The 144179-nt window shown below is 39.2% G+C and overlaps 2 protein-coding genes and 1 long non-coding RNA gene across 9 annotated transcripts; all 3 read left to right on the plus strand.

Annotated features, from left to right (window-relative positions):
* The first annotated feature begins 5880 nt into the window (after positions 1-5880).
* On the plus strand, positions 5881-98160 carry pnpla6 (patatin-like phospholipase domain containing 6). 7 transcript variants are annotated; one of them, XM_057842971.1, is made up of 37 exons: positions 5881-5974; positions 17209-17294; positions 23176-23229; positions 23399-23486; positions 23589-23671; positions 23743-23834; positions 23912-24052; positions 24130-24289; positions 24461-24541; positions 29301-29429; positions 29627-29707; positions 29811-29946; positions 30087-30149; positions 31091-31191; positions 31361-31540; positions 34845-34922; positions 35032-35237; positions 39257-39388; positions 39513-39636; positions 41689-41802; positions 41884-41959; positions 42093-42242; positions 42336-42399; positions 44608-44776; positions 44862-45044; positions 46959-47077; positions 47155-47311; positions 49241-49357; positions 50424-50493; positions 59130-59246; positions 63816-63964; positions 64094-64246; positions 69411-69527; positions 69721-69808; positions 70021-70166; positions 87733-87785; positions 98006-98020. In XM_057842971.1, exons 2-36 carry the CDS (start codon positions 17247-17249, stop codon positions 87766-87768), a joined length of 4002 nt encoding a protein of 1333 aa, XP_057698954.1. In that variant the 5' UTR covers positions 5881-5974; positions 17209-17246; the 3' UTR covers positions 87769-87785; positions 98006-98020. The 7 variants fall into 7 exon arrangements, with proteins under 7 accessions (XP_057698954.1, XP_057698955.1, XP_057698953.1 ...); XM_057842972.1 differs by lacking the exon at positions 87733-87785 and having other exon boundaries at positions 98006-98160; XM_057842970.1 differs by lacking the exon at positions 98006-98020 and having other exon boundaries at positions 87733-88452.
* On the plus strand, positions 98058-107381 carry LOC130920094 (ependymin-like). The gene is made up of 6 exons (XM_057842974.1): positions 98058-98200; positions 98505-98582; positions 98808-98942; positions 99048-99231; positions 103257-103344; positions 106966-107381. The coding sequence occupies exons 2-6, from the start codon at positions 98562-98564 to the stop codon at positions 107114-107116; spliced, it is 579 nt and encodes a 192-aa protein (XP_057698957.1). The 5' UTR covers positions 98058-98200; positions 98505-98561; the 3' UTR covers positions 107117-107381.
* A 2590-nt stretch (positions 107382-109971) lies between these two features.
* On the plus strand, positions 109972-111364 carry LOC130920694 (uncharacterized). Its single transcript, XR_009064201.1, has 3 exons — positions 109972-110130; positions 110203-110258; positions 110566-111364. It is a non-coding gene; the product is annotated as an uncharacterized LOC130920694 (long non-coding RNA).
* The last annotated feature ends 32815 nt before the right edge of the window (positions 111365-144179 follow it).

A 144179-nucleotide genomic window follows, 5' to 3' on the forward strand; every position in this document is an offset into this window, starting at 1 on the left:
TATATATATTTTTTTTTTAATTAAAACGTTTTCTAATTGTATTTAACGTTACAAACATAATGTTACACTCATCCATAGTCTTTAGTTTAGGCTTAAAGTAGGGTGATCAAGTTCATCCCGCTAGCAGTAATTAATTTTTAAAAAACTATCACGTTAATATAATTAATGCATGCGCTGCACGACCCACGCATACGTTGCAGCGCTCAATCTGTAATGGCGCCGTTTAAATAGAGAGATAAAAGGCAGCGTTAAATGAGTAGAGTGAATTTTGGCAGCCTTTGGAACCTTTTTTTAATTGGCTAAAGCCTTACAATCCCTCTCCCAACGACTAGCAATATCATGGGAAGCAATGTGGGGAAGCAAGGTAGCAATTGATCTTTTTCTTAACACCTTATGTTACTTCCCAATGCAGAGAAGATATATCAATTGGTAGCACTACGCACAGTCATGGTTCCACTTCCCATCATGCATTTGGGCATGGCTACAGTATCATTTACTGAAAGCTCAACAAATACACTAGATGGCAATATTTAGTCACAATCTACAAAGTCACATTTATCCTTTATGAATTACAAGTCTTTCTATCCGTGGATCCCTCTCACAGAAAGAATGTTAATAATGTAAATGCCATCTTGAGGATTTATTGTCATAAACAAATACAGTACTTATGTACTATATGTTGAATGTATATATTCGTCCGAGTTTTATTTATTTATTTATTAATGCATTGCCAAAATGTATATGATCGGGAAAAATTATCGGAAATGATTGGAATTGAATCGTAAGCAAAAAAAAGCAGTCGGATCGGGAAATATCGGGATCGGCAGATACTCAAACTAAAACGATCTTGATCGGATCGGGAGCAAAAAAACATGATCGGAACAACCCTACTTTTTGCCCATTTTTTTGTATCATGGCTGATTAACTGTGAACTGACTTGTGCCTTGGTTGCCAGTTTGTCGGAAGAGGGCGTGCATGCACACTGCACAGCCTGTAGTGTGGTGAAGCAAATTCATTTTTTTATCTTTGAAGCATTTAAGATATTCAACATTTAGGTTGAATTTATTTAAGAGGAGATGAAGCAATTCCATAACACATCTCAACCGCAAGAATTAGGCAAAAGGCAAATTTTTACCTGACGTCTCCTCGCTATGATGTAAAAGAAAAACATGGACACTTAATAGGAACTACTGTAATTTTCGGACTATAAGCGCTACTTTTTTCTCTCACTTTGAATCCTGGTGCTTATAGTCCAGTGCGTCTTATTTGTTGATTTATTTGGGTTAATAGGTAACGCTTTATTTGACAGTGGCGGTATAAGACTTATAAGACCGTCATAATTATGACACTATCATGGGCATAGCTGAATGCCCGAATGCTTATGACAGATGTCAGTAAGTGTCAGCCGGCAAATCATGTCACTAACTCATTTACGTCCAGCTTGGATCTTTTACATCCATTCAAAAGTGAGATAATTTGCCGGATGACACTAAATAACGTCTGTTGTAAGCATTCATTAATGCTCATGTCAGTGTCATGTCATAATTATGATTGTCTTATGACAGTCCTATGGCCACTGTCAAATAAAGTGTTACCAAATACCATAGCTAGCAATTAATGAAACAACTGGAACAGTGAATAAATATTTAGCACAGAACATGATTTTTGATTGTTATTTATTGGGTTGTTCCGATCATGTTTTTTTGCTCCTGATCCCGATCGTTTTAGTTTGAGTATCTGCCGATCCCGATCCGATTGCTTTTTTTTTGCTCCCGATTCAATTCCAATCATTCCCGATAATTTTTCCCGATCATATACATTTTGGCAATGCATTAAGAAAAAAATGAATAAAATCAATCAATCAATCAATCAAATTTATTTATATAGCCCTTTACAAAACCCGAAAGGTCCCCAAAGTGCTTTACAACAAAGACAAACATGGCACATAGTAAATAAAAGGCAGGAAAGTATTATACAATGACATTAGGAAGCAAAGAAAAGAAAAAAGAAACGAAACAACGCATCACGATTAGTCAGACAGCAAACAAAACAATAAAACAGATAAAATCCGAAAACATTAAAAACCCTAAAGAAATAAAACCAGGCTAAACTAATCTTGGGGAAAGGCGAGTCTAAAAAGGTGTGTCTTTAAACGAGATTTAAAAAGGCCCAAATTTGTAGTGGTGCGGATTTCAGGGGGAAGACTATTCCATAACCTGGGTGCAGCAACCGCAAAAGATCGGTCTCCCCACTGTTTGAGTTTGGACCTTGGGACTTGCAAATGAAGTTGGCCGGTAGAGCGAAGACTCCTGCCAGAGTTACGGATGGTTAAAATTTCTGGTAAGTAAGAAGGAGCCTGGCCATTGATAGAATTAAAAACAAACAGTAAAAGTTTAAAATCAATTCTAAAATGGACTGGAAGCCAGTGGAGCGATGATAGCACGGGGGTAATATGTTCACGTCTAGGTGTATCTGTTAAAAATCGAGCAGTAGCATTTTGAACAAGTTGGAGACGAGAAACCGAGGATTTGGGAAGACCAACATAAAGTGCGTTGCAGTAATCCAGCCTTGAGCTTAAAAAAGCGTGAATTGCTTTTTCCAGGTCGTGGCGAGTAAGAAAAGGCTTCACTTTGGCCAAGAGACGGAGCTGGAAAAAACTTGCTCTTACAACAGAACTAATCTGTTTTTCAAAGTTGAGCCTGCAATCGAATATCACTCCGAGATTTTTAACATGTGTTTTAAAAAAGGGAGCCAGAGTGCCAGGGTTGGGCTCAAGGGCATTTAACATAGAAGGTGTGCCAAAAGTAATATATTCAGTTTTGCTTTCGTTAAGATGTAAAAAGTTTTGCGCTAGCCACTGCTTCACATCAGATATGCACTCCATTAATTTAGTGAGAGCAGTTTGTTCGTTGGGTCTCAGACAAATATATACATTCAACATACAGTACATAAGTACTGTATTTTTTTATTATGACAATAAATCCTCAAGATGGCATTGACATTATTAACATTCTTTCTGTGAGAGGGATCCACGGATAGAAAGACTTGACTTTGTATATTGTGACTAAATATTGCCATGTAGTGTATTTGTTGAGCTTTCAGTAAATTATACTGTAGCCATGCCCAAATGCATGATGGGAAGTGGAACCATGACTGTGCGTAGTGCTACGAATTGATATATCTTCTCTGCGTTGGAAAATAACAGGGTATTAAGAAAAAGATCAGTTGCTACCTTGCTTCCCATGATATTTCTAATCGTAGGGAGAGGGAGTATAAGGCTTTAGCAAATTAAAAAAAGGCTGCCAAAATTCACTCTACTCATTTTACGCTGCCTTTTATCTCTATATAGGTAAAACGGTACCATTACAGATTGAGTGCGACAATGCGTGAGTGGGTTGTGCAGCGCATGCATTAATTGCGTTAAATATTTTAACGTGATACATTTTTTAAGAAATTAATTACTGCCGTTATTGGGATGAATTTGATAACCCTACCTTAAGCCTAAACTAAAGACTATGGATGAGTGTTACGTATTATGTTTGTAACGTTAAATACAATTAGAAAACGATTTAATTAAATATATATATATATTTAAAAAAGGCATGGCCGATATTTTTTTGCCGATTCCGGTACTTTGAAAATGACGTGATTGGACTCGATCGACATCTCTAGTTATTTACATTTATAGCGCTGCAATTAATGCTAGGAGACATGTTGGACGATAACAGTGTTGACAGCAGGTGGCAGCAGAGGTGGACTCTCCACCAAGGGAGCAGTGATGGCCAAATGAAGCACTAATGCTTTGCAGCCTATTAGTTCAAAATTTCATGGTGGTTCATTTGGTCTTAGGAGTTAGGACAGTTTTATGTTCCCGCTGTCAAATAAATTGTTACCGGTTAATATCTTTTGGTTTAAATATCCCATACAGTGAGGACACCTCCGGCTTACAGTCCAGTGCGGCTTATCTATGAACAAATGTTGTTTCCGTGTCAAATTTGGTGGGTGGCGGCTTATAGTCAGGTGTGTCTTAAAGTCTGAAAATTACGGTAATATGTATAACAACGTTGACGCATATGTAAGTTGACGCCATTGACGGCCATGGACGTCCAAATTTCCCATTTATTTTCATTGGCAAAAAAACAAATGTCCCCAAATCAACAGGAAATGACCAGATATCAATAGGACGTCTCCCCCAAATGTCCCCGATTCCATTGACGCATATGGAAGTCGATGCCATTGACGGCCATGGATGTCCAACTCTTCCATTCCATTTCCAATGGCATTTACTTTGGTTAATCCCATAGACGGCCATGTATGTTGATTCTGTTGATGCCAATGTACTTGGATTCCATTGACGAATATGTAAATCGATGCCATTGACGGCCATGGACGTCCAAATTTCACATTCATTTCCAAATCCGAAATGTCACCAAGTCAACAGGAAGTGACCTGATATTTTCCCTGAAATGCCCCCCAAACCAATCTGGGCGGGGCTAAGCTCTCTCACCACACAGCAAAGCCCCATAGTAATTTCTCCAGAAATTGCAGTTTCTAGTATGTATAATAATATCATATACAAAAACCTACGGGAGCACAAAGTACCTGAACTATATAATGCAAGCTTTTGATCATTCTAGTGTACTTTGGTAGCACCTGAAATAAATGCTTCTCGTAATCACCGGAAATAGCTTATTGCCAGGGGTGAAAGTGGTTCGAATTTCTTGCCGGAACTTACTGACCTGAAGGTCGCCACGGAGCCACAAATTTTATTTTTTATTGATTTTTTCCCTTTTTTGGGGGGGCACTACTGACATGCTAAGATAACTGTTTTGGTCAGTTATTTCTATAACACATACAAAAACTGTTTTTTTTTTAATTCAAAATTGTATTTTTTTCAATGATTTGCAAAATAAAAGTTAACAAAAACAGCTATAACCCCAACCTCCATCTCCTCTAATTTTTATTTTCCCTCATTTACTCACATACTAAATGCCAAATCTCAATTTTAACTAATTAAGAACATAGGATGTATATTAAAATTGAAGATAATGTAAACATTTACTTGTTTGTTTTTTTTAATAATAAAGATAACAGTAACATACATTCAGAAAAATAAGTACAAATGACTTATTTTATGCAAAGAGAAATGGAATATATTTTGAAGATCGCGCAAACATGTGAGTTTTTTAAATCATAAGGAAATTAATAAGTAGCCTAACATAAATGAACAAATATAAGTTCAAAGTGCACATTGACAGCTAAGATGTTCTGAACCTCCCCATCAGAGCAAATAAAACTAAATAAGATAAATAAGCCACCCTAACTCTTTCCTTGCTCTAAAAGATTTGATCCATTATCTGTTGCATTGTCCTTTTTTTTTTTTTTTTTTTTTTTTAATATATATATATTTTTTCTGATGTTGGTAGATTGTTTTCTTCTTGGAGATGAAATGCATGTGTGGCAGCTTAGCTTTTTTTTTTTTCACATAGCGTTTTGACAGTTGCCGTCATATTTGCAGAATCAAAGCACCGTATACCGGAACAGCGTTCCTGCCCTGAAACTCATACCGGAACAGCGTTCCGGCCCTGAATCTTATACCGGAACAGTGTTCCGGCCCTGAATCTTATACCGGAACTGCGTTCCTGACCGTTCCCGCCCACTTTCACCCCTGCTTATTGCAGTAACGTGGAAAAAAAGTCATCATAAGGTTTTCCACCGACAGTAAGATGTAAAAGCTGTCAATAGATAGATAAATAACTAAAAAAACATAATTCTCAATGGTCATTGGACAATATTTTGTTCGCATTGACAAGCCCCTATCTTATTCAAGCACTGTGATTGGTTTATTCCCCCTTCCGCTTTACTTCCGGATTGGTTTAGCCTATCGTGGAGGAATGAAGGCGGAGTATCAAATATGTGTTCTCTCCTGTTATTTGACAGTCATTGACGAAAAATCTGGTGCCCATCAGTTCAGGTAAATGCCACCTCCTTCCAGGTTTTTAATGTGTCTGCTTTTACATGTATGTTTTTGTTCAGGTTTTGTATATATATGTGAATCGTATCATTGAGTGTTTACCCTGTCGTGATGAGATGAGAGTGGTGCAAAGTACGCCTCACCGTCCCAGTGTATAATACCGCTGGTGTTTACCTGAATACAAATATTAAAGGGAAAAGTAAATAATGAGACGCAAGTGACTTCTCGCACTAAGTAAAATGTGTAATGAATGAGTTGTTAGAGGTTCTCCAGTGGGTGGAATGCCAGTGGTGGACCGCTATCGGTAGCATCGACCGCTAGCTTATGTTTTCGCACAGATGACGTTACAAATGGGACAAGCAGCCCTGTGCCCTCTGCGCTAAATGTAGGAAAGGGTTTTACCAGCGTTTCCTTTCTCAAATGCACCGATATATCGAGAAAAGCATTGACATTTCCGTACAACATTTCCTCCCTTCTGTGCTGAATCAAACAATCCTACAGTCATCTAATAGGTTTTCATGGAAATGCAGCAACGAGCTAACACAGCTAATTGATTGGGGATTTATACAGTACAGCTATATTGATTGTCTTGCATGCATTTAACAGTTGAATTTTAGTCGATGTCCTTTGTGTTTAAAACGTGACGACCCTGTTATTTTTCAACAAGTCAGTTTGGCAACACCTTGGGCAGAGGGTGCTTAATTTCACATAGCTACTCTGACTGCAGGGAAGAATATGAGCTAACACTAATAGGCTCGCCTTTCTCTTATTTACTTTTTGCTGGCCCTTCATACCATAAGGTGCTTAGTTTTGACATGTCTGCATGTACTCTCACGTTATGCCCTGTTGCAAGTTTTCATTGGGGATGTCCCAAGTCCCAAGGGTTAAAGCAACACTAGGTAACCAGTGTTGGGCACGTTACTTAGGGTGACCAAACGTCCTCTTTTGCCCGGACATGTCCACCTTTCATGTCGTGTCCTCGTAATCCGGCCGGGTTTTAAAAATTCATGAAAATGTCCGGTTTTTATGATATTTCAAAGGACCAATTTGAAGAAAATCCCTCCGGCCGCTGGGAGGCAGCGCTTGCCTGCGTTGTCGTGGCTCCTACTAGTAGAGGCGGGAGAAGGAGTACAGTTTACCCCTTGTATTATGGGGCATTACCGCCATCTACTGGGTTGACGGTTTGGCAAGAAAACAGACAGTTACAGACTACAATAAGGAGTAGGTTTAAGAGACGTTTATAGTGCTCCGTACAACTTTCTGTTAGTTTATCTTCTGTTAATGTCGCTCATGTGTCTTCTGTTATATACTATACAACATATGGGTACAAAGAGATGCAGTATGTTGTATTAGTCTTGTATTAATTGTTCTGCATTCGTGTATTTGGTTGAATGTTAGTATTATATTCTAAGTGGGAGCGCCTGCACAGTTGTTAAGTGTTTTACTATAAATACGTATATAATGGCAACTGTTGACTTCTGTCGGAGGTTTGTACTGGCGTGATCTGTAAAATCCCGTTTGGTGTTGCATCGTTGTGCTACAGATGATTGTAAACTTATATAGCAAAGTTTGATTTTGCCTCGTCTCCCGGTACTCGCTAATAGGGTAGCTATCAGTGAGCTAACTGAGCCGTGCTACGCATTATGGGAAACGTAGTTGAACTGCTACGTTTGGAAACATGCCGGTTGAATAATTTGTCAGTTTATTTTAGTTATTGTTTGCGTGCAATCTAGAACATTGAATGAGAATAAAAATTGAGTGGGAATAACAATTTCTCAACGACAGTTGTCGTGATAATTTATAAAAATGTTTATGTGCCACAAGCCTACTGTGTGTCTGTATTGACTTTACTTTATTTCCACGGGTCTGCATGATATATATTTTTTTGTCATTATTTAATTTTTTATTTTATTTTATTTTATTTTATTTTATTATTTTTTAGTAAAAATAAAGCCTGTTCAACAAAAAAACTTATTTCCATATAGTATATAATATATACTATTTGGCTTTTTTTTTTTTTTTTTTTTTTTTGAATAAAACTGAATTTTTCTGTCCGGATGGAGGAGGCACACTTTAAATATATTAAAGTGATATAGGCATCTTTGAGTGAACTTCGAGTAAAATTCAAGTATCTCGAGGCCGGGCAAAGTGTCCTCTTTTTTGGAAATCAAAATATGGTCACCCTGACGTTACTTTAAGAAAGTATTTAGTTATAGTTACCCACTACTTCTTCCAAAAAGTAACTGAGTTAGTAACTGGATTACTCTATAGTAAAAGTAACTAGTTACCAGGGAAAGTAACTATTTTCGTTACTTTAAAAAGAAGTTGTTGTATGTCAAAGAATTTGAAATTTTCTGAGCTGTATTCGAGTCAGTTGAATAGAGAAGAACAGACAGGTAGTTGTGTTATGGAACCTTGTAATATTTATTGCACCTCACCAGCAACAGATTTATCCCACACTTGAAGTGCAACAAAAATAAACAGTAAACAATATAATAAAACAAAAATCAGCAGTAAACAATGTAACCACAGATGTCGACTAAAGCTTTGCCCCGGGACATAAATTACACTTTACATGCACGTTCTTTCCTTTATTTTTGACCAACTTGAAATAGTGTTTATATTTCCACTTCGTAAAGGACAAATTTTCCTCTGAATGCTCTGCCATCATATCCCTCTGCATCTGTTTTGCGTGTGTGTGTTTGCCGCACGCGCTGTTCCGGTTTGTGTGTGAAAACACCGGCTGTGATTGGCTTACCATGACACATGACTGTAACCCTCAGCCAATCACAATCACTTCCATCGCATCTATCCAGGGGGTGCATTCAGGTAGCCTCGTCCCCCTACTCCTCCCCTCACCTTCAAAGCGTCTGCCGTCCTCAAGATGGTAGCAGCATTCATGCTGGCTGACAGTGGGAGATGGGAACGAGGCTAGCATTCAGGTTTAGCAAACATAAAAACGTTAGCAAGCTTATAATGGCTTTATAATGGCTTTAATCCCAACACTGTAGGTAACTTTTCAGTTTTGGTCGATTTTAGCGATGCCGGTGGATAAAAGCGGTAGTGTTTTGCCTTAAGGAAGACTGCGTTTCCCAGTGTCGTGAAATCATGTTCTCGCGCCGCCGTAACCGGAACGCAGAAGCATAAGGGGCCGTTTATATGGTGACTCTCCGAAAAGACGAAAAATTTCATGTTTGCATCTATATGGTTCCATCTCCATTCGACCAATGTCGCAATTCTGCATCAAAACGTATTCATGCCAGGCCCTAGGTGGCAGTGCAGATTTACAAGGCGACAGCGAATGATGCACTTTGACTCCACCAACCTCCTCAGCCCGGAAGACAACATGCCCGCCCACTCCAAGCAATGGCATTTTTCTTTTGCTCCAAAAGGCTCATAAATGGAAACATTTAACATATTTAAATTAAAAATATGATCAAAACAGTAAATTAAAGCCGACGTTCTGCCATTTGCTGTTTTTAATGTTTAGTAGCATGGCTGCACATGCCATATGTGACGTGTGCGAGTGTTGATGTTACCGATATGGATGCAGAGCAAGCCCCCACAATCGAATCCTTCCACTTTGGGGGCAGGATTCCAAGTTTTGAGTCTTCGCCAACACCATACGCCGCAACACAGTCATTGCGTCTTGGTGTTGCAGAGTCGCCATGTAAACTGTCCATAAATCTGCCTTTAGTGTGGCTAACACCCCCCCCCCCCCCCCCCCCCCCCCACCCAACACGACAAGCCAGCGAGTGAAAGGTGGGCCAATGTTTATTCAAGAGTACCATTTTATCCTTGTAGCCTTTTTGTCCCCTCTTCGGACAAAACTTTTTGTCTGTTTTGTTGCTCTGCCATCTTTGTAGAATTCACGCGGAAGAGTTCGCATCGACTTCAGTCTTTATAACTGATAGGGAAGGGGGGGAGTGACGTATGCCATAAAGCAGTCATCACATTTGTAGTTTTTTTGTGTGGCAGGGTTCCTGCCACCCTTCTCAAAGTTAATTAGTGCCGGTGAAAGCGATACAGACCCCCACAAGATATAAAAGAAGTGTCATTAAACTAGTTGTCAGTCGATGTATCATCACAGATGTTAAGAAAATATGTTATGAAGGTTGAAAAGTTACCTAGTGCTGCGTTAAACACTGTACAAATGCGCATCATATTACACAAGCATGTCAGTGTTTGCTCTGGACAGTGGTGTCAACACTAGCTTTGTTCATAGAGAACAATAGATGTTGGCCTGAGTGGAGAGAGGCAAGAGCCAGCCTCTTGCCTCATCACATCTCTGTGGGGCTACAAGCATTTGTTTTGACCACTCCTAAAAGCATTTGAAGGAAGAGGTAGCTGGTCAATGTTTGGATTGAGGCTCACCTGGGTGAAAACAGTTTTGGTGCAGTGGCAAGCTCACGCACTCAAATTCAAACCCACTAGTATGCATTATGTTTGAACAAACAATCAGCACAATAGAAAGTGCACTTTGGAGCATGGATGGTCGGTTCCCCCAAAACTGTTATCGCAGACAACGGGTGCGATTGATTTCCACTTAGTTCTGTTGTCATTTGCTTTAAGTGCAAAGTCAGTTATATTTTAGTGCAGTATTGCCATTTCTCCTCTAAATGGCACACCAATAGACTGAATTCAAAAGCTTTACTACGGAAGCTTCTTGTTTGAAGGATAATGGCGGACAGATGATACTTGCTGTGGTTGCTCTATTGCTGCAACATACTGTCCTGAAGATTGTTTTGTCACTGTCTCTTACTTCATGCAACATGACACAACCCCCAGCCTTTGAGTAATTCAATTTGATCAGTATACAGCAGTGCAGTGACATTCAACCATGAGCTGATGATGACGACTGGGCAGGAAGTGCATCAGGCTCATTACGCAGCTGATGCCAGCCTGCAGTCCTAAGTACATGCAAGTCCTGAAAGCATTTAGTGTCCAGATGAAAGTCATTTACAGTGGTATGAAAAAGTATCTGAACCTTTTGGAATTTCTCACATTTCTGCATAAAATCATCATTAAATGTGATCTGATCTTTGTCAAAATCACACAGATGAAAATACAGTGTCTGCTTTAACTAAAACCACCCAACCCTTTATAGGATTTCATATTTTAATGAGGATAGTATGCAAACAATGAGAGAAGGGGGGAAAATAAGTAAGTGAACCCTCACATTTAATATTTTGTGCTTCCTGTAGCTGCAGATCAGTCTGGCACATCGATCAATACTAATCTTGGTCCATTCTTCTCTACAAAACTTCCGTAGTTCAGTCAAATTCCTGGGATGGCTGGCATGAATCGCTGTCTTTAGGTCATGCCACAGCATCTCAATGGAGTTCAAGTCTGAACTTTGACTTGGCCACTCCAGAACGTGTATTTTGTTGTTCTGAAACATTTTTTTGAGTTGATTTACCTCCGGGTTTTGGATCATTGTCTTGTTGCAGCATCCATCCTCTTTTTAGATTCAACTGTCTGACAGACAGCTCTTTAAGTCTCCTTAGGCCGAGGGTTCACTTACTTATTTTTCCCCCTTCTGTCATTGTTTGAATGCTATTTCCATTAAAATATGAAAACCTATGTTTGGGTGATTTTAGTTAAAGCAGGCACTGTTTTTACATCTATGTGATTTTGACAAAGATCAGATCACATTTGATGATTTTATGCAGATACGTGAGAAATTCCAAAAGGTTCAGATACCCATATTCAAACCTCATTCCAAAAAAACAAGGGACACAATAGAAATTGTGAATAAAAACGATCAAATGATGTCATAGTGTCAATTTCAATATTCTATTCAGAATCAAACATACTGCTAGTGTTGTCAATAACGGGGTTATGTTTTTTCAGTAATGAGTAATCTAATTAATTACTTTTCTCATCTTGGCAACGCTATTACTGTTACTAAGGCGGAAAAGGCGTGCGTTACTAAGTTGGTTGAATAAAAAAAAAGTCTGAGAGAGACGGACTCACGGAGACGAGAGAGCAGAGCAGGAGTGGGGAAGACGCCGTTGCAAACGCGATGCCAGGTGGCTCCAATAATACCTGACTGTAGCCATAGCCTACAAACTGCTCCCACATGATATGGTCGATATCACATTTAATAGAACTAGATGCAAATGACAGACAGGGCTGCATTGGCAACATGTTTTAAGGACTACATGCGTTAGTAAACAGCCGCCATCTTAAAGCAGTAGACCTCTGAGGAAGGCTCTGATGTAGAGATCCTTCCTAGCGAACCTAAGTAACTTTTTTTTTTTTTTTTTAAATCTAAAATGCTCCTAAATCGGCAAAATCTTGACTTAAATCTATCTTTAAATGATGAAAGGGTTTTAAAACTTACACATGTTGAAAATAGACATAAGGGAACTAATGCAATAACGGGAGCAATTTTAACAACTTTAACGGTTGATTCACAACTTTAAATGACTTTCACACATAGCAAAGGTTACTATCAAGTTATCGCAATACCCTTGTGTCTAGTTAAGTGGAGGGTAAAGAATTGGGCTAGGGCCAATTGTCCCCAAAACCCTTTAAACTCACATTGTGTGACCTGTTTTTTTCTTCTTGAGGAAAAAAAAACATGAAAATGATCACTAGTTACTTTGCCAAGTAACGAATTACTCTTACATTCAGGTAACTAAGTTACTAACGCAATTACTTTTTGGGAGAAGTAATTTCTAACTGTAATTAATTACTTTTTTAAAGTAAAATTAACAACACTGCATACTGCAGATCAAGGGTGCCCAAGTCCGGTCCTCGAGAGCCCCTATCCAGCTTGTTTTCCATGTCTCCCTCCGTTAACACTCCTGAATAAAATAATCAGCTCATCAGCAAGCTCTGCAGGAGCCTGACAACGATCCTGATGATATGATTCAAGTGTGTTGGAGAAGGAAGACATGGGAATTAAGATGGATAGGGGCTCTCTAGGACCAGACTTGGACACACCTGCTGTAGATGATAATTTTAAAGGTGCTGTGAAATGACTTGAAAATGATAGCAGACCATACAGTGGGGCAAATAAGTATTTAGTCAACCACCAATTGTGCAAGTTCTCCTACTTGAAAAGATGAGAGAAGCCTGTAATTGTCAACATGGGTAAACCTCAACCACGAGAGACAGAATGTGAAAAAAAAAAAAACCCAGAAAATCTCATTGTTTGATTTTTAAAGAATTTATTTCCAAATTGGAGTGGATAATAAGTATTTGGTCACCTACAAACAAGCAAGATTTCTGGCTGTCAAAGAGGTCTAACTTCATCTAATGAGGTCTAACGACGCTCCACTCGTTACCTGTATTAATGGCACCTGTTTTAACTCATTATTGGTATAAAAGACACCTGTCCACAACTTCAGTCAGTCAGTCAGTCACACTCCAAACTCCACTATGGCTAAGACCAAAGAGCTGTCGAAGGACACCAGAGACAAAATTGTAGACCTGCACCAGGCTGGGAAGACTGAATCTGCAATAGGTAAAACATTTGGTGTAAAGAAATCAACTGTGGGAGCAATTATTAGAAAATGGAAGACATACAAGACAACTGATAATCTCCCTCGATCTGGGGCTCCATGCAAGATCTCACCCCGTGGCGTCAAAATGATAACAAGAGCGGTGAGCAAAATCCAGAACCACCCAAGGGGAGCTAGTGAATGACCTACAGAGAGCTGGGACCACAGTTACAAAGGCTATTATCAGTAACACAATGCGCCGCCAGGGACTCAAATCCTGCACTGCCAGACGTGTCCCCCTGCTGAAGCTAGTACACGTCCAGGCCCGTTTGCGGTTCGCTAGAGAGCATTTGGATGATCCAGAAGAGGACTGGGAGAATGTGTTATGGTCAGATGAAACCAAAATAGAACTTTTTGGTTGAAACGCAGGTTCTCGTGTTTGGAGGAGAAAGAATACTGAATTGCATCCGAAGAATACCATACCCACTGTGAAGCATGGGGGTGGAAACATCATGCTTTGGGGTTTTTTTTCTGCAAAGGGGCCAGGACAACTGATCTGTGTAAAGGAAAGAATGAATGGGGCCATGTATCGAGAGATTTTGAGTGAAAATCCCCTTCCTTCAGCAAGGGCATTGAAGATGAGACGTGGCTGGGTCTTTCAGCATGACAATGATCCCAAACACACAGTCAGGGCAACAAAGGAGTGGCTTCGTAAGAAGCATTTCAAGGTCCTGGAGTGGCCTAGCCAGTCTCCAGATCTTAACCCAATAGAAAATCTATGGAGGGAGTTGAAAGTCCGTGTTGCCCAACGACAGCCCCAAAACATCACTGCTCTAGAGGGGATCTGCATGGAGGAATGGGCCAAAATACCAGCAACAGTGTGTGAAAAGCTTGTGAAGAGTTACAGAAAACGTTTGGCCTCCGTTATTGCCAACAAAGGGTACATAACAAAGTATTGAGATGAACTTTTGGTGTTGACCAAATACTTATTTTCCACCATGATTTGCAAATAAATTCTAAAAATCAAACAATGTGATTTTCTGGGTTTTTTTCCACATTCTGTTTCTCATGGTTGAGGTTTACCCATGTTGACAATTGCATCCATCCATCCATCCATTATCTTCCGCTCTTTCCGGGGTCGCGTCGCGGGGGCAGCAGCTTTAACAGGGAAGCCCAGACTTCCCTCTCGCCAGCCACTTCAACCAGCTCCTCCGGCGGGATCCCAAGGCGTTCCCAGGTCAGCCGAGAGACATGGTCTCTCCAGCGTGTCCTGGGTCGTCCACGGGGCCTCCCGCTGGTTGGACATGCCAGGAACACACCTCCAGGGAGGCTTCCGGGAGGCATCCGAACCAGATGCGTGAGCCACCTCAGCTGGCTCCTCTGTACGTGAAGGAGTAGCAGCTCGACGCCGAGTCCCTCCCGGATGACCGAGCTTCTCACGCTATCTCTAAGGGAGAGCCCGGACACCCTGCGGAGGAAACTCATTTCGGCCGCTTGTATCCGGGATCTAGTTCTTTCGGTCACAACCCAAAGCTTGTGACCATAGGTAAGGTTAGGAACGTAGATCGACTGGTAAATCGAGAGCTTTGCCTTTCGGCTCAGCACCTTCTTCACCACTACGGACCGGTGCAGAGTCCGCATTACTGCAGACGTTGCACCGATTCGCCTGTCGATCTCCCGCTCCTGCCTACCGTCACTCGTGAACAAGACCCCAAGATACTTGAACTCCTCCACTTGGGGCAGGGTATCATCCCCGACCCGGAGAGGGCACTCCACCCTTTTCCGACTCAGGACCATGGTCTCCGATTTGGAGGTGCTGATCTTCATCCCAACCGCTTCACACTCAGCTGCGAACCGCTCCAGTGAGAGTTGGAGGTCACAGCTTGATGAAGCCAACAGCACTAAATAATCTGCAAAAAGCAGAGATTCAATGCTGAGGTCACCAAACCGGACCCCCTCAATGCTTCGGCTGTGCCTAGAAATTCTGTCCATAAAAATTATGAACAAAATTGGTGACAAAGGGCAGCCTTGGCGGAGTCCAACCCTCACTGGGAATGAATTTGACTTACTGCCGGCAATGCGGACCAAACTCTGACACAGGTCGTACAGGGACCGAACAGCCCTTACCAAGGGGCTCGGTACCCTGTACTGCCGGAGCACCCCCCACAGGACTCCCCGAGGCACACGGTCGAACGCCTTCTCCAGATCCACAAAACACATGTAGACTGATTGGGCGAACTCCCATGCGCCCTCAAGGACCCTGCCGAGGGTGTAGAGCTGGTCCACTGTTCCACGGCCGGGACGAAAACCACACTGCTCCTCCTGAATCCGAGATTCGACTTCTAGGCGGACTCTCCTTTCCAGCACCCCTGAATAGACTTTACCAGGGAGGCTGAGGAGTGTGATCCCTCTATAATTGGAACACACCCTCCGGTCCCCCTTCTTAAAAAGGGGGACCACCACCCCGGTCTGCCAATCCAGAGGCACTGTCCCCGATGTCCACGCGGTGTTGTAGAGGCATGTCAGCCACGACACCCCTACAACATCCAGAGCCTTTAGGAACTCCGGGCGGATCTCATCTTTACCCATGTTGACAATTACAGACCTCTCTAATATTTTCAAGTGGGAGAACTTGCACAATTGGTGGTTGACTAAATACTTATTTTCCCCACTGTATATTGTACACAAATCTATCCAAAAATTGTGACGGAAAAGGCTTAATCATTAAATTAGATTGTAATTAATCTTCCTTTCTCAGCTGCCGTGGCCACAACTACTAAAACATCTGCTAACATAAAATTATGTTACACCCAGAATGAGCTGCAGAATTTTGCAGTTTGCTAGCAGGCTATCCATAGGGTTTCTATTGTCTTTTTGCCGTGTTAGCGTTCTGTCATTCTGTCAACATGCAATAGCTAATTCAGTGCTAGAGAGCTAGACATGAGCATCAGTTCTGGTTTTGATGTCACAGCCAGAATTGGTAAAAAAAAAAGTGGGCGTTCCCTGAGCCGTTGTTTTGGTTGTGATAACAATGAAATTGTACAAAAACAGCCAGATTTTACAGCCAAATTGCCAAAAAAGCGTAACAGCCGAGCCCTCCCTAAGGGACCATATTTACTTCCGTAAATACGTTACGCGGTGTTACACGTGTCGCATTGCGCATGTGTGTATTGATTAAAAAAAATATACAGTATTTGATCGTTGCAGCCGTAATAGTATTTAATTGTTGCGGCCCTAACAAAAATAAAAAAATTTTGGAGGAGAATAAGAAGATAATCCCTTTAGGGGGACGGAGGACTGGGGGTAGCTACCATCTGCATGGGTTTATTATATGTCTGATTTTTATGAAAAAAGCCAGGCTCAGTGACCCCTGGTTCATGATGTTTCAGAATGCAATCGTTTGACTCCTGTGTGTCACTTGCTCTCATTTCAGGGATTTGATCCAGAGATTAAATTTTTGTTACAGTAATCTGACAGTGACAATCGATCTTGAACCCCTTTGCTAAGCTTTTACGCAACCACAGTAGCATTCATTGTCTTGCTAGTTCATAATGTTTATGGATTTTCATATTTATTATTTTTGATGGAGTTTAATCGGAAGAGACACTTTTGAACTGCTTAGGTTGAATAGATCGTGTTCTTGAGTCAACCAATGATTTCAAAAACAAAAAAAAAATCCATAGAAAACAATTGAAGTTGAAATGATTGCAATTTAAAAACCTGTTTACGCATCCATTGCACTACATTGTAACTTTAACCCTACCCATGATTTTGTTTCAGCAGACTTTTATGGATCACCCCTATGAAGAAGCAGGCTTACAATGGGACAGAGTACCTCGGAAGAAGAGGTCCAAATAAATGGCCCAGAGGTTGGTTTGTCATTCAGTAACTCTGGACAAATAAGAAGCCTATTGGAATTGTTTGTTGTTAAGAAAGATGAATTAAAAAAAAAAAAATCCTCGACACTTGGGTACTGTATATTTTTAGGTGCATCTGCTGCCTTTGTTCTCACCATCTGCCAGTACCACTCAGTATTCAAAGTATTTGAAGCATAATCCTTTCCTCTTCATACACTTGTCAATATGCCCTTATCGCAGGCATATAACTAGAAAAACATAATTCTAGTATCATTGACTGGATGCTGCAAAACCTGCTCTGCTTATTTTTTTAATTAAGAATGTCTGAAGTTGGATGTAACAGACAAAATGAGGAATATATCCTTCAAAAGGTAGATAAGTTTGATCCATCCTTTTCCTGGTGTCCTAGAAAAGTGATGTTTGGATGAAAAATTTGGAGCTGAAAATTTTGGATATTTGATCAGTTTAATGTAGAGACGCACGATAATATCGGTCACCGATAATTATCGGCCGATAATGGCAATTATGATGTCACACAGATAATCCAGATAAAACGAAATTCTACCGATAATGCAATCCGATAATTATATACTTGATTTAGCCTCCAAATGTGCGCAATCAACAGTTTTGTCCAATTCTGCTACTTTTAAGGAGGTGTTTTTGCAGTGTAGTAATGTGTTATATGTTAGGAATGGCTTACTTTTAAAGGCATTTTTGTGCAACTTGGGTGTTTACTCTCTAAGTAATTGTTGCCAAAATATTACCATTACACAATGTCATTGCCATTGTTTAGTTGTTGGAATTTACTACTTGTTCACATTTGATGTGGCAAAAAAATAGCACTAAATTACATTTTTACACAGTAACATTTGATCTTTGTATACTTTAAAATTTTACATACATATTTAAATAGAATTATCGGCATGACATTATCGGTTAAGGGGTGGAAGGGGCAGAAAATTATCGGTTATCGATATCGGTTGAAAAATGTATTATCGTGCATCACTAGTTTAATGGTACAGTCCAGTGTTGTTTTTGGCAGCCCTTTTAATTTACGTCTTAGTGTTTTGGACAAAAATACTTATAAGTCATATTTTAGTCATTTCAAAATGTGTTCGTCTTTGTCTAGTTTTAGTCAATGAAAACTCAGACAAATTTCGTCTAATTTTAGTCGTCAATTCTCAAAATGTTTTCGTTTATAAACTTTAAAGGTTTTAGTCCATGAATGAATAAATAAATGTTTCCAACAATTTCGAATGACCATTGACAGACGAGCACATAATTGTAGAGTCTACAAGGACATCACCATCTTCATGATGATAATACACACTCAGCATAAAAATGGCACATTATTTGCAATTAATTAAACTAGAGCTGAAACGAATACTCGAGTAACTCGAGTTTAAAAACTGATCCGAGTAATTTTATTCACCTCGAGGAATGGTTTAATTTTGCCAGCTCTAAGCATCACGTTTTGCCCGGACTACTTTTAATGCGGGACAACTCGCTGACGTCACGTGCGTACAGGAAGAAGCAATTTAAAAAAAAAAAAAAAAAAAAAAACTTACTGCAGCCGACAGCCGCTACAAACTACGCCGAAGTTGCTAAAAACTATGCCCGCATGATGCTAGTGTGGTAGCAGGTAGTGTCCGATGCGTCTCATAGATATCGCATGCATTTAGGACTAGATGCGAAATGACAGACTCGGCCGCATCTGGGCAGCGTTAGTAAACAGCCGCTATCTTTAAGCAGTAGACTTCTCGGCGCTAATAAATATAACGTTACTGTCACTCGCTCACGTAACGTTAGCCCTTCGGAGGGCTAGGTTTCTATTGATTATGACCACTGTCGATGCGTGGCTAACGTGTCTTACATACAGGCTTTATTTAATCTGTAAAAACACAGCGCTGTAGAGTGATGAGGGTGTAAAATTAAAACATAATAAAGCTAACTGTCAGTTTTAGCTCAGTAGTCATTGCTGAATAAAACACCAAGTAGCACTGGTCCCTAATGTGCTCCAATACAGCAAGTATCATACTGTACATTTATTTTGAACAGTGCAAAAACTCAAAATCCTATCAGTACTTACAGTTTAGACTAACTTAAAACTTAACTAGAACTTAAAAATAGTCTGACACAAATGGAAATTCAATTGAAACACGTGGGAAAAACACGTAGCTTTCAAGTGATGTGTGTTATTCAGCGTAATTACATTTTTAGGTAAGAAATATGTTTTTTTTTTTTAATAAGATCTTCAAGTTTTTTGAGTGAAAGCAGTGATTTTTTTTTCTAGTCACATCTGAGATGCAATTGTTGCCTGTTTTCAACAATGTACATCAAAAATAAAGACATTGATTGACTGAAAATGGTTCAATATTGGATTATATGTCTTTTTTCTCATGTATATTTATAATTTCTCTTTACCTAAAAAAAAAAAATGTTTTATCGGATTACTCGATAGAATTTTCAGTCGATTACTCGATTACTAAAATATTCGATAGCTGCAGCCCTAAATTAAACACACCTGGATGCCACGAACTGTCCGTAAAAAGTTTCCAAGAGCCTAAGAAGACACTCACAGTGTCACCACGCTAAATGCTAATGTGAACGCTATGCTAAAGTGAACGCTATACTAATGCGAACGCTATGCTAACGCTACAAGTTAGTTTAGTGTGTGATGATCACTCAGCACAGACCTTTAAAGGCTAAAGCAATATGGCATAGCCAAAATAGGAAAACAAAACTTACCAAGCAGATATGTGTTAACTACGCATACAATGAGAAAATATCACATATTGTGAACTTATGACGTAAACTATGGCGAATTTTCATCTCGTTCTCATCTTGTCAGACGACAACTGGCATCCACCTTGTTATGTCTCCCAAGATACTTTTTTTAGCGCGTCATCGTGACGTCATCGTCATGAAAAAATTGTTTGTTGACGAAAACAACAGTGGTACAGTCAACGGATAGTGAAAATCTCCAAAGTGACAGAAATTGAAAATGTAATAAAGGTAGTCCCCGGGTTATGAACGAGGTCCATTCCTTTCTTTCTTTCAAATTTCTTTTTATTGGTTTTACAAAAATACAGAACACCCCCCCTCCCCAACTTAAAAAAAAAAAATTAAAAAAAAATTAAAGTTTCACTCCAAGTTATCAAACACAGCCAATCGTAAATGTCCAGAGAGCCATAGAAAGTTCTTCCGTGCCATCACTCTCAATACATAATAGTTACAGAATCAAAATACAATGCAATACGTTCAAATGTCCAAATAGGAGCAGCATGGAACTATTACCCATCCCCCATAGCTAAATTAACAATATACAGTGAGGTCCATTCCTACGCTGGCAACGTTAACCGAATTTCCGTGTAAGTCAGAAGTAACCCTTTAAATACCCATAAATGCCCCCTAAATCGCAAATACCTATCCAAAATCCATTGTACTGTACTCACCAAATTGTTGGAGCTAAGTCCTAGATAGACAGCGAGCTAGGCTATAATCTTTCCCCTCTCTCTCTCACTGGCTCACTTCTTTGAGGGTGCAAACACGCTCTTGTTCTGTGTCCTTGTACGCAAATAGGTTCTTCGTGGGTACATGCGCTCTTACTCGCGTGCGGAAGTACTATCTGCTCCACGCTTCCTGCACCGAAATAAAAGCATCCATCACAAAACAAAACTCAACATTATAATTAAATAAATGTTTCACCTAGGGGTGCACGATATCCATTTTTTGAAACCGATATTGATAACTTCCTGCTCCTCAAAGCCGATATCGATAACCGATAATAAATATATAATTTTTTTAATGTATATTCACCCGAGTTTTTGAACACCTGGAGGTTTAAAAAAATAATAATGGTGGATTCAACATAGATTTGTCCTTGATCTCACCAGAATTTTCATAATGACATGTATATTATTATAATGAACAAAACAAAGACAAGAACAGTCTTGACTTCAAATAAAGTGCCAATATTTATTTTTTCAAATAAATGTAATTTGAGTCAATCACAATCAATTAGTCAATATAATTAAAGATGTGTTTCCTGAACAATGAGCACGGAACTAAAACATAAACCCAACAGGTATTGTGCTTAGTCATCAGATAAAAATATCTGGTGCTACAGGAGACTGTTGTGGTCTTGGTCCATGAAACAACTTTCTAAACCTGGGAGACAGGTTAGGACAGCAAGCCTATCAATAACCAAAAGGCCTCTCAATAACTTTCTAACTTATAACTAACACTGTAAACATTATATATTAAGGTTTATCACTCATTCCTCATAACAAAAATATGGTAGAACAAAAAGGATTAATGGCTTGCCTTATAATAATCAATACAAACGGCAGTGAGTGAACCCATACTCAATAAAGTATGAGGTTTATTCTCTGCATAGTATAAAATCCTACCAAGCATGCTGACAGGACTAACATTGACAACTATTATATGTATGTATAGCATAGCACACGAGCTTGAGCTACTAGCCTTAAGCATTGGTTGGCTTCTATAACACAACAACTCATGAAGTTCTGTACATATGACCCTTCACCACCGAAGTAAACATAAATTGTACATCCATATGTTATAGTCAGGGGTGCACATAAGTGGTCCGCATGCGCGCATGCGTACTGGACGTAGACAAACGCGCTGGCCCTCAACGGCTTCCATACGCTTTTGCGTACCGATGGCTGACCACTGTATTTGCGGCGGACTCGAGAAAATAACTTCTCAAAATGTCGAAAAGGCAGGCCACACTGAGTAATTACTTCCGTGTTCCCCCACCCCCGTCAAAAGACAGACAGACGACAGAGACGTCACCGGAGCTACCAAAAAAAAGGACTTTTGCTGAAAAGTGGCTTCAGGAGGTACCGTGGCTAGAAGCAAATGATGCTCGCACGGAAATGCGGTACAAAATGTGCCGTGAGAATCCCAATGTCGCCGATAAGAGCAGCGCATTTTATGTAGGGTCAAAGAATTTCAGCCATCCAAACTTTGAAAAACACGAAAAAAACAGAGCATGTGGCAATTAAGCAAACTATCGATGTCAAACAGGACCCCACTCGCCCTATGGACAAGTGGACAAGTGGCGGAATAGGGCGGAATAAAGGTAATGAACAGCGACATGCACTGACAAACGTGTTTTTGCTCGCATTTTACAAAGCTAAACATGCACGTTCAATGAGGTCTTATGAGGAGGACATCCCACTTTTAAACCTCTGAGAACCTGGGCAAAAAAATTATGTGCACCCCTGGTTATAGTAAACATACAGTAAATACTTACAGACATATATTTCCGAGGCGGAAACGTAAGTAACAGAAAGCATTCACGATTGTCAATGCTAACGCTAGACACAGCACTGTGTAAAGTGAATGAGTTTCTGGGCCAAATTATAGATGCAGTGAATTATTCTGACCGGCAGGTGGCAGCAATGCCCCGCAAATGGTCAACTGATTTCCCAGCCAGTGAGCACAGTTCATACTGTATTATCGGTCCTATTAATTGTGTTATTGGATTTATTGGGATGACGTCATAATTCCTATTATCGGACCAATAATTATCGTGCACCAGTAGTTTCACCAAAGGGCAGAACAGTTATATTAATAAAGTAAACGATAAGATACTAAGGTACTGTTTACGAGACAAAAACAATATAACGACTAGAGAAAATGGTCAACGAGACTCCGGCGTCGTAAAGTCAAAACCACATAATTCGGGTACGTCGTAACCCAGGAAGTACCTGTATATTTTTTTCAAAGAATGTTCAAAAGATTTTTTGGGGGACAAAAAAATCAATGAATGCTCTTCCAGAACTGTCAATATGCAGTTTCATATGAAAGACTAAAGTGAAAGTCTAACGTAATAAAATAATGTATCATTTCACCCTCCTAGGACGAGTTTAATGAAATCAAGACATTTGTGGAGGAGGAGCTGCAGACGAGTATGGTAAGTGTTGTGAAGGAGTTTTACTGGTCCTGTTTATTTATTTATTTATTTTTTACTAAGAAGTTCATTGATAATGTATATTTTTTCATCATACAGATATAGCTTTTCAGTGTAGTACTGCACATCATTATGTTCAATGCCACTAAATACAGGGTTTTTTTCCCTACAGATGATGGGGATCGTAATTGGTGCTGGTGTCGCCATAGTCATCATTGCAATCCTCTTCTTCTTCATACTGCGGCGGATCCACCTTCGAAGTCAGTAGCTGTTTGTGACACTTTTTTTATGTGTTGCGTTAATTAGATATGATACATTTTGAATGTATCTCTATATTTGATTATCTTTGTTCTTGTTGGCAGACCTAGAAGCACAGGAGGCCCCTAAATATCGCTTTCGCAAGAGGGACAAAGTCATGTTCTATGGGCGAAAGATCATGCGTAAAGTAAGTTATGCTCCCAGGAATTAAATTCATAGCAATTCGCCTTCTCATTGTCGACATTAATGTCTCCAAAGGTCTCCCAGTCTACCTCTTCCTTGGTGGGTACATCGTCCTCTTCTCGACCACGCCTGAAAAAGAAGCAGAAGATGCTCAACATTGCCAAAAAGTACAAAAAAAAGCTTTGTGTCACAAAGAACAACACTTCTCTTCTGACATTTCAACTCAAACGCTTTTTATTTGTAGGATCCTGCGCTTTAAGAAGGAAGTGCCTACATTGGAGGCTAAGGAGCCTCCTCCATCCGTATTAGAGGCTGATCTTACAGAATTTGACGTGGCCAATTCTCACCTTCCTTCTGAGGTGCTTTATATGCTCAAAAATGTCCGGTAGGTTCAGCCAAATCATACAACAGATATGCATGAAATGCCTAGGAAAGTCAACTTTCACTTTCTTATTGTTGCAGTGTTCTGGGCCATTTTGAGAAGCCCCTCTTTTTAGAGCTCTGCAAGCACATGGTGTTTGTACAATTCCAACAAGGGGAGTATGTCTTCAGACCTGGCCAGCCGGATAGCAGCATCTACGTGGTTCAAGATGGAAAACTAGAACTGTGCCTTACTGGAATGGTATATACATTTTGCAGAAATTGTATGAATTGCCACTCTTTTGGGTTTCATCCCTTACATTCAATGAAAAGTGGAAATTATGGGATGGGAAAGGTGTTATGGCAGGTCATTTAGCTTTCAGTTTAAACATACGGGACATTCAAAGTGCTGCTGTTTACTTTTTTTTCCCAGGATGGCAAAGAAAGTGTTGTGAAGGAGGTTTTCCCTGGAGACAGCGTCCACAGCCTCCTTAGCATTTTAGATGTCATCACGGTATGTTACGTCCACTTTTCTACCATGCGTTTTCACACGTGTATACAAACTCTTACATCCCTTCTATAAATCTATATAATTATTAGTGCTGCCAAATTTATCGCGTTAACAGGTTGTAATTAATTTTTTTAATGAATCACGTTAAAATATTTGACGCATTTAACGCACGAGTTGTGGCGACCATGACTGAGAATGGTGGTTTCCGTTGTTATGTTCTGGTGTTTTCTGTTCAATAAAGGCGCTGACTCTTGGGGTTGTGCAGTGTATGGGGCACAAGAACAGCAAGCGTGAAACATAAAAACTATCTCTCAAATTCTTCTCCACGTTGGTGACGGGATCTGTCGTTCACTTGAGTAAACGAATCCATTCCGGTTTGTTCAGTAAAAAGATTCGTTCAAACAAATCGTTCAACGAATCGTTCGCCCCCCTCATCTCCCTCCCCGCCCAAACGAATCGTTCGGTTACTGAACGGGAAGTGACGTTGCCGAACGAATCACCAAAGACCGCTTCGCAGTATAACTGAACGGGAAGTGACATTGCTTGGTCCCTCCCTCTCTTGCACACAGGCACCGCTCGTCGTAGTTTCAGAAATGAGTGACAGGCGGTATTATTCAGCTTTTACAGACAGCCTCGTCTCCCTCCCGCTGCTGCAAAAGCGAGGGAGAACTTCCGCATCGTCTGTCCTAGTTCTATGGGCTCAAAGTCATGGCTCGTGCTTGCATTTCGATTTAGGACACGGTTAAACATTTTCCTTTTGTGGGGGGAGTGGGGGTTTGGGGTCGGGGGTGCACGGACTTTCTTTAGCATGTTCTTGATCACATATACAATGCTGCCGCTACCAGCCAACGCAGCATGCTTGCTGTCACGAAAATAAAAATAAATTGAAAGTTTAATTTCTAAATATGGAACGACCAACACATCATATTTACCTCTCGCTCTGTTGTATTTTTGTTTTTATGCTCATCACTATTATTTTAGGTCACTATTGTTAAAACTGAAGTGTAAATAGCTAGTTGTCAAATGTGCTGCTCTGAAATAAAAACAATACTACATTTTGATATTCGACAGTTTAATTGCAAATCAGTATTAAGATGATCGTATTGAATTTTTGCACTGGTATTATCAAATAAAATAATCCGGTCAGCTCCCCTGTCGCCCCCTCATCTCAGATCGTCAAATGCTGACGAGAAATAATTGTTTGCTCTTTACGATGTTGCCTTTCTACTCTCATTAGTCTGTTAAGAAAAATGTAGACATATTGCGACATCTCCCGTGTCCACGTGCGTTGTTTTTGAGTAGCACATGATAGACGGATGGACATAATTTGTCAAATCAACCAACACCCGACACGAAAAAAAAAAATAAAATAAAACAGTCGGAAAAAATTGACATGTATATAGTTTCATTGCAAATCAGTATTATGGTGATAATACTAAATATTTTTTCTGTGCGCATATGAGGTAAATATCGCTGCCATGAAGCCTCCATATAGTGACAGTTCTCTGCCCCCTTCACTGCCGTGAGTGCCGTCACGCAACCGCAGCTCACTTTTGCTTGCCTCGTAGCTACCCGTGTTTTTTAAAAATTTTTATTTTTAGCTACCCGTGTTTTAACTACTGTAAATTTGCTCGCTAGATTTGTGTGGTGTTTTGTCTGTTTGAGCAGCTTTTGATAGGCTCCACATTAACAAATATGTGACAAAGTCATTTCCTTCCATTTTTTGACTCGTTCACCGCATTACTGGAAAATCAAGTTAGCAGCAAGCTAGGTCAGGAACCGGAGGACCGAGTCACTGAACGGGAAGTGACATAACTCAGTCTTGCCCCCTTGCGTGCACGCTGGCTGCTTATTGGCTACACGTGGAAGTGAGTGACAGACGCCCTGATTCTGTTTCCGCTCCCTCCCCTGCCCGCGATGAGGCTGGCGTCTGATTGGTCGTGTGTGATGTCAGAAGACGCTGCCGCTTGCTCAACGCCCTCCCACGCAGCGAACAAGCCCTAACTTCATAGAACGAATCAGTGCAGATGGTGATTAGTTCGGTCTCGTTCACCCAAACAATTCGTTCAAAAAGACCGAATCGTTCGCGACCGATACAACACTACTCCACGTCACTTGCCCAATACTATACACAGTGATGGAAAAGCGATTGCGCATTAACCCCTTTTATAGTGTCCTTTTGCTATTACTACATTAGAGCTGCATCTGCAGTATATCACAAAAGTGAGTACACCCCTCGCATCTCAGCAAATATTTAAGTATATCTTTTCATCGGACAACACTGACAAAATGACACTTTGACACAATGAAAAGTAGTCTGTGTGCAGCTTATACAATAGAGTTAATTTAGTTTCCCCTCAAAGTAACTCAAAATATAGCCATTAATATCCAAACCCCTGGCAACAAAAGTGAGTACACCTCTTAGGAACTACGTACATCCCTAAATGTCCAAATTGAGTACTGCTTGTCATTTTCCCTCCAAAACGTCACGTGACTCGTAACAGGAGTGCTGTCAGCATTGCTGCAGAGATTGAAGAGGTATGGGGTCAGCCTGTTAGTGCTCAGACAATACGCCATACTCTACATCAAATTGGTGTGCATGGCTGTCACCCCAGGAGGAAGCCTCTTCTGAAGACGGTACACAAGAAAGCCCGAGACGAATATTAATTTGTTTGGTTCCAATGGTCTCAAGCATGTGTGGCGGCGACCAGGTGAGGAGTACAAAGATAAGTGTGTCATGCCTACAGTCAAGCATAGCGGTGGGAATGCCCACCCCCCCACCTCTTCAATATCTGCAGCAATGCTGACAGCACTCCTGTAATGAGTCACGTGACATTTTGGAGGGAAAATGACAAGCAGTACTCAATTTGGACATTTAGGGATGTACAGTTGTGGTCAAAAGTTTACATACACTTGTGAAGAACATAATGTCATGGCTCTCTTGAGTTTCCAGTTATTTCTACAACTCAGATTTTTTTTCCGATAGAATGATTGGAACAGATACTTCTTTGTCACAAAAAACATTCATGAAGTTTCGTTCTTTTATGACTTTATTATGGGTTAACAGAAAAAGTGATCAAATCTGCTGGGTCAAAAATATACATACATGGATCTGAAAAAGCGAATCATTGACTTGAACAAGTCAGGAAAGTCACTTGGAGCCATTTCAAAACAGCTGCAGGTCCCAAGAGCAACAGTGCAAACAATTGTTTGTAAGTATAAAGTGCATGGCACTGTTTTGTCACTGCCACGATCAGGAAGAAAACGCAAGCTATCACCTGCTGCTGAGAGAAAATTGGTCAGGAGGGTGAAGATTCAACCGAGAATCACCAAAAAGCAGATCTGCCAAGAATTAGAAGCTGCTGGAACACAGGTGTCAGTGTCCACAGTCAAGCGTGTTTTGCATCTCCATGGACTGAGAGGCTGCCGTGCAAGAAGGAAGCCCTTGCTCCAAAAGCGGAACCTTAAGGCTCGACTGAAGTTTGCTGCTGATCACATGGACAAAGATAAGACCTTCTGGAGGAAAGTTCTGTGGTCAGACGAAACAAAAATCGAGCTGTTTGGCCACAATGCCCAGCAATATGTTTGGAGGAGAAAAGGTGAGGCCTTTAACCCCAAGTACACCATGCCTACCGTCAAGCACGGTGGTGGTAGTATTATGCTGTGGGGCTGTTTTGCTGCCAATGGAACTGGTGCTTTACAGAGAGTAAATGGGATAATGAAGAAGGAGGATTATCTTCAAATGCTTCAAGATAACCTAACGTCATCAGCCCGAAGATTGGGTCTTGGGCGCAGTTGGGTGTTCCAACAGGACAATGACCCCAAACACACATCAAAAGTGGTAATGGAATGGCTAAAACAGGCTAGAATTACGGTTTTCGAATGGCCTTCCCAAAGTCCTGACTTAAACCCCATTGAGAACCTGTGGACAATGCTGAAGAAACAAGTCCATGTCAGAAAGCCATCAAATTTAACTGAACTGCACCAATTCTGTCAAGAGGAGTGGTCAAAGATTCAACCAGAAGCTTGCCAGAAGCTTGTGGATGGCTACCAAAGCGCCTAATTGAAGTGAAAATGGCCAAGGGACATGTTACCAAATATTAGCGCTGCTGTATGTATATTTTTGACCCAGCAGATTTGATCACTTTTTTTCTGTTCAGCAATAATAAAGTCATAAAAGAACCAAACTTCATGGATGTTTTTTGTGACAAAGAAGTATCTGTTCCAATCACTCTATCAGAGAAAAATCAGAGTTGTAGAAATAACTGGAAACTCAAGAGAGCCATGACATTATGTTCTTCAGAAGTGTATGTAAACTTTTGACCACAACTGTACGTAGTTCCCATGCGGTGTACTCACTTTTGTTGCCAGGGGTTTAGATATTAATGGCTATATTTTGAGCTATTTTGAGGGGCAAATAAATTATTGTATAAGCTGCACACAGACTACTTTTCATTGTGTCAAAGTGTCATTTTGTCAGTGTTGTCCCATGAAAAGATATACTTAAATATCTGCAGAAATGGGAGGGGTGTACTCACTTTTGTGATACACTGGATAAGGATATAGGTTTTATCTGCGATTCGGGTGTATTGCGTTCACGTTACACAAACCTGAGCAACACCGGGCCATATTGCTATTTCCATTGCAAAATTCAAGTCAGTTTTTAATGATTAAAAAAAAAGTTTTCTTTCAGTCCCATAACTGATGTCTTTATATTTACACATTATAAAATAAAATTTGAGAGGGATTTCTGTATGTCCAGGGCCACCAGAAGCCTTACAGAACAGTGTCGGCACGTGCTGCTGAGGTTTCCACTGTTCTTCGTTTACCAGTAGAGGCCTTCCTGTCTATATTTGAGAAGTATCCAGAGAGCCTGGTGCGGGTTGTACAGGTAAGGTTTGTTCCTTGTTGATACCTTCAAAGTATTTATATTTAGCTGTATTTAGATGTTTTCATTTATCCAGGTAATTTAATTTCCAGACCATTCATTTAATGCATTTTTATGGATGAACTGAGGTTGTTCCATTAATGGCTTCATACACCAGATGTGGTTTGCCTGAATTTATTTGACAAACTTCCACCCTTCAGATTATCATGGTTCGTCTCCAGAGAGTAACCGTTTTAGCCCTGCACAACTACCTGGGCCTAACTAATGAGCTTTTCAGCCATGTGAGTTTATATCACACACTCAAGCACACTGCACATCATCATTATGTATGTACATAACTCAGGCTCTAACTCCTCTGTCGCAATCATACATGCTAAATGACAGGAATTGCATCCTTCACGCCAGCCGCCTCTGTCTCCTCACCCGACCCGCACCAGTCCCATCCGCCATGGCAAGCGCTTTGGCAGTCTGACAGTGCCTGAGGAGCAACGTGAAGCTGCCATAAAAAGTGCAATGTCTGGTAAGGAAATAAAGGCTTTGAAATATGTTACAAGACCTTAAAATGGTAATATTTGATTGTAACAAAATGAACTGCATGTATATCTTTTACATTTAATCTCTGTGACATAATAAATTGCCATTTGCTGATGTATTTAATAGGAGATCAAGGGAAGGATGGAGTTACACTCAGCAGGACCATTTCCATGCCTGTAGATATTGCTAGTAAGGTGTTTTTTTGTTTCACTTTGTTTGAAATTGTTTAGAAACTTGCAAAAATTCATGTATTTTTATGTATATATAGAGTATACAGATACAGTCCCTGACAAAAGTCTTGTCGCTTATCCATTTTGTAGAAACAATTGCTAATAACGTGACCTTTAGTTATTCAATTGGTTTCAGAAATGGCTCATATGAAAGCTCTACTTTCTGTAGGCGACAAAACTTTTGTCTTGCCAAAATTTGACCTTTATGTCTTCATTAAATGATAAATCTTTTTTCAGTGAAACGTATATTTTTGTACATTCAACATCATTTGGGAGGGTCCTAGCTTTCATATGAGCCAGTTCTGAAACCAATTGAATCATTAAAAGTCAGGTTATTGGCAATTGTTTCTACAAAATGGATAAGCGACAAGTCTTTTGTCAGGAACTGTATATATACTGTAAATGTTGTATGCATACAGTTTTATGGTGCACAGAAGATCAAACAAGCCATTCATGCTTACCTCCTTCCCCATTTCCACAGATCCTTTTATTGCCTTTGTTATGACCTATTTGGCAGCAATTTTTAGTTCACTGAGAAAGTGTTTGTTCAGCTCGCATGATTTACTAGCAACTTTCAGAGTAAATTCCAATTAAATTTCTGCTTTCTAAGTATAACAGTAGCGATAGCAGTTATTTGCCTGTCCCTTTCATACAGGAGTGAAACATTGCTATGTCCAAAGTACATCGTCCTTGTGGCTAGCCCTTTTAATATACAGTAAATACATTGCAGCTAGGGGCACTCCACCCCTGATACATCTTTCACACTATGGTTATACTTGATTCATGCAACAATATGGAAATTCACATTCACTCACTTGTTCAATCGCCCGAGGAAGACGCATCCTGCTAGTACAGCCCTTTACAATGGAGTCAAATGCTTATTTATTTCTATCTGTGCAGGTTTACAGAAAGGTCTTAAATCAGACTTTGACATGGCATATGAAAGGGGGCGGATCTCTGTGTCTGCTGAAGATGGCAACACTCCGCCCAACTTTACTCGGGTTAGTGTGTAGTACATTATACCTTTTTTTTAAATTCAATGATAAACGATTGATTTCTATTTATTCTTAATGATAATGTTAATAAAGTCAGTGCCACAATTTTAAATGACCTCACAAGTATCCAGGGAATTATTAACTGAGGCTAATTCAACATTGTGCATCATGACAGTCTGTTTCCCAGGAGCAGCGGGAGAGGAAGGTGACAGTGGAAGAGGTTCCCTCTGGGATCTACTTATATCCAGAGGAAGAGGCAGGGGTGGACAATATTTTCACAACTGTAACCTGCCGATCCAGTTCAGCATTGTTTGAGGAAGCTCAGAAAGAAATCCTTAAACTCATGCGAATTGAGGTATGTACACTTTTAGCATAAGACCTCTTAGCCAAACGCCACACGATCATGTCGTTATAACCACCATCTGACTCCAAGAACACGGACTTTGATAATCCGAAGAAAAGCTCTAACAGCAACTTTCCAAAAAGTTTACCATTTAATCGAGACAAAGTCGAGAACAGTAAAAAATAACGGAACAACAATGAAAACTGTCAGGCAAACAGAGGGAGAAAACTGGGCCCAGGGTCCCATTCTGGAAGCATGCCTCTTGGCATCCTGAGAAGTGAAGAGTTAGAAAAGTTCAAAATTTTTGAAGGTGCTGGGAAGCGAGGAGGCAGATGGGAAGGACTATCATGGCCGTGCCCAGGGGTGTCGCCAGTCTTTGATTGGGCAAAAGAGTTCTTAGCAGTGTTGTTAATAACGGCGTTAGAATATAACAGCGTTACTAACGGCGTTATTTTTTTCAGTAATGGGTATCTAATTAATTACTTTTCTCATCTTGGCAACGTCGTTACCGTTACTGAGGATGGAAAGGCGTGCGTTACTATGCGTTGTTATATTGGTTGAATGACGTGATAAAAGTCTGAGGGAGACGGACTCACCGAGACGACGAGCAGAGCAGGAGTGGGGAGGAGGCAAAAAAGTTGTGACGCCGAGCAAACGCGATGCTAGGTGGCTCTAATAATACCTGACTGTAGCCGATAGCCTACAAACTACGCCCACATGATATGGTAGATATGTTAGACATGGTAGATATCACGTATATATAGAACTAGATGCGAAATGACAGACACGGGGGCGTTAGCAACATGTACAGTATAGGAACTAGATGCGTTAGTAAACAGCCGCCATCTTAAAGCAGTAGACTTCTTAGGAAGGCTCTGTTGTAGAGAACCTTCCTAGCGAACCTAAGTAACTTTTTATCTAAAATACTCCTAAATCGGCAAAATCTTGACTTGAATCTATCTTTAAACCATTAAACAGTTTTAAAACTTCCACGTGTCAGAAGTACACAGAAGGGAACTAATGCAATAATGGGAGCAATTTTAACAACTTTTAACGGTTGATTCAGGGTAAAGGGTAAATTAGGGTAAAGAATTGGGCTCGGGCCAATTGTCCCAAAAACCTTTTTTTTTTTACTTCACATAGTGTGACCTAAGTTTTTTTTCTTTCTTTCTTTTTTTTTTTTTTTTTTTTTTTGAGGGGAAAAAAAAACCGAAACATGGAAATTATCACCAGTTACTTTCCCAAGTAACTGATTACTCTTACATTTAGGTAACTGAGTTACTAACGCAATTACTTTTGGGAGAAGTAATTTGTAACTATAATTAATTACTTTTTTAAAGTAAGATTAACAACACTGGTTCTTAGCTACTGTTGTCGGGGCGATGCTGATTATCTTCTGTCAGCGTCAGCCAGGTGTGAGCTGACTCGGCGCACAACGTCAGCTTGGAACTATCTATCCATCTGTTATCATCTGGTGAGGGGGTGATGTTAGTCATCAACTATCCGCATACTGGCCTGTTCTTATCACTTAGTCATTAATTTCTTGTATAAAGGGCACTCTTTTCAGCCCAATCGAACATTATTTCTCATGCACTCATCTTTCAGATGCATCTGTTGTTGGTTACACTGTGGTTGTAATATCTTTACAGTCCCTGACAAAAGTCTTGTCGCTTATCCATTTTGTAGAAACAATTGCTAATAACCTGACTTTTAATTATTCAAATGGTTTCAGAAATGACTCATATGAAAGCTAAGACCCTCCCAAATGATGTTGAATGTACAAAAATATATTTGTTTTGCTGAAAAAAGATTTATCATTTAATGAAGACATAAAGGTTAAATTTTGGCAAGACAAAAGTTTTGTCGCCTACAGAAAGTAGTGTGAAAATTGAACCAAAAATGTACTTCAAATACAAAAATACGTTACATAACATAAGCGAATTATGTAGTGGTGCTGTTAGATCCAAATTTGCTATTTTGTATGACTTCCATGGGCTTGAAGGACTGCATCCATGCGGTTGGGCAAGGATTCATACAATTTATTGATGAAGTCATCAGGAACATCAAAGAAAGCAGTCTTGCATGCCTCCCAGAGTTTCATCAACATTATTGGGTTTCGTCTTCCATGCTTCCTCTTTCATCCTACCCCAGACATGCTCAATGATGTTCATGTCTGGTGACTGGGCTGGCCAGTCCTGGAGTATCTTGATCTTGAATTTTGAGGTAAAGATTGAAGTATGCGATGGAGCGTCAACCTGCAGAATTTGTCCCTTTTTATGGTTAGGAATGTAAGAGGCAGCTAAGATTTGTTGATATTTCAGACTATTTATGTTGCCTTCCACCCTGCAGATCTCTCGCACACCCCCATACTGGATGTAACCCCAGACCATTATTTTGCCACCACCAAACTTCACTGTTTTCTGAGTGAATCTTGGATCCATATGGGCTCCAGTAGGTCTCCTGCAATATTTGCGCCGACTGTGGTGTAATTCAATGGAAGATTCATCTGGAAAATCCACCTTTTGCCACAAAACAGACCAAAATTGTACCTTTCTGTCTTCATTTAATGATAAATCTTTTTTCAATGAAACATATATTTTTCTACATTCAACATCATTTGGGGGGGGTCTTAGCTTTCATAGGAGCCATTTCTGAAACCAATTGAATAATTTAAAGTCAGGTTATTAGCAATTGTTTCTACAAAATGGATAAGCGACAAGACTTTTGTCAGGGACTGTATTTCATTGTGTACTGAAACAATAGAAGCAGGCATGTCTACGATTATCGATTAGCATCTTAGCAAAAATACCATTTGTCTTCTACACTCAGAGTGATTGCCCGTTAATTCCCACAGGGTCGTCAACTTTTCTTATCCAGTCAAAGACTATCTTAGAAATTAAGCTGGGAAAAAAATCATTGTTTATGTCAAAGTGGTTGTGTAAATTCCATTTGATGTACTGTCAGTACTGTGGTGTATGGATTGAGAAACAACAAGTGACTTACTGGATGAATGAGCCGATTGACAAACACGCTGTAGCATCTGATTACAGATTATAATGCCGAAAGCAGGTCAGTCATGAGGCCCCCTGTAAGGAATTGTGTGGTGAAAAGGACATAAATACACACACAACACACACTCACAGATGGGGGTTTGCCTATTGATGGAAAAAAAAAGTACTCAGCGCTTATAAGAGTGTACAATGCTTCACTTTCTCAAGCTTCGTTGGAATCAAATAAAAATGATAAGAAAGGAGTTTTCATAGTGTTCCTTATTTTTTAATGATACAAATCAATCATTACATCCTCTCAATGCCAGGACCCCTCTCTGTTAAATGGAAAAGTGACTTTACATCACGCTAAAGCTGGAGCTGTCTTAGCCAGACAAGGTGACCAGGTAAGTATTACAATATGAATTCAGTAATCTACAGTTTAAATAAAAAAGCAATATTGGTATTTGGTACACATTGTTGAATCATATAATGTATCTCTCTGTACTCCCCTAGGACGTGAGTCTGCACTTTGTCCTGTCTGGTTGCCTGCATGTCTACCAGAGGATGATAAATAAGCAAGAAGCTGTCTGCCTGTTTGTGACCCACCCAGGGGAGATGGTGGGACAGCTCGCTGTGCTTACTGGAGAGCCTCTCATTTTTACCATCAAAGCCATACGAGACTGCACTTACCTCAAGATATCTAAATCCGATTTCTATGAGTAAGTATTTTTTCAACATGAATCTTTTAAAAGCAAGCAAACAAGTGGTTTTATTTGGTTTCCTGAAAGTATGCAGTTTGAATTCTATTAAAGAGGGCGTGTTGCATAATTTTCAGGCATATAGTACAATTCTAAAGCTCATGCTAGTAACAATTTTACCATTAGTTGATGTGTGAAAGCTGTACAGTATTTCATACACGACTTCATAGAAATTTTCTTTAGCATTATGGCTGTCTCAAAAGGCTGGAAATGGGACTCAGTTTCTTTAAGAACCCCGTCCCCTCCCCTGATGCACCCCTTTCACTACATTATCCTCCAACTGGTTTACTTTTGTTTTCGAAAGGGTCTTTATGAGCAAATTAGTCAAAGTTATGTTTTACAATAGTGTTTTTGTCTGGGAGAGTAGCTAAACTAAAGTCTGGTGGAGAGTGACTCATAGGTGACTAGAAATACAGTGCCTTGCAAAAGTATTCGGCCCCCTTGAACCTTGCAACCTTTCGCCACATTTCAGGCTTCAAACATAAAGATATAAAATTTTTATTTTTTGTCAAGAATCAACAACAAGTGGGACACAATCGTGAAGTGGAACAACATTTATTGGATAATTCAAACTTTTTTAACAAATAAAAAACTGAAAAGTGGGGCGTGCAATATTATTCGGCCCCCTTGCGTTAATACTTTGTAGCGCCACCTTTTGCTCCAATTACAGCTGCAAGTCGCTTGGGGTGTGTTTCTATCGGTTTTGCACATCGAGAGACTGACATTCTTGCCCATTCTTCCTTGCAAAACAGCTCGAGCTCAGTGAGGTTGGATGGAGAGTGTTTGTGAACAGCAGTCTTCAGCTCTTTCCACAGATTCTCGATTGGATTCAGGTCTGGACTTTGACTTGGCCATTCCAACACCTGGATACGTTTATTTTTGAACCATTCCATTGTAGATTTGGCTTTATGTTTTGGATCATTGTCCTGTTGGAAGATAAATCTCCGTCCCAGTCTCAGGTCTTGTGCAGATACCAACAGGTTTTCTTCCAGAATGTTCCTGTATTTGGCTGCATCCATCTTCCCGTCAATTTTAGCCATCTTCCCTGTCCCTGCTGAAGAAAAGCAGGCCCAAACCATGATGCTGCCACCACCATGTTTGACAGTGGGGATGGTGTGTTCAGGGTGATGAGCTGTGTTGCTTTTACGCCAAACATATCGTTTTGCATTGTGGCCAAAAAGTTCAATTTTGGTTTCATCTGACCAGAGCACCTTCTTCCACATGTTTGGTGTGTCTCCCAGGTGGCTTGTGGCAAACCTTAAATGAGACTTTTTATGGATATCTTTGAGAAATGGCTTTCTTCTTGCCACTCTTCCATAAAGGCCAGATTTGTGCAGTGTACGACTGATTGTTGTCCTATGGACAGACTCTCCCACCTCAGCTGTAGATCTCTGCAGTTCATCTGGAGTGATCATGGGCCTCTTGGCTGCATCTCTGATCAGTTTTCTCCTTGTTTGAGAAGAAAGTTTGGAAGGACGGCCGGGTCTTGGTAGATTTGCAGTGGTCTGATGCTCCTTCCATTTCAATATGATGGCTTGCACAGTGCTCCTTGAGATGTTTAAAGCTTGGGAAATCTTTTTGTATCCAAATCCGGCTTTAAACTTCTCCACAACAGTATCTCGGACCTGCCTGGTGTGTTGCTTGGTTTTCATAATGCTCTCTGCACTTTAAACAGAACCCTGAGACTATCACAGAGCAGGTGCATTTATACGGAGACTTGATTACACACATTTGGATTCTATTTATCATCATCGGTCATTTAGGACAACATTGGATCATTCAGAGATCCTCACTGAACTTCTGGAGTGAGTTTGCTGCACTGAAAGTAAAGGGGTCGAATAATATTGCACGCCCCACTTTTCAGTTTTTTATATGTTAAAAAAGTTTAAATCATCCAATAAATGTTGTTCCACTTCACGATTGTGTCCCACTTGTTGTTGATTCTTGACAAAAAAAATTAAATTTCATATCTTTATGTTTGAAGCCTGAAATGTGGCGAAAGGTTGCAAGATTCAAGGGGGCCGAATACTTTTGCAAGGCACTGTGTATATATATTCTTGAATGACGTGTATATATATATATACTGTGTACATATATATATATATATATATATAAGTTTTAGGCAGGTGTCCTGCCTAAAACTTTTGCACAGTACTGTATATATTTTATTTAAATCGTTTTCTAATTGTATTTAACGTTACAGACAAAATGTCTTACACTCATCCAGAGTAGTTTTGGCTTAAAGTAGGGCAATCAAATTTATTGCGATAGCGGCGGTAAGTAATTTTTTAAAATTAATCACGTTAAATAAATAACGCATGCGTTGCACGACCCACTCACGCATTGTCGCGTTCAATCCATAAAAACGCCGTTTTACCTATAGATAGCGCTTAAAGGCAGCGTATAATGAGTAGAGAGAATTTTGACAGCCTTTGGAGCCATATTTTATGTGGCTAAAGCCTTACAATACCTCTCTCAGCAAATAAAAATAATGTGGGAGGTAATGTGGGGAAGAAAGGTAGTAGTTGATCATTTTCATAACACCCTATGTTCTTTCCCAGCGCAGAGAAGATATATCACTTGGGTCCCTATGCACAGTCACGGTTGCACTTCCCATCATGCATTTGGGCAGAAGTTAAATGGCTGCAGTATCATTTACTGAAAGCTCAACAAATACACTAGATGGCAATATTTAGTCACAATATACAAAATCACATTTATCCTTTAAGAATTACAAGTCTTTCTATCTGTGGAGCCCTCTCACAGAAAGAATGTTAATAATGTAAATGCCATCTTGAGGATTTATTGTCATAATAAACAAATACAGTACTTATGTACTGTATGTTGAATGTATATATTCGTCCGAGTTTAATTCATTTTTGTCTTAATGCATTGCCAAAATGTGTATGATCGGGAAAAATTATCGGGAATGATTGGAATTGAATCAGGAGCAAAAAAAAAAAAGCAATCGGATCGGAAAATATTGGGATCGGCAGATACTCAAACTAAAACGATCGGGATCAGATCGGGAGCAAAAAAACATGATTGGAACAACCCTAGTTATGTCATAATTATGACGGTCTTATAGCAGTCTTATGACACCACTGTCAAATTAAGTGTTACCTATTAACCCAAATAAATGAACAAATATGCCACACTGGACTGTAAACTGCAAGATTCTAAATGAGGGAAAAAATAGCGGCTTATAGTCCAAAAACTACGGTATCTCTGCATATCTATGCATACATCTATAACCAAATGCTTATCTAAACAACAGATAGCACACTGAATAATTATTATTACGACTTTAATCTTGTAATATTAAGACATTTTTCTGATAATATTACTTTAATTTTGTTATCACAATGTAGCACTATTTTCTCATAATATGACAATGTATTCTGTACAGTATATACTGTAGTTCCATTTTTTTCCTAATGGTATTACAACGGATGACTTTATTCCCATCATATTTTGACTTTAATCTCATAATATTATGACTTAATTCTCTTAATTCTATTTTTTTTCGTCTATGGCCTTAATACTCTTTCGTTGTTCAACCATTTCTGACTAAGTTTTGTCTTTTGATAGCGTGAAAAAAGACATCCTTCTTTACATCCAAATATACGTTTCCTCGTCGACATTTTGAAAAAAGCAGATGTTAACATTGTGCTCTGACTAACACTGGTGCTAAGGGTTAACTGAGCTATCACATTAGCCGGTACTTCTTTTGAGGGGTAGTCGAGCTGTGCTTCCAGGGGAGTGGGTGAACAGTACTCAGATCAGAGCAGGGGAGGTGCTATGCTCAAAAGGCAGAGTTATGTGGGACCGAGCGTTTCAGCATCTCCCACCGGCAGACAGATTCGATGCACAGTATTTAAGCGCTATTAAACACGTGAAGTGTTATTAAAGACTTCAGCTAAAACATAAAATGTTTCGTTCAATTTTACTGTTGCAAATCATGGGGTTCCACTGCACAGGATTATGCGGGAGCAACCTAGCGTGGTGTTGAGCGCAGCGCACACCGTGGCCATCCGGATGTCACCTTTTGTCAGGCAGATGGACTTTGCTATTGATTGGATGGCTGTAGAAGCGGGTAGAGCCCTCTACAGGTACCCGTTTCCGTTTATTACTGGTTTTCCAGCTTTAGCTGCATTTTCATGGTTAATTTTATCTTGTGAAATTAATTAGTAGAACATACTATATAGTGTGTGTTTTCTATTTACATGCATGTAGACAAGATGATAGGTCAGACTGCACATATATTGTTCTGAACGGACGTCTGCGTTCGGTGATCCGCAAAGCAAATGGCAAGAAAGAACTTGTTGGGGAATATGGAAGAGGAGACCTCATTGGAGTGGTAAGACTTCTAAACCTTTGGTTAATATACAAAGGATGGAAAAAAGTGTGCACATCTCAGTTTAAATCATAGCTTTTTCAGACCAATATTAGTCATTTGAAATCCTTTTGCATCATGATTGTAACACAAAAAATGTATGACTCAATTAAAAGATAAATACTTTGTACGAAATTCTATAGAATGAAGTAAGAAACCACTTATTGTGAAAATAGTACATAGAAATTAGGGAGCTGAGCATAGAGGATGCTCCTGCAATATTAATGAGATTTTAGTGTTTCTGCAAAAAATGAGTGGGCAAATATTGCCACATCAACTTGTGCCACATTGAAAGTCTGCTACTCAAAAATACTTTTTTTTGTGTATTTTTTCAACCCTATTTTTAATTTCCCCTTCAAATGTTTTCATTTCTTGAATTGGATTAAGTTACATAAAATGTGTTACAATGCGTTATCTTGGTATGTTGTTGTGTGTCTGTGTATTTTTTTAACACCACAAAAATCTGGCATTTGACCTGGGGGTGGGGGCTTTTTCTTCCCACTGTATTTTATTCAATTGCCAATTCCACAACTCTCATTTATACAACCCCAATTTCAATGAAATTGGGACATTGTGTTAAACATAAATAAAACCAGAATGCGATGATTTGTTCAACCCATGTTTAATTGATTACACTTCAAAAAAATATATATTAAATGGTCAAACTAATATGCTTTATTGATAATAGTACACAATCCAAACTCTGGAATTTTATGGCTGCAGATGTTTCAAAAAAAAAAAAAAAACTGGGATATAGTCATGTTTACCATTGTTACATCATATTATCTTTTTAACAACATTCTATAAACGTTTAGGAACTGAGGACACTAATTGTTGTAGCTTTGTAGGTGGAATTCTTTGCCATTCTTGCTTGACATACAGGTCACATGTTCAAGTCCAGAGACAGGTCTGGATTGTAAGTAGGCCAATCTAATCTCTGACCAAAGACTTTGCATTACTCCATCTCAGATGAGCTCTGGTTTAGAGAAGCCGGCAACAGTTCTGGTTGTTGTTGATAAATGGCTTTTGCTTTGCATAGTAGAGTTTTAAGCAGTGTTTTCGTCAACAATGACGATAAGTGACAATAACGGAAGTATTTCATCGACAAAAGATTTTTTCATGAAGATAACGTGACGTTGACGAGCTAAAAACGTGGCTTCGGAGACTAGAACACATCGAGAAGAATGCTAGTTTTCGTCTGACGAGATGACAACGAGACGAAAATGCGACATCGTTTCTGTCATATGTTCACAACGCGTGACATTTTTATATTGTACGTGGAGTATGTTAGCTTGCATTGTAGCAGTGTTTGGGTAGTGTCACTCATGTGAGATGTGCTGCACCTATCCCTAACTCTCCTCACCGGAGTTTAGGATGCGTCTAAAGCTAGGCTGCGCTCCATCTTGCTTGTTTGGAAAAACAGTAAGATTTGTTTTCTTATCTTGTCAAGAGAGAATATGCAATATATGCCTTTAAAGTTCTGTGCTGAGTGATCATCAGACGCTAAATGTAACTCCTAGCATTAGCGTCAGAATGGTGAGCGTCCAAAGCAGAGCCACTTGGCTTTCTGGTCAGTCTCGAGGATGTTAAATGTTCTGACAACTTTTTTTTTTTTTTTTTTTAATGCAGTTTGTGGCTTCTACGTGCAGTTTGTTGCTTCTATGTAGGTTTAATTGAAATTAATGTACTGCTGTTCCTGCTGAGTGTGTATTATCATCACAAAGTTGGTGTTGTCCTTGTAGGCGCTACAATATGGGCTCATCTGTCCATGTTCATTTGAAATTGTTGGAAACTTATTTATTTTTGGACTAAAACTTTTGAATTTTACAGACGAAAGCATTTGGAATAACTGTCGACTAAAACTAGACGAAGACAAAAACATTTTGAAATGACTAGAAGATGACAAAGACTACGAAGTATTTTCGTCCAAAAGACTAAGACAAAGACAAAAATTATCCAATTAATTATCCATTATCCATATCCATTATCCAATCTTAATTATCCAATATGTTTAAGGTTGAGGCATTGACCAAACAGCCAAGAGCCACTACTGTACATGCAGTAAGAGACACTGAACTGGTTAAGCTGCCTGAGGGGACACTCAACAACATTAAAAGACGATATCCTCAGGTAAAAATTGAGTTGGCTTGCAGTTGTTTCTGCAGTAATATTAAAGTGGTACTGAGGTTTACCGGGGTGTTTTTTTGTCAGGTGGTGACGAGGCTGATCCATCTATTGGGCCAAAAAATTCTGGGGAACCTTCAACAAGGTCGAGGTCCATTCTCAGGTAAAGTAGTAGTAGTCATGGTGATGACAATGAATAATCAAGTGAAGATGGATGTTGTAGTGTATGGAAGTCAATTTTACACTTGGCCAGTAATTAAACCTTTAGATTTCACCTTTACGAATCTCACTTGCAGGGTCAGCCCTAAGTCTGCCTACCATGGCCACCAGTACTGATGTAACCAACCCTGCCAGCAACCTCTCGACTGTAGCTGTGTTACCAGTATGTGACGAAGTGCCAATTAATGCATTCAACATGGAGCTTAGCCATGCCCTCAATGCAATTGGTAGGTATCAATTATTACTGTTTGATATACTGTAATTCTTGCTGAATGATTGTTTGGGTTATGTTACTTTTTTTTTTTTTTTTTTCCCTTAAGGTCCAACTTTGCTATTGACTAGTGACATAATCAGAGAGCGACTTGGAGCATCTGCTTTGGACAGGTCAGCGTCTTCTCATTTGTATCTTATTCGGCTTCATCTTTGAAATAAGCTTGTGTGCAATCTTAATCATGATATTTCAAAGGCCCTATTGTCTTTTTCATTGGCCTTTATGGCCTTGTTACTATCGAGCTGGTGCAAGTGATCGTTCCAGGCTAGTGTTTGGGTTAGCACCAGTTCTTTTTTTACACCTTTTCGACTAAAACAGCGAGTGTTCATTTTGCGTGCCTCTCAAATACCAGTGGGCTTTGCATCAGCAAATGAGCCAAACTGGAGCCACGTCATGCGTCACTGGAAGACATCAGTACGTCATTACATTAGTAGTAAACGAAAGCAGGACGTAAAGGCGATCGGGGGCACGCTACGACTGCGACTGGTGAAGTTGCCGGTAGACATGTGCTGATTACTGGTTTCAAAGTATACTGTGGTATGAAAACGCCATGGTTTCAAAATAGCTAATTTTTATGTCCCAAAAATGCATGGAGAAATCCCTCGCTTGCAGCTGAAAGGCTCAACCCTCCCTCACAGATTGTGTCTCAGTGTCAGTGAGTCAGCTGTGCCACACGATGGCTGGAGGAGGTGAAACCCCGAACTTTTCCCCTCCATCAAAGAAAACGAAATCGCTGGTATGGGAATACTTCAGCTACAGAAAGGTTACAGGCGGCCGCAGCTTAGAGGAGGAAGGCCAACCGACATGTAAAACATGTTTGCGGAGGGTGGCTGCTGAGGAGGCAATACCTCCAATATGATTCCGCAAATTAAAGGTTAATAAACACTGTCATGAACGTTTCCCACCAGAGTTAACTCCAGCGTGTTTAGTGTGTCTTGTGATGGTAAAACGTGATTTTTTTTTCTCTATGGCAATTGTCTATGTTGAGAAAGAGTGTGTGTGTGTGTGTGTGTGTGTGTGTGTGTGTGTGTGTGTGTGTGTATAACGTAAAGATGATACTAGTCATACACACGTGCTTTTTATGGAAATTAATTCAATTATTTTTGTTCTGATGGTAATAATGTTGAGCTGTGGCTGTGGGTTTGTGCTCACCTAAAGGACTGCATTCATTTTAATTTTATTTAGAATATTTCAGTTATTAAAAAAAAAACAAAAAAACTTAACATTATACCTATGTTCAATTTGCTAATATGTTTTGAAAAATAAAAATCCTGTTCGATGGAAAAAAGTTATTTTTTCTAAATTTTATTTTATTTTTTAACCCAGATATTTCAAAGTAACACATTTTAGCGCTGTAACTGCAATACCGTAAAACCGTGATATTTTTGCTTAAGGCAGGGGTGCCCAATCCCGGTCCTCGAGAGCCCCTATCCAGCTTGTTTTCCGTGTCTCCCTCCTTTAACACACCTGAATCAAATGATCAGCTCATCAGCAAGCTCTGCAGCAGCCCGATAACGATCCTGATTAGTTGATTCAGGTATGTTAGAAGAGGAAGACATGGAAAAAAAGCTGGATAGGGGCTCTCGAGGACCGGGATTGGGCTCCCCTGGCTTAAGGCTGCAGAAACAAGGTTTTACTTCAAAGCAGAAAACAACAGAGAGAAGCGTTCAAGGGTTTATTAAATACAAACAAAAATACATGCGATCGCGGAAAAGGGTAATAACACAATGGGTCCGTAACAGTAGGTTGACGGGATCAATGATACTAACCTAAGCGGTAGGCAGAGAGCCGTTAAGACAACAAAACAAATATACTCAAATACCAGCACGACGTAAGGGGTTTCAAAACAAGGGTGGCAGAGGTGTCGAATGGCGCCCAGCAAGTTAACACCTCGACACCCTTCTCTTGGATCGCCTGGGCTTAAATACAGTCTTGATGAGCTTGAATTGGCTGCAGTTACGACATCGGGAACGCACCCACAAACTGCTCTGTAAAAAAAACATGATTTGACCAACATTGTGACAGCTGATGCCAACCAAAAATGACGTATTGTCCGGGTTATAAAATCGCGCCAGCAGCCAACCCCGCACAGAGAGCGCCAGTGGGCAACACGGGACAAGTCTGTGAAAGTGTCCAACTCTCCTCATTCTCGGGACATCTCTACATGCGTGACAGCAATGAAGCGAATAAATCCCGCGTCACATTACACGGGAATTTCCTTGGGTATAAGTGTGAAAAGGGCTTTAGACTCTTAACTTGTGTGCAAAAATGTGTGATCGAGACAACTCCTTGGCTAGTGATACACTATTCCTATCCATCAGCATCCATGAGTACCGTTTGTCCGGTTGGCTGGCCCAGCAGGAGGACATCAATCGAATTGTCTTATACCAGACTGACAACAGCATGACCCCATGGACTCAGCGCTGCATTCGTCAAGCAGACTGCATCCTTATTGTTGGCCTGGGAGACCAGGAACCTACCCTAGGAGAGGTTTGTGTTGCAGGAAGGGAAAGAGCTTTGTATTATTTCACATGAATTACAAATACAAATGATCTCTTTTCATATTTGTCCCTAGTTGGAGCAGATGCTGGAGAACACAGCAGTCCGTGCATTGAAACAGCTGATCCTTCTCCACAGAGAGGATAGTCCAGGTCCTTCCAGGACTGTCGAGTGGCTTAACATGCGCAGCTGGTGCTCAGGGCATCTTCACTTAAAGTGTCCTCGCAGGGTCTTTTCCAGACGTAGCCCCAGCAAACTGGTACAAAAGATGAACTAGACAGCTTACATCATCGGTGTCAAACTCTAGGCTTGGGGGTCAGATCAGGCCAGCCAAGTCATGTTGTGGCCTGCAAAAGAAAATCCTGTGATTCGTGTTTATGTTACTTTATAGGAGCAATAGTTATGCTCCCAAAAAATAGGTTTAAGCTCATTAAGCATACCCAGAATTCTTTCATAAGGCGCACTAGATTGTAAAGCGCAGTTTTTGTGGAAAATGAAGGATTTGAAGGGTGTTTTATAATCCGAAAAATACGTTAAAAAAATATCAATCTTAGTTGTCTATTCATTTGATAATCGATTAGTAACCAACTACTTGATTAAACAAGGCAGCCCAGGTCAGCAAACATAATGGCCATTTGAAGGAAACCATAAATACAATGGGCCCGCAACAGAGAAGAGTTTGACACCCTTGTTATACAGATGTACCTCTACTTACGAAATTAATTTGTAATGGAAGTAGTTTCTGAACTTGAAAATTCTGGAAGTATAGACGCGTTTTACATGTAAATGCCGTGATCCGTTCCAAGTCCCCCCAAATTCAGACATAAATCTTTTATAATGCATAAAAATTAGGGCTGTCAGATTTATCGTGTTAACGGGCGGTAATTATTTTTTTTAAATTAATCACATGGACGGAATGACCCGTTCATGCGTTGCCTGAAACGGTTTATAATGACGCCGTTTTAGCACATTGAGACTGACAAGGCAGAGAAATGCAAGTGGAGACAGGCGTTCATTGGACTGCACCTTTTATTGGCTTAAGCAGCCACTACTAACAGTCATGGTTGCCCAACTTCCCGTCATGCATTTGGGCGGAATAAGAGGCAATCTTTTTCTTAATACACTTAATTGACCACAACACAGAACATATTGTATACCATTTACAGCCACTACTGACAGTCATGGTTGGCCAACTTCCCATCATGCAATTGGGCAGAGCAGGAGACGATCGTTTTCATAACACGTCTAATTGACCTCAACGCAGAACATACTGTATATCATTGGCAGTTACCACTGACAGTCATGGTTGCCCAACTTCCCATCATGCTTTTGGGCCGAAGAGTTAAGTCGCTACAGTATAATTTAGTGAAAGCACAACAAAAATAATATTCCTATCTCTCAAAAAAATAATGTTCACAAAAAGAAAAGCGCTTCATACAAAGAGAACTGGCATTCCCCATCAAATAGCTATGCAAAATACACATAAATGTTAAAAATGTTAATGCCATCTTGTGGATTTATTGTTATAATAAACAAATACAGTACTTATGTACAGTATGTTGAATGTTTATGTCCGTCTTGTGTCTTATCTTTCCATTACAACAATAATTTATAGAAAAATATGGCATATTTTAGAGATGGTTTGAATTGCGATTAATTACGATTAATTTTTAAACTGTGATTAACTCGATTAAAAATTGTAATTGTTTGACAGCCCTAATAAAAATGCATCAAAACATGTAACAAATGCATGTTACGGTAGATTATTGCACAATAAACATAAAATCTGAGTTGGTATAATGTAAAAAACCAAGAATGGAGTGAATAATAAACTCATGTAAAGCTGTCGGAAGACGAGGGGTGAATCAAGAGGACGCTGGGATACACACATACACATACAGTAGTGGTCCCTCTTAGCCAATTGAATGCCAGGAGTACTAGGAATTAACCAATGGCAGAGGAGCTATAAGTATGTTACGTTCAGTAAACTGGGAGCTACGAGTGCCAGCCATACTGTATTTTGTATCCTGAAATTTCTTTCTTAACAAGAAGCAATAGTATGTAGAGACGTTCTTAAGTAGAGGTACCACTGTACTGTATATTATATACTGTTCTTTCATTTAAGAATCTGGTGCTGCTGCATTGTTTTCCACACATTTTCTGTGTTTTACAGAGAGAAGTCTACGAAAAGGTTTTTGAGAAAACGGCAGATAGGCACAGTGATTTTTCTCGGCTGGCCCGAAAGCTGACTGGAAACAGTATAGCCCTTGTGCTGGGAGGAGGCGGAGCAAGGTCAGCCAATGAGATGTGATGTGTCTGTACACCTGTTTGTGTGGAACATCTAATGCCAAAGTGTTTGTCTTCCACAGGGGTTGTTCTCATGTAGGTGTAATTAAAGCTATGGAGGAGGCAGGGATTCCCATTGACATTGTTGGCGGGACATCTATTGGTTCATTCATTGGTGCTTTGTACGCTGAGGAGCGAAGTGCCGTCAGAACCAAGCAGAGAGCCAGAGAGTGGTCAAAGGTGCGGAGTTAGTCTTGATAATGTTATTTAGAAACATTTTAAGTAGAGGTGCAACACTTAATAGATTAATCGGCAACTAATCGATTAGCAAATTAATCAGCAACTATTTTGATAAGAAATTAATCGTTTAGGATCTTCACCTTAGGCTTCACCTTAAACTTGTCTAAATTCTTGAAAGTACAGTGGTACCTCTACATAGGAAGTTAATTCGTTCCAGGACGTTGTTTGTAAGTCGAAATGGGCGCTTGTCGAGCAGGATTTTACCATAAGAATTCATTATAATTCCATTAATTTGTTCCACAGCCCAAAAACCCTGCACTAAATCCTTAATAGATACTGCTGGTACTATTACAAATGGCAATTACAAATAGCAAAACAAATAAATTATTAATAAAAACCGTAATAATAATAATTCCTATAATAATAACGATTCGTGTTGAAATGTGGCGGACGTTTTTTCGCGTACTGTACCTGAACGCACCGCGTCTCTGACATGAGAGAGAGGGAGCGGTGCAGTTCAGAGTTTACTTTCACTTTTAATGTTTTGTTGAGAACACCGTCAACTGCGCCAGACAGTAGCCGTGCTTTGGCGATGTTACCACAATAATTATTGTCACCTTAACTCATAAAGACTGGCGAACGGAGGGCGGAGGAGGACCGTGGAGATCGTAAACATTCCGTGGCGGTATTGTTGAGCCAGTTCACGGATGTGTACTCCACACTCATATTTTTCTATTATTTGCATCTTCATTTCAATGGTAAGCGTCACCTTTTTCTTTGTTTCACCACCTTTACCAACCTTTTTGACAGCTGTTGATTTCTCTCACAAGAAAATCCGCCTTGCCTTCGTCTGCGGCGCTGTCATGTCCTTGTGATTTCAGCATGGCGTCGGATGTAGAAACAAATGGCGAGTCAACTTTTACGTCGGATGTCAAAAGGGTTGTGTGTCGAAGCGATCGTATGTCGAGGTACCACTGTTCAACATATACAGTATATAACTTCCCAGTTGTAAATATAATCAGATTTCTTCATTATATTTTTGTTAAGTCACTGTAGGACATGAACAAAAATCTGCTTTGGAAACAACAATTCACATTTTTGCCAATTTTCAGACTTCTTACTGTCTAAACTAGCTTCTTAATAGGGCAGCAACAACTAATTGATTAAAATCGATTAATAAATTAGTTGCCAATGAATTTGATAACCGATACAGTTGTAGACTACAGTTAAGTCAGGAAGATGTTATAAAATATTACTTTCAAAGGAAATAGTCATCCATTTAGTTTCATTGTTACTTACAACATGCCTAAAACAACTTCAAGGTAAATTGTGGAGGTAATTGAAAAGTGACATTTATTCGATTAATCGATTTATCGTTTATTGTCTGATTAATCGATCGTGAAAATGATCATGAGTTAAAAAAAAAAAAAAAAAGTTAAAAAAATTGGATTTAATATAATTTTTGACATAAAATTGCATCTCAATTTTATCTTTACCATCTTCACTTAATCTTGTTTTGTACAAGTACTTCAGCTCTCAACAAGGGCTAAAAAATGAAAATGAATACTTTTACTACAAGTATTTGTACTTTTGTGTACTTTTACTACAAGTATTTGTACTTTTGTGTACTTGTACTACAACTTGCATGTACTCACAAGTATGTGTGTACTACAGACCAGCACAGCAAAGCTACCCAAGCATTTTCTCCAGGAATTGCATTTTCTAGTTTCTGATTGAAATGCAATATTGGAATGAAATCCAGCTTGATTTTCAATTGCAAAGCACTTATCTGTCAGCCCAAAGGGGAAAGGAAGTTGTGCGCCTCATTAGTTTGATACTGGTTGCAGTCATTTTTGGCCACCAATCTAACATATTGCTCTTTCCACTATGCACATGTTTAATAGGTTTGTTTTTTGGGTGTTTCAATAGGCCATGAACTCTGTATTCAAAACGGTCCTGGATCTTACCTATCCCATCACCTCCATGTTCTCTGGGTCTGCATTCAACACAAGCATCTACAAGGTTTTCCAGGATAAGCAAGCTGAGGTGATTTGCAAACGACAGCACTTTAAAGGGATCCATGGATAGAAAGACTTGTAGTTCTTAAAAGATAAACGTTATTATATTAAGTTACAATAATTCGATATTGAAACCCCCCTTGATGTTTTCATTTTTGTACAATTTGTAAAATTAGTTTAACTTGTAGGTTGCTATTGTTGTTGACGTCGCAGGGAGGTGACGTCACATGGTTACACTGCCGGGCTTCCAGAGTATGACTCTAGCGACATAAACATCATCTGTTCAACCCTTTCAATTAGAACGTGAGAGAAACATAATGAGCATGACAGCGCTGTCAATATTTCACAAAATGAGCAGCAAAAGCAAAATTAACAGGAAAGACGAGACGAGACAAGAGTAGGAAAAAAAACTGTTCTGCCAAAATGTGTTACACCGGCGAAACGTCTACAAGGGGCGAATTTGACAACAAGTACAACCGTACGCTTTCAGTTTGTTTTGTTTAGGTGCATACTGACAGAACATACTAAAAATGCTTTAAGAAAATACTTAAACATATTAATGTTAAATAAGGGTGGTTTAAATATGCTACGTGACTAATGTGGTTAACAGATCAACAATCTGCTTTAAAGCTTCCACAAGAAAACACAATGCTTAAAAGTATGATAGGGAAACACATGCAAAAAGTATTTTGAGGCAGTGAAAAGGTAATAAAAGACTCAATAAAAAACAGAAATAGTAAGCACTCGCCGCTTTTAACCAATGTGCGCATGTGTTAGACGTCTGGCCGCGTAGAAGGAATTGAAGTAACCCAGTATTGTTCGTCTAGTGGCAGTGACAATCTACGTCATCACCCCGAGCGTCCATTGCGCGCATAAAACATGGTGCCCTCCATAGGTCAAAACATGTACTAAATATGCTAGATTTTTAAATCAATAGCAATATTTGATGTGTTTGTAATAACATATTGTCTTTTAGTAAAAGAGAAAAATTGTGGCTTCTTAGAGCATTTAAGTCTTTAAGTCCGAGGTTCCCTTTAATGCATTAATATTAGTATATAAAAATAATGGACTTATGATACAATCTGTGTCTTCAGGACTTGTGGCTACCATATTTCAATGTCACCACAGATATCACAGCGTCTGCCATGCGTGTTCACCAAGACGGTAAGTGACAGCTGTTTTAATAAGAGCGACACTTTAGCTCCGTTTCTTTGTATTTTGGCTTCAAACATAAAACTTTAGGCCTTTTTTTTGTCAAACAAACTAAGCTGAGCAAGATGTTAAAACCTTAGGACAAAAATTTCGCTCTGTATAATGTATTCAAAAGTTGGACTATATCGTAAAAATGTGAGTCAGCATTTTGGATGTGTTTCTAGTATGTTTGTACATTTACTATTGCTAATATGCATCATAACTAACAATGACTGAAGGACTGTAGTTCTGTGGCCTCCTTCCCCCACAAATGTAGTACACAGAATATTTTTTTAATTTACAGTATGATTCTAAATTTTTGAAAAATAACTCAAATATTTTGTTAAGTCTTTTATTTTTTTAAAAATATAAAACATGGTGAATCTGTGGGGTTTAGAGGCTGTAGTACTTCAGGACAATATGATGGATAATACTATAATAGTGCTTGCTTTGTGGCATGTGTATTATTAACAGCTGAAGCAAAGCCCTTCCCTCTCTGTCTCACTTTTAGAGTTTACTTGACCCGTTTCATTCATTTCCATTTCATTTCCTTGTTTTTTTTTTTTTTGTTGCTTAATTTCATTTCAACTGAATTATCAAAGGACTATCTTGTTATTGTTTTTAATTTGTTTTAAACAGAGTTTTTTCAAAGTCAGTTTATAGAGAGTTTTGGAGCAGGAAAAATGTTTAGAATGTTTAATCCCTTCAGTGCCTCCCAGTACCAGCATGTAGGATCCAGAACACTCCATTTCAACCTTTCTCCTCTAAAATGGCATCTCAGCATGTTTCATTAACTCATTCAACTTCATATAGTGCATCATGTAGTTATTCTAGTGTGTCTTTGCCTAACTTGACGATACTGGGACTCTTTGCAGTAGTAGGTTTCTTTTGGGGAGGGGCAGTTATAATCCTACATTTCATTTTTTTGCTTTCATTCACAAATCCTCCGATAGGTGTGTTGAAACCGAACCAAAAACAGCCTTATTCACTTCTAGTTTTCTTAGCGAGTTAACATTTAGACATCGCGATTTAAGGACTGACAATATCTAATGAAATGTTGGACTTCCTCTTCCTTCAGTCTTCTTACCTTACTCGTCTTTCTCACAGATTACTGTACTTACACTCCTCTTTTCCTTGCTTGTTCTCTAACAAAGCTAATATTTTTTCCATTTATAAACCCTTAAAATCAACTTAGCATCCACTTATACGCATTAGGTTATGTACTGTATTAGTGAGTGACTAAAAGGCCATGTTTGGGTTTGGATACACATATAACAGTCACTGAATGCGACAATTTTTGTGTTTTTTCATTGGGAGTTAAAATACTGTATATACTGTTTGATTTAGCCTTAAAGGAGCAATATGTGAAATTTGCATTACAATTATTTATGAAATGGCTTTAATATTTCAATAGACATTGGGAAATACTTCTATAACGGTTCTTAATTGTTAAGATGAGCGTTTTTGTTAGGGTTTTGGTCCTGTGTTTACAACGGATGTCCCGCCCTCCACCAATCAGCCAATTATGAGATAAGTTATTTGTCTTTGTCCAGGTTGCCAGAGCTCTGTAGGCTTCGTAAAGTAAGATTGCAGTAATAACACTAGGTTATGGATATATGTACGTTGTGCCATTGTACTATAAGTACGTTTGTTTATACTACAACAACGTGTACTTCCAGTAATTGGACTCCATTATGGTTACTTGTACTTCAAATACGTGTAAAATATGTACGCGGACTTGTGCTTCAAGTGTGTGTACGTACACGGACTTGTACTTCAAGTACGTGTAAAATACGTATACGGACTTGTACTGCAAGTACCGACTTGAACTGCGAGTACGTGTACGTACTTGCCTGGACTTGACTTGTATTGCGAGTACGTGTACGTACTTGTCTGGACTTGACTTGTACTGTTAGTACGTGTACGTACTTGCCTGGACTTGACTTGTACTGTGAGTACGTGTACGCACTTGCCTGGACTTGACTTGTACTGCGAGTACGTGTACGTACTTACCTGGACTTGACTTGTACTGTGTGTACGTTCCTGCCTGGACTTGACTTGTACTGCAAGTAAGTGTACGTTCCTGCCTGGACTTGACTTGTACTGCAAGTAAGTGTACGTACTTGCCTGGACTTGACTTGTACTGTAAGTACGTGCACGTACTTGCCTGGACTTGACTTGTACTGTGAGTACGTGTACGTACTTGCCTGGAGTTGTACTGCGAGTACGTTTACGTACTTGCCTGGACTTGACTTGGACTGCGAGTATGTGTACGTTCTTGCCTGGACTTGACTTGTACTGTGTGTACGTCTACGTTCTTGCCTGGACTTGATTTGTACTGCGAGTAAGTGTACGTTCTTGCCTGGACTTGACTTGTACGTGTACGTACTTGCCTGGACTTGACTTGTACTGCGAGTACGTGTACCTACTTGCCTGGACTTGTACTGCGAGTACGTGTACCCCCTTGACTGGACTTGACTTGTACTGCGAGGACGTGTACGTACTTGCCTGGACTTGACTTGTACTGCGAGGACGTGTACGTACTTGCCTGGACTTGACTTGTACTGCGAGGACGTGTACGTAATTGCCTGGACTTGACTTGTACTGCGAGGACGTGTACGTAATTGCCTGGACTTGACTTGTACTGCGAGTATGTGTACGTACTTGCCTGGACTTGATTTGTACTGCGAGTATGTGTACGTACTTGCCTGGAGTTGTACTGCGAGTACGTGTACGTACTTGCCTGGACTTGACTTGTACTGTGAGTACATGTACGTACTTGCCTGGACTTGACTTGTACTGTGAGTACATGTACGTACTTGCCTGGACTTGACTTGTACTGTGAGTCGTGTATGTACTTGCCTGGACTTGACTTGTACTGGGAGTACGTGTACGTATTTACCTGGAATTGACTTGTACTGTGTGTACGTATTTACCTGGAATTGACTTGTACTGTGTGTACGTTCCTGCCTGGACTTGACTTGTACTGCGAGTAAGTGTACGTTCTTGCCTGGACTTGACTTGTACTGCGAATACGTGTACGTACTTGCCTGGACTTGACTTGTACTGCGAATACGTGTACGTACTTGCCTGGACTTGACTTGTACTGCGAGTACGTGTACGTACTTGCCTGGACTTGACTTGTACTGGGAGTACGTGTACATACTTACCTGGAATTGACTTGTACTGTGTGTACGTTCCTGCATGGAGTTGACTTGTACTGCGAGTAAGTGTACGTTCTTGCCTGGACTTGACTTGTACTGCGAATACGTGTACGTACTTGCCTGGACTTGACTTGTACTGCGAATACGTGTACGTACTTGCCTGGACTTGACTTGTACTGCGAGTACGTGTACTTGTGTTTACTTGTACTTCAAGTATACCAACCGGCACAGCAAAGCTACCCACACGATTTCTCCACAAATTGCATTTATTTTCTAGTTTCTGATTGAAATGAAACATTGGTATAATAGCGCAGCTTGATTGTAGTGTGTGTGTAGTGTGCACTTGTAGTGCAAGTGCGTGTAGGTATGTGGACTTGTACTACAAGTACCGACTTGTACTGCGAGTAGGTGTACGTACTTACCTGGACTTGTACTGCGAGTAGGTGTACGTACTTGCCTGGACTTGTACTGCGAGTACGTGTACGTACTTGCCTGGACTTGTAACGAGAGTACCTGTACGTACTTGCCTGGACCTGTACTTCGAGGACTTTCTGATTGAAATGCAACATTGGTATGATAGGGCAGCTTGAGTTCCGATTGCGAAGCACTTATCTGCCATCTCAAAAGGAAATGTTGTGCACTTCAATATTTTAATCCTTGTTGCTGTACCATTTTTGGCCATCAATTTTACTTATTGCTCCTATAAGTGAATATACAAGTAGTTAATGACGCGTTGCCATTCATCTATGCCCAAGACAGCTTCCTATTTTCTCCTTTCACACTTTCTTTCCTTTTTTTCCCACATGCTACTTTGAGTCCAACCCCTTATTTGATGTTTTCCTCCTCCATCTCAATTTCCTGACAGGTTGCGTCTGGCGGTATGTTAGAGCCAGCGCCTCCTACACCCCCTATTTACCTCCCCTCTGCGATCCCAAGGATGGCCACTTGCTTGTGGACGGTTGCTATGTAAACAATGTCCCAGGTCAGATCTTAAAACGCCCACACACAAAAAAACTGCGGGTCTTCGCTTTACCTTCAAGAGATAACAAACAATGACTCGACAATGGTCTCCTGTTTCCACCCTGTTCTTGGTCCTAACTAACCTCACCCTGACCAGCTAGACTTTGGGAGCCCATGGTTTGGAAGGAGAGACGTTAATTAATGTGTTTTTGAGTAGATGCCCACCTAACTGTAATATAATCTTGCAATAAGTAATAGCCAATAGGACATCTCATTCTCTTCATTAGGTCTTACAATCACATTTATCTGAGGATATTTTTTCCTCTTAATTATTTGGGCATCATACAGTACGTATGGATCATGACTTTGCATGATTGTATGGCTGCTTTTGGCCTCCTGTGTGTAATTTGAAATTTCTTATTCATATCTGTATTTGAATTGATAATCCGGATGCGGTCATGTACTGTGAGAAAGAAACATGATTCTAAAGTTGCTAAGTTCACTTTGGAGAGAAAGGCCTGGCAACCTGCCAGGCTTATAACGCACTGGGGGAAACCCTGCACTTATTGCCCAAAGTTGACTGCGGAATAGGCTGCAGAGCTCCCAGAACCGTGCCAATTATTTTTGGATGGTTAAAGTCATGACTCTCCGAAAAAACACTTTAAATTTATTTAGATTAAGGTTGCGACAACTAATCGATTATAATCGATTAATGTATTATTTGCCAAACAATTTGATCATCGATTTTTGCCGGCATCTATGAGCAGTCCCGTTTGGGTCCCTTATTTGTATGTAATGTGAGGCTGCGTGCGCACCAGTGATTAGAGCAAGAGAGAGAGAGTTCACTGCTACACTTAGGTTGGGTTGCTTAATCAATAATGTGACGATGTGTCAAGAGTTAGACTTTTGTTTTGTTAGTCCAGTGTGTGAGGTGAGTAAATGAAGCCAATTGTTTTGTTTGTATTCTTTGCTGATGAGACACTACTACTTTGCATTACGCGCTAAGTTAGTTAGCGACTATGCTAATCAGTGTCTCAAGTGTCTGTTTGTGTTGTGTTTTAGAGAAGCATATTAGCACTTGAGTTATTGTTAGATAGTAAAGTTGTCTCATTTCTTTTTATAAAGAAACCACACACATAAACTCATTCATATACACAAGTTTCCTGAGCGAAATAAGGGCGGTGCCATCTTGGAAAATTTCTGCTTCGAACTTCCGGTTTAGAAAAAAACTCATAAGTTGTGGTTGAAGTTAGCAGCGTGTTGACGAAGATAAAACGGCAAAATCAAACCAAAGGAACCCACCGAATCTCCCAAAATTGGTTCAGCACGACGTAGATGAGACGTACAGTGGGGCAAATAAGTATTTAGTCAACCACTAATTGTGCAAGTTCTCCCACTTGAAAATATTACAGAGGCCTGTAATTGTCAACGTGGGTAAACCTCAACCATGAGAGAAAGAATGTGGAAAAAAAAAACAGAAAATCACATTGTTTGATTTTTAAAGAATTTATTTGCAAATCATGATGGAAAATAAGTATTTGGTCAATACCAAAAGTTCATCTCAATACTTTGTTATGTACCCTTTGTTGGCAATAAGAGGCCAAACGTTTTCTGTAACTCTTCACAAGCTTTTCACACACTGTTGCTGGTATTTTGGCCCATTCATCCATGCAGATCTCCTCTAGAGCAGTGATGTTTTGGGGCTGTTGTTGGGCAACACGGACTTTCAACTCCCTCCACAGATTTTCCAAGGGGTTGAGATCTGGAGACTGGTTAGGCCACTCCAGGACCTTGAAATGCTTCTTATTAAGCCACTCCTTCGTTGCCCTGGCTGTGTGTTTGGGATCATTGTCATGCTGAAAGACCCAGCTACGTCTCATTTTCAATGCCCTTGCTGATGGAAGGAGATTTTCACTCAAAATCTCTCGATACATGGCCCCATTCATTCTTTCCTTTACACAGATCAGTCTTCCTGGTCCCTTTGCAGAAAAACAGCCCCAAAGCATGATGTTTCCACCCCCATACTTCACAGTGGGTATGGTGTTCTTCAGATGCAATTCAGTATTTTTTCTCCTCGAAACACGATAACCTGTGTTTCTACAAAGCATGATGTTTCCACCCGGATGCTTAACCGTGGGTATGGTGTTCTTCGGATGCAATTCTGTATTCTTTCTCCTCCCAACACGAGAACCTGTGTTTCTACCAAAAAGGTCTATTTTGGTTTCATCTGACAATAACACATTCTCCCAGTCCTCTTCTGGATCATCCAAATGCTCTCTAGCAGACCGCAGAGGGGCCTGGACGTGTACTGGCTTCAGCAGGGGGACACGTCTGGCAGTGCAGGATTTGAGCCCCCTGCGGCGCATTGTGTTACTGATGGTAGCCTTTCTTACTGTGGTCCCAGCTCTCTGTAGGTCATTCACTAGGTCCCCCCATGTGTTTTTGGGATTTTTGCTCACCGTTCTTGTTATCAATTGACGCCACGGGGTGAGATCTTGCATGGAGCCCCAGATCGAGGGAGATGATCAGTGGTCCTGTATGTCTTCCATTTTCTAATAATTGCTCCCACAGTTGATTTCTTTACACCAAACGTTTTACCTATTGCAGATTCAGTCTTCCCAACCTGGTGCAGGTCTACAATTTTGTCTCTGGTGTCCTTCGACAGCTGTTTGGTCTTGGCCATAGTGGAATTTGGAGTGTGACTGACTGAGGTTGTGGACAGGTGTCTTTTATACCGATAATGAGTTAAAACAGGTGCCATTAATACAGGTAACGAGTGGAGCCTCGTTAGAAGAAGTTAGACCTCTTTGACAGCCAGAAATCTTGCTTGTTTGTAGGTGACCAAATACTTATTTTCCACTCTATAATTTGGAAGTAAATTCTTTAAAAATCAAACAGTGTGATTTTCTTTTTTATTTTCCCACATTCTGTCTCTCATGGTTGAGGTTTACCACAATTATAGGCCTCTCTAATCTTTTCAAGTAGGAGAACTTGCACAATTGGTGGTTGACTAAATACTTATTTGCCCCACTGTATATAATTTATGGAAAATTAGCGTACGAGAATGTGATTCCGGAGCCTCGCCAAACTTTCACCTGACATTACGGCCTCCGGGAGGGCTTTCTCCCGCTGTCCTGGGTAATAATTCCAGCTTCAATAGCTTAAAGTTGCTGCAGTTAAAAAGCTCGTTGTTGGATATCGGGATCGAGCTGACGGTCCGCCGCGAGGCAAGCGAGGCACCTCCAGCCCCATCCTCTCGGCCGCACCCGGGTAGAACGACGTAGTCTTGATAGTATGTACATCAACGTACAGTAAGTGTTGCTGTGAGGCACCTCAACACATCTTCCCTTGCCTAACAGCATAATTGAAAGGTAATTGAAAAAAAGTAACATTTATCCGACTAATAGTTCAGTTAATTGATTATAAAAATGAGCGTTATTTGCAGCCCTAATTTAGATATAGTATTTTTATATTTAGGTATTGTCAACCACTAGTACAATGTGATGTGTTTAGGTCAAATGGAGACTTGCAGTATTCTGTTAGTGAAAAATACTTTTTCACCGGTAATTAAACGCATGTCGTTTTCTTCTTTCTTCAATAAGATTTTTTTTTTTTTAATCAGAATCTGCCACTGTTTCATTTCAATTCATCTCTCAGTTCATCTTGACCTGAAGGAACATATTGAGTTCTTCCTTCAGCAAACCTTTCTCCTCGCCTGGATTTGCTTGCTTCTATGTGCATGCAAGTTGTTGAAATATTCATTCAATGACCCTATCTTTATCCTTCAGATTATTTTTCTTTATGAGAGTGTTAAGTGTTCTGGATCCTGCTGTTGCCCATTTGTTACCTGTGTACAAATTGAAAATAATATCAAATGAGAAGAGAATTCTGCAAAGAAAACCTTAAATTTCTTCACATTTCACATATGCTTTTAATGCACAGTTGCAATTTGATGCATCTCTGCTGTGCCCTTATCCTTCCAATCCATGCAGTTCTCTGTCTGCTCCTGCCCTCTGCTGTTACTAAACTGTACTGCAGAACTGGGCAAGCTGGTGGTTTCTGAGCACAATCGTCAAACTTGTCTCAAAATAGCTTCTTCTTTGAAATAACACGTTTAGACCAAATGTGTTTCCTAAATATGGCTACTTTGAACATTTTAATAACAACTGTGCTATTGTCGAGACAGAGTTTGGGGATTTGTACAGCCTTGGTGCTCTTTGTCACGCTGCCATTTGCCTTTTATCCACTGCACAAGTCACATTTGATCTGTGTGCATGATAATGAGGTTTGCATTGCTGTACAGCAGAGTGTGAAGGCTGGCAGAACTATAATCCCAAACTTTGCAGAGATCGTCTCCCCATACGTGACTGATCTCTGCCTCGTGTTGGGGTCGTGGTCTGCATCAACACTAACATGAATCACTTAGCAAAAATTGAGATGTTATTCCCCATTCCTTCCCTCCTACTTCCGTCCCCGGTGTGCCAGGCTCTCTGTGGCGCTATGTGCGGGCGAGCATGACCCTATCCGGGTACCTGCCGCCTCTCTGTGATCCCAAAGATGGGAGCTTGCTTATGGATGGTGGCTACATCAACAACCTGCCAGGCAAGTATAGGTGGTACACTCTCAGAATCCACCAACCCCATGGATCCGAAGAAGGGGTGAAGTGGACTGAGGGTAGCTTGTTTGGTAGCTTAATAAAGGACTGAAAATAATGCGAATAAGGTGGGTGAGTATGACATCGTCTTTTTGGAAGCAAGGAAGTAAGGGTACATGTAAGGGTACATTCACATTTGCAAATCAGTTCTGTAAAATCAAGTTTCCAGATGCTCCAATTCAGTGCTCTACAGCGCCCTCCATAATTATTGGATTTATAATAATTATGTGTTTTTTAGCTTTTAATAATTTTTTTTTCTAAATAATATGGGACCTCAATGAAAAAAAAAAAGAGAAAAATTCAACCGTCAATACAAGTGCATTTATTCAGTGGGAAAAAACCCCACATAAAGAAATAATTATTTGACATCAAATAATGTGTGTCACAATTTTTAGCACCCGTGGTGTTAATACTTTGTACAACCCCCTTTTGCCAACAAAACAGCACCTAATCTTCTCCTATAATGTTTCACAAGATGGGAAAAGACAGAAAGAGGGATCTTCAGCCATTCCTCTTTGCAGAATCTCTCTAAATCAGGGGTCCCCAACGACCGGGCCGCGGACCGGTACCGGTCCGTGGCGCATTTGGTACCGGGCTGCGCAGAAATAATAAATAATTTATTAACGACTGCATTCTGGCCAATTGACTTTGGCCTGTGCCGCTTAACACACCAATATCCCTGTCTACTCTAGATATACAACTACAGGATAGGAGGTCGTCATAGAAATGCATTGATGCATTGCTGTTAGCACTAAATCTCGTTCTGAATATCTATGCGCGCTTGGACTCGATAATAACGTATGACGTAGGTCGTCGCCAATCAAATTTCTTCCCGGAAATAATTATCCCCCACACTAGAATGACTGAATAACAGACGTCTTTGGACAGACTTTTTACGGGGAAAAGGGAACCTGACGAGCCAGAAGATGTGCCTACAACCTTGAAGAAAACAAAATTTGCTATGCTACTTCCCAATCACTAAAGACCCATGAACTGCGAAGGAGTGAATTCGTGACCCGTATGTGAATAAACCGAGTTATTCGAGCAGGTCTGTGGAACACGAATATCAGCTTGTAGGGATCGCAAATCACGGCGACTTAAACGTACGTTTGAGACAACAACTCTACCGAAGTTCTGGATTAAAGTCATTTCGGAATATCCTGACATCGCTAGGAGCGTGCTGAAAACTGTGCTACAATTTCCAACATCGTGTATTTGTGATGCTAGCTTCTCTCACTCTCCCATCTCGGGACCATCTCGTCTCAACGAAACAAACTCAGGCCTCCCACTGATTCAGCGGGTGAGTTGTATTTTTTCCCTGCACTTAACACGACAGGGCTAAAAACAAATGCTATTTTATATTTGCTGTGTTTTTCTGCCGCACATTGCCGGTGTTCTGACAAAGTTGGCATGGGCGTAACGTTAAAAATGACCGCGAATGCAGCGATTCCAAAGTACACACTACAAACTTTCTTTAAAGAAAGGAATATTCACTTACGTTTGCCACGTTAGGTGCACACAACAACTGCACGTAGCCCTGTCACTTAACGACTTCGCCGTGTCGTTGAGCATTAATTTACGCCATTTCCGTGTTGCACATGTATGTTTATGATGTAAATAGTTTTTTAGCACCATTGGATAACATTGAGAGTCCAACTGAATATAAAAGAGGGCTTTTTTCACCGCCACAGAAGCTTTGGGGGCAAAATTTTATAAGGTTGCAAACTTTGACAGGACACCGGTCCGTGAAAAAAAGACCCAAATCACACCGGTCCGTGGTGCAAAAAAGGTTGGGGACCCCTGCTCTAAATCATCCAGAGACCTGGGTCCTCTCCTCTGTACTCTCCTCTTCAGCTCACCCCACAGGTTTTCAATGGGGTTGAGGTCTGGGGACTGAGATGGCCATGGGAGGAGCTTAATTTTGTGTCTGGTGAACCATTTCTGTGTAGATTTGGCCATATGTTTAGGGTCATTGTCTTGCTGAAAGATCCAGTGCCGACCCATCTTCAGCTTTCGGGCAGAAGGCAACAGGTTTTGATTTAAAATGTCCTGGTATTTCAAAGCATTCATGATGTCATGTACCCTAACAAGGTTCCCAGGGCCTTTGGAAGCGAAACAGCCCCACAGCATCACTGACCCAACCCCCATACTTCACAGTGGGTATGAGGTGCTTTTCAGCATGTGCATCTTTCGAGGCACGCCAGAGCCACTTAGAGTGTTTGTTGCCAAAAAGCTCAATCTTGGTCTCATCTGACCAAAGCACACGATCCCAGTTGAAGCCCCAACACCGCTTGGTGAACTCCAGACGTTTTTTTTTTTTTTTTAAGTGGAAAAAGTTTTGAAGGAACTTTTTTTCGATTGAATCATTTTGACACAAAGATTCAACTTCAACGCTACTTCCGACATGTTTGAGTGGCAGGTGACTACGCCAATGGCATAAACGCATGAAGCAAGAATAACGGCCGCCAGGGCTCCATCCAGCCATCGGGTGTGACATCGGCATCTCACCGGAGTGCCCGCGACGGTACACGACGGGGTCCCACTAGTGTGCCGTGACGGGAGTAGGCGGTACGCGACGGCGTCCCACCAGTGTGCCGTGACAGGGCAGTGTACCATCGCGGGCACTCCGGTGAGATGCCGATGTCACACCCCCGTACCGGTGCCCTATTTTCAGCTTGGACTCGAGCAGAGTCCGATGGCTGGATGGAGCCCTGGTGGCCATTATTCTTGCTTCATGCAAGATTTAAATCCCCCCAAAAATTTCAATCAAAGAAAAATAGTTTTCAAATACATTTTTTTGAGTTTCAAATTTATATTTGCATTCAAACACATTTTTTTGGATTGAAGTGACTTTTTCTTCGATTGAAAATATATATTTTGATTGAAGCAACTTTTTATTTGATTGAAGCAACTTTTTTTTTTGGATTGAATAATAAAGACACAAATCTACCTCTATACCAGTACTTAAAGTTAACGATGATTGACAGGTTTGTAGCTTTGATCTGGCCAGAGACACCTCTGTAGCTCTGTGATCAAAAGCACAAATGTGTTAATCATTGTTAAGCTTGGTAAACAGTCTGAAGTGTGCTGTGACCATTCATTTAGTAAGTGAGAGGCTGTTCTCGGCAGCAAAAAAGAAAACAACCTTTTTTTCGGTATTGGATTGGGACTCTGTATCAGCAGATACTCAAAATCAGGTGACCCCGATTCGGTGCAAAAATATGCGATCGGAACATCTCTAGTATTTATATAATACTTTTTAACCCAGGCTAAAGGAGTTTATCTGTGAATGATTATGATTGGTGTAAATAAAAGGGATCCAGGAAGCCATGTCTCTGCACAATTTCTGCTTTTATGAAGAAAAACAGTAGTTTTAATTAAAAAACAAAAACAATTGCACTTCCTACGCACATTGCGATGGCGATGTTCAAACGATATATTGTGCAGGCTTAATTCTTAAGCTAAAGATTTGATTAATGGTTTTCTTTTAACTAGCTGACACTATTTCACTAGGACCCTGTACCCGCTAGTGAAACTTGCATACTTCTTTAAACGGAACAACATGTAAATTATTTTATGCTGTTTTGCAATTTATTTGGAAACCTGTAAAAATGGGCATTCTTGAATCCTTATCAATCAGTTCATCTTTTTTTTTTTTTTCATCAGTTTATTACTCAGCTCAACTTGTTGTTTTTGTTTTGCTTTGGTCCTTAAACCGGTGGAAAGACAATTTGAAATTTTGGGTTGTCAAATCATTTTTTAAAGATATAAATTACAGGAACATATCACTGGCATCAAACCGAAACCCAGTTTATCGAAATTTGGTTAATTTCAGATTTTTTCCACAAATAGAATTGCTCATTTACCATGGAGTTATGCTTTTAATGGTTCAACAAACATGCCATTATTTTAGGTTTCCTAAAAATGGACTGATTTGAAAATGTGGATAACCTGAATGACGCCTGCGATGTGCAAGACGTGTAAATTTTCCGAAACCCGCTGTGTCAGCCACATTTCACAAAGCTCCTTACTGCAAACTTGTTAGGAATGAATCATGATGAATGTCTCATCTACCTCCGTGGTTGCCACCAAAGCTTGTGAAATATGGTGGTCCGTGGGTCCAACCATTGATCCAACAGACTTTTAGTCTTGTAGAATCAGCAGCCTTTTATCGATGAACTATATTGCCGCCCTCTCCCTGAGTAGTTTGATCAATCAGGAGTATTTATGGTCATTGTAACACTGGATTGGAGCTTTTACACGTCTTCTCGTTCGTCTTTAAATGGGCTCAACGCCACCACGATGTTGAGGCCCAGTTTTTGAAAATAGACGACTCATAAGAAAAATCCTGATTAATAATTAATTTCCCCAAAATGTCAAATAAATCAGTTCTTGATCTTAAATTCTCAGCCTTTTGGTGGTGTTAGTGTACTCACTTTGGGACTCGGTTTGCATTGAAAGATTCTGTAGCTTTTATCTGTGGCTCAATTCTGGTGTTTGCGTTGCGGACGTCACAGCGGATATTGCCAGGAACATGGGTGCCAAAACGGTCATTGCCATCGATGTGGGCAGCCAGGACGAGACAGACCTCTGTAACTATGGCGACTGTCTGTCTGGCTGGTGGTTGCTGTGGAAACGAATCAATCCCTGGGCTGAAAAAGTCAAGGTGCGTCCGGTTGGCAGCACTGTGATGACCGTAATTAATGCATAAATTGCATTCAGTGTGTTGCCCGGGCGACCTTTGTGTCATTTCACATATTTGCATTGCAATTGTAATCTTTACAACCTTTTTCAGGTGCCGGACATGGCAGAGATCCAGTCTCGGCTGGCCTACGTGTCTTGTGTGCGGCAATTAGAAGTGGTCAAGAAGAGTGCTTATTGCGAGTACATTAGACCGCCAATTGATCGTTTCAAGACCATGGACTTTGGAAAGTTTGATGAGATTTACGTGAGTCTTCTCCTCTTTCAATTGGACAATTGTTTTGACATCCTCATGTAAAAATACAGCACTGTGACTTCAGAGTTTTATGTTATGGCTAATTTGTTCATCACAATCAGAGCTATTAGGCCTTTTAAGCATTGTTGTTTTTGGCTTCCCTTCTAATTTTCATCTTAGTCTTTTGTACGAAAGTACTTATTAGTTTTGGTCATTTCAAAATTTGTTCGTCTCGTTTTTGTAGACAAAAACTCAAGTCTTATTACGTCTAGCTTTAGTTGACGCATACTTAAAATGTTTTCGTCTGCAAAATTAAATAAATAAATAAAATAAAAAATAGTCCAAAAATAATAAAAGAAATAAATATTTCCAACAATTTGTAACGAACATTGACAGCTGAGCACATATTGTAGAATCGGCGAAGACAACACAAACTTGGTGATGATAATACATACTTAGTAGAAAAACAGTACATTATTTTCAATTTGTTATATCCACCTGGACCTGTATGTAAAAAAAAAAAAAAAAAAAAAAAAAAAAGTTTACCCGAGAGTCTTAGATGACGCTCGCCACGCTAAATGCTAGCGAGAACATGAATGTTAACGCTCCGAGTTACGTTGAGTGTGTGATGATCACAAGGGATTGGAATCGAAATCCGATTCCAATTCCAAACCGGTTCCTAGTGTTTTGAGGCCTCGACATCACAATGAAAAAACCTTAACGATCTCTTTAACGATTCCTAAAGACGCGTATTGCATTGTGACGTGTCTTGTTGTCCAGACACATCAAACTAGCATGGCGCCAAGAACCACTCGCTCCAAAGTTTGGCTACACTTCACCAGAAAAGTGGGTGAAAATGAAAGGCTATGATGGTTTAGCACGAGAATTGCAGCCGTAATCATGACAATGACAGCACGTAGGTTCAAACTCTCGAAAGTGTGTATTCACTTCACGAGGAAAAATTACAACAAAGCGTCTTGCGGTCATTGCAAGGTGGCGATAACTGCATCGGGAGGGAATACGACTGTACTGTCCTAACCGAGACACTAAGGCTCAGTCCTGGGTATACAGCTAGCTAAACTACCAAATGACGATGCAGAAGACGTTTGTATAATTTGCTGACTTTATTCAACCATCACTTGAAGAGTGAAAGCAAAAAATAGAAATGAAACAAATCAATTTCGTCCCAGATAACAAACATTCGCATCAACGTAAATTAGCGATGATTAGCGATGATTAGCTGCTAATACAATAATAACACAAACAGTTAGCATGCGTTCGCACATCGTTCAAACCACTGCACAACTGGATTTAAGAGTCCGATCGCGAGTGGAAACACACAACAACAACACAAAAGATGATACATACAGGCATTGCCTCTAGATAGTTTACAAACATTAACAAAGAACGTAGGCTCGTAGCAGTGTTTCCCTCTCTCACTAACTCGCTCACTCGCTTGGATGCGGGGCTACTTCTTCGTGTGTGTAAGCGCGCTCTTCTTCATGTGGGCGCGTTCTTCTTCGCGTGAGGAAGCGCAAGGGCGCCCCCACTTGAGCGTGAAAGCACCATAAAAACTAAAAGGCATGCATTTCAATATAGTGGTAAATAATACACTTTAACTGTTAAAGTATATTATCCCCAAACTAGGGCCCGCGGGCCGGACAATTGGTCCGGCCCCCTGAACATTTTTTTTTTTTTCCCCCCAATAGTGCTATTTATTTTTTCTGTGAAAACCCAGAGAGGGTTATTTGGTTATTATCTATTTAATTAATAGTGTTATTATTATATTATCTATTTAATTAATAGTGTTATTATGACATGACATGACATGACATTGACATGACATGACATGGACATGGACATTTACTTTTGTTCCATGAAGAATCCAGAAAGGGTTGTTTGATTGTGGCTTTCTGGAAAAACAATAAATTTTTACATTTAGGCACTCCTGCAAATCGTCACACCTTTTCTGTTACAAACTGACCCTGGCCCCTCGTCAGAGAAGGTAAAAGTTATGTGGCCCTCACAAGAAAAAGTTTGGGGACCCCTGCAAGTTTAACACATATTGCCAACGGCAGACCAACGACCCATATGCCAATATATACCAATATTTTTTATTTCTATTAGAAAAATGTTTCAGTAAAATGTTACACATTCTTGTGTATTTGCCACTTATTGCCACAGTTAACATTGAGGCTTTGGGCCTCTTTTGACCTCGTTGTGAGTTTGTAAGGTTGTGACTTCTGATTAACCCTTTAAGGTCTGGGCCTCTTTTGTCTGATTTTGCATGCCTTTGAAGTTGCCTTTATATTTCAAAGAAAGAATTGTTTACGATGGCCTGGTTTGGTCCCTTTTTTTGTGACACCTTGAACTTCATGTCCAAACTGTTGTTTCCTTCACTGACCAAATATAAATCATCATTTTGGGCCCAAAAAGACCAAAAATTCCAAAATCGTTTTGTCAAAATTTTTAATATTGATGTCCAATTGACAACCAAACATGCGTAACGAACCGTTTTGAAACTTTGTAATATTTATTCAACATGTTAGGATGAACATTCAACCCAAAAAATTTAGAATAAATAGTCTTATATTTGACAATTCAACATAAACAACAGGTATAGCCATAGGCGTTTTTTGCCTTTATACATGCTGTAGTCAAAACAGGTTATATACAGCAGACCGAACAGTGAAAAAATATATACCATCCAACACAAAAAGTGTTTAGAGGCCATCTCTTTATGAGTTTAGGTATTGCGGCCCATCACCTGATGAAAACTATGTACACACAATCAAGCTTCTTGAACACACATTTATATACACAAATTGAGAAGACTGATTGTGGGGGAAAAAAAATATATATATAACATTGGAGAAAAAAAAGTATTTTCAAAAATATTTACAATAAACAAGTTAAAAAATTTTCAGGCATGCCACTCCGAAAAGCAGCTTCGTCCTGGAATTACACAGGGCGACATCACACAGCCCACACTTCCATGGGGTGTCGGTCCTCTTTCCACCCTTCCATTTTCATTTCACTTTACTTTCCCTGTCACTATAAATGCACGTGAAAAAAAGTCAGTATTTATGAAAATAATAAAGTATAAAATAAAAATATATACAGCAATAAATAATAATGGAAATCTATATGTATGACAGTAGAAAGAATACCATAGCTGAATATGTGCTACATCCCTAATCTTCATATAGAAAAAGAGGAACACCACAGTTATAAATTCCTGCCTTGGATACACACAGTGCACGTACGACTTTGATCTGATATGCACATTTTATTATTATATACACAAACACACACTTATATTGCATCATAATTAACTTTGTCTTGCAATATCAAAAGAAACTTTCAAAAGAAACTTTTTCAGCATTAAAAAAAAAAAAAGTGAGTTTGCTTACCTCTGCTCGTCGATGGCGTCACCCACGTGTTCAAATCCGTCACTATCTTCACTCGAGGACTCTTCCGAAGAAGACGATGATGACGAATTTGGACCATCCTCTTCCTCAAGTTGATCAAAAAGCACAATTGCTTGCGCTAAATTTAGTTTTCCGTTCATTCTCAAAGTCACACAAAGTCGCTGCTCGATCCAAACGGCCGTCGCTCGCCACCTCGCTGCTTCAGCACACTCCTCCCTCTCGTTCGGTGGAACCTCGCACGGCAGTTGTATTTATTTTTTTTTTTTAAACGCATTTTGTGCTTCCACTGTGACTTCGAAAGGGTTCGTTTGATTTGTTTTTTTTTTTCATGGCGCTTCCGTTTTGAAAAAGGACAAGAAATGATGTAAATATAGACATAAACAAATGATCCATGCAGCGTTTTAATGTTTTTTTTGAGAGGACAATAAAACTATAAAACTTAAATGACAATATCTCACGTTTTAGTTGGTCGATTGACTTCAAATAATAACGAGAGTAAACCGCAACTTCCGCACTTTAAAACGAGACCAACCAACGGCATGTGGGTGACGTAATTAAAACGTGAGGGCGCTTCAAAGACGACGTGCGCTGAGGACGCGCCGGCGCGTCCTTCGACTCTCAAGGGTTAAACAAACTTGATGCCAATCAAAACGTTTGTTCTTCTTTTTCCCCAAATTAGAATCGATAAAAGAATCGATAAAGAATCGAATCGTTAAGCAATATCGATAATCGAATTGTAAAAATCCTATCAATTCCCATCCCTAATGATCACTCAGCGCAGAACTTTAAATGCTTAAGCAACATTGCATATTCTCACTTGCCAACATAAAAAAACAAATCTTACCATGTGTTTCAAGACAAGAAACCTGGAGCAGACACCAGTGAGTGGGGATGGGTGCTGCATGTCACAGAGTGACACAACCAAACACTGCTACAATGTAGCCTAACTACACATACAATAAGAAAATGTCATACATTATGAAAATTTGGCGGAAGGTATGGCGCATTTTCGTCTCGTCAGACGAAAATGGACATTCATCGTGTTATGTTTTCGTCTCCCAAGACATTGTTTTAGCTCATTATAGTCCCGTCATCGTCATGGAAAAAAAGTGTCCGTCGACGAAATATTTTCCTTGTCGTCTTTGTTGACGAAAACAACAATGCTTTTAAGTAGGTATGTACCGAACGCAAAATTCTTGGCCAAAACTGAAAATTGGAAACACCTGGCCATAAAAAACGAAAGGCCGAAAAAAACATGCATGTACATGTAAATGTATTGAAAAAAATATAATAATATGTGTATATCATTATTTTCCAATTAAAACCTAAGCAATTAATTAATATTTGTATACTGTTCGCTTGATTAAACTCCAGACTACTCACACACAGGCTCAAATGCACTGTGCTCGAATTGACACGGGACATCAATGGGAAATCAACTACAGAACGAGCGTGTTACAGCGATGAAGCAAATTTATCTTATTTTACTTCGTTTAATCATTATATATTTATTTGATACCTCAAAATACTTCCAAACCGCGGACATGTTGGTGGTGAGCCAGTGTGTTGCTTCTCGCTGTATTTTGATTACGTCATCACAAGAGGACTACGGTTCTTCACACTTTTCAGTGGTAAACTTCGGTCTTTTAACCGAAAATGCAACTTTAGCTATTTTCAGCCGAATTTTCAGTCACATCTCTACTTTTAAGTCATGTCTCATCCCTTATACACTGTTTCTGTGTCAGGATGTGGGCTTCCAGCACGGTAAACTGGTGTTCACTGGCTGGGCCAGAGGTGACATCATTGAAAACATGCTAAGGGACCACCGATCAGCCGACTACAACGACAGCAAAAGAGTCGATGTGAGAAGTATTGTTATTATTGAACTGAATCACTTAAATGCTTAGAGGCTTAAATTATGTTTAAAAAGAGCCTCCAAACTTTCATGACAATAATGTATTTTGTAGAATGCAACATGATTTTTTGTTTTCGTTGTTATTTTGTGATTACTTCATTATTCAGCATAAGTAAATGATAAAGAAATGTGTGTCCCAGTCATGTACATGTCAAGGAGCTGACTTCACCGACCTTGCTGAGATTGTATCCAGGATAGAGCCAGTCCAAAACTACGTCTCTGCTGAGGGTAAAGTTGTTTTTTTAGTCACTTTTACTTAAAACGCTTTGCACAGTTCACCTTAAAGATCTCATTAGCTTTCAGTGGTATAATAAATAAGGGCTAGCAACCTACACCGGACAACACAGCAGAACACATCTCTTGACAGTTGATGGATGTTCGTGGGTTCAGCCGCTTTGTAATTTGTCACGGTAATCTCTCTTCTAAATCTTTTCCTTTAGCGGAGGAGTCAGACTGTCTGACAGAGTACGAGGAAGATGGGATGGATACTGTGAGAGAGGAAGAAGGACAGGAGGAGGAAGAAGAGGTAGAAGACCCAGAGGACCAGTCCCCAGGAGAGTGGGTTCCGAATGGAGTCTTTCAGACTGTGAGTGCAACAAAAATAGCACTAAACATAGACTTCACTATCAGTTGACAAGACAGTTCCGGGCCGGACCAGGCAGAGTGTCGTGGAAGCTTTCACTACGATAAATTCAAACAAACAGTGTGTTTTAACGCCGGATTTAGGTGGAAACAGGACGAAAGTTTTAGGGGCAGTTTACACGGCGAATCTGCGACACAAAGACGCAATGACCGTGTTGCGGAGTTGCCTCGCGTGCATATGGTGTCGGTGAAGACGGACGGGGAAGACGAAAAATTCTGTATCCTGCCTCCAATGTAAGCCTGTCGCAATATGCAATAATTCCATTTATCGTGCGATAAATAAAAATGAAGGCGGTAATTTTTCCGCTGCGATTGTGCGGCAGACGTGCTGTTAAAAGTTCGGATTCCTCGTTACCAACTGCACAAAATGCATCTTCGTTCCAGGTCCGCCAAAAACTAGCGCCGGAGCCAATCGTTCCCATATCCTATTGTTCAAAGTAGGGCTGCAGCTATCGAATATTTTAGTAATCGAGTAATCGACTGAAAATTCTATCGATTAATCGAGTAGTCGGATAAAACAAATATATTTTTAGGTGAAGAGCAATTATAAATACGCATGAGAAAGCAAGACATTTCATCATTTTCAGTCATTCAATGTCTTTATTTTTGATGTATATTGTTGAAAACAGCCAACAATTGCATCTCAGATGTAACTAGAGTTAAAAAAAAAAGACTAATTCACTGCTTTCACTCAAAAAACCTTTAGATCTTATTTTGAAAAAGTAATATATATATATATATATACACACACACCTAAAAATGCCTTTACGCTTGATAACACACATCACTTAAAAGGATTTTCAACGTTTCCACGTTTTTCAATTGAATTTCTATTTGTGTCAAGCTATTTTTAAGTTCTAGTTAAGTTTTAAGTTAGTCTAAACTGTAAGTCCTGATAGGATTTTGAGTTTTTGCAGTGTTCAAAATAAATGTATGATACAGGCTGTATTGGAGCACATTAGGGACTAGTGCTACTTGGTGTTTTATCCAGCAATGACTACTGAGCTAAAATTGATAGTTAGCATTATTGAGTTTTTATTTGACACCCTCAACGCTGTTATGTTAAAGCCTGTATGTAAGACACGTTAGCCATGCATCGAAAGTGGTCTTAATTAATAGAAACCTAGCCCTCTGCAGGGCTAACGTTACGTGAGCTAGTAGTGACAGTAACGTTAATCTTATTTATTAGCGCTTAGCGCTCTTTATTAGCGCTTAGCGCTCTACTGCTTTAAGATGGCGGCTGTTTGCTAACGCTGCCCAGACGCGGCCTAGTCTGTCATTTCGCATCTAGTTTAACATACATGTGATCTCTACGAGACTCATCAGACGCTACCTGCAACTAACGTAGCATGTGCGGGCTAGTATTTAGCAACGTCGGCGTTGTTTGTAGCGGCTGTCGGGTGCAGTAAGTTTTTTTTTTTTTGCTTCTTCCTCTACGCACGTGACATCTGCGCGTTGTCCCGCATTAAAAGTAGTCCGAGCAAAACGTGATGCTTAGAGCTGTCAAAATAAACGATTACTCGAGGTGAATAAAAATTACTCGGATCAGTTTTTAAACTCGAGTTACTCGAGTTGCTCGAGTATTCGTTTCAGCTCTAGTTCAAAGTATACTGGCCGCGTCAGTGCTCCGGAGTGACTGTGGACCATCTATGGCGCGCCGGTGTTGTTGATGTGTGGGCGCTCCCGTCAGGAGTGACATTTCACGCGGGGCGGCTATTTTTCGGCACAACGGCGGATATTTACAACGAAGTCCGCCAAAACATTGTTACCGACTCGGCTGCTACGAACAACCTCGCTTTGACAACAAACAGCTGAATGAAATTAAGAGCGCTGTGCTTCAAACTCCTGTTTATGAAAGTCGATTGTCATATGCTGGTGTTGTGTAGTAATGAGCAGAAGTGACGTGAGTGAGTGAGTGAAGTGAAAATCGTGTCCCCCGTATCAAAAATCGTACCGAACCATGACTTAACTCTATTGTTGCATCCCTATGAAACACCATTGCAGAGGCGATGACGGGAAAAGTTTTCATTTGCCTAAATGCTGAAGTTATGAAGTGCAATTTTTTTTTTTTTTTAAACACGTTTTATTTATTCTGTGTTTCTGTGTGGTATCAATATTGTTTTTTTTTTTTTTTACTTAAGAGGCATGGTCTATTGCAGGGGTGGGCAAACCGGTCCTCGAGGGCCGCAGTGGGTCCTGGTCTTTGTTCCAACTGACCCAGCACAGATAGTTTAACCAATGAAGTTTCAGCAGAAATGAGAAGCACCTGACTGCAATCGACTGATTGCACGTGTAAAATAGCAGATTGGTGAAAAGGTGTCCTCTTAATGGGTTGCAACAAAAACCCGCACCCACTGCGGCCCTTTGTGGAATAGTTTGCCCACCCTTGGTCTATTGTTTTTAGTTGTGATTTCCTAAAAAGTATTTTTGAATTTAAGAGTAAATATTCATCACGTTTAAATTGGTGTAGTCTATTCTCACTGTGTTATTGTAAATTGGTTAAAAAAAAAAAAAAGGGGGGCGCAATAATATCGCATATCGCAATAATTATATGAGAATAATTATCGCACACTAAAATTTGTTATCATGACAAGCCTACTCCCAAGTGGAGGAATTCGATTGCGGGGGTTTGAGGGGGGCTATCTCCGCATGCATATCAAAAGCTCCCATACCTGTTAAATTGTAGAAATTGCAAATAGGGAGATTTCTGTTTGCCAACCCCGATGACACGCGCGCGCGACAATCGCTAAGACAAGTTCATTTTGGTCACAACACTTGTGTAAAAATTAAATACACTGTCAAAGAACCTCTTTTTGGTGGCATCAGAGCTAGTCTTCAACTTGCTCCATGTATTGTCTGGCATCATGTGATACTGCTATGTTGCCTGTGTCATGCCAGTTCTCCTTGTTCCTGTAATCAACATCTAGGATATCCTCAGCTTTCCTGATCACATCCATTTGCACAAATTTGGACATCAGCTTCCTCAGCAGCCTCTTCATCTCATCAACCATCACTCCAATTAGGGTTTCGTCAGACTAAATCAGCAAGATTAAAAACATTAATTACATCATTTAGAAAATTAATCATATTTGTTTTTAAAAGTATCTTTGTCATGGCAGTTTTTTAATTGAATTGTAACCTAGAATTGAAACTTTATATTTTTTGTTTCAGCACAGTAATAATGATATAATGTAATAAAGTGTATAGTATACACTTTAGCTTTAGCATAATAGCGAATCTAAATGATTAAACTTCAAGTAAGTAACGATACGCTTTCTCACTTAAATTCATATATTGTGGGGGTAGGACCGCAGTGGTTTAATATTCCATGATGTTTGATCCACGAAAACACAGAGTAAAGCAGCGACTTCTTCCTCGTCATCGTTCTCCCATCATTAGCTCTAATGCTATTAGCATTAGGCTAGTTAGCTATCGCTGGCAGGTAAGACTTACGGCAATTACGTTGATGAACGTCGTTTTTCCCGAATACTGGAGGCCGACCAGGGTCAGCTCCATCTCTTCCTTCCAAAATAAAGACTTGAACCAGTCTAAAAGCCGGTTTATTAGTGCCAGCATCTTGGGAAGTCGGTGGTGCTTCGCCTCTTCCCTCCCTGTCAGATGTATGGGTTGGGCTTTTCCAGCTCTGAAGGGGAGGGAGGGCAGGGAAGTCGAAGACGGCCAGGCTATTCGTTGTTGGTCACTTTCCGAATCGGGCCGAATGCTATCGTTACAAAACGGTGACAAACAAAAACGTTTAAAAAAAAAAAAAAAAAATTGACATTTTTGGAAAATCGGGAGATTTGGCTGTCTAATCGTGAGGCGTGAGCATTGGGGTCAAAATCGGGAGTCTCCCGACCAAATCGTGAAACTTAACAGGTCTGAGCTCCCGTGGCGCGACACCGCGCCGATAACGTCAAGCCTCGTACACGTCACATTGGGCATGCGCAGCGGTGCTATTAAACATTAAAAACAGTAAATATGGCGGAATGTCGGCTTTAATTTACTGTTTTAATAATATTTTTAAATTAAATATGTTGAATGTTTCCATTTTTGTGCCTTTTTGAACAAAAGAAAAATGCCTTCGCTTCGAGTGGGCGGGCATATTTTTTTCCGGGCTGAGGAACTTTGGTGGGGGCAAAGTGCATCATACGCTGTCGCCTTGTAAATCTGCACTGCCCCTAGGGCCTGGCATGAATACTACATCGTTTTCATGCAGAATTGCAACATTGTTCGAATGGAGACGGGCCCATACAAATGCAAACATGAAATTTTTCGTTTTCTCGGAGAGTCATCATGTAAACGGCCCCTTAGTGCGTACGAGCAGGCAGAGTGTCTCGAGTGATTTGGTCGAGGATTCACGGTAATTATTATGTAAATTAACACCATGGGTGAAACGTTGTGAAAAAAAATGAAATGAATGGAAAAAATTAGCGTGACTTTAGTTTGTAATATTTACATAAAATGAAAGATAATGGCCCGTTTTTTTGCATTTAGCCAAAAATCTAGATGTTTTATGTTCATATCTATAGAAATTCCGATATCTACGCATTAATTTTAGTTCTGTCAAACGATTAAAATTTTTAATTGAATTAATTATAGCTTAAAAATTAATTAATCATAGTTAATCACAATTCAAACCATCTATAAAATATGCCATATTTTTCTGTAAATTATTGTTGGAATGGAAAGATAAGACACAAGTGGATATACAGTATACATTCAGCATACGGTACATAAGTACTGTATTTGTTTATTATAACCAGTGTTGTTAATAACGGCGTTACAATATAACGGCGTTACTAACGGCGTTATTTTTTTCAGTAATGAGTAATCTAATTAATTACTTTTCTCATCTTGGCAACGCCGTTACCGTTACTGAGGCGGGAAAGGCGTGCGTTACTATGCGTTACTAAGTTGGTTGAATAAAAAAAAGTCTGAGAGAAATGGACTCACGGGGACGAGAGCAGGGCAGGAGTGGGGAAGACGCCGCTGCAACCGCGATGCTAGGTGGCTCCAATAATACCTGACTGCAGCCATAGCCGACAAACTACGCCCACATGACACGGTAGATATCATATTATAGAACTAGATGCAAATAACAGACACTGCTGCACTGCCAACATGTTTTAAGGACTACATGCGTTTGTAAACACCCGCCATCTTAAAGCAGTAGACCTCTCAGGAAGGCCCTGATGTAGAGATCCTTCCTAGCGAACCTAAGTAATTTTTTAAAATCTAAAATGCTCCTAAATCGGCAAAATCTTAACTTAAATCTATCTTTAAATGATGAAACAGTTTTAAAACTTACACATGTTTAAAGTAGACAGAAGGGAACTAATGCAATAACGGGAGAAATTTTAACAACTTTAACGATTGATTCACAACTTGAAATGACTTCCACACATAGCAAAGGTTACTAGCTAGTTATCGCAATACCCTTGTGTCTAGTTAAGTGGAGGGTAAAGAATTGGGCTAGGGCCAATTGTCCCCCAAACACTTTAAGCTTCACATTGTGTGACCTGTGTGTGTGTGTGTTTTTTTTTTTTTTTTTGAGAAAAAAATATATATATCACTAGTTACTTTGCCAAGTAACTAATTACTCTTACATTCAGGTAACTGAGTTGCTAACGCAATTATTTTTTGGGAGAAGTAATTTGTAACTGTAATTAATTACTTTTTTAAAGTAAAATTAACAACACTGCATGGCACTAAATGCGTTAGTAGACAGACGCCATCTTAAAGCAGTAGACTTTTTAGGACGGCTCTGTTGTAGAGAACCTTCCTAGCGAATCTAAGTAACTTTTTATCTAAAATACTTCTAAATCGGCAAAATCTTGACTTGAATCTATCTTTAAATGATGAAACAGTTTTAAAACTTTCATATGTCAAAAGTAGAGAGAAGGGAACAAATGCAATAATGGGAGCAATTTTAACAACTTTTTACAGTTGATTCAGGGTAAAGGGTAAATTAGGGTAAAGAATTGGGCTCGGGCCAATTGTACCAAAAACCTTCACAAAAAACTTCACATAGTGTGGCCAATGTTTTTTTTTTTTTTTTTTTTTGGGAGGGGGAAAAAAAAAAAGTAATTATCACCAATTACTTTGCCAAGTAACTAATTACTCTTACATTCAGGTAATTGAGTTACTAACGCAATTACTTTTTGGGAGAAGTAATTTGTAACTATAATTAATTACTTTTTTTCAGTAAGATTAACAACACTGATTATAACAATAAATCAACAAGATGGCAACAACATTAACATTCTGTTACAGTGATCCATGGATAGAAAGACTTTTAGTTCTTAAAAGATAAATGTTAGTACAAGTTATAGAAGTTTTATATTAAAACCCCTCTTAATGTTTTCGTTTTAATAAAATTTGTAAAATTTTAAATCAAAAAATAAACTTGTAGCCCGCCATTGTTGATGTCAATAATTACACAATGCTAATGGGTCCTGAAGCCCATAAAATCAGTCGCACCCAAGCGCCAGCAGAGGGCGACAAAACTTCAAAAAACACAAGTAGCAAGTGTACATTGCACTGTTCTGTCATTTTAATCTGTTTGAGCGGGGCATGAGCGTTAATGGCGTCAACTATTTTAACGTGATTAATTTAAAAAATTAATTACCTAACGTTAACGCAATAATTTTAACAGCCCTAATTAATGTACAAGAATTTTCAACGTAAAAAGCTTTTTGTTTCGTGATGGCTGCCATGTTGGATTTTGTTAACTCTACATTCAAGTAATCAGGTAATTTTCAGCTAACTGCCCGTTTTTTTGGCAAAAAATAGTAATTTAAACATTTCTGTCGTCCATACAAAAAAACTGCTGTAATGTCTTTTATTTTATGTAACATTTCCATCTTAAATCGACGCGGTCCAGATAGCCGGCAAGACGTGCTGAGGCAATAGTCACGTCGGAATTCAACCTAAATAAGTTGTGATTGTACAGTATATAGAAAAATGCTAAATGTGCTTTTGTTGGGTAAAATTAAGATGATTTTGCAAGCTTTACTCAAGTATTAAGTTTCTGATGTGAAAATTGAGTGATTTATTAGCTGTTGAAAACTTGCACTAATATTGCACTAAATAAAAAAGTATTTCAGGCAAAAACTTCTATGATATGTTAAATATTGCTATTTATCCTGAAAATATAGGTGTGTGGTGACCCTTTGTTTGACATAATTCACCCACTGTACTTGTGTGTCTGTTTGGCTGAGCGCGTTACCGGCTACGTCATAGTCACGTGACAGAGACACTTAAGAGCCGCGCGCGTTCCGGCTTGATTAGAGAGTGCACGAGAGTTCACAGAGTGCAGCAGAGTTACAGCGCTGGACACAGCAATTTGAGCTCACAAGACTCTAAACATTGCAAACCGCTTCAGGTGATTATTTCTCCATTTGGTGATTTTTGTGCATTTAGCGTAAAATCTGATAATTTTATAGCCATTTTTAGCCAAGTTTTGTTATACTTATATAAAAAAAATAATTAAGCAGGTTTTTATTTGGGAAAGACTTTGAAGTTTTTGATGCCGCTGCTCATGGAGACTCATATATGCCAAAGGGAGGTGCCTGTTTTGATTTTAGGTCGGTAGCAGCTTTGATTTTGAAAATATTTTGAATTTTAAGTTTTTGAAAATAGGCCCCCGACGGAGCGGCCCCGCGCCCAGTTTCCCGTCAACTGATTGTGAAGTATATGCACCAAAAATTCCAAAGTGCTTAAAAAGCCATGTCGTTCTACATCAGGGGTGCCAAACTGGTCTTTGTCACAGGCCAACTTAAAATTAGGGCAGCCGCGATTAAGAACTCTTTAAGAATTAAAAGAAAGATTAAGAACAAGAACTCTGAATAGTCTGTGTGCAGCTTATATAATAGAGTTAATTTATATATATAATATATATTAATTTATTTTCTCCTCAAAATAACTGAAAATATAGCCATTAATGTCTAAAACCCTGGCAACAAAGGTGAGTACAACCCTTAGTGAAAATTGTCAACATTAACATACAACATATCAACTGTCCATATTTTGTGTGGCTACCACTATTACCCAGAACTGCCTTTACTCTCTTGGGCATGGAGTTGACCAGAGCTTCACAGGTTGCCACTGGAATGCTCCTCCACTCCTCCATGACGACGTTGCGGAGCTGCCGGATATTTGAGACTTTGCGCATCTCCACCTTCTGCTTGAGGATCCCCAAAAGATGTTCTATTGGGTTCAAGTCTGGAGACAAGCTTGACCAGTTCAGTAAAGCAGTGATCATCTTGGAGGTGTGTTTGGGGTCATTGTCATGTTGAAACACTGCCCTGCGGCACAGTTTCTGGAGGGAGGGGATAATGCTGTGCTGCAGTATTTCACAGTACATGTTGAGTTCATGTTTCCCTCAATGGAATGTAACTCTACAACACCTGCAGCACTCATGCAGCCCCAAACCATGACATTCCCACCACCATGCTTGACTGTAGGCATGACAGACTTATCTTTGTACTCCTCACCTGGTCGCCGCCACACATGCTTGAGACCATCGGAACCAAACAAATGAATCATCGTCTCATCAGACCATAGGACATGGTTCCAGTAATCCATGTGCTTTGTTGACAAGTCTTCAGCAAACTGTTTTCGGGCTTTCTTGTGTACCGTCTTCAGAAGAGGCTTCCTCCTGGGGTGACAGCCATGCACACCAATTTGATGTAGAGTGCGGCGTATGGTCTGAGCACTAACAGGCTGACCCCCCACCTCTCCAATCTCTGCAGCAATGCTGACAGCACTCTTGCGGCGATCTTTCAGGGAAAGCATTTGGATGTGACGCTCAGCACATACGCTCAGCTTCTATGGACGACCAACACGAGGCCCGTTCTGAGTGGACCCTGCTCTTTTAAAACGTTGGATGATCATAGCCACTGTGCTGCAGCTCAGTCTCAGGGTGTTGGCAATCTTCCTGTAGCCTTGGCCATCTTCATGTAGCGCAACAATACGTCTTTTAAGATCCTCAGAGAGTTCTCTGCCATGTGGTGGCATGTTGGAACTTTCAGTGACCAGTATGAGAGAGTGTGAGAGCTGCACTACAAATTTGAACACAACTGTTCCCTATGCACACCTGGACCTAGTAACCCTAACGAGTCACATGACATTTTGGACGGAAAATGACAAGCAGTACTCAATTTGGACATTTAGGGATGTAGTTTCTAAGGGGTGGAGTCACTTTTGTTGCCAGGGGTTTAGATATTAATGGCTATATTTTGAGTTGTTTTGCTATTATATAAGCTGCACACAGACTACTTTTCATTGTGTCAAAGTGTCATTTTGTCATTGTTGCCCCATTAAAAAACATACTTAAATATCTGCAGAAATGCGACGGATGTACTCACTTTTGTGATACACTGTAAATTTTACTCACTCAGATTTCTTGAAATAAGAAAAATAGCTAGCTGAAAATAAGTTTAACAGACTTATTTTAAGAAATAAATTAGTAAATTTAATCTTAAAGCTTTGAAATGTCGAATGTTCTTAATTCAAGAATAGATTTTGTTGAAAACATTATTAGAAAGCATTTTTTTCTAGATTTAGGTGAACATTTGACCAACTTTAAGATGTATAGGTTTAATAAGAACAAACAGTAATATTTACTTCAAGTTAGTAGAATAATCTGACACATTAATCTGTTAACTAGTCTTTAATATTCAAAACAAGATGGAAAAAATTGGCTACATTTAAGAAAAATAATCTGATTAAGATGTTCTAAATTTGCAATGTAGTCTCCTAGAATGATTTCCGGACTAATGTATCGATAATTGTTGTATTGCCATATCGTGAGATCATCGTTACCGTAAGCCTTGCATGGCAAATCGTATCGTGAGATACCCAGAGGTTCCCACATCTATTTCCAATAGCTGTGTCATGGTACGAATTGAGACAAACAATGCTTTAAAAAACATCATTATTATTAGAATTTGGGGACTTTAAAAGACCTTATGCCCACTGTTCATACTCAGAAACAACATTGTTTTACTGTGCAGGATGAAGAAAAGTCTGTAAGGCAACGTAGGAAACTCACCAATGACGCCTCAGAAGTCTCTGATTGCTGACAGCAAGCTGCAGCAGAAGATTTTGAAGTGGATCATAAGCCAACAAAGAACTTGAACTAGTAGCTTCACTTCAGATTTTTCTGGAAAACCTTTTTTTTGTGTGTACTTTTTTTTCTCTGGAACTCATCCTCTAAGTCTAAGCTGTCTCAGCACCTCTGAGATAACGGAAAGTGGCTTGCTTATTCTGTTCCGCAAGATGTTAAGAGGATTTTTCAACCACGGATTTCAAAAGGGGCCCTTTCACTTCATGTACTCTAATTCTTCAAACAGCGACAGGACTCCAATAAGCAACCCTACATCGGAGGACCTTTCACAGCACTGCAGTAGATAGATAGCTGCGAAATGGCTAGAAAGACGCTTCAATGCATGCCTCCTGAGTATTAATATACACTGTGTATGTGTCATAGTTGCAGGACACTGAAAGATAATGTTGACCAGAAACAGGGAATGCCCGACAAAATGAGGATTGAAAGATTTGTATGGGACTTAAAGATATTTTTTTTTAATGTCTTTTAAGAAATTGAGATAGACCAGTAAATTAACTGTGATTTTAATTTAATTTATTGTAAATTAGCACACGACGGCAGCTTGCTTTCTGTAGTTGAGAAGCAAGGAGAGAGAGAGAATGATTCTGTGTGTTTATTATAACTGCGATTGTCAAACTGCAAAAGCCTTGCAGCCAGCTTTGAACTCCCGCCCGCTGTTTGCCACAAAGCGACAAGACTGTTTTAATTTTGACTGTACAGCAGGGGTGTCAAACTCATTTTGCATTCGTGGGCCACATTTATGCCAATTAGTTAGATCAACCGGATGAGTACATTTTGGATTTTGGACAATTACTCCTCACACACACACACACATTTTTTATAAATAAATAAAATACACTGAATACATACAATATTCACAATTTCTGAAGATTATCTTTTTGGAAATATTTTTTAAAAATCAACCAAACAAACTTCGCAAAAATAAGTGTACAAGTTGTCCTCGGGTTACGAACAAGTTTCAACTGCTCACTTAGACACAAAGAGTTGCCACAGCAACTGTTTAACAATCAATCAATCAAATTAAAGGCCCTCAAAGTGCTTTACAACAAAAACATTGCTCAAGATAAATAAAAGGCAGGAAAGTATTATACAATGACATTAAAAAGAAATGAAACAAAAACAGCACATCGTGAAAAGTCCAGCAAATGAAACGATAAAACCGATAAAATTCAAAAACATTAAAAACCCTGAAGCAAATAAAACCAGGCTATCCTAATCTGTGGAAAAGCCGAGTCTAAAAAGGTGTGTTTTTAATCGAGACTTAAAAAGACCTAGATCCGTAGTGGTGCGGATTTCAGAGGGAAGGCTCTTCCACAGCCTGGGGGCAGCAACCGCAAAAGATCAGTCTCCCCACTGTTTAAGTTTCGACCTCGGAACATGTAAAAGAAGCTGGCCGGTTGAACGAAGAGTCCTGCCAAAGTTACGGAAGGTTAAAATTTCCGATAAATAATATGTAGCCTGTTTAATAGAATTAAAAACAAACAGTAAAAGTTTGAAATCAATTCTAAAATGGACTGGAACGACAAGGTAAACGATGATTGACGCATGCGGCACTTTGACGTTTCGGCTTCCATGCTCTCTCTTGATAGATCAAACCTTAATGTCTGTCAATCATTGTTAACTTTACTAAGCAACTCCTGTGCACTGCCCGACCAAGAAAAGCAGATTTACAGTGGGGCAAATAAGTATTTAGTCGACCACCAATTGTGCAAGTTCTCCTACTTGAAAAGATTTAGAGAGGCCTGTAATTGTCAACATTGGTAAACCTCAACCATGAGAGACAGAATGTGGAAAAAAATAAACAGAAAAATCACATTGTTTGATTTTTAAAGAATTTATTTCCAAATTAGAATGGAAAATAAGTATTTGGTCACCTACAAACAAGCAAGATTTCTGGCTGTCAAAGAGGTCTAACTTCTTCTAACGAGGCTCCACTCGTTACCTGTATTAATGGCACCTGTTTTAACTCATTATCGGTATAAAATACACCTGTCCACAACCTCAGTCAGTCACACTCCAAACTCCACTATGGCCAAGACCAAAGAGCTGTCGAAGGACACCAGAGACAACATTGTACACCTGCACCAGGATGGGAAGACTGAATCTGCAATAGGTAAAACGCTTGGTGTAAAGAAATCAACTGTGGAAGCTATTATTAGAAAATGGAACACATACAAGACCACTGATAATCTCCCTCGATCTGGGGCTCCATGCAAGATCTCACCCCGTGGCGTCAAAATGATAACAAGAACGGTGAGCAAAAATCCCAGAACCACAGAGACCTGGGACCACAGTAACAAAGGCTACTATCAGTAACACAATGCGCCGCCAGGGACTCAAATCCTGCACTGCCATACGTGTCCCCCTGCTGAAGAAAGTCCATGTCCAGGCCCGTCTGCGGTTTGCTAGAGTTCATTTGGATGATCCAGAAGAGGACTGGGAGAATGTGTTATGGTCAGATGAAACCAAAATAGAACTTTGTGGTAGAAACACAGGTTCTCGTGTTTGGAGGAGAAAGAATACTGAATTGCATCTGAAGAACACCATACCCACTGTGAAGCATGGGGGTGGAAACATCATGCTTTGGGGCTGTTTTTCTGCAAAGGGACCAGGATGACTGATCTGTGTAAAAGAAAGAATGAAAAGGTCCATGTATCGAGAAATTTTGAGTGAAAATCTCCTTCCATCAGCAAGGGCATTGAAGATGAGATGTGGCTGGGTCTTTCAGCATGACAATGATCCCAAATACACAGCCAGGGCAACAAAGGAGTGGCTTCGCAAGAAGCATTTCAAGGTCCTGGAGTGGCCTAACCAGTCTCCAGATCTCAACCCCATAGAAAATCTGTGGAGGGAGTTGAAAGTCCGTGTTGCCCAACGACAGCCCCAAAACATCACTGCTCTAGAGGAGATCTGCATGGAGGAATGGGCTAAAATACCAGTGTGTGAAAAGCTTGTGAAGAGTTACAGAAAACGTTTGGCCTACGTTATTGCCAACAAAGGGTTTATAACAAAGTATTGAGAAGAACTTTTGGTATTGACCAAATACTTATTTTCCACCACGATTTGCAAATAAATTCTTTAAAAATCAAACAATGTGATTTTCTGTTTTTTCCCCCCCACATTTTGTCTCTCACGGTTGAGGTATACCCATGTTGACAATTATAGGCCTCTAAAATTTTTAAGTGGGAGAACTTGCACAATTAGTGGTTGACTAAATACTTATTTGCCCCACTGTATGTCTGAATTTAGGGCATTTACAAACAGAACTTTCAAGTTACGAAACTACTTCCAGAACCAATTAATTTTGCAAATAGAGGTACCACTGTATAGCATTGTTTAAATTTTTTTTTTTTTTTAAATCAGACATTGTCGGCAGTTACTCATTACCAGAGTATTCTTTCAGAGTATTCTTCCCCTGAATGCTTTTTTTACTTGTAATTTTTGGGGGGGATGACTACTTTTAAGTGAGTAATATTATTCTGACGTAACGCTACTCTTATTTTGAGTAAAATATCTAATATAGGATGGGAAGAGTACGCACTCGCTCACACAAGTCTAAGCACCTTCGGTTTTATGGTGCTCATTTCAAAACAAAAGCATCTAGTTCTGTATGTACTATATGAATGAACTAAAATGAACAACCTCATGGGCTTCATTGGACCGCCATGTGGGCCATACGTTTGACACTTCTGCTCTACAGGAACACCAGGCAGCTACTTTATGGTCTCATGCAAACAAAAGTAATGCCACACAGTACAACATACCCGCGTAGAACTTTTTTTGACTCTACTGAAAAGCAATTTAATTAAATAGTTTCAATTGTGTTACTTGCCAGATCTATTGTATTAAAGCAACACTCGGTAACTTTTCAACCTTTATAAAGTATTTTCATAACGTTTGTGATAATATGTTGACTGAAAACTAGTTGAATGACACTGCTTTTATATCTTGAGGGGGTCTCTATCGCTTTCACCGGCAATAATTAACTCATTCACTCCCAGCCATTTACACCGGAGAAAGGCCCTTCGCTCCCGGCCGTTTTACTGGATTTTGACTGATTTTGGAAGGCCCACAGAAAATTCTTTTCTATTGCTATATAAACATGGAACCCACCAAAAGAAAGATTAGACTCTCTTCTTTCAGCAGAAAAAAAGTTAGTTCATATCTTTTTACATTCTTTCGAAATCAGCATTAGAAAATAGCTTAGTTTGAGCAATTTTCCAATTTCTGTTGAAAAAACGGAGAAATTGAGCTTTTTGTGAAACATAACTTTAACTTATACACAGCTATTTTTTCCTTTAGTTACATCCCAAACATCTGAATAATGTTTTCCTTTTACAAAATAAGATTAACAACAAGACAAATAGAGCTTTTGATAGCTAAGTAACAATTTATTTACACATAACTAACTGAAAGATGACGCTGTTCTGGCCACGACAGCCGGTTAAACTTTTCCCTCATCACTGTCTGTCTCATAAAGATGAATTTTTTTGAGTCTCTGCGGGCTCTGCTCGCGAGCAGCACGGGCTCGAAGGCATCGTCCGCTGCACTAGTGGTCCCGGCCGTTCTGCTCGGTCGTCCAGCACCTGGCATCCCGGGCGTCCTACCGGTTGTTCTGCTCGGTCATCCGCCGCCTGGCATCCATTCGGTTGTCTTCCGCCGGCGCCCGGCCGTGCGGCTGGGCCGTCTGTTGCCATTGAATCGGGTTGCGGCTCTTACCAAATGCGCTACTGCCCTCCAGTGGCCAGTTTTATTGCTTTAAAATGGATTTTCAGATTTGTGCTTTGGAGCTAAATTGAATCAGAACTCAGAGAGATCTTTTTTGAAAAACAAAAACGTAAAATAAATACGTCTCTGGAACACTGAAACAATTAAAAATAGAATGTTTTTATTAGGGGTGTCAAACGATTAAAATTTTTAATCGAGTTAATTACAGCTTAAAAATTAATCACAATTTATCGCAATTCAAATTATCTATAAAATATGCCATTTTTTTTCTGTAAATTATTGTTGGAATGGAAAGATAAGACACAAGAAGGATCTATACATTCAACATACGGTACATAAGTACTGTATTTCTTTATTATAACAATAAATCAACAAGATGGCATTACCATTATTAACATTCCGTTAAAGCGATCCATGGATAGAAAGACTTGTAGTTCTTAAAAGATAAATGTTAGTACAAGTTATAGAAATGTTATATTAAAACCCCTCTTCATGTTTTTGCTTTAATAAAATTTGTAAAATTTTCAATCAAAAAATAAAGTAGTAGCCCGCCATTGTTGATGTCAATAATTACTTACACAATGCTCATGGGTGCTGAAGCCTATAAAATCAGTCGCACCCAAGCGCCAGCAGAGGGCGCCAAACTCCGAGAAACACAACAAGTACACATTTCACTGTGCAGTCATTTTAATCTGTCTGAGCGGGGGCATTTGTGCGTTAATTGCGTCAAATATTTTAACGTGAATAATTTTAAAAAATAATTACCGCCCATTAACGCGATAATTTTGACAGCCCTAGTATTTATACGTTTTTGGGAGCAGATGAGTTAGTATTTATACGTTTTTGGGAGCAGATGAGTTAACTTTGAGAAGGGTGGCAGGAACCCTGCCACACAAAAATACTTCAGATGTGCTAATTGCTTAACGGCATATGTCACTTCCCCCTTTCTCCATTCATTATAAAGACTGAAGTCGATGCGAACACTTTCGCGCGAATTCTGCAAAGATGGCAGAGCAATAAAACAGACAAAAAGTTTTGTCTGAGGAGGAAAAAAAAAGCAAACTAGCAGGATAGACAGAATAAACATTGGCCCGGCTTTCACTCGCTGGCGTGATGCCCCCTTCCATCCCCCCATGGTTGGGGAGGTTAGCCACACGGTTGCTAAACATCATATCATATTGTTTAGCCACAACTGGATGCATTACCTAATGACTATTCATCCTTCACACAACCACTGGAAACAGAAATCTTGTTGCGCCGATCATGTTTTTTTGCTCCCGATCCCGATCGTTTTAGTTTGAGTATCTGCCGATCCCGATATTTCCCGATCCGATTGCTTTTTTTTTTTTTTTTTGCTCCCGATTCAATTCTAATCATTACCGATAATTTTTCCCGATCATATACATTTTGGCAATGCAATAAGAAAAAAATGAATAAAACTCGGACGAATACATACATTCAATATCCAGTACATAAGTACTGTATTTATTATTATGACAATAAATCCTCAAGATGGCATTTACATTTTTAACATTCTTTTCTGTGAGAGGGATCCACGGATAGAAAGACTTGTAATCTAGTGTATTTGTTGAGCTTTCAGTCAATGATACTGTAGCCATTTAACTGTTCTGCCCAAATGCATGATGGGAAGTGCAACCATGACTGTGCATAGTGGCACCAATTGATATATCTTCTCTGCGTTGGGAAATAACATAGGGTGTTAAGAAAAAGATCAACCACTACCTTGTTTCCCCACGATATTTCTAATTGTTGAGAGAGGGATTGTTAGGCTTTAGCCAATTAAAAAAAAAGGCTCCAAAGACTGCCAAAATTCACTCTACTCATTTTACGCTGCCTTTTAGCTCTATATATAGGTAAAACGGCACCATTATAGATTGAACGCGACAATGTATGAGTAGGTTGTGCAGCGCATGCAATAATTGCGTTAAATATTTTAACGTGATTAATTTTTAAAAAATTAATTACCGCCATTACCGCGATAAATTTGATAGCCCTACTTTAAGCCAAAACTAAAGACTCTGGATGAGTGTAAGACATTTAGTCCGTAACGTTAAATACAATTAGAAAACGATTTAATTAAAAAATATATGGATATTAAAAAAAGGCATGTCCGATATTTTTTTGCCGATTCCGATACTTTCGATCCCCATCTTTAATTTTTGTATTGATGATTTTACCACACTGTGGGTGTGCGCTGGTCCTCATGGGAAACAGTCTTCCTTAAGGCAAAACACTACCGCTTTTGTCCACCGATGTTGTTAAAATCGACCAAAACTGAAAAGTTACCAAGTGTTGCTTTAATTGATTATAATTTAGCAATTAACTACTGGATTTTAATTTATGTGTATTTGTGTTTCCTTAATTTATTGTGGGGGATTATTTAACGTCAGGAAGTGACTGAAACATTGACAATATACCATGCTCATCAGATGCTTAGTTTTCATTCATTATCCTTGTTGAGAACTTAAAGCAACAAAAATGAGAATATAATGAACAATTTAATATGCACATTGAAATAAATGTTGACATAATGCCACTTGTCCTTTTAATGCCACATTGTGCTTTACCTTTTGCTGGTTGTTTTAACTTCAGTTTTTTGTTGATGATAAAGGAAAGTTCTTTCTTGCAGAGATTTGTAAGCGGTCAGCTGTATTCAAGGGCGTAGGTTTGGTCTCAACATTGGTAAGGACGATATAATGGCATAACCTGCATATACACTTTTTTACCTGCATGTACTTTTTGCTGGGGACAGGGCATTAATAAGACCAACCAGATTGGGTGAACAGGGGTCAGGGCTACATTTCTCACCAATATGAACCTAATTAATTGACAGGCTAAATGGTAAATGGAAATTAAATCTGTATTGATTTATACTAACTTTCATGTGTACACGATCAAGTGATAAACCGTTCGTTTCCAACCTTTTGTTTTTATAAACTACTCAAGAAACATTTTTAAAACTTCCAGAATGAATGTCTGGATTTTATAAGCAAATTTAAATTGCATGTTTTGAATATAATTTAAATTATATTAGCATACACAATACATACAAACTTGTTAATAATCTCTTTGCTATCCAGGAATGCAAAAAAAAATGAACATTTGTCCTAAGACCAGTCAATATTTTTGACCACTTCTTAGTCAGAGATTAGCAAAAATACATAAAAATGAACCCTGAACGTTAATTTCATCTATTAGCGCTGAGAAGTCTACTGCTTGAAGATGGCAGTGTAAGGATGTGATATCTATGAGGCGCACCAGACGCTACCTGCTACCACCGTAGCATCACGCGTGAGTAGTCTGTAGAAACGTTCGCATAGTTTGTAGCGGCTGTTGGCTGCAATTAGGTACTATTGCTTCTTCTTCTACAGACGTGATATCAGCGTGTTGTCCCGCTTTAAAAGTAGTCCGGGCATGGTCCATAGGGGTAGTCCGGTGTATCGGCTGGACGTCGCCTGCTCCGGCAGGGGACCCTGCCCTGCCCTGGGCTTGGTGGGCCGCTGGGCCCGTTGGCTGTGCCGGTTGGGGGGCTGCAGCTGTGGTTTGTGGGCTGGGTGGGCGGATGGGGCTAGGTATGGGCGTGGGGCTGGTGGTGAGTCCCCTCTTCCCATCCCTGAGGGCCGGTTGATGGGAGTGTGGGTGGCCCGGGGGACCACCCTGGATCCCAGGGAGTGACGATGGCATCTTTGGTAGGCTGCGGGAGGAGGGATGGGCGGCACTGCCCTCCCTCCCTGGACTGGCTGCGTGGAGGCCGTGGCCCCCGGTCGGTGCCTGCGCGGCAGTCTTGTGTTTGGTGGGGACTGGATGTGATTGGGCGCGCTCGGGTGGGGGGGTCCCGGTGCCAGGATTAGCAGTGGGGAGGTGTAAGGTCGGTTGCCAACGGGCTTACAATCACAAGAGATTCACCTGATTACGGGGTTGTAGATCACAGAGCTGATTTGTGTACGCTCTACCCCTCCCAATCTTCTAGCTTATAGACTTCCCCACCCCCCTCCCCTTCTTTCCCTGGTCAACAGGCCCCCCACATGGTGTCAACCGGAAATACATCTAGCTGACGATAACACCAACATATTAATGGTGTAGGCGTTAAATGTATTTCTTGTTGTTTTTTGTGTTTCTTTTCTTTCTTTTCTTGTGTTTCTTTTCTTCTGTTGCCCCATAACCCCTTCCTGTTCGCTGCTTTGTCATGAAAAAAAAAAAAAAAAAAAAAGTATTTCGGGCAAAACGTTATGCTTAGGGCTGGCAAAATTAAACGATTCCTCGAGGCGAATGAAATTACTCAGGTCAATTTTTAAACTCGAGTATTTGTTTCAGCTCCAGGTAAAACACCACTGCTTTTGTCCACAGGCATCTCTAAAGTGCATCAGTGGGTTGACCAATTATGGAAAAAAATCTAAATCGGGATGAAATAAAACTTTTTACCTCGATTATGTTCAATGTATGATTATCTGAAAAAAATGTTTGCATAAGCTCCAAATAAAAAATAATGGAGAGAAATATTTTAGAAAATACATACATGCATTTTAATTAATAAATGAAATGGACTAATACGTATTTAGATTCAAAAATGGAAAGTCACAACATTCTCTAGCCATATTTTCTTCTAAACCAGTCCATTTACAAGAAGAAAAGCATCAGCATGTGTTGTTGGGGGAAGTGTCAACCCTTTCCTGTGAAACACAGACTGGGACCTCACGTTTTTGTGGTTCGATAGTTTCCTTCACAGTTCACTACATTTCTCAGTTTAATCAACATTAACAGTAGAAAAAACATACAGGAAGGCATTTCTCTCTAAGCAGCTTCCTACTCGAGTTTTGCAGGTTGGCAAGTTCATGCTAACTCTGATGCAGGTCGGACTTTCAGTAGCAAAATTAGTGGTATGTTTCCCACTGCCACAACATTGACGTCTTTTTACATTACTTACAGTGGCTGCAGCTAGCTGAAACAAAACTTCGAATATCCCTCCTCTTCGACGGAGGCTGAAGAGGCTGCATGTTGTCGAAATGTATTTCTGTGTCGGGGATGGCTGCGTGTGGATGTCATGAAGTCATCAGCCAATCAAATGTGTGTTTGAGGGAAAAAATTGACCGGCATATTTAGCAAGTGAAAGGGGGTAAATGTAAGTCTGAACATAATAAAAATAATTTAATCATAGTAGGGTCAATTCTGTGCTTACAACATACAGTGGGGCAAATAAGTATTTAGTCAACCACTAATTGTGCAAGTTCTCCCACTTGAAAATATTAGAGAGGCCTATAATTGTCAACATGGGTAAACCTCAACCATGAGAGACAGAATGTGGAGAAAAAAAAAAAAAAACTGAAAATCACATTGTTTGATTTTTAAAGAATTTATTTGCAAATCATGGTGGAAAATAAGTATTTGGTCAATACCAAAAGTTCATCTCAATACTTTGTTATGTACCCTTTGTTGGCAATAAAGGAGGCCAAACGTTTTCTGTAACTTTTCACGCAGTGTTGCTGGTATTTTGGCCCATTCCTCGTCGTTGGGCAACACGTACTTTCAACTTCTTCCACAGATTTTCTATGGGGTTGAGAACTGGAGACTGGCTAGGCCACTCCAGGACCTTGAAATGCTTCTTACGAATCCACTCCTTTGTTGCCCTGGCTTTGTGTTTGGGATCATTGTCATGCTGAAAGACCCAGCCACGTCTCATCTTCAATGTCCTTGCTGATGGAAGGAGATTTTCACTCAATATCTCTCGATACATGGCCCCATTCATTCTTTCCTTTACACATATCGGTCGTCCTGGTCCCTTTGCAGAAAAACAGCCTCAAAGCATGATGTTTCCACCCCCATGCTTCACAGTGGGTATGGTGTTCTTCGGATGCAATTCAGTATTCTTTCTCCTCCAAATACGAGAACCTGTGTTTCTACCAAAAAGTTCTATTTTGGTTTCATCTGACCATAACACATTCTCCCAGTCCTCTTCTAGATCATCCAAATGCTCTCTAGCGAACCGCAGACGGGCCTGGATGTGTACTTTCTTCAGCAGGGGGACACGTCTGGCAGTGCAGGATTTGAGTCTCTGGCGACGCATTGTGTTACTGATAGTAGCCTTAGTTACTGTGGTACCAACTCTCTGTAGGTCATTCACTAGGTCCTCTCGTGTGGTTCTGGGATTTTTGCTCACCGTTCTTGTTATCATTTTGATGGCACGGGGTGAGATCTTGCATGGAGCCCCAGATCGAGGGAGATTATCAGTGGTCTTGTATGTCTTCCATTTTCTAATAATTGCTCCCACAGTTGATTACTTTACACCAAGCGTTTTACCTAGTGTAGATTCAGTCTTCCCAGCTTGGTGCAGGTCTACAATTTTGTCTCTGGTGTCCTTCGACAGCTCTTTGGTCTTGGCCATAGTGGAGTTTGGCGTGTGACTGACTGAGGTTGTGGACAGGTGTCTTTTATACTGATAATGAGTTAAAACAGGTGCCATTAATACAGGTAATGAGTGGAGCCTTGTTAGAAGCAGTCAGACCTCTTTGACAGCCAGAAATCTTGCTTGTTTGTAGGTGAACAAATACTTATTTTCCACTCTAGTTTGGAAATAAATTCTTTAAAAAATCAAACAATGTGATTTTGTTTTTTTTCCCACATTCTGTCTCTCATGGTTGAGGTTTACCCATGTTGACAATTACAGGCCTCTCTAATCTTTTCAAGTTGGAGAACTTACACAATTGGTGGTTGACTAAATACTTATTTGCCCCACTGTATGGGAGGGCAATCTAAATGACCTACAGTTTATAACTGAACTCATTATATAATGCAAATAAGGTTGCTTAAAAGTTGGTAGGGATAATTAAGCATCCTGAAAAATTGGTAGTTTCACCGTCCCTATGCAAACCTAAACCCTTGGCTGTATTGCAGTTTGTAAAATTACAGCACAAAGCTTTGTCATAGCTAAACAACTCGTAATTTGAACAAGCACCAGATATTAAACCTTTAAAAATACGTGCAAGATTGGGTACATTGTGCCTCCTTATTATCTGAGGAATTGAAGCAGTTAACAAATAACAAAATTCACAATACAGTGAGGAGAACAATGGGTTTTCCCATTGAGAGTGTATCAAATACTTGTTCTCCCCACTGTATACCAACGCCACCCCAAAAAAACGACTTTACTTGATCCGTAGCTTTTATCTGGCCTTGCACAGTGCCCTGCTGTGCTTCTAAATTTCTTGGAAATCAGGTCTTTGTGCATCGTGCTGATAACACAACGTGTCAAACATAGATGTGTCATGGAAAAAATTACGCTGCATTACGGTTTTCCATTAACTCATTTATACAGAAGTACTATTTGTTCAGAATATTAAGGCTTAAAATGCCCCCCATCCCTTCATTCCTACTACTCAGCAACAGTAGTAGCCTTTTTGAATGAATGCTGAAAAGTTTAATTTATTCTGAACTCAACCAAACTTGTATCCTCCAAACATGATTTGAGGTGACCAATTTGTCAATATAGTCGCCAAAAATAGGAATAAATCATGGGATTTTCTGTTTATTTTGTATGGGTAGGGTAGAGGAACACAACTATGACTAGGTTCAGACTTCAGACCGCAGGTCTTCATGCACAATTCAAATTTCTCGTCATATCTGTTTTTTTGGGCGTGCCTGTTCAGACTGCCTTTTTTCATTGAGCACGTTTAAGTATTACGCATGTGCACTAACTCGCATCCAACACGCGTTGAGCAAACTGACCCGCATGTGAAAAAATATCAAAACAAATGACTACAAATGCTGGCTCCACGTTATTCTAGGGTGACCATACCCGCATTTTCCGGACTATTAAGTCGAATCAGCCATGAAATGCATAACAAAGAAGAAAAAAAAACATAAATAAATCGTACTGGAGTATAAGTTGCATTTTGTTTTTATATTATTGCTCCAACACCACGAACAGACATGTTACTTGAAATTTAAATGACAAACAATTTAAAATAAAAAAATAATAGAGGCTACAACAGGCTTAACGGTATTGCATATTTTACAGTCCCTGACAAAAGTCTTGTCGCTTATCCATTTTGCAGAAAGAATTGCTTATAACTAGGGCTGTCAAACAATTAAAATTTTTAATTGAGTTAATTACAGCTTAAAAATTAATTAATCGCAGTTCAAACCATCTATAAAATATGCCATGTTTTTCTGTAAATTATTGTTAGAATGAAAAAATAAGACACAAGACGGATATATGCATTCAACATACGGAACATAAGTACTGTATTTGTTTATTATAACAATAAATCAACAAGATGGCATTAACATTACTAACATTCTCTTGAAGCGATCCTTGGATAGAAAAACTTGTAGTTCTTAAAAGATAAATGTTAGTACAAGTTATAGAAAATTTATATTAAAACCCCTCTTAATGTTTTCGTTTTATTAAAATTTGTAAAAATTTCAATCAAAAAATAAACTAGTAGCTCGACATTGTTGACATCAATAATTACACCATGCTCACTCATGGTACTAACCCATTAAATCATTTAAAACAAGTAACAAGCGGACATCACAATGCTGTCATTTTAATCTGAGCGGGGCATGTGCGTTAATTGCGTCAAATATTTTAACGTGATTAATTAAAAATATTAATTACCGCCCGTTAACGCTGGCTGTCACTGAGTAGCATTTGCGATCGCTACACAAAGCTAACTAAATTACCCCCAAGAACGGTAAGAGACTTAGGACAACCAGAGGACATGTAATAAAGACAGAGCTGATGGTAAAGATAGCTTGTTGAAACAGGAGAATGTCATTGTCAGTCGCGTCGATAAAAAAGCTAAAACTATGCTTAGGTCGGCTCGTTTTTTTCGTCTTTTTCAGCCTTCGACACTAAAGCCATCTCTTTAACTGAAGATTTTTATGTTCTTCCACATCTTTGCCTGTCAATTTGGTACCAGGCACATCATTTTCGGAGAGAATTGGTAGGTTTAGCGCTGTAAATATCTCCTTCGTACACGATTTCCATTCATTTCCTATTGGGGACAAACGGTGGCTTATCCTTACTTAGCAACAGTAGCTAATGTCATGAATATTAATGAGCAGAAGTGACGTGTTGCTTGCGGTACGCCATTGGTGTTCAAACGTCCATCTCGTCTGATCATTATGTAAATTTAGTAGATTAAAGCCTAATTAGCCTAATTTGCCTAACAAAAGTCCACTATTTTAAATGCTATGAATGCTCACGTATTTACAATTCTCATAGCAAATCGCTCACACGTACCTCCACAAATTGTAGCTATAAACTTAATTGCAAATGCATACACATATACAGTCCCTGACAAAAGTCTTGTCGCTTATCCATTTCGTGGAAACAATTACTAATAACCTGACTTTGAATTATTCAATTGGTTTCAGAAATGGCTCATATGAAAGCTATGACCCTCCCAAATGATGATGAATGTACAAAAATATATTTGTTTCACTGAAAAAACATTTATCATTTACTGAAGACAAAAAGGTCAAATTTTGGCAAGACAAAAGTTTTTTCGCCTAGAGAAAGTAGTGTGAAAATTGAACAAAAAATGTACTTCAAATACAAAAATATGTTTACTTAACATAAGCGGATTAAATAGTGGTGCTGTGAGATCCAAATTTAATATTTTGTATGACTTCCATGGGCTTGAAGGACTGCATCCATGCGGTTCGGCAAGGATTCATACAATTTATTGATTAAGTCATCGGGAACATCAAAGAAAGCAGTCTTGCCTCCCAGAGTTCATCAACATTCATGGGTTTCGTCTTCCATGCTTCCTCTTTCATCCTGTTCATGTCTGGTGACTGGTCTGGCCAGTCCTGGAGGAACTTGATCTTCTTTGCCTTGGGAAACTTTGAGGTAGAGATTGAAGTATGCGATGGAGCACCATCCTGCTGCAGAATGTGTCCCTTTTTATGGTTAGGAATGTAAGAGGCAGCTAAGATTTGTTGATACTTCAGACTATTAATGTTGCATTCCACCCTGCAGATCTCTCGCACACCCCCATACTGGATGTAACCCCAGACCATTATTTTGCCACCACCAAACTTCACAGTTTTGTGGATTTTTCAGACGAATCTTCCATTGAATTACACCACAGTCGCCGCATTTGAATGCGACCTACTGGAGCCTGCATGGATCCGAGATTCACTCAGAAAACAGTGAAATTGGATGGTGGCAAAATCATGGTCAGGGGTTGCATCCAGTTTGGGGGTGTGCGAGAGATCTGCTGGGTGGAAGGCAACATAAATAGTCTGAAATATCAACAAATAGTTCCTCAAGATAAAGAAGATCAAGATCCTCCAGGACTGGCCAGCCCAGTCACCAGACATGAACATCATTGAGCATGTCTGGGGTAGGATGAAAGAGGAAGCATGGAAGACGAAACCCACGAATGTTGATGAACTCTGGGAGGCATGCAAGACTGCTTTGTTTGATGTTCCTGATGACTTCATCAATAAATTGTATGAATCCTTGCCGAAGCCCATGGAAGTCATACAAAATTATTTAATTTGGATCTCACAGCACCACTACTTAATTCTCCTATGTTATGTAACATATTTTTGTATTTGAATTACATTTTTTGTTCAATTTTCACACTACTTTCTGTAGGTGACAAAACACTTGTCTTGCCAAAATTTGACCTTTTATGTCTTCATTAAATGATAAATATTTTTTCAGTGAAACAAATATATTTTTGTACATTCAACATCATTTGGGAGGGTCTTAGCTTTCATATGAGCCATTTCTGAAACCAACTCTATAATTAAAAGTCACCTTATTAGCAATTGTTTCTACAAAATGGATATGCGACAAGACTTTTGTCAGGGACTGTATTAGCTGAAACAACTTACAGCCTTATGTGGGCTAAACCAGCTATCCCTTATCCATGTCAGACACCTGAGTCTGATTCTCAGTTTTATAGGGCAACCGTCCAACCAGACCCAATGCTGCCACCAGAGGTCAGTGTATCCTCCATTATTAAACAAAATAACACACTTTTGGACTTTTTGGAAAATTATTTGGGGGTACTTGAAGGCTTAATTCGGATGTACAGTGGGGCAAATAAGTATTTAGTCAACCACCAATTGTGCAAGTTCTACTTGAAACGATTAGAGAGGCCTGTAATTGTCAACATGGGTAAACCTCAACCATGAGAGACAGATTGTGGGGAAAAAAAAGAAATCACATTGTTTGATTTTTAAATAGTTTATTTCCAAATTAGAGTGGAAAATAAGTATTTGATTTGATTTCTGGCTGTCAAGGAGGTCTAACTTCTTCTAACGAGGCTCCACTCTCTACCTGTACTAATGGCACCTGTTTCAACTCATTATCGGTATAAAAGACACCTGTCTACAACCTCTGGCAGTCACATTCCAAACTCCACTATGGCCAAGACCAAAGAGCTGTCGAAGGACACCAGAGACAAAATTCTAGACCTGCACCAGGCTGGGAAGACTGAATCTGCAATAGGTAAAACGCTTGGTGTAAAGAAATCAACTGTGGGAGCAATTATTAGAAAATGGAAGACATACAAGACCACTGATAATCTCCCTCGATCTGGGGCTCCATGCAAGATCTCACCCCGCGGCTAAATGATAACAAGAACGGTGAGCAAAAATCCCAGAACCACATGGAGGGATCTAGTGAATGACCTACAGATAGCTGGGGCCACAGTAACAAAGGCTACTATCAGTAACACAATGCGCCGCCAGGGACTCAAATCCTGCAGTGCCAGACGTGTCCCCCTGCTGAAGAAAGTACACGTCCAGACCCGTCTGCGGTTCGCTAGAGAGCATTTGGATGATCCAGAAGAGCACTGGGAGAATGGTCAGATGAAACCAAAATAGAACTTTTTGGTAGAAACACAGGCTCTCGTGTTTGGAGGAGAAAGAATACTGAATTGGATCCGAAGAACACCATACCCACTGTGAAGCACGGGGGTGGAAACATCATGCTTTGGAGCTGTTTCTCTGCAAAGGGACCAGGACGACTGATCTGTGTAAAGGAAAGAATGAATGGGGCCATGTATCGAGAGATTTTGAGTGAAAACCTCCTTCCATCAGCAAGGGCATTGAAGATGAGACGTGGCTGGGTCTTTCAGCATGACAATGATCCCAAACACACAGCCAGGGCAACAAAGGAGTGGCTTTGTAAGAAGCATTTCAAGGTCCTGGAGTGGCCTAGCCAGTCTCCAGATCTCAACCCCATAGAAAATCTGTGGAGGGAGTTGAAAGTCTGTGTTGCCCAACAACAGTTTCAAAACATCACTGCTCTAGAGGATATCTGCATGGAGGAATGGGCCAAAATACCAGCAACAGTGTGTGAAAAGCTTGTGAAGAGTTACAGAAAATGTTTGGCCTCCGTTATTGCCAACAAAGGGTACATAACATAGTATTGAGATGAACTTTTGGTATTGACCAAATACTTATTTTCCATCATGATTTGCAAATAAATTCTTTAAAAATCGAACAATGTGATTTTCTGGTTGTTGTTTTTTTCCACATTCTGTCTCTCATGGTTGAGGTTTACCCATGTTGACAATTACAGGCCTCTCTTATATTTTCAAGTGGGAGAACTTGCACAATTAGTGGTTGACTAAATACTTATTTGCCCCACTGTATGCGGGAATTTGGGTTACATTGCCAGCCTAGGAACAGAACTCATAACCTGGGTTTTTTTTGTGGGTTTTATGTGGTAGAAGGCCAAATTTGTGAAAACAAAGAAATAAATACTTTAAATCACTTCAATTATGAGCCTTGAATCTATAATCTATGAAATGTTGACTTTTTTTTTTTTTTTTTTAATGGAATTACGGAAATAAATAAATTTATCCATGATATTCTAATTGTTTATCATTAATAGGTGTCTGACTCGACATTTGAGTTAATATTTTCCTTTTCTTTAGAGTTCAAACACATGAGTCAGTGTGGGTGGAAACACATGGTGGGATCTGACCAGATGTGATAAGCTATATTAGAGAGACCTGCTGCTCTGTGACTCCACAACTGTTTGCTGCCTGTGAACATGAACATTATCTGTGTTTTGTCCATCTTCATCCTGCTGCTTGCAGCTGCCAGTTCTCAGAAACCCAAACAATGTGGTGAGTCATTGCTCAACACTGTCATGTCAATCTATATTGATTTCGAATTGAAATGTGAGTTTACGGTCACTGTGCGTTTCGCTGTATAAAAATTCACAAGAGGTGTTAATCCTTCAACTAGAGGTGAAACACGTGGTTTACCATTATATTTTGACAATTGTGTCCAAAAAACTGCCTCTTACGTAGACTCACATAACATGTCAGTGCAAAAATCCTTGATGTCGCTCTTGTAGTGCCTATAACAACCAGTAAGTCTTTTTTTATAGAATCTAAATGCATTTTTTTTGGCTTGTTTCACCTACAGGATTGTTACGTTAAACAGTATTTCTATTTTGGCCTTTGCATAGATTCTCCTCCCCTGATGACTGGAGGTGTCACTGTGGTAAGTCATAAAGCTGGATCTCCTTCCCCCATCACTTAACTGCTTCGCTGCCATTGACGGTGATAAACGTCCCATACACATTGACCGAGAGGCCTGGCAGCGATCAATCAAAAATGGATACGACATCTATCGCCGTCGATGGCAGTGAATAAGTTTAAACAAGAAAAATATACACTGTGTATATTTTCAACTGGTGTCCAGAAAATGTAATTAAGCGTCTTCTAGATGGGCTTCAATGGGCGCTTGCTGTCTACGGGAAAGATGACCTATGACGCTTTCGGTCAGAAGATTCGAGTTAGAAACTTTGGCACGGTTGGAAATGAAACCTTCGCTATGGACCAACTAATGTTGTTCGACAAGGTATTAGTGTGCACAGTTGGATTTTCAACATCATTTTTTGTATAATAGCATCTTGAAAAAAAAACGTACCATTTGTTAAAAGGTCAACACTTTTATATTTTCCAGAAAGTCTATTATGAGATTGACTGGAGCAAACTATCTTGTACGAAGAGGCGTCTGAACGCAGATTTCATTCCAATGCAAGTGCCCGATGATGCGGAATTGATGAGTCAGGTCGTTTTGGGATCTTCCTCCTCCTGGGGAATGGGTGTACTGGTCAACACCTGGTATGGAAGCCTACCCGGCAATGGTGAGAAACAACACAATGGCTGCGTTCAGACTCCAGGCCAGTGTTGTCACGGATTACTTAAAAAAGTAATTTAATTACTGATTACACCTCAAAAACGTAATCTAGTTACTTTACTGATTACTTTATTAATTAAGTGACTTATCAGTTACTTTTTACCATTTTTTTTCCTTTTGCTGCCTCAACATAAAAATAACAGAAAAATGTCATCGCGTGAAATTGAGTTTCTCACATAAGGCTTAATCTTTGAGTTAGCGGGGGTTAAATTAGTCGACCACCATTGACTCGCCCTAGCTTAGCCATTCCGGAGCCCTAAAACTAACAAATAACTGACAAACTGCACAAAATTTGTTGAAATCAACTCCAACGACTAATTAAACCCCCGCTGACTCCAAGATAAAGCCTAATGTAAAAAATTCTGAACTTCCCCTTTGAAATAAAGACCTGGCCGTTAACGCAAACAACAAAAATTAATGAAATGAACAAAAATCCGACAACGTAAAGTTTTCATTAGGGTCAAAATCATTTTTTGAACAGATCATGTGACTAGCACCTTGGAGACTGTCCTTTGCTTTGCTTACCCAAAACTACACCAGAGGAGGCAAGATGGATATTTAGAATTTCTTTAAACCTAAGCTTTCAAACGCTGCAAACAACAACTTGAACAGTTGATTGAACTCGAACAGTGTCATGATGTCTATATATATATCCAGTATTGGCCAAAAGTTTGGAGACACCTCAAAGGTGGATACTTCGAAGAATGTAGAACACAAAACCTGTTTTCAGTTATTTCACTTTTTTTTGCCATTCCACATGTTCGTTCATAGTTTTGATGTCTTCAGTGAGAATATACAATAGTAGTGAAAATATATAAAACGCAAAAATTATGAAGTGTGTCCAAACTTTTGGCTTTCATTTCAGTCTTCAAAATGGTTCTCCCCGCAGTCCCACAAATGTAAAACTCCGCCTACGATTACAAACTCTAACTATAAAATGTACATAATTACACATATTATAAAGGCTGATTACAAACTGTAGCAGTGCTGGCTGTCTCGTTACCTGTCGGTTTTGTCTCGAGTTTTTTTTTCGCGACGCGCTGTGCTGTAATTCCAAGTGCTTCCTTGTTGAATTGGATGTCGCGTATATAGCGGTTGACAGTCTTTCTGAGCCAGCGCAGAGTTTGCAACGCACGGAGATATTTTTGTCATCTTTACTGGACGGATATGTGAAGTAATGGCTGTATCTCCAGTGAGCAAATGCAGCCGTTTGCTGTAGCTCTCCGGCTCCTTTACTGTTGGTATCCTGTTAGGTAGCCACTAGCCAGGCTATATTGTTGACCGCCGTGGCAGACGGCACGCGCACAGGCAGCATGGTAATACACGTGACCCGTTTTTTTTCCCCCCGATGAGAAAACGTGAGATGTGATGTCACTCCCAAACTCAAGCGCAGTATTTTCTTTTCAAATGCGCTTCGTACATGACTTCAATATTCTTCATTCTACATAAAGTATGAGGAAACAACAAAATAGTAACGCACAGGCACCGAGGAAACCAACTTTAGTCAGATTACTGGCTTGGAAAAATGAACGCGTTAGATTGCTTGTTACTGAAAGAAAGTAATCAGATTACAGTACGTGTTACTGACAACACTGCTCCAGGCACATCTGATTCCAATGATCCTCCTCAAAACTGATTTTTTTTAGAGCTGACTTTTCACACTATTTTTAAGCAAGTGTCCAAATCAGATCTGGGCCTGTTGATACTGGGCCACATTATTGACACACCTGACAGATTGATGTGGCAACAAAGGCGCCATCCACCATAGAGTGACGTCACGGACAATCAAAACCCATTTGAGATGTTCAGACTGAGAAGCATCTAGTCCATATCTGATAGGAAACTACTATACCTCCCGGATGTGGTTACAATCCGTCTTGCAAAAATCAGGGTTCTGTACTTTGTGACTGTTTAGACTACAAAAGAGCCATCTAGTTTCAATCTAGATGTACTAAAATCTGATTTTGGCTGCCAGTCTGAACAAGGCCTATATGGTTCTGTAAAATGAGCAGAACTCATGTAACAAGTAACTCTCCACTAACTGAGCAGGGTTCCCAATTTGAATGTACTAAATTGCGTATACACTGTAAAAACATATCTCCTTAAAACCAGGGGTGAAAGTGGCTAGGATTTCATGCCAGTATTCCATGACAAAAAGGTCCCCTCGGAGCCTGTCTGTTTGTTATTTACTTTTTTTTTTTGGGGGGGGCAACCTCCCAAAACCACAGAAATGCAAAAAAAAAAAACCAAAGAAAAAAAAGACAACGACTTTTAAAAAATTATTCACTCGCGTATTTTAAACTTTTAAACAAATTACTTCACAATGAAAGAAATGGTGTCTGTAAAAAGGTCACGACTATCTACCTCATAACTATCGCTTAACTGTATTTTTTTTGTTACAGTTGCATTTTCTCCGTTATGTTAGATGATAAATAATCGATCCAAACAAAGAAAAATTGGGGGGGGGAAAAATGTTTAAAAGGGTAAATATATGAAAAAGAAAATCTCCCTTGTTATATTACCATGTTTCACCCATAAAATCCCCAAAAAATTCAGCTGTGACCATTCACACCTGTGTCTTGACACTCGTTGATACATGCTACATGGAGTTTTTTTTGATTGAAACAAGGTAAGTACGCGATAATATCACGTTAAAGTCGTGGTGTCTTTAATTCTGCTCTTTCATGCTCTCACCTCCAGATAGAGTTTCGCTGTTCATTTTTTTTTAAATGCCCTCCTGTTTAAAATTGTTCTTTCCCCAGAAAATTGAGATTTTAAGCTTTCCAATGATGTATCACCCATGCATATCGGACAATTTTGAAATTTGGCCGAATTGGTGGTCTCAGAGTGGAACTTTCCGCCATATATATACCGCCACATATATACAAATTGATTAAAAAAAAAAAAAAATACAATCAATATTTTTATTACGTTTAGGACCACATAAAAATTTCAAATTGGAAAAAAATCTGATTTTTCTGTTCATTATTTCTGGGGTCAGGCATTGTCGGGTTAACATGATGTTCTGAACCTTCCCATCAGATGAAAATCAAATAAATGCCTCTTCAATTATTTCCTTTCTTTCAAAGATCTGATCAATTTTCCATTGCGTTGCCCTTTTTTTTTTATCGCATTAATTCAACAAGTTTGTTCCTTTTTTTTCTTCCAGAAAACGTACATTTGAACCATTCAGAGCTAACTATCCATGCTGATCACATGTTAGTATGTCAACCAATTGAACAGGCAACTGGAGTCCCAGCTAGGGAGGATAGTTAGCTGAGCGCATGCACACATGGACACTGCACATCAGATACACGCTTGGAGAACTCCGTGCTGTCTGTGGATAAATATAAATAAATAATAATTATCGGTGGAAAGGGATGACTCAACACAAGCACTTTATTATGCTTGTTGTTAACACTTGTGTACGTAAATCGGACGTTAGTGGATTGTTTTTCTCTTGGAGATGCTTGTATGCCAGCCAGGCAGGTTGTTTTTAGCATTGGGTTTTGACGGTTGCTGTCACATTTTCAGGTTCAAAGCACCACTCCGGCGCCGAACTTCTTGCCAGAACGGGGTTCCGGCCTTTTCTGGCCCACTTTCACCCCTGCTTAAAACTAGTTAAATTCCCTTGTTTACACTCTAAATCTACTTGAAATAAGTGAAATTATCTGCTGGTGCTTCAAGGAAATTTTACTCTGATATCGTGAAATAAGAAGAGTAGCTAGCTAAAAATAAACATAACAGACTTTTTTAAGCAATACATTTGTATACATAATCTTCAAAAAATGAAATGTGACGCATTCATCTGTTACATATCTAGTCTTTAACACTCAAAACAAGATGAAATTTGTTTAACTAGATTTCAGAACAATACAATACTCTGATTAAGATGTGATAAATTTGCAGTATATTCCTTATTGAATATTCTTCTTCTGACCTTAACCCATCACATATACTCCATGAGTGCAGGCACCTATACAAGCGTCTTCACTGAGATTGGCTGCATTCCCATTACCATCACTGGCTACACACCAGCAACGGGATGGACCATTGTCAGGTATTACCTGCTGACTCACAGTACTGTAAACTAAAACTACAACTAAAATTAAATTAGATGTTTTGACACAACGTTTCACGGAGCCAATTTCAAAATAAAAGCAAGTGATTTTGTATGTACAGCATGAATGAGCTGCAACGTGCCTGTCAGGCAGAAGAACTGTTGATTTGACACCCCTGATATACAGTCCCTGACAAAAGTCTTGTCGCTTATCCATTTTGTAGAAACAATTGCTAATAACCTGACTTTTAATTATTCAATTGGTTTCAGAAATGGCTCATATGAAAGCTAAGACCCTCCAAAATGATGTTGAATGTACAAAAATATTATTTGTTTCACTGAAAAAAGATTGATCATTTAATGAAGACATAAATGTTAAATTTTGGCAAGACAAAAGTTTTGTCGCCTACAGAAAGTAGTGTGAAAATTAAACAAAAAATGTACTTCAAATACAAAAATATGTTACATAAGCAAATTAAGTAGTGGTGCTGTGAGATCCAAATTTAATATTTTGTATGACTTCCATGGGCTTGAAGGACTACATCCATGTGGTTCGTCATGGATTCATACGATTTATAGATGAAGTCATCCGGAACATCAAAGAAAGTAGTCTTGCATGCCTCCTAGAGTTTATCAACATTCTTGGGTTTCGTCTTCCATGCTTCCTCTTTCATCCTGTTCATGTCTGGTGACTGGGCTGGCCAGTCCTGGAGGATCTTGATCTTCTTTGCCTTGAGGAACTTTGAAGTAGAGATTGAAGTATGCGATGGAGCACCATCCTGCTGCATAATTTGTCCCTTTTTATGGTTAGGAATGTAAGAGGCAGCTAAGATTTGTTGATATTTCAGACTATTTATGTTGCCTTCCACCTTACAAATCTCTCGCACACCCCCATACTGGATGTAACCCCAGACCATGATTTTGCCACCACCAAACTTCACAGTTTTTTGGCAAAAGGTGGATTTTTCAGATGAATCTTCCATTGAATTACACCAGTCGCTGCAAATATTGCAGGAGACCGACAGGAGCCTGCATGGATCCGAGATTCACTCAGAAAACAATGAAGTTTGGTGGTGGCAAAATCATGGTCGTGGGTTACATCCAGTATGGGGGTGTGCGAGAGATCTGCAGGGTGGAAGGCAACATAAATAGTCTGAGATATCAACAAATCTTAGCTGCCTCTTACATTCCTAACCATAAAAAGGGACAAATTCTGCAGCAGGATGGTGCTCCATCGCATACTTCAATCTCTACCTCAAAGTTCCTCAAGGCAAAGAAGATCAAGATCCTCCATGACTGGTCAGCCCAGTCACCAGACATGAACAGGATGAAAGAGGAAGAATGGAAGATGAAACCCAAGAATGTTGATGAACTCTGGGAGGCATGCAAGACTGCTTTCTTTGATGTTCCTGATGACTTCATCAATAAATTGTATGAATCCTTGCCGAACCGCATGGATGCAGTCCTTCAAGCCAATGGAAGTCATACAAAATATTAAATTTGGATCTCACAGCACCACTACATAATTTGCTTATGTTATGTAAAATATTTTTGAATTTCAAGTACATTTTTTGTTCAATTTTAACACTACTTTCTGTAGGCGACAAAACTTTTGTCTTGCCAACATTTGACCTCTATGTCTTCATTAAATGATCAATCTTTTTTCAGTAAAACAAATACATTTTTCATCAGCGGATTTGAAGGGGGGGGCAAGGGGGGGCAGGCCCCTCCCCGGTGGCCGAAAAGTGTCATTGCATGAAATTGACTTTTCAAGCAATAAAACTGCAACAAAAACGAATCAAATGAACAAAAATTATATTTTTATAATGGCTCAAAATTATTTTTCGAACACATCATGTGACTATCAACTTAGACGGTCATTTGCTTTGCATGTAATTAAAAAAAAAAAAAAAAACGGGAAAGCAATTTTATCTTTTAAATGATTTTTTTTCTTTGATCGAAAATATTTTTTTTTTGATTGAAGCAACTTTTTGGGGGATTGAATGATTTAGACACAAATGTCCTACCCATAATATGACCCAAACACAAAAAGGATTGCTTCAATCAAAGAAAACTTGTTTGTTGAAAAATGAAGTGGTCAAATGCAAATTTTTCAATCTGAAATATTTTTTCGCATTCAAAAACGTTTTCTCTGATTGAAATTTTTCTTTTTTTTTTTTTTGAAGTGAAGTTTTCTCTTTGAAAATATATATTTTTTTGAAGCAACCTATTTTTTGATTGAATAATAAAGACAAAAATGTCCTTGTCAAAATGTGGCAAAACACAAACCGACGTTACTTCAATCAAAAAAGTTGCTTCAATCACAAAAAAAAAAAAAAAAAAAAAAAAAAAATCAAAGAAAAATAGCTTTAACATGCATTTTTTTGAGTTTCAAATATATTTCTGCATTCAAACACTTTTTTAAAAATTGAATAATAAAGACACAAATGTACCTCCATATGGTTCCGCCTAGGGGATACAATTTTTGACTGGGGTAACTACATTGGCACAGCACTGTCGGGCGTACCATATTCAAAGGATGACGATCTTGGCGAAAAGTATTGCCTAAGCAGCCTGATTTAGAATTCTCTTATTGAATGATGGGAAACAAAAAACGGTCATTGTCAACTTATTATTATAAATATTCTTGTAAGTTTTATTGCTGACACTGCGTTTCGGGGTCATCAACATGTTGTGCCCCCCCGCCCCAAAAGTCAAACTCCGCCTTTGATATTTTTGTACATTCAACATCATTTGGGAGGGTCTTAGCTTTCATATGAGCCATTTCTGAAACCAATTGAATAATTCAAAGTCAGGTCATTAGCAATTGTTTCTACAAAATGGATAAGCGACAAGACTTTTGTCAGGGACCGTAGATTTGACACAACCTGATATATACACTCACCGGCCACTTTATTAGGTACACCATGCTAGTAACAGGTTGGACCCCCTTTTGCCTTCAGATCTGCCTCAATTCTTTGTGGCATAGATTCAACAAGGTGCTGGAAGCATTCCTCAGAGAGTTTGGTCTTAGCTGAAAGGAGTGGCACCCGGCGTGGTCTTCTGCTGCTGTAGCCCATCTGCCTCAAAGTTCGACGTACTGTGCATTCAGAGATGCTCTTCTGCCTACCTTGGTTGTAACGGTGGTTATTTGAGCCACTGTTGCCTTTCTATCAGCTCGAACCAGTCTGGCCATTCTCTTCTGACCTCTGGCATCAACAAGCCATTTCCGCCCACAGAACTGCCGCTCATTGGATATTTTTTCTTTTCCGGACCATTCTCTGTAAACCCTAGGGATGGTTGTGCGTGAAAATCCCAGTAGCTCAGCAGTTTGTGAAATACTCAGACCAGCCCTTCTGGCACCAACAACTATGCCACGTTCAAAGTCACTCAAATCACCTTTCTTCCCCATACTGATGCTCGGTTTGAACTGCAGGAGATTGTTTTAAACCATGTCTGCTTGCCTAAATGCACTGAGTTACCGCCATGTGATTTGCTGATTAGAAATTAAGTGTTAACGAGCAGTTGGACAGGTGTACCTAATAAAGTGGCCGGTGAGTGTATATATAAACGAAAAAGTTTAATAATGAACAATTGGATGACAATTTCTTCCCTTGACAGCACTTTCAATTGGGTACTTGGCATCACCGATCCCATGGATCTGGTCCCGCCTTTCTTCTGTGCCAAGGCTCAGCTGGAAGATCCTGAAACAGCGGACACTATGTTCAGTGCCTTGGAGTCGCTGGCCAAAAAGACCAAGGACATGAAGTAAACACAATGAGTAAACATCAAGGATTGTATTGAACAGCCTGCCCACATTTCAAAGGGGAAAGAGCCAATGCAAATAAAGTTTATATTCAATGTCAACATCACATGGCATTTTCTCAAACTTTGCTTGAAAGTGTCTTTATTTATGCAGCATGCCGCATTACATTTGGTGTTTTGTAAATTTGAAGTTTTCTTATGTGTGTGATTTTTCTTTTTTTTTTGGGTCAGTTTGTGTTTTTTTGTTGCATTTTAGATTTTTTTGTGCCTTAATTTTTTTATCTGAATGATTTTTTGGGTGGGCACATGAGGTTTTTTTTTTTTTTTTTTGGTGTGATGTTTCAGTGTATGTGATGTTTTTTGCTAATTTATTGTGCAAATTTGTTCAGGTGGATGCAAAGTTTTGCAACTCACTGGTTGCCGTTGACGGCGATAGACATCCAGTCCATTTTCACGGAGAACAAATCCGTTCAATCTCCTTTTCTACTCAATTTGTCATCTTTACTAAGAAATTCAAGGGTCATCAGGAGCTGGCGGTCAGTCAAGTCCATTCCTACGGTCGGTCAAGGTAGTTCGGGCGGTCGGTCAAGTCCGTTCATGCGGTCGGTCAAAATCATTCGGGAGGTCTGTCAAAGTTGCAGGCAGTCTGTCAAGGTCGTTTGTGCGGGTCGCAGCAGGACGTCGAGGTCGCTTCGGCGGTCCTCAAGGAAACTTGTATTGTTTTGTTTTTTCCTTTGAAAGTACTGAATTGTTTGTCGATCATTTTGTGCACTTATAAAACAAACGGTTTTTGATTATATTAAAACATGACAAACTATATCAGTGGTGTCCAAACTATTCCACATAGGGTCGCAGTCAGGGGTGAAAGTGGGTAGAATTTCTTGCCGGAACTCCCGACGTGAAGGTTGCCACAGAGCCAGAAATTTTGTTTATTTATTTATTCCTTTCATTTTTTTAGGGGGCGGGTCAAACCTCTTAAACTACTGAAATGCAAAGAAAACTGTTTTAACAGTTATTTCTATAACACATACAAAAACTGATTTTCATTCAAAACTGTATTTTTTTCAATGATTTGCAAAATAAAAGTTAATAAAAAGAGCAATAACCCCACCCTCCATCTCCTAATTTTTATTTTCCCTCATTTCCTCACATACTAAATGCCAAATCTCAATTTTAACTACTTAAGAATATAGGCTGGATATTAAAATTGAAGTAATTTAAAGTGATGTAAACGTTTGCCTGGTACAACAGACTTACCGCTGTTCCAGCTATAGACCCTACCCACGTGACGTCACAACTCCGCTCTCCTGAATGGTACCGCCCAATTATCCGTCAAAACATAGTGTTAACCTGTTACGGCTACGTACATTCCTCCTATTTACGGCGTGTTTTTCTGCTCCTTAACATTAATAATCAAAATGGTGAAGGCGTGTGTGGCTGTTGGTTGCACTAACAGAGAAGATGGAAGGAGAGACTTGAAATTTTACCGTATTCCGAGGGATCCAAAGAGGAGAGCGAAATGGACGGCTCCAATTCGACGTGAAAACTGGGCACCAAAAATCACCACAGACTATGTAGTAGTCATTTTATATCCGGTAAGATGCATTTAAGATATACTTAGAGGGTTTTGGGCTGACAAATAACCACAATTAAGATCATTGCTAGGCTAATCGCCGACAACATACACGTATGTATGTAGTGAGAGTGCTATCGCTAAACCATATAAACATTAAAAGCCTTAACTCCATTGACAAACGACATGAAATACATTAGACTTGACAGTGGATGTTAGCAATAACAAAAGAGTTTGAATTGAAAATTTCGTACCTCACCTTTCCAAGCACAAGATAGATCCCTGCCGAATTTTCGTGGACGAGGACCTGTTTCACCCAACCAGCAACGAAGTATTTATAAGCCTCCAAGCTCTTGAAGTTTTTCAAATTTTCGTGAGAATAGGCTGATTTTGTGTGGACAAGATAATTGTAAATATCAGCGTAGCAGATGTCAGGCAGACAGGGCGAAGACAGTGGGTCGAAAAACATCAATTTGGGCATCAAATATGGATCTGGCGACTGTATAGAACGAAGCTTTTCCACATAACGCCTTTTATGCAACACATCCAGTGAGTTTACGGCATCAGAAAGCACCGGGTCTTCCATGAAATGCATTTTAAATTCCTCGATCAATTGAAACCAATGCTAATACAGAGACAAAATGACGGACAAGTGGGTGGAACCATACAGCGAGCACGTGGTTTTGTGACGTCGGTGGGTAGGGTCTATTGAGTCTGGCTACCATTCAGCGGATACAATTTCCAGGGCGGAGCAAGCCACAGCAAACAGACAGCGGAGTGGACCAATCAGCGACGGGCAGACGTGACGTTAGCAAAACGACGAGGGCAGGACGAGGGACTTGCGCGCGGAAGTAAACATACGAGGAGAGCGGAGTTTATTCAACATGGCTAGCGCGAGACGGACTGTTGTCAATGACTCGTGTCGATGTGTTTTTGGTAATTTAAAACTGATTTTACCATGGATTGGAACATATTCTCGGCTCTCCTCTTCACCATCTATGTTGTTGAGAAGACGACTTCCGACGCGCAAGAGTGACGTTGCTCGTTAAGAACACGTCACGCAAATAAACGAATCTGATTTGTCGATTGATTTTGTACCTGCTCGTGAGGTCGTTAATGGGATGGTTCCCAGACTATTTCTCTCAGTGTTTGAAAAATACAGGGAGAACAGTCTACGTTATACCCAATAACCACACTAGAGGGCATGGGCGACATTTGAATGAAGTCAGAGACTCACAAGTATGACGTCAGCGCATGCGCATTTCCTGTTGGAACGTTGGCCTCTTCATACTGAGGGGGAAAAGTTTTGTTCGCCCCAGAAAGAAATTTTAAAAAAAAAGATAAAGAAAAGCAAATTGACGAATGCATCGATCACTGCTGTGTGGCGTCTGTTGCTTAAAGCAAATTCAGACGGTTGCGTGGTGAAAATATTAAGCAGAAACCACTCGGTAAGATGTGGAAACAATTCGCTAATGCTAAATTTGCATTCATGGCTAACTGCTAGCGTGTTATTCATGCAGGCCAAAAGCCTTGTGTGAGAGGAAGAGGACCAGGCATCGTCAGTTAAGGCTATTCGGTGAGATATTTGTATTAAAATATACTGCGGTTTGAAACGGTATAAAATATGTTTTCCATTTGAAAGGAAAATAAATGTATTTTCTGTTTTTGGTTATGGAAAATGTACCATTTACAGTGTTGCATGAAAAAAATGCTTTTGAGAGCGCAAATAACATTTTTGTGTGAAAAATGTATAATTTATTGCATACAAAATGCTAGTTAATGATTAGAATTTTTATCATTGAGTGATTACTCAGTATTGTTTGAAAAAGAACAACATAAATGAAACTGAAAAGATTGTAACCCAAGACCTGTGTTAAATACAGGTCAGGTTTTTTTTCTGATTGGACAAAAAAGAAAGATCATCAGATTGGATTCAACGATGGCGAGCTAACCCAGAGTGATTTGAAGAACCAAGAACATCGGAAAATTCTGGAATAACAGACGGACTGTCTGTGTGGTAGGATTGTATCAGTCATCGGACTGATTCCTACATTTTTTTCTTCCAAAGAGTGCACTCCAACAAACATTGGGAAAAACTATTGCAATAGAAAAACTGAGACTGAATGGCGTACCGCACGCAGGCTATTTTTAGACCGTGACGTCGCATCGTAAAGCGGAAGTAAAGCCGAAGTGGGACATTATAGACCCGCCCTCGCATAGACCCCACGTAAAAAGTGCTACTTTTCGCCGGTAATCTTTCAAAAACGAACATGGCGATCACGCATTGCTTTTTTGGAACTTGTAGAAACGACTCTAGACATTACGACCATGAAGGATGTTTTCTTCATACCTTCCCGGAAACCAAAAACTCGGGAGGAAAAAATGTGAAAACCGAATCAACATGCGCGGACTTTAACACCAGCTCGGCGAATCCATTCACGTTTCATATGCAGTAAACATTATGTTGGGTTGGCATGGTCTTTCAGAGGACAAAGAGGTAAGCCATTTTTATATTTTTACTTTATTTTTTTTAGCGTAACGTTGTGCCGTACTGCTTCTGTCTGACAATGAATGACCTGAAAAAACTACAATGGTGTCTGACTGCCACTGTTACCGTTTCTGTTATATATATATATATATATATAAATTAAAAAAAAAACTTTAGTAAGGGGGAAGTGTAAATAAATTATAGGATTAAGATGTGTTGTCAATGAAAAAATTTAAAGTGTTCGTTGACTGTCACTGAGTAGCATTTGCGACCGCTACACAAAGCTAACTAAATTACCCCCAAGAACGGTAAGAGACGTAGGACAACCAGAGGATATATAAGAAAGACAGGGCTGATGGTAAAGGATAGCTTGTTGAAACCGGAGAATGTCATTGTCAGTCGCGTCGATTAAAAAAAAGCTAAAGCTATGCTTAGGTCGGCTCGTTTTTTTCGTCTTTTTCAGCCTTCGACGCTAAAGCCATCTCTTTAACTGAACATTTTTATGTTCTTCCACATCTATGCCAGTCAATTTGGCACCAGGCACATCATTTTCGGAGAGAATTGGTAGGTTTAGCGCTGTAAACATCTCCTTCGTACACGATTTCCATTCATTTCCTATTAGGGACAAATGGTGGCTTGTCCTTGCATAGCAACCGTAGCTAATGCCATGAATATTAATGAGCGGAAGTGACGTGTTGCTTGCGGTACGCCATTAGTTGCCACTGAAACTAATATTGGACAAATTTGGACTTTGACAAAACAATTGACTGAGACTCAAGACTATTTTTTTTATTTTTCTTGTTAGTTATTATTACTAGTTCATTGTTTGTTTGTTATTGTTTAAATTGTTTATTGTATTGTTCGTTAAAAATATAAAATATACAAAACTAGGATTCCAATTGCCTAAACCTGATGTATGATGTGATCATCGTATCTAAATCAATTAAACCGAACCTAGATTGCAGCTCCTATCGGTATACATACAGGAGGGTATTGATTGGGGCTACATAAACATTTACTTTAAAAAAAAAAAAAAATTGTGTAATATAAGTAACATACACTCAGAAAAATAAGTACAAATGACTTATATCATGCAGAGTGAAATGGAATATATTTTGAAGATCACGCAAACATTGACTTTTTAAAATCATACGGACATGAATAAGTAGCCTAACATAAATGAACAAATATAAGTCCAAAGTGCACATTGACAGCTAAAATGTTCTGAACCTCCCCATCAGAGCAAATAAAACTATGATAAATAATCCTCCTCAACTCTTTCGTTGCTCTTTAAGATTTGAAGCATTTTATGTTGCGTTGCCCTTTTTTTTGACGCACCAATTCAACAATTTTTTTTTTTGCTGTTCCAGAAAACATGCACATTTGAACCAATCAGAGCTAACAATCTCTGCTGATCACATGCCGTCCGTGGAATAAAATAAATAATAAATATTGGCGGAAAAGGATTACGCTACACAAGCAATTTATTACGCTTGTTTTTAACACTTGTGTATGTAAATCTGATGTTTTCTTCTTGGAGATGAAATGCATGTGTGACATCTTAGCATTTTTTGTTTTACGTAGCATTTTGACAATTGCCTTCATATTTTCGGAATCAAAGCACCGTGTACCAGAACAGCATTCCGGCTCTGAATCCTATACCGGAACTGCGTTCTGGCCCTGAATCTTATACCAGAACTGCGTTCCTGACCGTTCTTGCCCACTTTTACCCCTGGTTGCAGTGGGTGCTAGATTTCATTCCTACAAAACAAGACAACATCTTTTCACTAATCTGGTGTTTTACAAGTGTGATCAGTTGATTGCAGTCAGGTGCTGCTTGTTTTAGCACAAACTTTGTTAAACTGTCTGTGCTCGATTGGTAGGAACAAAAACCAGGACCCACAGCGGCCCTTGAGGACAGGTTTGGACAGCCATGAACTACATGGTCAAGGTAAAGGATACATTTTCTGTTCTGAAATAACGGCATGTAAATCTGAATTTAACTCCCAGCCAAAAGCCAGTTTGTAAAATTTCAGCTGTCAGGCAAGGGTTCAGGTTAAACTCTGCAACATAAAACTAATACCCATGTTTCTCTTAAAAACATTTTTAAATGGTACTTTAAAAATAATCTGAACTAATTCTTTACAATGATCATTTCAACCCACGCCTGTTAAACCTATCATCATACCGCAGTACTCCTGTTCTCCAGCAGAGGAAAGCAACATTCTTTTCTCTTTCAGAAGCCACCTCAGGAAATACTTTGACATATTCATATTTTTGTTCCTGAAAACAACTTTACCACTGCTTGACACAACTGACTTTTTGCACAAAAAGACTCTTTTATTTGATTTTTTTATTTGAACATAATTTCAAGAACGAGCAACCGACGACCAATTTACATCTCCATGCATTTGATCAGGCCAACAATGCAATTCCAACAATACCATACGTAAATGTTGGTAAAGGACTTCATGCATTATGGATTATATAGTACGTGAGCATTATTATACTCTATGTAATAAATTAACACCACATATTCTTAGCGACAGACGTCACTAAAATGAAACGCACTGGTGTCAAGCGATCAATTTGTTGAAAGCTATGACTGTGACTTGAGCGTGTTGCATTAGTGCGGAGTGATTACAAGTGCAAGCTGTTGCAGTGATTACATGGTGCCCCTTTCAGGCTGATGCCTCATCAGGAATGGACAGTGGCACATTATGCTGCAAAGCAGACCGTCATTGGTAAAAAATAAATTACACGATTATAAAAATATATTCATCTTTATCTATTTATTACTGAATTAATTTAATTAACACAATATCCACAATATCTTATGATTTGTACAAAATATATTCCTTTATAGAAATCTGTGTTTTTTTTTTTTTTTTTTTTTTTTTGGGCAGCCCTTTTAAATTTCGCGTTAGTATTTTGGACGGTAAAACTTATTACTCTTAATCATATTTTCCTCATCTCAAAATGTTTTTGTTTTCGTCTAGTTTTTGTCGACGAAAACTCGACTAATTTCGTCCAGTTTTAGCCGACATTTACTAAAAATGTTTTCGTCTGTAAAACTAAAAATTACTCCAAACTAGGGCTGTCAAAATTATCGCGTTAACGGGCGATATTTTTTTTAATGAATCACGTTAAAATATGTGACGCAATTAACGCACATGCCCCGCTCAAACAGATTAAAATGAAAGCAGCGTGTAATGCTTGTTACTTGTTTTTTGGTGTTTGGCGCCCTCTGCTGGCGCTTGGGTCAAACTGATATTATGGTTTTCAGCACCATGAGTGAGTATGCTGTAATTATTGACATCAACAATGGCGAGCTATTAGTTTATTTTTTTGATTGAAAATTTTAAAAAATTTTATAAAACGAAAACATTAAGAGGGGGTTTTAATATAAAATTTCTATAACTTGTACTAACATTTATCTTTTAAGAACTACAAGTCTAATAATACAGTACTTATGTAGCATATGTTGAACGTATACAGTATATCCGTCTGTGTCTTATCTCTCCATTCCAACAATAATTTACAGAAAAATATGGCATATTTTATAGATGGTTTGAATTGCGATTAATTACGATCAATTAATTTTTAAGCTGTAATTCACTTGATTAAAAATTTTAATCGTTTGACAGCCCTACTCCAAACATAAAAAAAAAGGAGTAAACAGCTTTTGTGGTGAAAATTCATGTGAATAAATGCTTGAATCCCTGAATTCTTTATACTGTAGATATGGACGTAAAACAGTCTCGATTCTTGGTTAAAAGTAAACTATGAAGCTAGTCAGCTACGAAAATTAGCCGCCTCCACGTGTAAACAAAGATTATTCCTGTGACTAAATGCTTCAATCACGCATACGTGGTACGAAAAATATCATATTTACCTCGAACAAATCACTCCTAAGACAATTCATCCTGTTTGTATGCAGTACAACTTTCGTAGATGAATCCAATCATAAGTAAATCCAAGCTTCCGTCATGAGCGTGTGCCGTCTTTGGCTATTACTAAATGAAGCTTGGCCCCCTCTGATAAGGCGTCGCGCAAAGAATGATGAAGTGACACGTCAATGGTGATGATATCTATGTTGAAGAATACATAGTGTTCAAAACATTTGAAAGCGATTTTTTTTTTTTTTTTTTTTTTTTTTGGATTTAGGTGAAAGATGACCACCTTTCAGATGTATGGGCTTATTAAGAACAAATAGAAGTATTTACTTAAAGTAAGGGGAATAATCTGATGCATTAATCTGTTAATTAGTCTTTAACACCAAAACAAATTGGAGAAAATTTGACGAGATTTAAGAAAAATAATCTGATGAAGACGTTATAAATTTACTGCGTGCCACCTGAGTAGGAAAAATCTGACCTCCCCCATTCCTCGAATGCAGGAATTCCTAATGGTCATGCCGTCAACTTGTGAATACGAATGACTGCACACAGTCTTGTCTTTGCAGAAAGATTATGTGAATTTGTGAGGTGTTCTTAAATTATACCTGCAAATGTTATTCTGTTTGAACATGTGTAGAGTGCAGTATTTTCTCCAAACACGAGTAATACTGTAGGTGGTGTGGTGTGGTGTTTGTGAATCTGTAGTGAGGTTGAAGGCTGATCGAAAAAATCTTACTTGTAGTACAGTCCCTGACAAGTCTTGTCGCTTATCCATTTTGTAGAAACAATTGCTAATAACCTGACTTTTAATTATTCAATTGGTTTCAGAAATGCCTCATATGAAAGCTAAGACCCTCCCAAATGATGTTGACTGTACAAAAATATATATTTCATTGAAAAAAGATTGATCATTTATTGAAGACCATGTGAAGACATAAAATTTTGGCAAGACAAAAGGTTTGTCGCCTACAGAAAGTAGTATGAAAATTGAACAAAAAATGTACTTCTAATACAAAAATATGTTACATAACATAAGCGAATTAAGTAGTGGTGCTGTGAGGTCCAAATTTAATATTTTGAAGGACTTCCATGGGCTTCGGCAAGGATTCATACAATTTATTGATGAAGTCATCAGGAACATCAAAGAAAGCTGTCTTGCATGCCTCCCAGAGTTCATCAACATTCTTGGATTTCGTTTTCCATGCTTCCTCTTTCATCCTACCCCAGACATGCTCAATGATCATGTCTGGTGACTGAGCTGGCCAGTCATGGAGGATCTTGATTTTCTTTGCCTTGAGGAACTTTGAGGTAGAGATTGAAGTATGCGATGGAACACCATCCTGCTGCAGAATTTGTCCCTTTTTATGGTTAGGAATGTGAGCGGCAGCTAAGATTTGTTGATATTTCAGACTATCTCTCAGGGTGCAGACAATAAAAAGAAACGTGTAGCATTTGCCAAGGCCCACGGCATGTCAAAAGGATGGACGCTGGAAAAGTGGCAAAAGGTGGATTTTTCAGATGAATCTTCCATTGAGTTACACCACAGTCGCCGCAAATATTGCAGGAGACCTCCTGGAGTCCGCATGGATCCGAGATTCACTCAGAAAACATTAAGTTTGGTGGTTACATCATTACCAAAATCATGGTCTGGGGTTACATCCAGTATGGGGGTGTGCGAGAGATCTGCAGGGTGGAAGGCAACATAAATAGTCTGAAATATCAACAAATCTTAGCTACCTCTTACATTCCTAAGCATAAAAAGGGACAAATTCTGCAGCAGGATGGTGCTCCATCACATACTGTAGATATGAATTTCTGTACCAAGTGTGCAAAATACTATTGAAAAGTGAGCTGTGATAATCTCCATCCAGTTCACTCATGACAGTAATGAGAAGCAGTATAGAAAATGGATGGCTCTAGTGTCGTCACGATTTGCTCTAGATGTCCCCCTGTCATAATGACGTCTATAAAAATGGCCTTCCAAGTCAGCTCGTGGCAAGGTGGTGTGAAGGCTGCATAGTTTATTCTTGGGAAGTCAGGATGCACTCACTTATTGGAGTCACCATTTACTACCCATAACTGTCTTCTAACAGTGAAACACGTTTTAAGAGTGTGTGTGAATCAGTTACCTATTGATTCAACATAGAGGATTCCACTGAATGAAATACATAAGACACACTGACTATAATATTAACTACACCTGTGTAAATTAGACCCTGTACAAGTACTCTTTCAAATTAAAAGCTTCCAAAAGGTAATAAAACAAACAAACTAATGAGCCCTTCTGAGTATCATTCAACTGTAATGCTATTTATTGGAGTGTTTTATTATGCAGTGCATGTTTTTCCACCACAACAGACTGCAAGAGTAGCGTGATTATAATGTTAACTCATTGGCTGCCACTGATGTCCATAAATACAGCAACCAATGAGGGGGGCATTCTAGTGTTAAAGGGGAAGTTCAGAATTTTTGACATTAAGCTTAATCTTTGAGTTAGCAGGGTTTTATTTAGTCAGTGGAGGGTTGATTCCAACAAATTCCATGCAGTTAGTTAGTTATCTATTATTTTCAAGGCTCCGGAGTGGCTAAGCTAGCGCTAGTTAATGGGCCCGTCCTAGCATGCCAATAAAAAACAACATATACATGCATGAAAATCACCGATGACCCATGCAATCAATAGTGTTGGCTGTTTTCAGGATGATGTTATTAAAACTTACCATTTGATGTCGATAACTGTAGTATGAACAGTAACATTTGTAATCCAGCAGTTCTGTTCGTGGCCGAAGCACTCCTCTATATTATGATCGCATTATTCATCTAAAAAAAATAGTCCCGCAGAAATCAATGAATTACGGCAGTTTGGTGTAAAATTGTTCTGGCTGCGTTAGTATTCAGAAAAACGATCTGCATTTTTAATTTATTTGACTATGTTGGATCTGTTCTTAGATCTGTATCGTTTTTATTGCCATGCTGGGATGGCACCATTGACTCATGCTAGCTTAGCCACTCTGTAGCCCTGAAACATAGACTTTAAAATTTATTGACGTGACACATTCCCCATTCACGTTCCCACACTCCGCTTCATTTATTAGAAGTCAGTCACATGCAGCGATCTAACGCCTGATTTAGGTTGAAAAAGTACGAAAGCTGTACTGCATACAAACAGGAAGGATTGTCTCAGGAGTGATTTGTTCAAGGATTCAAGGTAATTATTATATTTTTCGTACCATGCGTGCATTTTGAAACATTATGAAAAAAATCAATGGGAGAAATTAGCCACTACAGCATTGGCATTATACTTTGCAATATTTCCGTAAAATAAATGCAAACTGCCCGTTTTTTTGCTTTTAACCAAGAATCGAGACTCACAACATTCACAAATTCACAAGAATTTTCAAGGGAAAAAGCTCTTTGTTTACATATGGCTGCCGCTGATTTCCTTACTGACTAGCCTCATAGTTCGCAATATATACGTAAAATAAATGCTTCCTGCCTGTTTTTTTTTTTTTGCTTTTAACCAATAATCTAGACTGTTTTACGTCCATATCTATAAAGAATTCAGGGATTCAAGCATTTATTCACAAGAATTTTCAACGGAAAATGCTTTCTTTACATATGGTGGCCGCTAATTTTCTTACTGACTAGCCTCATAGTTTGCAATATTTGCGTAAAACAAATGCTACCTGCCCATTTTTTTTTTTTTGCTTTTAACCAAGAATATAGACTGTTTTACGTCCATATCTATAAAGAATTCCAGGATTTAAGCATTTATTCACAAGACTTTTCAACCGAAAAAGCTCTTCGTTTACATATGGCGGCCGCTAATTTCCTTACTGACTAGCCTCATAGTTCACAATATTTACGTAAAATAAATGCTACCTGCACGTTTTTTGCTTTTAACCAACAATCGAGACTGTTTTATGTGAATATCTATTAAGAATTCAGGGATTTAAGTATTTATTCACATGAATTTTCAACCGAAAAAGCTCTTTGCTTACGTATGGCGGCCGCTAATTTCCTTACTGACTAGCCTCATAGTTCGCCATATTTACGCAAAATAAATACAAACTGCCCGTTTTTTTTTTTTTTGCTTTTAACCAACAATCGAGACTGTTCTATGTCAACATCTATAAAGAATTCAGGGATTTAAGCATTTATTCACAAGAATTTTCAACAGAAGCTTTTTGTCTGTGTTTCCACTCTGTCAGTTTGACAGAAATAGGCCCCCTATTAATCGGCCCCGTGTCCCGTCATTACATAATGAAGTCTATGCCTGAAATTAATAAATAACTAACAAACTGCACGGAATTTGTTGAAATTAACTCCACCAACTAATTAAACCCCCACTAACTCGGAACATTAAGCCTAATATAAAAAATTCATAACTTCCGATTTAAATGAATACTCCTCTGAAAACTCAGTATTATTCAACCTGTTTTTGAGTAACCTTTTGTACGAAGTCATATGAGATGGTGCAGGTCTACCTAATGTTATGGGTTGGTCATGTTAGGAGTGTATTCAAATCTGTTCTTGCATCCACAGCAGCTCACAATGGCTCAGAGTGCTGGAGCCCTAGTTGAACGCATTAGTGTGTAACAAGTCTAGTGCGCATGCATAGTGCATACAAATACTCAGAAGGTCTCTAACGTTACATGCTTTTATGCAGGATGTCAAACTCATTTTAGTGCAGGGGCCACATTCAAGCCAATTTACTCTCAAGTGGGCCGGACTAATAAATCTGTGGACTAATAATACATAAAAAAATGTATATATACATTAAAATGACTTTAAAAAGTAAATTCTGTAGACTTTTTTTTTTTTCAGTGCACCTCTTGAAGTATCTCAGAATGAAATATTTACGACGTCTCAAATGTCCGTGAAGTTACGTATCTGTCTGGCTGCGGCTTCAAGGCAGACTCAACTCGCCTTAGATCAGAGGTCTAGTCTGTGCCGTCCGAAACTCACCTTTCATCCACCAAATTTTCACTTGTCACACCTTAACTGCCCCGGTAAGCCCATTTTGGTGCAGAGCTGTCTGTCGAATGCCATAACACATTGTTCTCAATCCAACGTGATCAAACAAGCTCATTATCGCAAAAACTCCTTTGAAAAGAAGACATAGCAACGGCCTTTGAAATAGTATGTTAATCCTGGCAGATCTTGTTGTAGAGCTGAAATCAAAGAGGACAAAGGCATTGATTAAAATGTCACATATATCACAGAAATCATCAGTTGAAAGGTGGTCGATTAGCTGTTCGTCACATTTTTTTTCTTAAAACTGTGTTTTGCATCATGTGCATCATGTCACGAAATGTTAAACCTAATGGTTTCATCAAGTAACATTTAAGTCGTGTTGCCTCTCTGAAAGACTTGTTAAAGTCCTCAATGATCCCAGCCAGACTGTCGGGAAAATACTAATGTCTGGTCAGCCTCACAAAACAGTAAATCATCATAATCATCTGTCAAGGAAAAGTTCTCATAGCTGCTCACCTTAAGACCCAAGAGGCTGTAAAGCATCCTTCAACTCATTTCTGACAGCAGACTATCCGGAGACTTTACTTTATATGCCGGAACTCATTAGGACAGTCTACACACATTTTTCAAAGCCACAGTGAAAATGGTCCGGTAACTACCTGCCAGTAACAAACCGCAGCTGTGGAGCATATCCAATGATTTACTGACTGCTCGACTGTCAGATTTCCTCAGGAGTGTTGAAATGAAGTGAAATATTTGAAAAAGTAGTGGACTGAATGAGGATTTTAGATAAAATGCAAATATTGTGCACCTGTGTTCTTTTAGCTTTTTGCTAGCCACATGCCAGCAAAAGTGTCCATGTCTTCAGTAGCTTTGTTAACTCTCTATAGAGCACTTGTTTAAATACTGTACAAGGAAATTAAAATATAGATTCAATTCAATTTTATTTGTATAGTCCTATATCACAACAAGGTTGTCTTAGAGGGCTTAGCAGAGTCAATATGATACACAGTCAGAAACAGTAGGTGAATTAGATGAAGTTCATGTCCTGGGCATCCCCCATCCTTATACCCTCCATGTCAGCAAGGAAAATGAGAAACCTTGGTCAGGTCAGGGTAGTCAGGAGGCTGCGGCTGAAAAATACCGTGTGACTAGTGATGAAAGGACTAGTCAACTAGATATTACAATTAGAAAAGAGAAATAAAGACAAGTGGTAGGTAGAGTGAGAAACAGGGGATAGGACTCAGTGGCTGTACTTCCCCCAGCATTGTAGCTTCTAGTGCAGCTTTGACTGAACTGTGAGTCTAGTCTGATTTCAACTAGCCCGACCATAAGCATTGTCAAATAGGAACGTTTTTAGTCTAATCTTAAATGTACGGACTGCATCGACTTCTTTAATACTGGCTGGAAGCTGATTCCATAAGACAGGAGCTTTGTAGCTAAAGGCTCTAGTTCCTACTGTACTTTTAGAGACCCTGAGAACTACCAGTAGACCTGCATTCTGAGAACGGAGTGTTCTGTTCGGGCGGTATGGAACCAGAGCATCGATGAGATAAGATGGCCCCAAACCATTAATGGTCTTAAATGTAAGAAGGAGGATTTTAAATTTAATTCTAAACTTGACTGGAAGACAGTAAAGGGCTTGGAGCACAGGGGTGATGTACTCTCTTCTATTAGTTCCTGTTAAAAGTCTTGCTGCTGCGTTCTGGACTAGCTGAAGACCTTTTAGGGAACTTTTAGGACAAGCTGCAAGTAAGGAGTTACAGTAATCCAATCTAGACGTAACGAACGCGTGAATTAATTTTAAAATATTTCTAATTTTGGCTATGTTGCGCAGGTGAAAAAAGGCTGTTCTGCAGGTTTGTTTAATATGAGCTTTTAATGATAAGTCTGGGTCAAATAGAACTCCTAGGTTTTTAATTGTGGTGCTGGAGTCTACACTTACATTGTCCAGAGTGACAATCTGGGCAGTTAGAGAGTCACACTTAATAATGTAAGTATGTCGTAATGTTGCGCAATATTAGTAATGAAATGCTCATAATTGTGCCCAGAAAAAACAACAACAAAAAAACATATTGCTTTTACATCACTTTGAAGTAAGAGGACATCACTATTCTTTTTAACGGGCATTTACACAGTAGGTTTCTGTTAGGGTTTGTTCCCTCCTAGTGTGGCTTGTCCCTGTGATTACCCATTGATTTTACCTGTTGTGCCTGCTTCTTGGGTGTGGACCAATCCGCTGCCTCTTCTGTCACCCACCTGTGCCTCATTGTCTCGTCATCCCATGCCTGTATTTAAGTTCCTGATGTGCTGTCTGTTCTTTTTGCATCATTGTTTATTTGTAAGTCCAAGACCTCGTGTTCAAATTCCACTAAAAAGTAAGTTTTGATACCTCTTCGTTTGGGTTCCCGTGGTCTTTTGTTTTGAACTTCGTATTTTTTGTAAGCTCCAAAAAAAAAAAAAGAAAAAAGAAAAAAAAAGCATTTTGAGTTCCCACAGACCCTGCCTTTTCTTGCCTTTTGTTTTCCCTGCGATTGGGTCCACCTCTACCTTGAAACCTGACAGTTTCTTGTTATCAAAGTGTTCCCATCAAAATGTATAAGGAAAAGGCTGAAGTTAAGCTTGAGTTATGCTTCCGCGTTGCGGTGACGCCGTGGCGACTACGGCGTCAATGAGCATTCGATAGTTCTGCGGCAAGGGAACGCGTTGCTCTGTAATTCACCGCCAACCCACTAGAGGGGTGTGGCGTTGTGTTTGTACGGTTTGGAGTGACTCTTGTCGACTTCCTCTAGTTTTCTTCCGGTTACACAGCAACGCCAACAGAGATGAAACGCTTGAACGGGATCTTCAGCTCATCAACATTGAACAACTAATTTGATCATACTGTAATGTCCGTAACTAAGCGCTGGTCCTTTAAGAGGCGATCAAACTCGAGAGCGGTGACATAGCAGGAAGCGAATGGAAAGAACGGGAGAAAGCGAACGTTAGCGGTCACATGTTGTGGCAGCCCGCTATTATTTTGTTATTTCTTTATTTTATTGTTGCCACGATAAAGTGGGGAATGCCATCATCGACTCTTCTCCTCCTTCCCCCCATCCGGGGCTATTATACAAATGTTGAGGCGCAGGCGACGCAGAAAACTGTTGCGGTAGAAGCCAGCAAGCTGCGTTGTCCAGCGTTTTGTAAACATGTTATGATAAAACACCGAGGCGCTCTCGATCGGTGATTTATCAAGTGTGTGAACTGTCTTGTTAAAAATAAAACATTAAAAGAACTCTATTGACACTAAACCTGTACTTTATTCTTCATGTACTTGAAGTATGACATGTAAATAAGTCACATACTCACAGTAAACATATGTACAGACTAAATAATGAAGTGCACCAACCAAAAATATGTCAGGCTTTTGGCTGACTGGGCCACCGCTTGGAGTGGCCATTCACTTTCAAACGCACACATACAGTGGGCCAAATAAGTATTTAGTCAACCACTAATTGGCAAGTTCTCCCACTTGAAAATGTTAGAGAGGCCTGTAATTGTCAACATGGGTAAATCTCCACCATTAGAGACAGAATGCGGGAAAAAAATCCCAGAAAATCACAGTTTGATTTTTAAAGAATTTATTTGCAAATCATGGTGGAAAATAAGTATTTGGTCAATACCAAAAGTTTATCTTAACACTTTGTTATTTATGTTGAGATCTGGAGACTGGCAAGGCCACTCCAGGACCTTGAAATGCTTCTTGCGAAGTCACTCCTTTGTTGCCCTGGCTGTGTGTTTGGGATCATTGTCATGGTGAAAGAACCAGCCACGTCTCATCTTCAATGCCCTTGGTGACAAGGAGATTTTCAATCAAAATCTCTCGATACATGGCCCCATTCATTCTTTCCTTGACATAGATAAGTCGTCCTGGTCTCTTTGCAGAAAAACAGCCCCAAAGCATGATGTTTCCACCCCATGCTTCACAGCAGGTATGGTGTTCTTCGGATGCAATTGAGTATTCTTTCTCCTCCAAACACGAGAACCTGTGTTTCTACCAAAAAGTTCTATTGTGGTTTCATTTGACCATAACACATTCTCCCAGTCCTCTTCTGGGTCATCCAAATGCTCTCTAGCGAACCGAAGACGGGCCTGGACGTGTACTTTCTTCAGCAGGGGAACACGTCTGGCAGTGCAGGATTTCGGTCTCTGGCGGCGCATTGTGTTACTGATCGTAGCCTTTGTTACTGTGGTCCCAGCTCTCTGTAGGTCATTCACTAGGTCCCCCCGTGTGGTTCTGGGATTTTTGCTCACCGTTCTTGTTATCATTTTGACGCCACAGGGTGAGATCTTGCATGGAGCCCTAGATTGAGGGAGATTATCAGTGGTCTTGTATGTCTTCCATTTTCTAATAATTGCTCCCACAGTTTTTCTTTACACCAAGCGTTTTACCTATTGCAGATTCAGTCTTCACTGCCTGGTGCAGCTCTACAATTTTGTCTCTGGTGTCCTTCGACAGCTCTTTGGTCTTGACCATAGTGGAGTTTGGAGTGTAACTGACTGAGATTGTGGACAGGTGCTTTTATAACGATAATGAGTTAAAACAGGTGCCATTAATACAGGTAACAGATGAAGCCTCGTTAGACCACATTAGAAGTTGGACCTCTTTGTCAGCCAGAAATCTTGCTCGTTTGTAGGTGACCAAATACTCATTTTCCACTCTAATTTGGAAATATTTAAAAATCAAACGATGTAATTTTCAGGTTTTTTTTTTTTCACATTGTCTCTTATGGTTGAGGTCTACCCATGTTGACAATTATAGGCCTCTCTAATGTTTTCAAGTTGGAGAACTTGCACAATTGGTGCTTGACTAAATACTTATTTGCCCCACTGTACTTGTCTCGGTGGTGTTTCCATTTTTTTATGGAATCGCTGACCTTGCCATTTGGCAATCTTTATAATATCTTGACGAGACTTGCTATTCGATGATACTCCCGTCGGCTAGGTCTGTTTTTGCATGTAGCAAAACAATGTTTGACAATGGCGTTTTTTTGAAATTTGAAAACAGTCTGAGCGGACCAATCACAGTACATTTGCGCCACGTCGCCATGCGCTGACGTCGCACAAGTTAAGATTTTCTTGAAGTGCATGAAACGCTACGGCGGAGGGTCATAAATCGAGTCTGCCTTGACGGCGCAGGTCTGCCGCAGAAGCATTAACTCGGCCTTTATGAGTCAGCATCTCTAGCTAGCCAATTGCTTGCTAGCTGTTACTTGAGCTTTCAGTCAAAAGCATAAGTTGGGGTTGGTTGTCATACCATTACTCATAACCATGAACAGTGCTTAGGATTCAAAGATGTTTTTACTAGTATAGTCACTGTACACGGCTCATGAGAAATTGTGCGATTTGGTTTGACTTGACGCTCTGACTCGGCTTCACTTGACAACTTTGTGACTTGACATAACCTTGCGAATAGTCTCGACTTGCCAACAACAAGAAAGACTTTGGACTTGGTTGAAGCTCGGACAAAACAACTTGCAATTTGCTAATGATTCCTCGTGCAATTATTCTGGTTCTGGTATTTTTCAGCAAGATGGGTTATAAGCCTGTTTCCTATCTTCAGAGGTGTTGAATGTTCTCAGTCTTGAGTGGAAGTATATAGTACTGTGTGTGAGACTTGGCTCTTTCAATGGCTTATCAGTACAGCAGTAATATTTGTCATTGTTTGACTAAAATATGGCTGTGAGTATTGCTGTTGTTACTGATATAGGTTCTTAAGAAACAATTTCAATATAACACTTGTATTTGCTAAAAAAAGTACTGGATTACTTTTTCTTGCTTTCGAGGCTTATGCCTATGACTCCAAAGGAATCTTTATTGCCGTGATCAAGGCAATGTAATAAATATGTGACACATTCTTTGCTCAGATGAAGTACTCTCACTGTCTAGAAGAATCAGTTCATGGAGTTTGTTTGAGAATAGATGAGAGGTAGGGAAGAGAGGAAGAAATAATGTGGAATAAATAATAGCAGTGCTACTTGATTTGATAACATCGTTCCTGCGATAGGGACTATTTTTAAATTCTGATTGGTCCAAAGAGTTCTTGGAACAGTTGAGTTGTTTGTGTGGACCTTTTCTGTAGGCTCTGCTGATTTATGTTCTCACGTGATCTTGAGGATAAGTGTGTATACAGTACGTGAAGTAGCAGAATTCAGAAATTAGAATATTTCATGATTTGACGTACAACACACGTCCAATATACAGTATTCAAGGTGATGTTTGTCATCCACAGCTGACCTCCATACGAAGGGGAGCTCATGTCCAGTCCAAAGCGTGACTGGTGAGGTCACAGAGTGCTTGTCACATGACCAAGTCTGGCCCTTGTGTGTGGAATGCAGGTGCTGTGTCTGGCCAGTGTTCATGCCACACGCTGATGTAGAGGCGGTCACAGTAGGCATACAGTGGCATAAAAAGGTTTGAGCACCTATGATAATTTGTAAGAATTTCCTTTTTAAAAAATGGATTGTATGGGTCAGCAATTTCAGTTAAATATCATTAGCCTCATAGCGTAATTGCCTTTCATATTCTAAATTTTAGGAAAAATGGGGAAAACTTTATTATTTCTTTTTTTTTTTCAAATACAGTGTATCACAAAAGTGGGCACACCCTTCACTTTTCTGTAGATGTTTAAGTATATCTTTTCATGGGACAACACTGACAAAATGACACTTTGACACAATGAAATGTAGTCTGTGTGCAGCTTATATAAAAGAGTTAATTTAATTTCCCCTCAAAATAACTCAAAATATAGCCATTAGAGGCGTGCGAAATTTCCGATTCTTAGATTATTCGCGATTTGGCCGTGGAAGTTTCGAGAACGATTCACAAACATCCAAATTCCGATTATTGAATTATACCAGGTAAAGCAGAACTAAAACACTGTCAGCGCGGTCTTCGGGACGCAATGAGGAACGGACTAGGCATGAGCCGGTTACCGGTTTCAAGGTTTACCGTTATGAAAACGTCACGGTTTCAAAACCACTAAAATTTTCCGTCATACCGTAGTACGGTATTCACTATTTTACAAGTCTCAAAAATGCAGCCAGAAGTATCTTGGAGCGGCAGCGCTCACCCCTCCCTCTCCGGTTGTTGATGTGTGTGTGTGTGTGTGTGTGTGTGTGTGTGTCAGTGACGCTATTCTGCTAAACACCAAAAAAGAAGCACTCCAAACAAAAGGTGTACTTTTCTTGAATTTATGTTGGTCTCAAACCATGGTAACTGAAATATACAGTTTTAAAACGTTGTACAATAGTATTTTACACATGTGAGTAGCTTCATTAACACAAACACAACAGAATGTCTGGAAGTCATCCATGGAAAAAGTTTGCCAAAAACAAAACACACATTTTCCTTTCAAATTCAAAATACAAATTTACTAAAAACTTACAAAGACGAATGTTAGCCTAGTCTTATCTGTGAGAGCAACTTCGTCGAGGTTATAAATCTCACGGCCACTGAGAAACAAGCTTGCCTTGAATGAAGGAAAAGGGATAACATCAAAGATCGCTAATTGCGGCAGATGATCTTGCCCTAAGCACAAATGTACTCTCGCTGGACAAGGAGAGGTCTCACTCCCAGTGTTTTTAGATGAAACCTTTACACAACAACATTCACATTTTAACAAACGTATCCATTTTTAACCTATTAACTTATAAATTCTGCGTCTTTTTAACACAAAGGCATGACATGTAGACTAGAGTTGACACAGTGGCTGAAAATGGCGAAACTTCACTTGAGCTTTTGCCCCCTCCAAAAAAAAAAAAAAAAAAAAAGTATAGTCAATATTTTTCAATTTTATTTAGAAGTGTTTTTTACTTTTTTATAGCAATTAATTTATTTCTTGCTCCAATCTTGAGCAACCTTAGCTGTGGATGTGGCTAGTCTATAAGTTCTATTTATTTTAATTTTATTTAAAATATTTTTTTCTTTCTTTATTTTAACATAATATTCATGTTCTAATTTGCAAATATTTTCTGAAAAATAAAAAAATCCCGGAAAAAAAGTTAAAAAACAAACAAACTTTTTTTAACCCATACCTCTCAAAATAACACATTTTGGAGCTATAATTGCAATACCGTGATACCGTAAAACCACGGTATTTTTGCTCACGGTTATCGTACCGTCAAAATCTCATACCGGCACATGCCTAGAACGGACCGAGAGTAAATATCATGTACAACTCATGCCGCTAAATAAAAAACAATAATACCTGACTGCGGCCGCCAGCTGCTTCAAACAATGCCCAGTTGCTAGTTGCTACAAACATACGAACACATACGGCTAGAATAGATATCACATATATGTAGAACTAGATGGAAAATGACAGACGACGCCAGCGTAAAAACATACAAAGAGAAGTAGATGCAAAATGACAGACTTGCCGTTTAGTAGTTGCCGCGTTGGAAACAGCCGCCATCTTAAAGCAGTAGACTTCTCTAGAAGGCTCTGTTGTAGCGAACCTAAATAATGTTTTATCTAAAATACACCTAAATCGGCAAAATCTTGACTTGAATCTATCTTTAAATGAAGAAACAGTTTTAAAACTTTGACATGTCGGAAGTAGACAGACGGGAAATTATGGAATAACGATAGCAACGGTTCATTCACATCATTAAATTAATTGAATGTAGTTTAAAGCTGCTGATTCAGAATGGGGACTTCATAGGGACAGCATTTAATTTACTGATTTTAATAGTTAACTGATTTTTACTGATTTTAACAGTTAACTTGATAATGAAATATTAGTTTGGTTTAGCCTGAGAGGATTTTTGAACAATTTTGGAACTAATGAACAACACATTAAAAGCCGGGGGGGGGGTGTCAATAATCCATTTATAATCGAATCGGAGCCTCTGAATCGTAATCGAATCGTTAGGTGCCCAAAGATTCCCACCTCTAATAGCCATTAATATCTAAACCCCTGGCAACAAAAGTGAGTACACAGAATGGGAACTACGTACATCCCTAAATGTCAAAATTGAGTACTGCTTGTCATTTTCTCTCAAATATCCCAAATATCATGTGACTCGTTACAGGAGTGCTGTCAGCATCCCTCCTCAAAAAAGGAAGTTATTTATTTTCATGGTGCGGGATTCACACATCCAAGCGGTCCATTTCATTCAGGAGCATAAAATACCATGTGAAATATGAAACTAACATGCTTTTTGGTGTCATAAAAGTCTGTGCGGAGTGTCACTCGCCGAATTAGCATAGCATTAGCGCTAGAATTAGCATCAACTTTAGCGTGGCAAGCATCGTCTTGAACGCTCGGACAACCTTTTTTAAACGTACAATTCGTGGCGTCCAAGTTAGTTTATAATTGCAAATAATGTGCCGTTTTACTGCTCAGTGGAGTTATCATCATGAAGTCGGCGTTGTCCTTGTAAATGCTACAATATGTGCTCGTCTGTCTATGTACATTTGAAGTTGTTGGGAACCTTTATTTTTGGACTAAAACTTTTGCATTTTACAGACAAATTTTGAGTAACCGTTGACTACAACAAGACTTAGTTTGTATGAGATTTCATCGGCTAAAACTGAACCAAGACGAACACATTTTGAGATGAAATATGACTAAGACTAATAAGTACTTTCATCCAAAAGACAAAGACAAACACTAATAGGGCTGCCAAAAACAACACTGCAGTGAGACAGGATGATGCAGCAGTGGTGTGAGAGCCGTAATATTATGCATAACACTCAATTTGGCACAAATATGACTTGGGCAATTATGCTGTGAGGCGCACGATCCATAAAATAGCAGAAAGGCACAGTAATATTGAGAGGTGGAAAAAAAGGGTTAATAGGTGGTACAGAGTGTGTGATAATCACTCAAACAAAATAATCCAGGTGCAACGATTTGGGTACCCTTAATTTGAATAGCTTTAGCACCAGTTATTGGAAGATTAATCATGTTCGGTGAGCTCGCTGACCCGTGACCTACAAACACAGGTAAAGCCAATAATGAGAAAGCTTTTTATGATGGCTATTTGCAAGTGTTTCTTCTCTTTGCACCTTCTCTAAAGATAACATAATTGGATTCTCAAGACAACTCTCAAATGACACAGTTGATGGGAAGGCAACAAACAGCTAATAAGTTTCCACTGTTGTTATTTAGTGAAAACATACACGTATCATAAAGAAAATATATTGACCTTAGGCCTGAACGATATTGGAAAAAACTATTGTTGCGATTTTTTTGAGGTGTGCAATATATTGCGATAGTAAAAAAAAAAATATATATATATATACATTTTTTTTTTTAAATTTTAAAGAAATTTTCACTAGATGACTTGAATAGCTGTTTGGAAATACTTTGCATGACACACCGTGACCACAGTGTATTCATATAATACCGTTTCATTTGTGAATGATTAAGATTGCTGTATTATTATGAAGGGATCCAGGAAGCCATGTCTGCACAAAATAGATAATTTATTGAACACAATATTTGACACTTCAACAGCAGCAAATACATTAAATGACAAATAAAAGAGCAGGTGCATTCGTCCCCTAAGTTTTTGACAAAATATAACAATAAATAAAAACTTCGGTAAAATAACAACAAAGTTGTAAACATATTTGAACAAAAATATTAAATATGACAAATAAGAGTTGTTCACAAACTATAACAATAAATAAAAACCTCAGTAAAACAATAAAGTTGTCAACATATTTGAACTTAAATATTAAATCTGTCAAATAAAAGTGCAAGTGCATTAGTCCCCTGAGTTGTTTCCACAAAATATAACAATATAGAACTGCAAAACTGCAACAAAGTTGTAAAAATATTTTAAAAAAATATTAAGTATCAAAACTTTATGTGCAGCTGTACTATAGTTATTTGAAAAATACGATTTACAATTAATTTAAATATAAAAGAAACAGAAACTCAATTGAACTTGTAAGTAATTGAACTGAATAACAGCAAATAACTGATGAATAACAGAACCATTTTAACTCCCAAATTTCCTGCCTTCCTGATAGCTGTCACATGAATAAAAAGAAAAAAAGACATTCCTGCAGCTGTGTTATGTATTTGTCTGCATATCGTCCACCTTCCTTGCTCAGCAATTCTCAACTGGGTCTCATAGGTTTTTGGCCAAGACTACTAGTTTATCCACCATTGCAGGCTTGAGACAAGAACGTTGGCACGTAACAATGTTCCCACCTGTACTAAAAAGCCTCTGATGGGAAGCTCGTAGCAGGAATGCATAGATACCTGTGTTTTAAATGGTCCCACATGTTCGACGGATTACTTCTTGTTGAGGCAACCACGGCGAGGCACTGTCAACAGGGCTGTTTTTTGTTCCTTATATTCTTGTCGATAGCCAAAATACTTCCAAAACTCCTTTTGGAGACAGTCTTCCCTATTCAACGTGTTGCTTGCTTTCATTTTGAAAACGGCCCCTCCTCCCTCCGCTCTGCTGTTCGGCCCCTCCTCCCTCCACTCCGCTCTAGCAGGGGAGGGGGAGGAGCCGATGACTGCGAGCTGGAGGGAATGAGAGGCTGTGCGCTCTCCTTCCCGCTCCTTGCTCAAAACAAACGTTTGTGGATTTAAAAAAATGAAATGAAAAAACTATCGCACGTCCTTGCGATGGGACTATTGCGCATGCGCACATCGCGATGGCGATGTTTAAACGATATATCGTTCAGGCCTAATTGACCTCACAATTGATTGTCATGCTTTAAAAATTGAAGGTCTTTTCTTTGGAACAATCCCAGTTACAGATCAGAAACATGTTCAGCAAAAATCATTTTCTTTCTCATTTGCAATGTACTAATGACAGTTTTTGCCAGTAACAAACAAAAACATTGACACCTAGGATTTATTATCCTGTGAGGTTTGCCCTCATTTACATGAAGTATACTTGAAATACTGTAATCTTCTAATTGAGTTGTGCAAATTGAACTGATTGTGTTATCACTGGCACGTACAAATGAGAAGATACAGTATGTCTAATTCTTTCATTATGCACGTACTGCAAGGGTGCATGTTTGCATAGGGACATAACACTAGCAACTTTTCAGGATGCTGAAATTGTCCCCACCAACTTTTAAGCAACCTTGTTTGCATTTTATAATGAGTTCAGATATATACTGTAGGTCATTTAGATTGTCTTCCCATATTTTGAAAGGATAGAATAGACCCTACCGTTATTAAGCTATTTTAATTCTGTTCCGACTTATATTGATCCCTTTTCATCTGCTGAATGTGCTGATCTGTTTTTTGCCCCTCAAAGGCACTTTTGATTGGCCCTGCGCCCTAAACGCACAGTCACACAGCGCCGACAGATTCATGTCGACAGCATGCCGCCTCTTCCACCCCCTTCGAGGGGGGGGGGGGTATTAGAAGTTTTTTTCGGCCAGCAGCAGCCACTGCAGGTAATGTAAAAAGTAGGGCTTTCAAACGATTAAAATTTTTAATCGAGTTAATCACAGCTTAAATCGCAATTCAAACCAATTACTTTACTTGACAATTTTTAAAGCTGTAACACACATATGAACACGTCTGTTTAAAACGACACGCATTTTAACAATAAAACACTGAACACAAAACGATTGGTGTCCAAAAGTCTATTTAGTCTGATCAATATGTAAATTTAGTATCTTAAATTAGTCTAATTTGCGTCACAAAAGTCCACTATCTTAAATGGTACGAATGCTAACGTATTTACGATTCTCATAGCAAATTGCTCACACTTAGCTCCACAAATTGCAGCTCTAAACTTAATTACAAATGCATACACAGACATATAATAGCTGAAGCAACTTACAGCCTTATGTGGGCCAAACCAGAGCGCAGCTATCCTTTATCCATGTGAGACAGCGAAGTGCTCTTGCATGGAAGCATTATTAAAAGACAGTCAGGCCAGACCCAACACTGCCACCAGTAGGCAGTTTATCCTCCACCATTAAACAAAATACAATACTTTTGGACTTTTTGGATAGTTATTTGGAATTTTTAAAGGGTTCTTTCGTGGAAATTCGGGTTACGTCGCCAGCTTAGGAGCGGAACTCGTTCGTAACCCGGAGACTACCTGTAGTTTATTTTTTTTATGGCGCCTTAAAGGCGCAACATTGAACAGGCCAGCATGATTGTAGGACTTCCGGCTGCAAGCTTATATGTGGTCGTTTGACTGTATTGTTACGTCTGATTGGATAATACGGTCATGTGATTGTTGTCGTCTCATTGGTGTAACTGATAGAGCCACAGTGGGTCTCTCTGGTAAAAAAAAAAAAAAAGTAAAATTTAATATATAGAATAAAGAGGAATGATGTAACAACTGTAGTTTGGCCCAAAGTAGCGGAGTAACAGTAGTTTCTTTTTAACGAAGTTACTCAACAAAAAGTAAGGACTACGTTGTGTCAAAACTACTCTTAGAAGTACATTTTTCTTCAAATGTTACTCAAGTAAATTTGTTACTACCAAAAGCGGATTTTAAGGGGGGGGGGGCAGGCCCCCCTGGTGGCCGAAAAGTGTCATTGCATGTAATTGACTTTCCTATTCTTGTATATAAAAGTTGTAAAGTAATAAAACTGCAACAAAAATGAATGAAATGAACAAAAATATATTTTTTTTATAATGGGTCAAAATAATTTTTGAACAGATCATGTGACTAGTAACTTAGACGGTCATTTGCTTTGCATATAATTAAAAATATATATATACTTAGGGGAGTGTAATCTTATTTTTCAAATGATTTTTTTTTTCTTTGATTGAAAATATTTTTTTTTAGATTGAAGCAACTTTTTGGGGGATTAAATGATTTAGACACAAATGTCCTAAACCAAAAAAGAAAACTTTTTCAATGAAAAATTAAGGGTTAAAATGCTTTTTTTTTTTTTTTTTTTTTTGATTGAAGTGATTTTTCTTTTTGAAAATATATATTTTTTGAAGCAACTTATTTTTTGATTGAATAATAAAGACAAAAAATGTCCTAACCAAAATGTGGCCCAAACACAAATCAACATTACTTCAATCACAAAAGTTGCTTCAATCAAAAAAAAAAAAAAAAAAAAAATCAACAATAAAAAAAAAAAAAAAATCAAAGAAAACTAGCTTTAAAATGCATTTTTTTGTTGGTTTTTTGAGTTTCAAATGTATTTTTGCATTCAAACTTTTTTTTTTTTTTTTTTATCGTAGTGACTTTTTTATTTAAGCAACCTTTTTTTTTTTTTTTTTTTTTTTTTTTTTTTAATTTTTTTATTTTAATTTTTTTATTTATTGATTGAATAATAAAGACACAAATCTACCTCCATATGACTCTGCCCCGGGAATACAATTTTTGACTGGGGTAACTACATTGGCACGACACCGGCGGGCGTACCATATTCAATGGATAACGATCTTGGCGAAAAGTATTGCCTAAGCAGCCTGATTTAGAATTCCCCTCAAGAAGGATGGGAAACAAAAAACGCTCATTGTCAACTTATTATTATAAATATTCTTGGAAGTTAATTTTATTGCTGACACTGCGTTTCTGGGTCATCAACATGTTGTGCCCCCACTGCCCCAAAAGTTAAACTCCGCCTATGGTTACTACCCACCTCTGCATAAGGATGCATGAAAAACAGTGTGCAAGTAAAGGTACAGTAGATTTAGCCTTACCTTAATATGGACAAAACTCATCATCATCAGTTCATTTTCAGGTCTCTGTTGTATTTCTTCAATGATTCTATTCTGTTTATTGATTGAATTCATGCACTGCGGTGTCCCACAAAAAAAAACAAGTTCAGTCACAAAGCAATCACGAGTGATTTTAACAATGCTTTTCGATTGAAATGACAATGTGCACATTAAAAAAATGGTATTGTTTGTTGGTGTTTTAAAGGGTGGGGGACATTGGCTCACAAACGATCCTGTGAGATTGGAGCTGAGATTCAAACCCCATACCAAAGTGAGAAGCTGACGCAAGCTGGTATTTAAAAGTTGAGCATATTACTGCTGAGTGCGTCTTTTTCCGTCTTAATCCCTTTTTAAAAGGTCAATCGTGAAGCAACACAGCCACCACTAGATGAACTAAACTCTCTTGATGAGCCGTTTTAAAGGTTACGGCAACACTTAGTAAGTCATCATGCGAGCACTGATGTCATCAAATGTAATAATGAACCGATGCCGTTTGTAAAATTTATAGCACACTGTTGATTTATGCATCTTTACTCTGATGACAGAGGCATCACTGGTCACGAGAGTTCCGGCCCGACATCCGGCACGCAGAGGCCTTTTCTTATTGTGTCAACATTGCCAAACCTGTGCAGGCGTATGCACCGTATTTGCATTGAGTGTTTTGGGAAGGTTTTTGTTCTCGGGTAGAATTTAGACTTAGCTGGGCTTAGTGGCACAATCACCCGCATCACTCATTTTTGCAACCTTGGCATGGAAGTCAGTCCACTGTGAAATTTCTTATATGGAGTCTTTGGGTTTGAGCAAATAGGCTACTGTTGCACTTGTGTCTTAGTAGCTTTGGACATTCGGCCACTGGAATGAAAATGTGCTGGTCATGCAAACCCTACTTTTCCCTAATCAAAACCTTTTTCGAAGCTTCATGTACAAAACATCATTATTTGAATTTATAATTTTGTAATTTGCTACAGGCTGTTATTACTGTGGTACTGATGCTTCTCCCCACATTGTGAAAAAGTAACTTGGTGATGAGGCAGTTGTTTTTAATCAATCATTCGCACACCTGGTTTTCAATAGTCATATTTGATTTTGTCAAAAAAGTAATTTTCTCTTGCTTTTATTCTCATCAATCTAAGGAACAAAGCATATTTCTCACCGCACTGCTGGTGTGCATCCAAAATGTGCGGTTTTAATTTCATTTTATTTAATATTTGAGCCAAGTTTGTTGATTGCTTTTATTCAGTATTACATTTTTTTTCATTCTTGCTATAGCAAAAGGCGGACTTTTTCTTTATAGAACAAGTAAAGAAATGGCTACATTGTTACTAGGGCTGTCAAACGATTAAAATTTTTAATCGAGTTAATCACAGCTTAAAAATTACCGTATTTTTGGACTATAAGTCGCACCTGAGTATAAGTCGCACCAGCCATAAAATGCCCAACGAAGAGGAAAAAAACATATATAAGTCGCACCGGATTGATTGTAAGTCTCATTTTGGGGGGATATTTACTTGATAAAATCCAACACATAGAACATGTATGTCATTTGAGGGCCTTGAAAGGTGGAAAGGCACTATACAAGTATAACACCATTTACCATCTTGAAAGACAATTTAAAATAAAAATACAATAGAGAAAAACATGCTGAATAAGTGTACAGTATGATGTTGTTACATGACGCATGAACAACAAAATGCAAACGTGGCCAGTATGTTAACCTAACATAGCTATTAAGAGTTCTTCAGATAACTATAGCATAAAGAACATGCTAACAAGGTTACTAAACCATCAGTGTCACCCCAAAACACAAAAATAACATGTAAAATCATATAATAATGTGTTAATAATTTCACACATAAGTCGCTCCAGAGTGTAAGTCGCACCCCTAGCCAAACTATGGGGGGGAACTGACTCATAGTCGGAAAAATACGGTAATCGTAATTAATCGCAATTCAAACTATGTCTAAAATATGCCATATTTTTCTTTAAATTATTGTTGGAATGGAAAGATAAGACACAAGACGGATATATACATTAAACGTACTGTACATAAGTACTGTCTTTGTTTATAATAACAATAAATCCACAAGATGGCATTAACAATATTAACATTCTTTCTGTTAAAGGGATCCACGGATAGAAAGACTTGTAGATAAATGTTAGTACAAGTTATAGTCATTTTATAATAAAACCCCTCTTAATGTTTCCGTTTTAATAAAATTTGTAAAATTTTCAAACAAAAAAATTAACTAGTAGCCCGCCATTGTTGACGTCGCCGAGCGAGACGTCACATGGGTTCCCTGCCGTTCTTCCACAGTGTATTTAACTACGCAAGATAGTGATTGAAATACACAACAAGGTGTCAATTACTTAGAAATCAAGCCAATGAGTGTGTTTTGTTCCTCGACTGATGCTGTAGTTCCCATTCATTGTACTACTTGAGTGCTGGCTTCACAACATACGAGACCTCTGATAGTTTGTCTATTGTGACTAAATATAGCCGTCCAGTGTATTTGTTGAACTAAACGAAATGTTTGAATAGAGTTTGACCAAAGTCTGAGTAAGTTTTATGTGTATTATGCATAGCTATTTTGTTTGGGAATGCCAGTTCTCTTTGCACCGTTGTTTAACTGTGTGAGAATAGGGCCTCATTAATACAGATTGAAGCACTTTTCTTTTTGTGAACATTATTTTATTTGAGAGGTATTATTTTTGTTGTGCTTTTACTAAATGATTGTTTGTTGTGAAGGTGTTGCCGAAGCTTATGCCAATAAACGGCGCGGTCCAATGAACGCCTGTGTCCACTCACCTTTTGTAATATTCTGATATAGAATTATCCGAGGCACCCAGAAGTGCATGCGGCGCCAATGTTGTTTATTCACATGATGCAGGAGTGAGTTAGAGTTACGGCCTGCCTGGAGCCGTAAGCTGTGTTAATATTGAAGCTGAATGTGCTAATGAAGAAACAAAGTGCCAGCACGTCGCGTGTGGTATACCTTTGTTAAGAAAACCACAAAACAAGACACCTTTCTCTGCTTCTTAGCTCTCAAGTGCGTCATTGTAATCTGAGGCAATGCATGAGCGGGTCATTCCCCGTATCCGTTAAATGCGTCAAATATTCTAACGTGATTAATGAAAAAAATTAATTACCGCCAGTTAACGCGATAAATTTGACAGAACTAATTATTACCTCGATTCAGTGACCTCCCCACACCGTACACTGCAACTACACTTTGAGCAGCTGCATATTGGCGCGAGCCAACAGGGGGTGCCTTCACAAGGATTCCCAGTCAAATTCACTCCCGTTTTTTTTCCCCCCCAAGTCGTGTGTGTTAGAGCCAGTATGCCTCTGTCAGAGGTGAGTAAATGAGGCCAATTATATAGTTTGTATTCTGTGTTGATGAGACGTTACTACTTAGCACGGAGCGCTAAGCTAGTTAGAAATTATGCGAATCAATATCTTAAATTGTATTGTTTTGGAGAAGCATATTAGCACGTGAGTTATTGTTAGATTGTTAAGTTGTCTTATTTCTTTTTATGAAGAAGCCACACACTTAAGCCCATTCATACAACAGTTCAAAGTCACTCAAAGTCCCATTCAAACTGTAACTTGTCAAATGAGAGTGTGCTATGAATTTGGATTATGTTAATGAACAACTGTTCATTACAGTCTGCCTCCTCTTTATTCGTTTTAGTTGTTTAGTTTGTTTAAAGAAAATAAGTGAGTCATTGACAAAATTTATATTAGTGCTTTGCCCACAAGAAAAAAAAAGTTAATTAGCAGCACTTTTTATTTATTTGAATGAACAGGACTTTTGTCTGATTTTTCTACTGAGAAATTCTCTCTATATTTTATACTCAGAACCTTTATTAAAAACCTTAAAAGTTGCAAGCACGTAAAACAGTACAGATTTAGACTAGAGTTACGTCAGGAGCTGTAATAAAATGTTATTATACAGTGGGGCAAATAAGTATTTAGTCAACCACCAATTGTGCAAGTTCTCCTACTTGAAAAGATTAGAGAGGGCTTTAATTGTCAACATGGGTAAACCTCAACCATGAGAGACAGAATGTGGAAAAAAAACAGAAAATCACATTGTTTGATTTTTAAAGAATTTATTTCCGAATTAGAGTGGAAAATAAGTATTTGGTCACCTACAAACAAGCAAGATTTCTGGCTGTCAAAGAGGTCTAACTTCTTCTAACGAGGTCTAACGAGGCTCCACTCGTTACCTGTATTAATGGCACCTGTTTTAACTCATTATCGGTATAAAAGACACCTGTCCACAACCTCAGTCTGTCACACTCCAAACTCTATGGCCAAGACCAAAGAGCTGTCGAAGGACACCGGCGACAAAATTGTAGACCTGCACCAGGCTGGGAAGACTGAATCTGCAATAGGTAAAACGCTTGGTGTAAAGAAATCAACTGTGGGAGCAATTAATAGAAAATGGAAGACATACAAGACCACTGATAATCTCCCTCGATCTGGGGATCTAGTGAATGACCTACAGAGAGCTGGGACCACAGTAACAAAGGCTACTATCAGTAACACAGGGACTCAAATCCTGCACTGCCAGACGTGTCCCCATCCTGAAAAAAGTACACGTCCAGGCCCGTCTGCAGTTCGCTAAAGAGCATTTGGATGATCCAGAAGAGGACTGGTAGACTGTATTATGGTCAGATGAAACCAAAATAGAACTTTTTTAGAAACACAGGTTCGCTTGTTTGGAGGAGAAAGAATACTGAATTGCATCTGAAGAGCACCATACCCACTGTGAAGCTTGGGGGTGAAAACATCATGCTTTGGGGCTGTTTTTCTGCAAAGGGACCAGGACGACTGATCTGTGAAAAGGAAAGAATGAATGGGGCCATTTTGATTTTGAGTGAAAATCTCCCTCCATCAGCAAGGGCATTGAAGATGAGACGTGGCTGGGTCTTTCAGCATGACAATGAGCCCAAACACACAGCCAGGGCAACAATGGAGTGGCTTCGTAAGAGGCATTTCAAGGTCCTGGAGTGGCCTAGCCAGTCTCCAAATCTCAATCCCATAGAAAATCTGTGGAGGGAGTTGAAAGTCCGTGTTGCCCAATGACAGCCCCAAAACATCACTGCTCTAGGGGAGATCTGCATGTTGGAATGGGCCAAAATACCAGCAACAGTGTGTGAAAAGCTTGTGAAGAGTTACAGAAAACTTTTGGCCTCCGTTATTGCCAACAAAGGGTACATAACAAAGTATTGAGATGAACTTTTGGTATTGACCAAATACTTATTTTCAACCAAGATTTGCAAATAAATTCTTTAAAAATCAAACAATGTGATTTTCTGGGGTTTCTTTCCACGTTCTGTCTCTCATGGTTGAGGTTTACCAATGTTGGACAATTACAGGCCTCTCTAATATTTTCAAGTGGGAGAACTTGCACAATTAGTGGTTGACTAAATACTTATTTGCCCCACTGTATTTTTGAAGGAACTAGTCAATAGTTTTGTCTCCACTGTTACTTACAACATGCCTAAGAGAACAAGATAATTGAAAAAAATGACATTTATCTGATTAATTAAGCGGCTAATTAATCGATTATAATTATAATCGTGAGTTGCAGCCGTATCACTAATATGCTATTAAAAAAAAAAAAAAAAAAAAAAAGCAACAATGATGCCACAAAAAACAAACGTGTGTGGTTGTGTGTCTGCTGGGTTAGGGCCGGTTGAGTTGTGGGTAGGGATGGGAATTGATAGGATTTTTACGATTCCGATTCCATTATCGATATTGCTTAACGATTTTATTCTTTATCGATTCTAATTTGGGGAAAAAGAACAAACGTTTTGATTGGCATCGAGTTTAATCAGAAGTCACAACCTTACAAACTCACAACGAGGTCAAAAGAGGCCCAAAGCCTCAATATTAACTGTGGCAATAAGTGGCAAATGAATGATTTTACCAAAACATTTTTCTAATAGAAATATGAAAATGAATGAATGAATGAATATTGGCATATAGGTCCTTTTTCTGCCGTTGGCAATATGTGTTAAAGCAGGGGTCCCCAAACTTTTTCCTGTGAGGGCCACATAACTTTTAACTGATGAGGGGCCGGGGTCAGTTGGAACAGAACACAGAAAAAGTGTAACGATTGCAGGAGTGCCGAAATGTAAAAAATTATTGCTTTTCAGAAAGCCGCAATCAAATAACCCTTTCTGGATTCTTTACAGAACAAAAGTAAATAAAATAAAAATAATAATATAATATAATGTAATATAATATAATATAATAATAATTAATAACACTATTAATCAAATAGATAATAACCAAATAACCCTCTCTGAGTTCTTCATAGAAAAATGCCAGAAAATAAATAACACTATTAAGAAAAAAAAAATTCAAAATGCTCTCTGGTATTGTTCAGGGGCCGGACCAAATGTGGGGGCGGGCCGTATCCCGCGGGCCGTAGTTTGGGGACCCCTGTTAAAGTGTATTATTTACCAGTATATTGAAATGCATTAGTTTTTATGGCGCTTTCACGCTCAAGTGGGGGCGCCCTTGCGCTTCCTCACGCGAAGAAGAACGCGTTCACGTGAAGAAGAGCGCGCTTACACGCAAAGAAGAAATGCCGCATCCAAGCGAGTGAGCGAGTTAGTGAGAGAGGGGAAACACCGCTACGAGCCTACGTTCTTTTTTAATGTTTGTAAAATATCTCCAGAGGCAACGCCTGTATGTATCGTCTTTTGTGTTGTTGTTGTGTGCTTCCACTCGCGATCGGACACTTAAATCCAGTTGTGTAGTAGATTGAATGATGTGCTAATGCTAGCGAACGCATGCTAACCGTTTAGCTGTATTAGCAGCTAATCATCGCTGATTTACGTTGATGCAAACCTGTTTGTTATTGGGGACGAAATTGATTTGTTTCATTTCTATTTTTAGTTTCACTCTTCAAGTGATGGTTGAATAAAGTCAGCAAATTATACCAACGTCTTCTGTATCCTCATTTGGGAGTTTAGCTAGCTATATAGCCAGGACTAAGCCTTAGCGTCTCTGTGAGGACAGTCCAGTCTTATTCCCTCCCGATGCAATTATCTCCACCTTGCAAGACTGCAATTCGTTTTGTTGTAATTTTTCCTCGTGAAGTAAAGACACACTTTCGAGCGTTTGAACCTACGTGCTGTCATTGTTATGTTTACGGCTGCAATGCTCGTGCTAAACCATCGTAACCTTTCATTTTCACCCTCTTTCCTGGTGAAGAGTAGCCAAACTTTGAAGCGGGTGGTTCTTGGCGCCATGCTAGTTTGATGCGTCTGGACAACAAGACACGTCACAACGCAATATGCGTCTTTAGGAATCGTTAAAGGGATCGTTCAGGCTTTTTCATTGTGATGTCGAGGCCTCGAAACACAAGGAACCGGTTCTGAATTGGAATTGGATTTCGATTCCCATCCCTAGTTGTCGGGCGCCATTTTTCGTTTTTCATACCCTAACAAGAATGGGTATTTGCCCCCTAGCCCCCCCAAACAAATATGTATACTGCAGATAATCGTTATTATAATATCTGAGCACAGACTGACAGATTGGAGCTAGATTTTTTTTTTTTGTCTTGAGAAAGAACTTTCCAAATTTGAGAAGTAACTTTTTGCAAGTAAATCTGATATTTTATTACAAAATATAAAGAAATATTTCTAATAATTTAGGGGATCGTACTTAATTGCGGCAATGGAAGCGGACGTCTAAAATCAATACACATTTCTTTCATTGTAAGTGCATTCATTTAGAAGTAGGCCTTCTTGCGCAACTTTTTAAAAATCCAAGAATCTGACCATGACTATTCTTGCGATCATTAAGCAGGCTTACAACGACATAATCGTCATTGTCGTACTTTATTAATAATCTCATCCACCATCAGTTTCCAAGACAGCTTCCACATACGTTGCGCCACACCTTCCCGTAGGGGGCCGACCCATGCAGAGCATTGAGTTGGCTGTCACTCTTGACAAACTTAAACACACGCTATGTTCTAACGCCGGATTTAGGTGGAAAAAGGAAGGTTTTACTGCATACAAGCAGGAAGGAGTGTCTCGAGGGATTTGGTTAAGGGTTGAAGGTAATTGTTATATTAAACAGCACCATGCATGCACTTTAAAATGTTGTGAAAAGAATCAATGGAAATAATTCATGTAACTTTGGCTGGAAATATTTGCGTAAAATGAACGATCACTGCCCGTTTTTTGCTTTTAACCAAAAATCTAGACTGTTTTACATTCATATTTATATAAATTACGCAATTTAAGAATTTATTTACAAAAATTTTCAACTTAATAACCTCTGTTTCGTGACGGCCACCATGTTGGATTACACAATACCGTAACTTTTGCTTGAAATATTTGCGTAAAATGAACGATAACTGCCCGTTTTTTGCTTTTAACCAAAAATCTAGACTGTTTTACGTTCATAGCTATAGAAATTCCGCGATTTAAGCATTTATTTACAAGAATTTTCAACTTTAAAAGGTCATTGTTTTGTGACGGCCGCCATGTTGGATTTTGTATCGCTACACAATAATGGAATTCAACCTAAATAAGTTGTGATTCTATAGAGATAAATGAGAATGTTTATTTTGTTGAGAAAAATTAGATTCTTCATGCTTTCTAAAGTATAAAGTTTCTGATGTGAAAATTGAGTCATTTATTAGCTGTTGAAAACTTGCACAAAATTAAAAACATTAAGTTGCTATTTTGGGCAAAAAAATAACATTTTAAATATTGCTATTGATCCTGAAAATATCGGTGATTCTCTGCATTTGGTGATTTATGTGCATTTAGCGTAAAATTTGAGAATTTGTTATCCATTTTAAGTTTTGTTATACTTGTATTAAAAAAAAAAAAAAAAAAGTGATTTTATTCGGAAACGACTTTGAATTTTTTTATGGTGCTGCTCATGGAGAGTCATACATGCCTAAGGGAGGTGCCTGTTTTGGTTTTAGGTTGCTGGCGGCTTTGGTTTTGAAAATATTTGAATCTAAGTTTTTGAAAATAGGCCTCCTATGGATTGGCCCCGAGCCCCGTCAACTGATAGTGAAGTCCATGATTTAAACGGTTAATAAATATATTGCTATGCTATTAAAATGTCATTCATTTTTCAAATCGAGTCCCGCCCCTAATACGTGTCTGTATACTTTGTATACATACTGTACATACACAGAGTTTCCCGCTTAATATTTTTTATAAGTTGAGGACTATGAAATGCTAACCCCATGCACCAGTTATTTTGTATGTTGTATAATAACATATGTCACTCTGTCTCACGTACGCCTCCCCTCTGTTGGCACAAGTCTGAGTCTGACTTCATGCAAACACTACACTGCTAAGCACATCATAACATGGCAGGAGTACAAATAAATGGCATCATATCCATCCATGGTAGCTCAACCTCTGCTAGAGTTCGGTGGCAACATAGGACACACTTCCCTCCATATACCCGACATA

This window comes from Corythoichthys intestinalis, chromosome 8 (genome assembly GCF_030265065.1).
Source record: "Corythoichthys intestinalis isolate RoL2023-P3 chromosome 8, ASM3026506v1, whole genome shotgun sequence".
Taxonomy (NCBI): Eukaryota; Metazoa; Chordata; class Actinopteri; order Syngnathiformes; family Syngnathidae; genus Corythoichthys; species Corythoichthys intestinalis.

Excerpts from the sequence above, each read along its gene's own strand:
- pnpla6 (XM_057842967.1), top strand. The coding sequence starts at position 17,247 with ATGGGACAGAGTACCTCGGAAGAAGAGGTCCAAATAAATGGCCCAGAG. Across the intron at positions 44,777-44,861 it reads AGGAACCTACCCTAGGAGAG|TTGGAGCAGATGCTGGAGAA; the intron begins GTTTGTGTTGCA and ends ATTTGTCCCTAG. Across the intron at positions 54,667-63,815 it reads CTATGTAAACAATGTCCCAG|CGGATATTGCCAGGAACATG; the intron begins GTCAGATCTTAA and ends CGGACGTCACAG.
- LOC130920094 (XM_057842974.1), top strand. The coding sequence starts at position 98,562 with ATGACTGGAGGTGTCACTGTG. Across the intron at positions 98,943-99,047 it reads AACTAATGTTGTTCGACAAG|AAAGTCTATTATGAGATTGA; the intron begins GTATTAGTGTGC and ends TATATTTTCCAG. Across the intron at positions 99,232-103,256 it reads TGGAAGCCTACCCGGCAATG|GCACCTATACAAGCGTCTTC; the intron begins GTGAGAAACAAC and ends CCATGAGTGCAG.